At 42.7% G+C, this 121,896-nt stretch overlaps 2 protein-coding genes and 1 non-coding gene across 10 annotated transcripts; 2 read left to right on the plus strand and 1 right to left on the minus strand.

The window, feature by feature from the left end:
• Window positions 1-22,452: 22,452 nt before the first annotated feature.
• On the plus strand, window positions 22,453-54,901 carry SDCBP (syndecan binding protein). Of its 3 annotated transcripts, none has more exons than XM_068983327.1 (9): window positions 22,453-22,512; window positions 38,461-38,526; window positions 44,808-44,886; window positions 46,107-46,216; window positions 48,890-49,051; window positions 50,671-50,846; window positions 52,082-52,253; window positions 52,948-53,039; window positions 53,822-54,901. In XM_068983327.1, exons 2-9 carry the CDS (start codon window positions 38,476-38,478, stop codon window positions 53,874-53,876), a joined length of 897 nt encoding a protein of 298 aa, XP_068839428.1. In that variant the 5' UTR covers window positions 22,453-22,512; window positions 38,461-38,475; the 3' UTR covers window positions 53,877-54,901. The 3 variants fall into 3 exon arrangements, with proteins under 3 accessions (XP_068839428.1, XP_068839429.1, XP_068839431.1); XM_068983328.1 differs by having other exon boundaries at window positions 48,893-49,051; XM_068983330.1 differs by lacking the exon at window positions 22,453-22,512 and having other exon boundaries at window positions 38,476-38,508.
• Window positions 54,902-55,490: 589 nt separating this feature from the next.
• Window positions 55,491-121,113, minus strand: NSMAF (neutral sphingomyelinase activation associated factor). 6 transcript variants are annotated; one of them, XM_068983844.1, is made up of 31 exons: window positions 120,997-121,113; window positions 102,080-102,169; window positions 95,931-96,009; window positions 95,765-95,832; window positions 95,614-95,650; window positions 88,667-88,717; window positions 86,106-86,177; window positions 85,776-85,823; window positions 85,620-85,672; window positions 81,444-81,573; window positions 78,730-78,801; window positions 76,839-76,947; window positions 74,579-74,755; window positions 72,858-72,937; window positions 72,235-72,325; window positions 72,078-72,141; window positions 70,772-70,823; window positions 70,552-70,672; window positions 69,694-69,825; window positions 68,662-68,704; window positions 67,732-67,895; window positions 66,207-66,315; window positions 64,451-64,509; window positions 61,956-62,023; window positions 61,080-61,147; window positions 60,386-60,509; window positions 59,192-59,275; window positions 58,221-58,371; window positions 57,513-57,615; window positions 57,290-57,399; window positions 55,491-56,144 (listed from the first exon to the last, which is right to left on the minus strand). In XM_068983844.1, exons 1-31 carry the CDS (start codon window positions 121,053-121,055, stop codon window positions 56,050-56,052), a joined length of 2,763 nt encoding a protein of 920 aa, XP_068839945.1. In that variant the 5' UTR covers window positions 121,056-121,113; the 3' UTR covers window positions 55,491-56,049. The 6 variants fall into 6 exon arrangements, with proteins under 6 accessions (XP_068839945.1, XP_068839949.1, XP_068839950.1 ...); XM_068983848.1 differs by lacking the exon at window positions 120,997-121,113 and having other exon boundaries at window positions 66,207-66,306; window positions 70,534-70,672; window positions 102,080-102,144; XM_068983849.1 differs by lacking the exon at window positions 120,997-121,113 and having other exon boundaries at window positions 57,290-57,402; window positions 57,507-57,615; window positions 66,207-66,306; window positions 102,080-102,143.
• On the plus strand, window positions 105,343-105,415 carry TRNAW-CCA (transfer RNA tryptophan (anticodon CCA)). The gene has a single exon. It is a non-coding gene; the product is annotated as a tRNA-Trp (tRNA).
• Window positions 121,114-121,896: the final 783 nt, after the last annotated feature.

Here is a 121,896-nt window from a genome sequence, read left to right on the forward strand (position 1 = left end):
CAGATACAGCTGAGCAACTGAGCACACACAAAGTATATTAGAGGAGGTATGTAGGTTATATGCAAATACTATGTCATTTATATGGGACTCGTCATTTTACATGGAATCTACCTCCAATGCAGGAGATCCGGGTTCAATCCCTGGGTGAGGAGTATCCTCTGGAGAAGGGAATGGCAACCCACTCCAGTATTCTTGCCTGGACTCCACTATTCTTGCATGGACAGAAGAGCCTGGTGGGCTACTGTCCATGGGGTTGCAAAGAGTCAGACACGACTGAGCAACTAAACCACCACATGTCATTTTATATGGGACTTGAGTATCCAAGGATTTGGGCATTTATGAGGGATCTTGGAACCTAGAGGGATAAATGAAGAGCTTCATGATTAAGGAATGACTCTCTCATTAATAAAGCCTTCTGCTGTGTAGTCTAATTAGTTTTATATTTATGTTGTTGTCTTCTATATGTTAGCATCTGTCTTGAATATCTTTTCCATTCTTGTAATTTAAAAATTTTTAGTGTGTAGTTTTTAAACACCAAAGAGCTGAAGTTGTTTTTTTTTTTTTTATTTCGGTATGAATACGTTTTTTTTTAATGGAATGAAATTATCCTTTTCATGTTTATTTTGCTTTCTTATATCTGTCCATCCTACTTTTTGTTTTCCAGTTATCATTTTCTTATTTCTTATTTCCTTCATACTTCTGTTGGCTTGAGGTTTCTTTCTCTCTATATTTAATTTTCATTCTCTTGTGGCATAGAAGATACACATGTATATGTGCACATGTATGTATTTGAAATTACATGTATTTGAAATAATGTATATATTATTCAAATTATATATAAGGAGAATATAGACATAGAAGCAAATCTTCTATGTCCTAATAGTTCTGTAGTCCAATTCTTATACCTAGAAATAACCTGCTCTCTCAGATAATCAGTTACATTCCAACAGCTAATATATATTAACTGTTAGGGATTAATGCTTCAGTGTCAGTGTGCTCTTTTGCTTCTTGTATTCACTTATTTGGACTTGGAGTTGCTGTGAAAATGAACTTGCCTTCTCATCTGCCTGTCTTCAGGGCTAACATCTCCTTCAGGGCTTTTTTTTCTGGTGGAGCAAAAATCCGCTTCAGCACCTGTGCACATTGTCTAAGTGCTTCTGAGTGGAGGGAGTTGTTCCCCTAGGATCCGCCTCAGTGAGCTCCCAGCAGCAGAGTTGCAAGCTGAATCCCATGAGGCCGTGGGGAGTGTGGTGTCCAAGGCAGGAAGCTAAACAATCTCTTGTTTCTTGAGGCCACGTGTACTAGGGTGGCGCAGTAGACAGAATAATGACCTCCCAAAGATGTCCATGTTCTAGTCCCCAGAACTCGAAAACATGTTGACTTACATGGCAAAAGGGACTTGGCAGGTGCAATTAACATTGATCATGAGATGCGAAGGCTGTCCCGTAATCCCAGAGTCCTTGTAAGAGGGAGGGGAAAAGTAGATGTGGTCCTGGATGCAGAGTTTAGAGGGATGCACTTTGGAGATGAAGGGTCCCTGGGCCAAGAGGAGGAAATGAACTCACCCCTAGAACCTCTAGGAGGGCCACAACTTTGCCAACACCTTGACTTCAGCCCATAAAACCCACTTGTGACTGCTGATCTCCAGAACAGCAAGATGATATATTTGTCCTGGGTAAAGTCACTAAGGGCTCCCCTGGCTCAGTGATAAAGAATCCACCTGCCAATGCAGGAGACATGGGTTTGATCCTGGGATTGGAAAGATCCCCTGGAAGAGGAAATGGCAACCCACTCCAGTATTCTTGCCTGGAGAATCCCATGGACAGAGGAGCCTGGTGGGCTACAGTCCACGGGGTCTCAGTCAGACACAACTTAGTGCCTGAACAGTAACAATAACAGTCACTAAGTTGTTCTACTTTGCTATAGCAGTAGTGGGGGAACAAAGGCAGGTGGTGTCTTTCCCCAGCAACAGTGACTGTCAGGTGTGGGTTTCCTTTTCTCCAAGCTATCTTCAGTGAAGGGCCGTCCCAGCCAAGCCCGCCAAAATTCTCTAGGTCTGCTTCCCGCTTCCCTGCCCAGACTCAAGAGAAGGGACAGGCACCAGTCACCTCACAGGTAGGGGGTGGGTGGGGGGGAGGTTTGCACTTCTGTGGCACAATGCTGTTGTGTTTTGTTGGCTTCTGGGAAGGCAAAATGGTCCAGGCGTGGAATGGAGACTGGTGAAAAGTGAAATATATATTGTTCAGAAACATGGCGGAAACACAGCAAGGAAAAGAAGGGTCCTCTACCCTGATGGAACTGCGCCTGCGAGCCAGGAGGAAGGCGTGGCTCTATGCCTCACCTCTCTGCTCCAGCTGCTCCCCTCGAGTCTCTTGGCTGTGGCTCTCAGGGGAAGGACATCTCTAGGATTATGATACTACAGTTCTGCACCCCAGCTCTTACATCTAGAAGCAACATGCTCTTTCAGATGTTTGAGTACCTCCCAAGCACAAGTTGTTGGCTGGAGACTGGGTGAATTCAGTCTCAGGACTCGAACCTCACCAGCCCCAGATACACTGTCCCTTCGCGTCTCTCTCTGACTCTGTATCCCAGCTGGTCCCCGTTCTAACTTTATAGTGACTCTCTTTGTGTGTGTTAGTCGCTCAGTCATGCCCGACTCTTTGCAACCCTATAGACTATAGCCCACCAGGCTCCTCTGTCCAAGGAATTCTCTAAGCAAAAATACTGAAGTGGGTTGCCATGCCTGCCTCCAGGGGATCTTCCCAACCCAAGAATCGAATCTGGGTCTTTTGTGTTACAGGCGGATTCTTTACTGTCTGAGCCACCAGGGAAGCCCTAACTATTTGGGTAGCCCCATTTTACATAGCTAGCCCTGAAATTTTATCTGCTTCATCCTTTTTGATTCTGGAAGATCTCCATAACTTCAAATCTTCGAGGACTAGACTATAGAGTCCTCTCTTCCAAGAAATCTGACTTCTTTAATCAGAACTGGTTCTTCCTCCTCCTTGTGTAAGAAAAATCTGCTTCTTCAAGATGAATTTGACATCCCTGGCTGTGACTGTAAAGCAAGTGGCAATGTCTCTGTGTGTAGTCGTTCAGTCTGACTCTTTGTGACCTCACAGATTTTTTACCATCTGAGCCAAAACTTAAACAAATATGGCTTTTGGTGGTGTACCCATATTTGGGCTTGAATCCTTGTCCTGTGACTTACTGTGAATTTATATCACTAAACTTACACATCATTCTTACTATCTCTACTGACAGAAATCAAGTTTTACTTACATTTGACAGTTTCTGGAGTACTAAAACTTCTCAATACATTTAAAATATTTTGAAATAGTACTGTGAAGAACGCTAATTGCCTGTCAGTATGCATTCTTCCTTCTTCTTTAATATTGAAACCCCAGGAATTGTGCATAGCTAAAGGATGCTATTTCTTGGACCCTTCTTCAACTAGATGTAGCCAATGAGATACAATTTAAGTGATCTCTGAAGCTTCTCAGAAGGTCTCCACTGGGTAAATGTGCCTCAATGGCATACTGACCATTTTGAATTAAAATTATTTAAGAAATGGCCAACACAAGAGGAACACTCTGACCCTCCCTTCTGTCTCCCCAAAAGCAAGAAATAGATCTCTCCTGTGAAAGATCCTCTCCCTACATCTGGAGATCGAAGGATACCCTTGTCCCCAGAGACTGGGAAGTTGGGGCCAAGAAGCCTGTGTGAACAAACCTCTTTACTTCTTCAATTCACTACTCGAAGCCTAGACCAGGTTTACAGGCTTCACAAATTGGGCACCCCGAATCAAGTCAACTCTTCACAGATTTGTTTCTTTGTCTAAAAAGTATAAAAGCTGCTTGCTTTGATGACTTCTTAGGTCCTATTTCTAGGAGGCCTCTGTGCAGATGATTAAAATATTTCTTTTTCTCCCATTAATCTGTCTTGCACCAATGTCATTATTGTGCCAAGTTCCAGCCACAAGAACTTGAAAGGGAAAGAAGGGGAAATATCCCCCTCCCCAGCACTTCATTTAAAAAAGGGGAGCTTTTTGGAGCATAGGCTGTTCCTCTTCTTGCTGTCTGGGATGGGGGTGTGATGGCTAAGTGCAGTAGGAATTTTGTGGTATGAGACACTCTTCTGAATTTCTTTTTTAATTTATTTTTTTACAACAAAAACATTTTGTATTGGGGTAAAGCAAATTAACAATGTTGTGGTAGTTTGAGGTGAACAGTGAAGGGACTCAGCCATACATATGTATGTATTCATTCTTGCCCCAACCTCCCTCCCATCCAGGCTGGCATATAACACTGAGCAGAGTTTCATGGGCTATACAGTAGGTCTTTGTTGGTTATCCATTTTAAATATAGGAGTGTGTATACAACCTACCCAGCTATCCCTTCTATCCATAACTATCTATTGATAGTTAGTCCCTAACTATCCCTTCCCCCTGGCAACCATAAGTTCATTTTCTAAAGTCTGTGAGTCTCTTTCTGTTTTGTAAGTTCATTTGTATCATTTCTTTTTAGATTCCACATATAAGGGATGTCAAATGATACTTCTCCTTCTCTGTCTGACTTACTTCGTTCAGTATGACGTTCTCCAGGTCCATCCATGTTGTTGCAAGTGGCATGATTTCCTTCATTTTAATGACTGAGTAATATTCCATGGTGTATATGTACCACATCTTTATCCATTCCCCTGTTGATAGATGTTCAGGTTGCTTCCATGTCTTGGCTGCTGTTTACAGTCTGCAATGAACATTGGGGTGCATGCATCTTTTCAGGCCAAGTTTTTCTCTGGATATATGCCCAGGAATGGGATTGCAGGGTTATATGGTAGCTCTATTTTTAGTTTTTTGTTTTTTTTTAAGGAGCCTCTATACTTTTCTCTATAGTGGCTGTACCAGTTTACATTCCCACCAACAGTGCAGGAGGGTTCCCCTTTCCTCACGCCCTCTCCAGCATTTGTTGTTTGTGGATTCTGGATTTCTTTTATGTGAGAAAAAATTTATGTCTGTCTTATTTAAGCTACTTTATTTTAGATTTCTTTTTACAGCTAAACACAACACTACTAAATCAAGACTATTTTTTCTTGCTTGTTAGAACAAAGAAGAAAAACATGGAGGATTGAGGAAACAGGGATGAAAAAAGCAAAACAACCTTAGGCTTTTAGGGGTGATGTTTTCCATAAAGTCTTTCAAAGAACAAAATGTTGTGCCATCACGTGTGTTTTGTGAATGGGAGTTAGGCCATGCACAGTTGATAAATGGGAGTGATGTCAGTGTAATGATGCTGATATGGGATTTCCAAGAGATTAGGAGCAAACTCTCTCCACAGTTAGAAAGCAAGCCATAGCAGTATACAGACTCCTTATAATATAAAGAAATCCTACTGCAGTACCTTTCTTTAGTGAAAGCGAGGACTGGGTTAGTGGCTTCAAGAACTGCTCTACATTTCCCAATATTAAGCTATCTGGTAAAACCATGAAGACAAACATGGAAGTTGCAAAAGAATTTTCCTTTGTGTTGCGGGAAAAAAAAAAAGATAGAGACTCCTAGATCAGATTTCCGATTTTGAGAAACTCGTCTCTTAGAAACACATGCCTCTATATCTCAAAGTGGAGAATGCAAGCCCCCAAGTTCAAAGGCTGCCTAAGGGGACTTCGTGGTGCTCGAGTGGTTAAGACTCTATGCTGCCAATACAGGAGGCACAGCTTTGGTCCCTGATTGTGTTAGGGGAAGCACACTGACTGAAACCGCCCACCCTGGCCAGGCACCATAGTAACCATTTGCATGAGTTGTTTTATGACACGAGATCCTGATAAGGCATACAGAACTAATATGCCACCACCAACCGGAAGAGTTCGGGAAAGGTCGAAAGGAGACACTGCGTGTCCGTCCACTTCCCAGAATCCCTCTCGCTAGCATCCATCTTGGCTGAGTGATGCGTGCGCCACTAGGAAAGTCTCTGAATTAGAATGATTGGCCAAAGACCACCTGGAAACTAATCCCATCACCAAAAAACCCAAGACTGCGAGCCATGCGGCAGAGCAGTTCTCCTGGGTTCCCTCACCCTACTGCCCTCATCAAACGGCACCCGGGTGCCCTTTCCCAATAAAATCTCTTGCTTTGTCAGCACATGTGTCTGCTTGGACAATTCATTTCCGAGTGTTAGACAAGAGCCCAGCTTCGGGCCCTGGAAGGGGTCCTCCTTCCTCCAACAATTGAGTAAGTAAGATCCTGATGCTGCATGCTGTGGTTAGTTGCTCAGCTGTGTCCGACTCTTTGCGACCCCATGGACTGTAGCCTGCCAGGCTCCTCTGTCCATGGGGATTCTCCAGGCAAGAATACTGGAGTGGGTTGCCATGCCCTCCTCCTGTGTCATACATAGTTCACCCAAAATTCACCTGTAATTGGGTAACTGGTAACATCTGTGTTAGCTAATTGCTTTTATCCAAAGGAGAAATAAGATATCTCATATCTCTGTGACAAGCATGTTGCTACAACTGGGGGCCCGGGGCCTAAGTGAAACTCCCAGAAGACCTGGAGATAGGGATGCTGCATTGGTGTGGCCAAAAATAAAAAACTACTAAGGAGGGGCGGGAATGCTGCATAGGGCAGGCTCTAGTGGAGGTTGACTGAGCATTTTTTTTTAATAGATGTTTATTGTTTTTCTTGTTGCTCCTGTTACAAAGTTGGGTGGTGTGTTCTGCCCTAAACCTATTTATTCCATGTGCCCTGTTATTTTTAGTGTATGGATTTGGAGAATGAAAAGCTTTAAGTGAATGCATATATGACTTTATAAAGAGCTGGTTGTTTAAAGGAAACAGTAAGAATAGCATCAGGGCAAACTAGAAGCAAAAATACACTCCTTTTTCACATCTTAACACCAATGCTTCAGTAAGGGTTGTCTTTCCAAACTGCCTCTTTGCATAATTTTATTTTCTTTTGTCATTGAGAATAAAATCTTGAAAAATGGAAAGCTTTGAATGTTTTTCCTTTTATGCTCTTCTTATCAGGAAGCTTCTCATGTAGCTCTTCCAAAGAGGAGCCTGAGGGGATACAGGAGCTGGGGGTACACGAGACCAAGCAGGTGAGGACTAGAGGATGGGGATGGAGAGCCCCCAGGCTGGCAGAGGAGCAGATTAGTCAGATGGAGCTCAGGAAGGGAGGTTCCAGGGGAAATGGGGTGGAGAGGAAATGATGCCTGTGGAAAAGTGACCTCAGTAGGTCTGTTGCAGCTCTGTTGGGGAAACCAGGAAGAATTAGCCGTAAGACCATGCAAAGCCAGTTCTAACTTGATTCAGAAACAAGAAACAAGACAGTTCTTGCACCTCCCACAAGGCAGAGCAGGTCACCTATCCTGCATCAGCTCGTGTTATTTAAGAATAAGAAAACAGCTGAGTAATATTCCATCGTGTATATGTAACACATCCTCTTTATCCATACCTCTGCTGATGGACATCTAGGTTGTTTGGCTATCATCAATAGCACTGCAATGAACACTGGGGTGCATATGTCTATTCGAATTGTAGTTTTCTCCAGGTTTATGGCCAGGAGTGGTACTGCTTGATCATATGGTAGGCTCTGGTTCTCGTTTTTTTTTTTTTTTTTTTCTTAAGGAACCTCCATACCGCTCTCCATAGTGACTGTATCAATTTACATTCCCACCAACTGAACTGAACTGAACAACAGCAAGAGGGTTCCACTTTCTCCACACTCTCTCCAGCATTTATTGTTTGTAGATTTTTTCGATGATGGCCATTCTGACTAGTGTGAAGTGATGCCTTACTGTAGTTTCGATTTGCAATTCTACAAACTAACACAACATTGTAAAGCAACTATGCTCCAATAAAATAGTATATTAATAATAAAAGAATAAGAAAATGGGATGTCATCCTCTTACTTTTCAAGAGTTCTAGTAACAACCCTGAACTTCAAATAAATTTACCTGCGGCATTATTGTTCAGTCACCCAGTCATGTCCGACTCTTTGAGACCCCATGGACTGCAGCATGTCAGGCCTCTCTGTCCCTCACCATCTCTTGGAGTGTGCCCAAGTTCATGTCCATTGAATTGGTGATGCCATCCACCCATCTCATCCTCTGATGCCCTCTTCTCCTTCTGCTCTCAGTCTTTCCCAGCATCAGGGACCTGTCCAGTGAGTCTGCTGTTTGTGTCAGATGACCAAAATACTGGAGTTTCAACTTCAGCATCAGTCCTTCCAGTGAGTATTCAGGATACTGAATTTCCCTTAGGATTGACTGCTTTGATCTCCTTGCTGTCCAAGGGACTCTCAGAAGTCTTCTCCAGCACCACAGTTTGAAGGCATCAATTCTTTGGCACTCTGCCTTCTTTACGGTCCAACTCTCACAACCGTACGTGACCACTGGGAAGAATTGACTGTGTGGACCTTTGTTGGCAGAGTAGTGTCCTGCTTTGTCATAGTGTTCCTGCCAAGAAGCAAACATCTGATTCCATGGCTGCAGTCACCATCCACAGTGATTTTAGAGGTCAAAAAGAGGAAATCTGTCACTATTGCCACCTTTTCCACCTCTATTTGCCATGATCTTAGTTTTTTTACTACTCAGTTTTAAGCCAGCTCTTTCACTCTCCTTCTTCACCCTCATTAGGAGGCTCTTTAGTTCCTCTTCCCTTTCTGCCATTAGCGTGGTATCATCCACATATCTGAAGTGGTTGTTTCTCCCGCCTATCTTGATTCTAGCTAGTAACTCATCCAGTGCAGCATTTCTGATGATGTGCTCAGTGTGTAGATTAAACAGATGACAGCAGACAGCTGTTCTTTCTCAATCTTGAACCAACCAGTTATTCCATATGGGATTCTAACTGTTGCTTCTTGACCCGCATACAGGTTTCTCTCAGGAGACAGGTAAGATGGTCTGGTATTCCCATCTCTTTAAGAGCTTCCCACAGTTTATTATGATCCACAGAGTCAAAGGGTTTGGCGTAGAGGATGAAACAGGGGTAGATTTTTTTTACCTGCAGTAAGCACATGAAATTCTTCCTGCTTTTTTGTTGGTGACCAAGCACAGAGGGCTGCTAGACCTCCCAAAATCCTGGTCAGAGAGCCTCATCATTGTACCTTCCTATGGGCGTAAAATTCCAATCGTTCATGTTGCTCATCTCAGTATCCTTATCCACACCTTTGGCTTCAGATAACAGCAGGAGCTTCCCTGGTGGCTCAGTGGTAAAGAATCTGCCGGCAATTCAGGAGACTCAGGTTCAGTCCCTGGGTCTGGAAGATCCCCGGAGAAGGGAATGGCAACCCACTCCAGTATTCTTGCCTGGAGAATCCCATGGACAGAGAAACCTGGTGGGCTACAGTCCATGAGGTCCTAAAGAGCTGGACACGACTGTGCAAACACACACAACAGCAGAGCACCTCTTTCTCCCAGTTTCCTATGTCAGGTCTGACACCTCAGAGTCCCCTGCTGATTTGATCTACCTCTCTTACAGATGCTAAGTCTACAATCATGTACCCACCTCCCCCTCACTCCACCGGCCCGAGAGGGTGGCCTGCTTAGAGTCAGTCTCTGGAGAAGAGGCTAGTTCTCAGGGAGGAAAGGAGAACTCTTGAAAACCAGGCAGGGCAATGATAAGAAATTCTGTCTCTCCCTGGCCTTGTGATTTTGCCTTTCATTGCACAAGCCATTTGTTTCCTCCCTCGTGGTTTTGAGTTCATTGCATAACTTTCTGAAAGCAGTTTTCAGTAACAACAAGGAATGCAAGCTTAAGATGAAAGTGTAACAGTTGGAGTGCAAATAAACCAGCTAGGTGACCTCTGTTCATGAGGTTGCTGGGGAGCTGAAAGGAACACTGAGCCTGCAAAGAAGACTGTCTCAACTTCCTCTTCTCCTGACAGCTGAAATATTCTACCAAGACCGATTATTATAGAAATCTTTAGTTCTGAGTTGTTAAAATGTGGACAACAACTTCGCTTCTAGAAATAGGAAACTACGGTACATTCTAGAATTTCATAATACTTTTCTGTTCCTTGGGCATTGTGCCAGGCATCAGAGACCATTTAAAGCATAGCTCCAGCCCTTAGGAAGTAATGATTAACACAGAAGAAACCACAGGGAAGAAAAGCAAAGGCCTCTTCTATAAAATACAGTAAGGTGCCTGTCCAAAGTTCAGATGAATACAATTGCCTATTATTCACACACTCCGGAAGCTAAAGGAGTGATAGAAACTCTGGTAATTTCCATAGGACCAGGCTTCAGAAGTTATCCATTTTCCTGGCTACGTAAACACAGCTAATTGGGTTGATTTGGATCATCTGGAACACTTTTGGCCACGTGTAACTTGGAACCGAGCATTTGGCATCCTTTCTAAGGGTGTGTGTATTCACAGCTTGGTGAGGAATCTCAAACAGAATTCCACAGTTACAATCAAATACATCTTTTAGCAAACTGAAAAAGTGCTGTCCTGTGTGGAAGAGAAACAGCCAGTGATCAGTGGAACCCAGGGCAACCCAAATGTCCACGTGGCACATCTCCTGTGGAATGTGGGTGTATTCAGAGACTTCAGTGATTTCATGTTCTTAACGCAACCTGATGTACCTAAGTACTCCAGATACTATTAAAAATTAAGCTGAATAGAAGTGGCCACAAAATATGGTAGTGTTCATATATTAGTTTTGAATACTGATGTGCAAAGAGCTGCATCCTTTCATCAGGATGATTCTTTCAAATCTCTTTAAGTTTTATGTATTATTGATCACTTTTTAATATTTTCTGTTATAAAAATCCTGTATCAATGGGGGTAAGATACATTTAAATTTCTTGCCTTGTAGTTATTAATAATATCATCATGGTCAGTGTAAGAAGGTAGAAAATAGAACCTTGAAAATAACCCAATGGACAATTGAAACTCCCTATTTTTAAAGTCACATGTGATTTTACCTTTGTTTTAAAGTTTTTTAGCAGCCCCACAAATTATTTTGTGGAGGAAAGAAATCTCTAAACATTGTAAAATGTGTTTTAATTTTTAGGAAAGCAGAACTCAACATACACCTTTGAAAGGGGGGCCGAATGCCATACTGTAAGTTAATTTAACTTACATTTGCAAGTTATATTTAACTCAGTGGCATGTCAACCAACTATGTTTTTATCAAATGTTAAGAGACATGGCTCGTGACTGTGATGGAATTTTTGTTACAGATAATCACTTAACTGTGGGCAAAAGAACCTCTGATGAAAGAACTGTAAAAATAGCTTTGTAAAAATGGTAAACACCTAGAGGAAGGTAATTTAGCATCATTTACGCAGGAATGTTCTATTATCAGATAACCACTTTCACTAAATGCAAATGTGAAGAGTAATATTTACCAAGGAATAATTATTCACATTTCACCAATGTTTAGGCTTAATTAAATGATTTCTTTCAATGTTCTTTTTATATATGAAGCCCCCCATAGGCATTTAAAAAATGATCAAGTTGACAAAGTAATCATTTACTTTTTTTTTTTTGCAAGGACATATTCCCTTTTAAAGTGAGATCGTCTAGAAGGTATATAGACAAATTTGTCCCAGGAAAGTCAGCTGGGGAGTGTGCTGAGTGGCAGTTTCACTCCTCAACAAAGCATTGTTCATAACCTTGTTGATATAATATAAAACCCTGCAGAGGGAAGCGTATCCGGAATGAAGGCTAATGTCACGAGTTTAGGACAGTCTGGTCTGTCATGTGGCTGGGATTTTTAAAAGGAAGAGGAAGTTACATAATTCAGTAGAGCAAGTGGCCTGCAAGGGTTTGACTATTTTTGGTCTTCAGGGTGAGGTTAAATCTTAAGAAATAACAATACTAATTATGATAGTACTATTCATATTTCAGGGACGTTTAAAAAGACAAAATTCTCAATGCTGAAAATTGAATAAAAATGCATAGTAATTATTTGCTTCCTTACTTCTTCCTATGAGCAACATTATCAACCAGAAAGATATCTAAGAGGCATCCTTTTAAGTCAGAGTACTCACTGTAATTTAGGTTTCCACTGTACATGGAATACAAAAGAGATTTTAATGTACAGTAATATCTTTGGGTAGTCAATTGGCCACATAGTGTTCCAGGACAGTTTCAGAGACAACATTAAAAAACAGAGACATTACTTTGCCAACAAAGGTCCGTCTAGTCAAGGCTATGGTTTTTCCAATGGTCATGTATGGATGTGAGAGTTGGACTGTGAAGAAAGCTGAGCACCAAAGAATTGCTGCTTTTGAACTGTGATGTTGGAGAAGACTCTTGAGAGTCCCTTGGACTGCAAGGAGATCCAACCAGTCCATCCTAAAGCTGAAACTCCAATACTTTGGCCACCTCATGTGAAGAGTTGACTCACTGGAAAAGACCCTGATGCTGGGAGGGATTGGGGGCAGGAGGAGAAGGGGATGACAGAGGATGAGATGGCTGGATGGCATCACCAACTCGATGGACACGAGTTTGAGTAAACTCTGGGAGTTAGTGATGGACAGGGAGGCCTGGTGTACTGCTATTCATGAGGTCGCAAAGAGTTGGACACGACTGAGAGACTGAACTGAACTGAACTGAATATCTTTGGGTAGTCATACCCTACCAAAGTAATTTTTAGCATATACTCATATTTGTGAATCTGTTTTTACATCAGACAACTGAAAGTTCTAAAAAAAAGTAACATGTTCTGGAAAATAGCTATCAATACATTCATGTTATAGCTAACGTATGATCATGGTTTAATCTTAAACCAATGATATTTTGATCTTACTATGCTTTTATAAATATCATTCAAAAAGATAAATCATGTAGAGTGATGTGATTACATTTCTTGGTTAATTTCCCTCACTTCTTTTGCAGTGATTTATACTCTAATTTCTTATCATTTTCACCTCCCCACCCCAGAAGCAAGAATTCTTCACTATGTTCAAATTACTACCTTTTGAGGAATTCCCTGTGAGGGCCAGTGGCTAAGATTCCACGCTTTCACTGCTGAAGGCATGGGTTCAGTCCTTGGTCAGGGAACTGAGATCCTGTAAGCCACATGGCTCAGCCAAAAAAAAAAAAAATAGATATGAAAATAAAGCAAGGCAAAACTCCACAGTTAACTATGACTTTTTGTGGAGATATTCATCCTAGAGTGTCTGTCACCCAGTTTTCTCTGGGACCGCATACCCCACATCCCAGCGTCTCCTGTCAACATCATCTGTCAGCTCTTTGGGACTCTCTGCAGTGCTGAAGCCTCTTTGTCATGGGAACCTTCTCATCCCATTTTCCTTTCTTCTTGTATTCCTGTTAAGTGCAGCACAGTGCGCATGTCCTCTGTCATTTACAGGGCTTCCTTGGGGGCTCAGATGGTAAAGAATCAGCCTACAATGCTGGAGACCTGGTTTCAATCCCTGGGTTGGGAAGATCCCTGGAGGAGGGCATGGCAGCCCACTCCAGTATTCTTGCCTGGAGAATCCCCATGGACAGAGGAGCCTGGCAGGCTATAGCCCAAGGGGTCGCAAAGTGTGGGACACAACTGAGTGACTAAGCACACAGCACATTTGTCATTTACTTCCTGACAAAGGCAGCTTGGGAGAGAAGCTTGTGGATTCTTGCTGGTGTCAGAAGGTCTTCATTCTGTCATACAGGAATGATCTAGTTTGGCCCAGTAAGATATCACTTTCCTTTATCATTTTGAAGGCATTGTTCCATTGCTTTCTAGCTTCAGGCATTTCTGTTGAGAAGTCAGTCTCTTCTGATTCTCAATCATGGGTATATGACCTGTTTCTTCTTCCTGGGAATTTATAGGATCTTATCTTTAATGTTTCAAAATATTGCATTGTGGTGTCTTTCTGATGATGAATTGTTCTGGGTTCCTAGGGGTGCTTGTGGTGGTTTTGTTGCTAAGTTGTGTCCAACTCTTCACAACCCCGTGGACTGTAGCCTGCCAGGCTCCTCTGTCTGTGGAATTCTTCTGGAAAGAATACTGGAGTTGCCATGCCCTCCTCCAGGGGACTTTCCCAACCCAGGGATCAGACTCGTGTCTCCTGCCTTGGCAGGTGGATTCTTTACCACTGAGCCATCAGCTGCTGCTGCTGCTAAGTCACTTCAGTCATGTCCGACTCTGTGCGACCCCATAGACGGCAGCCCACCAGGCTCCCCCATCCCTGGGATTCTCCAGGCAAGAACACTGGAGTAGGTTTCCATTTCCTTTTCCAATGCATGAAAGTGAAAAGTGAAAGTGAAGTTGCTCAGTCGTGTCCAACTCTTCACAACCCCATGGACTGTAGCTCACCAGGCTCCTCTGTCCATGGGATTTTCCAGGAAAGAGTACTGGAGTGGGGTGCCATCGCCTTCAGGAAGCCCCAAAACAAAGATGGGGCTTGTTAACTGAGGGCCTACATTACAGAGTAATTAGGTCAACTGTGGGTATTTTTAGATCTTTCCTCCTGAGTTTCTCCTGAGAGGAATCTCTCAATCAACTGCATACTGGAGGACAGGGATGGCTTCAAGTCTGACTGTGGGTGTTCTTGAAGCCAATGGGCAGATGGACAGGGGGCCTGGGGGTTTCACTAGTTGGTATATAGATTTCCATTCCCTCTCCCTTCATTCACTAGAGAGCAGGTCTTCAGTCTCTCCAGACTCAGGTAGTGGACACATCAAGATCTGTGTAATAAGATGTTGACAGGGCTGATTCCTTGTGGAGCCTCCAGGGGAGAATGTGTTCTTTATCTTTTCTGGAGTCTAGAGGCTACCCACATGAGTCCTCTGACCCACAACCACATAGTTTCAATCTTTACTCTCTTCCTTGTATCATCTACTGGCAACTTTGATCCTCTAGCCACTCCCTCACCCCACCAAAGGACCCTTGTGATTATAACAGACCCAAGTGGATAATAGAGAAAGATCTCCCTATCTCAAAATGCTTAACCTAATCTGCAAAGTCCCTTTACTTTATAAGGTAGCATATTTATAGGTGGGGGGTTAGGACATGGGCATCTTTTGGGAGGGGTCATTATTCAGCCTACCACCACTGGGAGCTCATGTCACTTCAACTTTAATAAGGGCAAAAACAGTCCTCCCATCTTCCCACCTTCTGAGTCCGCTCATCTTACTGTGCCACCTCAGCACATATTTGCTCATCCCACCAACAACTAAGTCTTCCTGATTTTCTTTATCCTAACATTTTTTGGGATTTCTCTGATTTTCTCCATCTCTTCTATAGTTGACATCAGGACTACTGCAATAGTGTCCTAGTGTGACTCTGCACATTCCAGACTTATCCACACATCCTGTCCCTCCTCAAGCAGTAAGCAGAGTAGTAGTCATTTAAAAGACCAAAGACCCTGATGCTGGGAAAGATTGAAGGCTGGAGAAGGGGATGACAGAGGACGAGATGGTTGGATGGCATAACCAACTCATTAGACATGAGTTTTAGCAAACTCCAGGAGATAGTGAAGGACAGGGAGGCATGGTGTGATGAAATCCATGGGGTTGCAAAGAGTCTGACATGGACACGACTGAACATCTGAACAACAACAACAAACAACAACAACAAAATCATTTAAATGCAAATCTAATCACCTCTTTTTCCGGAGCTTCTGAACATCCCTGCCTCCTTCTCCAGCTTCATCATAAGCCATCCTTCTCTTCCTGTTGTGTGATGGCCAAAATGGCCTTTCAGCTCCTGAAATGCATCAAGCTTCATTTTAACCAAAGTGCTTTTTTGATTGATCTTCCCTTTGCCTGAAACACTCCCTCCATTTGTCACTTGGCATACTCTTACTCTTCAGCTTAAGACACATCTTCAAAGATGGCTTCTTTGAACTCTTAAGACTAATTTTTGTTCCCTTATAATATATTTCCTTGACCTTTTTCTTTTCAAAATGTATTGATGCATAGATGATTTACAATGATGCATTAATTTCAAACCTACAGCAAAGTGATTCAGTTCAGTTCAGTTCAGTCACTCAGTCGTGTCTGACTCTGTGACCTCATGGACTGGAACACGCCAGGCCTCCCTGTCCATCACCAACTCCCTGAGCTTACTCAAACTCATGTCCATCAAGTCGGTGATGCCATCCAACCATCTCATCCTTATCCTCTTCTCCTCCTTCCTTCAATATTTCCCAACATCAGGGTCTTTTCCAATGAGTCAGTTTTTCACATCAAGTGGCCAAAGTATTGGAGTTTCAGCTTCATCATCAGTCCTTCCAATGAATATTCAGCACTGATTTCCTTTAGGATGGACTAGTTTGATCTCCTTGCAGTCCAAGGGACTCTCAAGAGTCTTCTCCAACACCACAGTTCAAAAGCATCAATTCTTTGGCTGGTTCCAAATCGAGAAAGGGGCACGTCAAGGCTGTACATTGTCACCCTGCTTATTTAACTTATATGCAGAGTACATCATGCAAAATACCAGGCTGGATGAAGCACAAGCTGGAATCAAGGTTGCCAGGAGAAACACCCAATAACCTCAGATATGCAGATGATACCACCCTTATGGCAGAAAGTAAAGAGGAACAAAAGAGCCTCTTGATAAAAGTGAGAGAGAAGAAGAAAAAGTTGGCTTAAAACTTAACATTCAAAAAACTAAGATCATGGCATGCAGTCCCATCACTTCATGGCAAATAGATGAAGAAACAATGGGAACAGTGAGAGACTTTATTTTGGGGGGCTCCAAAATCACTGCCAATGGTGACTGCAGCCATTAAATTAAAAGACACTTGCTTCTTGGAAGAAAAACTATGACCAACCTAGACAGCATACTAAAAAGCAGAGACATTACTTTGCCAATAAAGGTTCATCTAGTCAAAGCTATGGTTTTTCCAGTAGTCGTGGATGGATGTGAGAGTTGGACTGTAAAGAAAACTGAGAAAAGTGATTCAGTTGTACATAAATATATTTTTCATATTCTTTGCCTTTATCATAGGATATTGAATATACTTCCCTATGCCTATACAGTAGGACCTTGTTGTTTATCATTCTGTATAAACCCTTGAGCTTTTTCTTAAACACTCATCACCATTCTATTTGTGTAATTATTATATTTTAAATTAATTTTTTACAACAGTTTTAGGTTTGTGGAAAAATTGAGCAAATAGCACAGATTGTTTTCATGTACTTCCATCTCCCTAATCACAGTTTACCCTCTTCCTAACCTATAAAATTAGTGGTGACTGCAGCCATTAAATTAAAAGATGCTTGCTCCTTGGAAGAAAAGCTATGACCAACCTAGACAGCATATTAAAAAGCAGAGACAGAATTTTGTTGACAAAGTCCTGTCTAGTCAAAGCTTTGGTTTTTCCAGTAGTCATGTATGGATGTGAGAGTTGGACTATAAAGAAAGCTGAGCACTGAAGAATTGATACTTTTGAACTGTGGTGTTGGAGAAGACTCTTGAGAGTCCCTTGGACTGCAAGGAGATCCTACCAGTCTGTCCTAAAGGGAATCAGTCCTGAGTGTTCATTGGAAGGACTGATGTTGAAGCTGAAACTCCAATACTTTGGCCACCTGAAGAGAAAAACTGACTCACTGGAAAAGACCCTGATGCTGGGAAAGACTGGGTGGGAGGAGAAGGGGACGACAGAGGATGAGATAGTTGGATGGCATCACTGTCTCAATGGACATGAGTTTGCATAAGCTCTAGGAATTGGTGATGGACAGGGAAGCCTGGCATGCTGCAGTCCATGGGATCACAAAGAATTGGATGCAACTGAACTGAACTGAACTGAGTATGAGTATTGTACATCTGCCACAAATGATGGGCCAGTACTGATACATCACTGCACATCAGGGTTCTTGGCCATTGTACAGCGAGTTCCATTCCATCAACAATTATTTGACACCAACTGGGTGTCCTGTGGTTTCATCCAACCTGACACTAACTACCCAGAGTTATTGTTAGATCCTACAAGTCAAAGGAAAAGATCTCTAACAAGACTGCATTCACGTCACACAAGAGCCCAAATGGCATACGCAGGAGGTTGGCACTTCTGTCCAGCTGGTTACACATTCAGATTCCCGCAGTGCACCTTCAAGTTTGGTACTTAGCTACTAGTCACTGGAAGCACTGTACTTTGGATTGTGGTTTTATTATAAAGTACACAAATAAATTGCCAGGTAGAGAGATACATAGAGCAAGGTCTGGAAGAGTCCCCAGGGCAGGAGGCTCTAGCTGTAGACTTGGAGGTGCTTCACTCTCCTGGTACTTTGATATGTTCACTAACCAGGAAGCTCCATCAAGCCCTGGTGTTTAGGTTTTTTATTTGGGGTTTCGTTACATAGGTACGATGGATAATGTTACTGGCCCATAGATGAACTCACTCTTCAGCACCCTCCCCTTGCCAAAGGTTGGGGAGTGGTGCTGAAAGCACCAACCCTCTAATCTCAGGCTTGGTCTTTCAGGTGATCAGCTTCCACCATGAAGTTTTCCAGGGCCCCTTTTCACCGGAGCCCTGCTCCAATCAGGAGCCACCTTATTAGCATAACAATGACACATTAGTCACGCATGAAACTCCAAGGGTTCTTAATGTTCCAGTCACGGAACTGGGAATGAAGACTTAACATATACACATACATAATTATACTACCTGCTGTCCAGAATGTCATGGATCTACCATTATAGTAGCATACAGAATAGCTTCATCATCCTAAAAAAAAAAATTTCCCTCTGCTTCACATACCTCATCCTTCTCCTTATTTTCCAAACCGCTGGCAATTGCTGATATTTTTACTGCCTTTATCATTCTAGTTTTTTCCGCAACATCATATAGTTGGAATCACATAGGATGTAACCATTTTAGACTATCTTCTTGCACATACAATGTGTATTTAAGTGCTTCCCAGGTGGCTCAGAGGTAAAGAACCTGCCTGCCAATGCAGGAGACCTGGGTTTGATCCCTGGATCAGAAAGTTCCCCTGGAGAAGGAAATGGCAACATGCATTTAAGATTCCTCCCTGTTCTCCATGGCTTGGTAGTTCATTTTCATTTTATTGCTGAATAATATTTCATTTATGGATGTAGCATGGTTTATGTATTCCTTTACCTATCGAAGGATATCACACGTGCTTCTAATTTTGGATGATTATGAATAAAGCTGCTATGAATATTCCTGTGCAGAGTTTTGTGTGGTTTTAAGCTCATTTGAGCAAATATCCATGAGCATGATAATTGGCTGATATGTTGAGAATATGTTGAGCTTTGTGAGAACTTCCAAATTGCCTTCCAACGTGGTTGTACCATTTTGCATTTCCATCAGCAATTGATGAGAGGTCCTGTTGCTCCACATCCTCCTTGGGTTTTGGTGTTGTCAGTGTTGTGGATTGTAGCCATTCTAAAAAGGTGTGCAGTAGTGTATTTCAAAGTGTTGCTTTAATTTACAATTCCCTAATGTCATGCTGTGGACCCTCTTTTCATACACTCAGTTGCTATCTGTGTGTCATCTATGGTGAAGTGTCTGTTCAGCTCTTCTGCCCAGTTTTAAACTGGGCTCTTATTGTTGAAGTTTAGGTGTTCTTTAAATATTTTAGGTGCAAGTCTTTGATTAGATGTGTAATCAGATTTTTAATTTGCAAATATTTTCTCTGTTTGTGGTTTGTCTTTTCATTCTCTATAAGAGCTTCCTTGGTGATTCAGATGGTAAAGAATCTGCCTGCAATGCAGAAGACCTGGGTTCAATCCCTGGGTCAAGAAGATTCCCTGGAGAAGGAAATGGCAACCCACCCCAGTATTCTTGTCTGGAGAATTCCATGGACAGAGGAGCCTGGCACGCTACAGTCCATGGGATAGCATAGAGTTGGTCTTTTAATTCTCTAAACACTGTCTATCACAAAGAAGAATTTTTAAGTTTTAATGAAGTCTAACTTATTAATTTGTTCTGTCATGGATTGTGCTTTTGGTGTTGCATCTAAAAATGTATGACCAAACCAAATGTCACCTAGATTTTCTCTTATGTTACCTTACAGAAGTTTTATTGTTTTGAGTTATAAATGTAGATCTATGGTCTATTTCAAGCTAATTTTTGTGAATGGTGTAAACTCTCATCTAGATTAATTTTTTGTATGTGGAGGTCCAGTTGCCCCAGTACCATCTGTTGAAAAGACTACCCTTTGTCTGTTGAATACCTTTGCTCCTTTGTTAAAGATCCATTGAATGTACTTGTGTGAGTCTGTTTCTGGGTTCTGTATTCTGTTCCATTGATCTACATTTTTAGTCTTTTGCTGTTACCATACTGCCTTGATTGAGTGAGTGAATGAGTGAAGTCACTCAGTCGTGTCTGACTCTTTTCGACCCCATGGACTGTAGCCTACCAGGCTCCTCTGTCCATGGGATTTTCCAGGCAAGAGTACTGGAGTGGGTTGCCATTTCCTTCTCCAGGGGATCTTCCCGACCCAGGGATCGAACCCAGGTCTCCATTGTAGGCTTTACCCTCTGAGCCACCAGGGAAGTCACTGCCTTGATTACTGTTGTTGTTCAGTTGCTAAGTCAAGTCCAACTTTTTGTGACACTGTGGATGGCAGCATGCCAGGCTTCTCTGTCCTTCATGATCTCCTGGAGTTTGCTCAAATTCATGACCATTGAGTCAGTGATGCCATCTAACCATCTCTTCCTCTGTCGTCCCCTACTTCTCCTGCCCTCAATCTTCCCCAGCATTCAGGAACTTTTCCAGTGAGTCATCTCTTTGCATCAGGTGGAGAAAGTATTGGCGCTTCAGCATCAGTCCTTTCAATGAATATTTGGGGTTGATTTCCTTTAGGATTGACTGGTTTGATCTCCTTGTTGTCCAAGGGACTCTCAAGAGTCTTCTCCAGCACCGCAATATTAAAGCATCAATTTTTCGGTGCTCAGCCTTCTTTATGGTCCACCTCTCACATCCATACCTGACTACATGATTACTATAGCTTTATAAAACATTTTGATGTTGGCACACACAAGCCTGTGACTTTGTTGTTCTTCCATTTTGGGTTGGTTCTTCTGAGACTTTTGCCTTCCCAAAGAAACTTCTAGATCATTTTCTTGACATTCAAAAAATACCTTGTTGGGATTTTGACTGAGATTTTGTCAAATCTATCCAGTTGGGGAAAACTGATGTCTTGACAATAGGGATTCTTCATTAGAATTTTAGCTTTTTCCATATGGATTTTTTACACATTTTGTTAGTTATATCTAAGTATTGTTTCATTCTTTGTGTTGAGTGATATTGTGTCTTTAATTTCAAATTCCAGTTGTTTATTGCTGTCATATAGGAGAACAATTGGCTCTTGTATGTTAACCTTGAATCCTGCAACCCTGCTGTAATTGCTTATTAGTTTTAGGTTATTTTTGTGTGTGGGGGTCAGTTCTTTGAGAGTTTCTAAGTAACTATGTCACCTGTGAACAAAAGCAATTTTCTTTCTTTCTTTCTGTTGCAGTTGTTTTTACATGTCTATTACTCTCTGAAGTCTTAAGTTTTCATCTCATTGTCATCTCTTTTATGCTCAGATTTTTATTTAACCATAGGTTAAATTATCATTGCACTAAATAATTTAGCTAGAAATAAACTGCTTCTAAGTTAATGCTCTTTTTTCAAGTACTGCTACTCCATGGTAAGTATGGGAAACATAGGTAAAATGTGCCTCGGTGTCTTTGCCCCCTAAAGAAGATGGTGTTATCTACCTTTGATGTAAGCACCAAATTAAGACTGCCGCAATGACACGCCACTCCAGTACTCTTGCCTGGGAAATCCCATGGACGGAGGGGCCCGGTAGATTACAGTCCATGGGGTCGCTAAGAGTCGGACACGACTGAGCGACTTCACTTTCACCTTTCACTTTCATGCATTGGAGAAGGAAATGGCAACTCACTCGTGTTCTTGCCTGGAGAATCCCAAGGACAGAGGAGCCTGGTGGGCTGCCGTCTATGGGGTCGCACAGAATCGGACATGACTGACGCGACTTGGCAGCAGCAGCATACCTTATGTTCTTAGGACAGTTCCTAATAGTTTTTCAGTTTTTGATTAGGATACAGGTGTTACTTTTGTGCACTAGGACACATAACCTTCAACAACCAGCGAACTTAGATCAGATAGACGAAGAGTAATAAAAACCAAAGAGAAATGTTGTAGCGCCAAGAAGGCAGGAGTCCGGGAGGGTTAGTGGGAGGAATGTTTAACAGCCTGTGAGTGTGGTGGAAGTCTAAGGCTGGCCAGGAAATCGCCGAACGACAGGTTCTCAGGACTCTGTGTTGGAGGTGATGGGAACCAAGTGAGCATGTGCGGAGGTGAACAACAGTAGGCAGGTGGCACAGGGCCGAAGTGCAGGAGCAGTGGGGAGAGAAGAGCAGGTGGGCTAGAGCGGCAGGAGGTGAGAGCCGCCCCCCGCCCTGTTACCATAGGGACCGGGTCACCTGACCGGGCGCCGCGCGCCTGCGCGGGCGGAAGGCGGGGGCGGCGCGGTGACGCGCGGCGCGGGCGGTCCTCGGGAGCGCGCCGCCCTCCTCCCTTTGGGTTTCAGAAGTCCGAGCCAGTGACCGGCGGCGGAGAGCGGGTCTCAGCGGTCTCGGTGAGCAGCCCTGGGGGGCACCGGGGGACGCTCGCGCGGCCTCCCGGGCGCGGGGACGAGGAGCGGGAAACCTGGGGGACTCGGGGCCGCTGGGCGGAGGGCATTTCGGCGGCGGCCTTTCCTCAGTGGGCTCCGCTCCGCGCCCCTCGCGGCGCCCAGCCGGCCCGGGGGCGTAAGTTTGCGCGACGGCGCCCCTCTGCCCGCCCGCGGCCTTGCGGGATTCGGGGTCCCCGTCCGGAGAGAGGGGCGGGGAGGGAGCCTGAGGCCCGGCCGGGGACGATGCAGGCAGCCCCCCGTCCGCCGCGACTCTTTTTGTTCGTGTTGGGTGGGCCCGCGGCCGGTGCGGGGGCACCCTCCGGCTCTGGTCCCGGTGCCGCGATCCCTGTGTGCGGAGTCGCCCTCGGCGGCGGCGGCGGCGGCCGCGTCCGAACGTCCGGAGTTGGAGGGAGGTGTTCGGCAGGCGCAGCCTTGACTTTCTGGAAGGGGGGTGGGGGGGAGGCTGCTCGCGGCGCTAGTTTGTGGAGAAGTTGGAGGAAAGGGAGAAGAGCTCCCGGCTGGGTGAGCGCGGCAGGAAATGTTCCTAGAGGGCTCGCCTTTCAGAGCCTTCCGAGCTTTCCTTGCAGGATTTCCCTATAATCACGGGAAGGCGGAAACTTACAGCTACGGAAAGTTTCCCCTTTCACCAAAACGGGCTTATTTCATCGTGGAGTCTTGTATGATGCCGATTTTAAAAAGAAATGTCTAGGTTTATCTAGTCTGTGTTGTGTATGTGGTCCGCACACCCATTTACTGTTATTTTTAATATCATGTACATTTACTGTTATTTTTAATATCATGTACATTTACTGTTATTTTTAATATCATGTACATTTACTGTTATTTTAAATATCGTGTGCATTTCTTGGAAGTAGATTTGGTTTACCAAACTCATAACATCCAGTGTTTCGAAGAAAAAAAGTCCTGGCTAAAAAGGAAAATTACAGGGAAGAAGAGCCACAGGCTGGTTAGCTGTATCTCAAATGTATATAAATGGTCAGTTTTAAGTTTGTCTGTTCCTTTAAGTTTTTCTGTTTTAGGTTGAGGGCAAACAGTAAAAATGTGTGTTTTCATTTGCTGTGTTACCAACTTAATTCTACAAACTTTTGTTCTTTAAATGGTATGTAAACATTATAAATCAGATTGTGCTACAGAATTAAAATAAGGGAATGTCTTTTAATAGGTTCAGGAAATAGTCATCCTGTTATAGTACATATTTAACTTTGGCAGCATTAATTTTTCGTTATGTTTGGACATTTTAAGAAAGGATGTGAAAATCGTGACTAAAAGAGGAAGCGTTTACTAATAGTCGGCGGTTGAACCTACTTTTCAATAAACAGTTCCCTAAATTGAGCATGACTCAACTATATTTTTTCCTGTTTTTGCCGGATTTAGGTACTTTTAGATAGCAAATGCCAAAAGTCTCTAAAAAGATTCCCACCCCTGCAACTGTTATATGTAGTAATAGATATATTCACAATTATTAATGTTTCCAAGTGCTGCCAAGATTTTTTTTGTGTATTTATTTAGTCTTTGAGGAAGTAATCAGTTAACGTGACTCAACATTTAAGTAAAGAAAAACAGGGTACGTAGTGTGTACTGTTCCCTTCCTTCAAGGTCCTCTAGCCAGCCAAATTCTCTTACTGTAGGAAACAGCTGTTTTGCATTTCTTAGGTATCTTTATAGGGATATTTTATACCTTACAAATATATATTTTCCCCCTTCTGTTACTTCTCTTTTTTTAATTGCGGTAAGGGACACAACTTGGTGACTAAACAGCAGGCATCACAAGTGCATGTAACATTACCATCTTAACCATTTTAAAGTGTACAGTTCAGAGGTATTAAATATACTGACGTTGTCATGCAACCACCACCACTGTCCATTCCCTCAGCTCTTTTCATCTTGTTCTCATTAAACAGTAATGCCCCATTCTCTCCTCCTCCCAGCCCCTGGCAACCATTTTGGTACTTTGTGTCTCTTATGATTTTGACTAGTCCAGCAACCTCATGTAAGTGGGATCAGGGTGTTTGTCTTTTTTATATTTGGTTTATTTCACTTAGTGTAATGTTTTCAAAGTTCTTTCATGTTATATATTGCAGAATCTCCTTCCATTTTAAGGCAGGGTAAAATTCCGTTGTGTATGTGTGCGCGGGCATACATTTATACACACTGTTATACCACATTTTGCTATTCATTCATCTGTTGATGGACACTTGGGTTGCTTCCAAGGTTGAGCTAATTTGGGGGGATCTCCTATACTGTTTTTATAGCACCTGTGCCCAGGGGATGCAGTAGTAAAGAGTCTGCCTGCCAGTGCAGGAGACCTGGGTTCCATCCCTGGGTCGGAAGATCCCCTGGAGTAAGGAAGGGCAACCCACTCCAGTATTCTGGCCTGGAGAATCCCATGGACAGAGGAGCCTGGTGGGCTACAGTCCATGGGTTGCGAAGAGTCAGACACGACCGAGCAGCTGAACACGCACATGTGAACACACACCATTTTACATTCCCACAAACAGCAAATTAAGAGTTCTAAATTTTCCACATCCTCACCAAAACTTGTTTGGTTTTTTTGGGTAGTTGTCACTCTTGTGGATGTGAGGTGTATCTCATAGTTTTGATTTGCATTTCTGTAATGATTAGTCCATGGGAAATAGATGGAGAAACAATGGAAACAGTGTCAGACTTTATTTTTGGGGCTCCAAAAATCACTGCAGATGGTGATTGCAGCCATGAAATTAAAAGACGCTTACTCCTTGGAAGAAAAGTTATGACCAACCTAGATAGCATATTCAAAAGCAGAGACATTACTTTGCCGACTAAGGTCCGTCTAGTCAAGGCTATGGTTTTTCCAGTAGTCATGGATGGATGTGAGAGTTGGACTGTGAAGAAAGCTGAGCGCCGAAGAATTGATGCTTTTGAACTGTGGTGTTGGAGAAGACTCTTGAGAGTCCCTTGGACTGCAAGGAGATCCAACCAGTCCATTCTGAAGGAGATCAGCTCTGGGATTTCTTTGGAAGGAATGATGCTGAAGCTGAAACTCCAGTACTTTGGCCACCTCATGCGGAGAGTTGACTCATTGGAAAAGACTTTGATGCTGGGAGGGATTGGGGGCAGGAGGAGAAGGGGACGACCGAGGATGAGATGGCTGGATGGCATCACTGACTCAATGGATGTGAGTCTGAGTGAACTCCGGGAGTTGGTGATGGACAGGGAGGCCTGGCGTGCTAGATTCATGGGGTCGCAAAGAGTTGGACACGACTGAGCGACTGAATTGAACTGAGCTGAATGATTAGTGATGTTGAGCATCCTTTCTTGTGATTGTTGCCTTTTCCTCTATATTTGGAGGAATGATCATTCATGTTCTTTGCCAATTTTGTTTTTGTTGTTTTAGGACTTCTCTAAATATTCTGGGTATTAGTCCCTTATCAGATATTATTTATAAATATTTTTACCCATTCGATGAGTTACCTTTTTATGCTATTGATAACATTCTTTGACACAAAAAGTTTTTTAGTTTTCATGAAGTCCAGTATGTCAGTTTTTTCTTTTGTGACCTGTTCCTTTGGTGTCACGTCCAAGAAATCATTTTCAAATTGAATGTCAGGAATGGTTTGTCCCATGTTTTCTAAGAGTTCTATTGTTTTAGGTCTTAGGTGTAGATCTTTGATCCATTTTGAGTTTATATATATATGTATGCACACACATATATATTTATATGGTGTTAGATAAGGGTCCATCATCATTCTTCTGTGTGTGGCTTTCCAGTTTTCCCAGTGCCATTTGTTGTAAAGATTGTTTTTTTCCATTGAATGGTCTTTAGACCCTTGTCAGAGATCATTTGACCATGTATATGAGGGTTTATTTTAGGCTATCTCTTCCATTGGTCTGTGTTTGTCTTTGTGCCAATACTATACCATTTTGAATACCATAGCTTTATAGTAAGTTTTGAAATCAGGACATGCAAGTTCTCCAGTTTTATTTCTACAATTGGTTCTAATTTCTTTCAGCAGTATTTTGTGGTTTCCATTGTACAAGTTTTTTACTTCCTTGATTAAATAAATTCCTGAGTAGTTTATTATTTTTGATCCTCTTGAAAATGGAATTGTCTCTGTTTTTTCCTGATTGTTCACTATTTATGTGTAGAATTGCAATTGATTTTTGTACCCTGACTATCCTGTTTCAATGGTGAATTTATTAGTTCTAATGCTTTTTTATGGAGTTGTTAAGGTTTGCTAAACTCTAAGCATATAAGGTCATATCTGAAAATGTAGATAATTTTACTTCTTTTCAGAGAAGGAAATGGGAACCCACTCCAGTATCCTTGCCTGGAAAGTCTCATGGACACAGGAGCCTGGTGGGCTGCAGTCCATGGAGTCACAAAGAGTCGGGCACGATTGAGCGACTAACACTTAACACTTACTTCTTTTCTAATCTGGATATCTTTTATTTCTTTTTCTTACCTAATTGCTCTGGCTAGAACTTCCAGTACTATGTATGGAAGAGTAGTGTTGAAAGTGGGCATTCTTGCCTTGTTCATGATCCCAGAGGAAAAATAATTAATCTTTCACCTTTGAGTATAACATTTGCTGAGGGTTTTGCATTATATGGCTTTTATTATGTGGCCCTTGCTTTCTTCTATGCCTGTTGTGTCTTTATCATAAAAGGTGCTGAATTTTGCCAAGTGCTTTTTATGTATCAATGAGATGATTGTGTCTTTTTTCCACTTCATTATCTTGATATGATGTATTGCTTTGAACAGTTCTTATATGTTGAACTAACTTTCTCTCCCGATAATGAATCCTATTTGTTAAGAAGTGTCCAATCCGTTTAATATGCTGTTAAGTTCTGTCTGTTAGTATTTTGTTGAGGATTGCATCAGTGTTCATATTGCTTTGTAGTTGTCTGGCTTTGGTATCAGGGTAATACTGTCCTCATAGAATGAAAGTGTTCCTTCTTCAACGGTTAGCAACATTTTGAGGATTTATACCAGTCCTCTTTTATGTATTTAGTAGAGTTCACCAAAGACGTCATCAGATCCAGGGTTTTTCTTTGTTGAGAGACTTGACTGCTGATTCAGTCTCTTCACTAGTTGCTGGGTCTATTCCGATTTTCTGCTTCCCTGTGATTCTTAGTGGGTGTTGTGTTTCTAAGAATTGGCCCATTTCGGCTAGGTTCTTCAGTTTTTTAGTGTCCATTTGTTCATAGTGCACTCTTTATATAATCTGTTTTATTTCTGTAGAAACAGTTCATTTTAACATATATATTTTTTTCCTTAATCCATTTAGCTAAAGGTTTATCAATTTTGTTGATCCTTTTGTAGAACCAAATTTAGGTTTCAGTAATTTTAATTTATTTTTTCTGTTCTCTATTTCATTTATCTCTGTTCTCATCTCTGCTACTTACTTCTGCTAGCTTTGGGTTTAGTTTGTGTTTTCTTTTCTGGTTGTTTATTCCCCCTTATTTTATCACAAATTTGAGCGTGCTTTACATACTGGCCTAAATAGGGCTGTATTTTTTCCAGTTAGTGATAATATTTGGGATCTCTTTCACTATCTTGTCTGTTTAGTACTTCCTCCTTTGTTTCAAGAATTTTGCTATTACAGTTGGTGCTTCAATGAATAAAATTCTACACATGTTGCTTTTTGTATGTAGATATATTTGTAGACTAAAACCTGAAGTGGTATTTGTGGGTTGGAGAGTATCTGCATTTACAGTTTTGGTAGAGACTGCAAACTCACTCTTTATGGAAATTGTACTGCTTTATACTTTTACCAGTAATATATGTGTTTCTCAAAGCCTCATTACCAGAGAGCATTGTCAGACTTTGTATTTTTGTCTGTTCAGTGGGTGGGAAATGGGTAAAAAGGTTACTCTATTTAGAAGATATGTCATATGACCATATTTCTCAATGGCTTATCATAACAATCTCCCTGGATATTTATTGAAAGAATTCCTAAGTTCCTAAGCCCTTTCATAAAATCTGTGTCTGTATTTTTAACTAGTGCTCAAATACTTCTGATTTGGTCATTTGCCAGGTTTCGAAACATAGCTGTGGAAGACTTTGCATCAAACTGTGTTCCTTGACACCATCTGGAGTCATCTGGAATGTATGATTGTATGATTCATTGTATGAATCAACTTGAACATAAGAACCCCAAAATCTTATTCTAAATTTTTGTAGTGTTTAAAGGTATATGTAGATGAAATGGCATTGTCTTTGAGGACAACTAATTGCTCATCAGATGTCTTCCATAAAGTTGAGAGATAACACATTTTATAAATACTCTTCCAGATTTCAGTCATATTTTTAATACAGCTTATTAGTGCGTTTAGTTCTTCCTACAGTTGGTTATCAAAACACATTACTGGTTTTAGATTTCATATCCATTTCTAATAGGTTCTAACATTACTGTCTGGTAACTTTTGTACCTGCGTTGTCAAAAAGCAATATTTTTTGTGGGGATGACAATTTATATTTGCAGAGAATTTTTGTGTGTGGAATTTTGTGGGGATGACCGTCTATTTCTGTATTATCAGAGAATTTTCACTTATACTTTTATAAACACCAATTAAAATAGTCAGTGCAACAAAGTTTTAAAAATTTCTCTGCCTTGCTGTTGTAAGGCGCATGTGGAGAAAAAGTGAGCCGGGCAGTCAGGCAAGAGAAGGAAATTTATTAGAGGGAAAACGAGAGGGTGACTGGCCTTTAAGGAAGTCCAGTGTCCTCCCTTTCTAATGGGGTCTTTCCTACACCCTGCCAATGAAAAATTCTCTGAAGGGATGGTTAATTTTTAGCCTGTAGCTGAGTCCTGTGATCATGTAGCTGGAGGTCTGGCATCCAGTGGTCTTGTAGCCTTGAATAGGTAGGCACCAATTCCTTTCTCCTTCCCTTATTCCTAAGAAAGAATAAAAGTCTTGAAGTAGAACTTCTGAGAAAAAAAATCTTAATTTTAAATTGTATCCATTGGACCCTGATACAGAGGGTTAACGGAGAAGGCAGTGGCACCCCACTCCAGTACTCTTGCCTGGAAAATCCCATGGACGGAGGAGCCTGGTGGGCTGCGGTCCATTGGGTCGCAAAGAGTCAGACATGACTGAGCGACTTCACTTTCACTTTCCACTTTCATCCATTGGAGAAGGAAATGGAAACTCACTCCAGTGTTCTTGCCTGGAGAATCCTAGGGATGGGGGAGCCTGGTGGGCTGCCGTCTGTGGGGTCACACAGAGTCAGACATGACTGAAGTGACTTAGCAGCAGCACAGGAGGGTTAAAGGGCAGATTTCTGGACTCTGTTTCAGTTTCTGGGTCTAGGACTCAATCTCTGTTCTTAACAAGATTTCCAGATTATCCTTATGGACTTAGAAATTGAAGATGATGGGGCTCACATGGGGTCTCATTGATGAGATGGCTCATTATGTCTACCTCGCAAACAAAGAATAAAATCACGGTGATCCAGGAGACTGACCAAATTGCCCAGATGGCGTCTGTTTTCTCACTGGCACCTATCTTCTCAAAGCTGTGAGACCACCAGATTCCAGACCTTCAGCTACGTGACCACAGGACTCAACTACAGGCTAACAACCATCCCTTCAGAGAATTTTTCATTGGTGGGGTATAAGAAGGACCCCGTCAGAAAGGGAGGACTCTGGTTCTCCTTAAGAGCCAGTCACCCTCTCTTTTTCCTCTAATAAATTTCCCTTTTATTGCCTGACTGCTTGGCTTGCTCTTTCTTTTCTCTGCACTCGCCTTAAAGCAGACAAGATGTTTGAGGACCTTAAGCAGGTTTTTTACTATGATAGTACTTTGGGCTACTTTTCTATAGAGCATTTCAATTGTTTCCTGTGCTGTGAGGTGATACCTCTTTGTGGTTTTGATTTGCATTTCCGTGATGGTGTTGAACACCTTTTCATATATCTGTTGGCTGTCCTTGTGAAAATGTCTCTCCAGCTCCTCTGCCCAGTTTTTAATTGGATTCAGTGTACAGGTCTTTCAGCTTCTTATTTAAATTGATACCTTTGTTTGATGCAATTGTAAGTGGAATTGTTTTCTCAATTTCTCTTTCTGATAGTGTATTTTTAGTGTATAGAAATGCAGCAGTTTTGTGTATTGATTTTGTATCTTGCAGCTTTACTGATTTTATTAGTTCTAATAGTTTTTTGGTGAATCTTAGGTTTCCTTCATATTCATAATATAAATAGTAACAGTTTTACTTCTTCCCTTCCTTTTGGAAGGGTGTCTTTTCTAACTTTTGCTTGCCTAGTTGTTCTGGCTAGGACGTCTAGTAGTGTATTGAGTAAAAGTGGCAAGGTGGGATTCTTCTCACTGCATTTTACAGCCCCCCCCCCTCCCGTTTATGCTTTTGATGTCACAGTTTACATCCTTTTATCTGTGTTGCCCTTAACAAATGAGTGTAGTTATAGGTGTTTTGTGTGTGTGTGTCTTCAGTGGTTATTCTAGCTTTATAAGTAATTAGTCCACTATCTTTATAACTTTAGGCTATTCTGAATTTTCTATATTTACTTTTACCATTGGGATTTAAACTTTGTTTTCCTGTTACTAATTAGCATCTTTTTGTTTCAACTTAAATCTCTTTAAAATTTCTCTTGAGGCTGGTCTAGTGGTGATAAACTCCCTTATTTGCTTGTCTGGGAAATTCTTTACCTCACCTCCAAATCTGAAGGACTTTTCTGGGTGGAGTGTTCTTTCAGCTGTTAGTCCCTTCTGTCCTGGAGTTTCTGCTGATGAACTGCTTAGAGTCTTTAGGGGCTTCTCTTGTGCATAACAAGTTGTTCTTTTGTTAGTTTCTAAGAGTCTTTCCTCGTCTTGACGTTTGAGTTATAACATGTCATGGTGTGGGTGTCTTCATCTCTTTTTGGAACTCCCTGAGCTTCTGGATCTGAATGTCTGTTTCCTTCCTCAAGTTAGGAAAACTTTCAGCAATTATTTCTTCAAATTTTTTACCTCTTTTCCTTCTAAAACCCTTACGCTGCGAATGTTGGTGGCATGGTGGTGTCTCGTAAGTCCTCTCAGCTGTTTTCATCCTTTCTTCTTTCTGCTGCTCCGACCTGCACTGCCCTGTCCACAGGTTTGTTTCTTCTCTTCTTCAGGCTCGTTTCTTCTCTTCTTCAGGCTCGTTTCTTCTTTTCTTCAGGCTCGTTTCTTCCTGCATTCTGCTTCCTCTAGTCTGCTGGTGAACCCTCTGTCATATTTTTTCAGTTTTCATATTTTCTAGTTTTTAGATTTCTGCTTGCTTACATTTTCTGTATCTTTTGAAATTCTTTGTTCATATATTGTTCTCCTGATCTTAGCCTCTATTGTAACTTAAAACCGTATCGGGTAAATCGCTTGTGTGTACTAAGTCCCTTCAGTCATGTCTGACTCTTTGTGACTTCTGTCCATGGGATTCTCCAGGCAAGAATACTGAAGTGGGTTGCCATTCCCTCCTCCAGGGAATCTTCCTGACCCAGGGATCAAACCCGGGTTTCTTACGTCTCCTGCATTGGCAGGCAGGTTCTTTACCAGTAGTGCCATCTGGGAAGCCCAATTTTTTTATTGAGGCTTTATCTTGGTCTTTTGTTTGGATTCTGTTATTTTGTTTCTTCATTTTTCTTGACACCCTTTGTTTACATAAAACAGGCACCCCATCTGATCTTGAATGACTAGTCTCATAGAGGAGATGAGCTTTCTCATTTAGCCCTGCACTTATACCTTGTTGTATCTCATACCCTTTTAATTTTCCAGTCAGCCTACTTTATTGCCTTTGGCTCTCAGTAGCTGAGGCTGTGCCAGGGTCTGTCACTGGCCCAAAGGGGAGGATCCCAGTCAGCACCTAAATTCAGGTTGGTGCGAAGCCAGACCCAGGCCCTCAGGCAGTAGCTTTTAAAGTATACAAATGTTCCCTCTGCACTGAGCCTGGCAGGAGAGCCCGTTATCTGTGTCTTTGTTTGCTCCAGTCCTGTTGAGCTGAGGAAGACAAGCCCTGCTGACTTCCAGAGCGAGGCTGTCCAGGGATGTTCCCTGTGGGTGGCAGACAACTGCCTTGGCACTGGGTCCTTTCTCAGAGACACTGGCTACCTCGGATGGGGCAGAGGGAGATGCAGAGATGGGGCCTGCTGGCCCTTCCAGTCTTTGGAGAGAATTATAGCCCCTGGGTGTATATTTAATTAGCAGCCCGCTTGCTCTTCAGGCCACAGCTATGAAGATCAGGTAACAGATCTCTTCTGGAGAGTCTGGGGTGTGTTCAGTCTGCTGTCTTTACACTGTGCCCTGGAGAGAGCCTGTGAAGAACTGTTTTCTCAGGAGGCCAGCTGATGGAGCACCAACTTGAAATGGGTTTCACAGTTAGACCATCACGCGGTTGCACCTGGGTGCAGCCAGGACCAACTGAAAGCCCTGTTGTCCTCCTCATAGACACAGCCCACTCTTGGCTTGTCAGTGATGGGGCACTCAGTTAGGGTCTCCCTGGATACCTGAAGCTGCCTTTGGGGTGAGTGTGTCATGTGGGTTCCGTCCCTTCCGGGTGTCCATCATGACAGCCGCTCTCCAGCCCGGTTGCCTGCTCCTCGTCCGTAGGAGCACTTGCAGTCCTGTGGGACCCGTGAGCGGACGTCTTGCCACCAGAGCCTGGCTCTCGGGATGTCCCTGGTGGCAGCTGCAAAAACCGGGGGACCTGATGTGTTGTGCTGTTTGTTTGTTTTTTTTTTTTAAGATAAATGGTTCTGCAATCCTGAAATTTCATCATCCTAAGATTTCTTAAAAAACAACTTAAGACTAAACAAGTAAACAAGTATTGTTTTAACTTTTAAATGATCACAAAGTTTAAAAAATTTTATTTTTATTTATTTGGCTGTGCTGGGTCTTAGTTGCAGCACTCAGAATGTTTTAGTTGCTGCTTGTGGAATCTAGTGTCCTGACCAGGCATTGAACCCAGGCTGCCTGCATGGGAAGTCAAAGGGGAGACCAGTTATAGTGGGTGATTTGAGGGAAGGAGTGAGTCAGTAACTCAGAAAATGATGAGTACTGCCATTTTAGGCGATGCCAAATAGATGACTTTACCAGCGTGTTTCCTACTTCAAGAATCAAAGCATCGCAGCTAGAAAGATGATCACAGATAAACCGCTATGGTATTTGAGTCCTTGAGGTGTTTGGTCTGTGTACATATTTAAAGGAAGTTACTGCAACATTGCCCTGAGGAGGTAGAGGTCAGAAATCTTGATGCTGAGGCAGAATCGTCAAGTATTTTTTGTCTTTAGATGTTCTGGAAAAACCCTGAGACTGTTCCAAGCATTGAGAAGGTTCTTCATTTCAGTTGCTCAGTCGTGTCTGACTCTTTGCGACCCCATGAATCACAGCATGCCAGGCCTCCCTGTCCATCATCAACTCCCGGAGTTCACTCAGACTCACATCCATTGAGTCAGTGATGCCATCCAGCCATCTCATCCTCTGTCTTCCCCTTCTCCTCCTGCCCCCAATCCCTCCCAGCATCAAATTCTTTTCCAATGAGTCAACTCTTTGCATGAGGTGGCCAAAGTACTGGAGTTTCAGCTTTAGCATCATTCCTTCAAAGGAAATCCCAGGACTGATCTCCTTCAGAATGGACTGGTTGGATCTCCTTGCAGTCCAAGGGACTCTCAAGAGTCTTCTCCAGCACCACAGTTCAAAAGCTTCAATTCTTTGGCGCTCAGCTTTCTTCACAGTCCAACTCTCACATCCATACATGACTACTGGAAAAACCATAGCCTTGACTAGATGGACCTTAGTCGGCAAAGTAATGTCTCTGCTTTGGAATATGCTATCTAGGTTGGTCCTAACTTTTCTTCCAAGGAGTAAGTGTCTTTTAATTTCATGGCTGCAATCACCATCTGCAGTGATTTTGGAGCCCCCCAAAATAAAGTCTGTCACTGTTTCCACTGTTTCCCCATCTATTTGCCATGAAGTGATGGGACTGGATGCCATGATCTTCGTTTTCTGAATGTTGAGCTGTAAGCCAACTTATTCACTCTCATCAAGAGGCTTTTTAGTTCCTCTTCACTTTCTGCCATAAAGGTGGTGTCATCTGCATATCTGAAGTTATTGATATTTCTCCTGGCAATCTTGATTCCAGCTTGTGTTTCTTCCAGTCCAGCGTTTCTCATGATGTACTCTGCATATAAGTTAAATAAGCAGGGTGACAATATACAGCCTTGATGTACTCCTTTTCCTATTTGGAACCAGTCTTAGAATCCAAATTGGGGGCCAGTGCTTTAGAAGACTGTCTTGAGAGTCCCTTGGACAGCAAGAAGATCAAACTAGTCAATCCTAAAGGAAATCAACACTCAGTATTCATTGGAAGGGCTGATGCTGAAGCTCCAGTACTTTGGCCACCTGATGTGAAGAGCCAGCTCATTGGAAAAGACCTTGATGCTGGGAAAGATTGAAGGCAGGAGAAGAGGACGACAGAAGATGAGATGGTTGGATGGCATCACCGATTCAATGGACATGAGTTTGAGCAAGCTCTGGGAGATGGTGAAGGACAGGGAAGCCTGGGGTGCTGTAGTCCATGGGGTCGCAAAGAGTTGGACACGACGAACTATGACAGTGGGATGCACAGGGGTACAGAGGCCTTGAACACGGCATGGAGAGATTCAAAGCGGCTGCAGAAAGCACAGGGTGGGCCAGATCTGGGCTGGGGTCAGTGAGGAGCACCAGTTCTTCCAGGAGTTAGACTAGTGAAGCCATGTTGTCACAGCGAGGAATGTTGTGATGGCTGGAATAGATGCAGAGGGATGTGCCTGCTGATGCCTGGAGCAGTGAGAGCTTAGCTCCCCTCCTCCTGGTTCCCCAGGCAGCTGAAGGGAAGGCCTGGACCCAGACTCCTTTCTTCACTTGGTACAGTGTAGTGTTTATCTGATAGAGTCCTAAGTGAGAGTGAAGTGAGAATTTTGACACTGATGTAATGCAGGTATTTTCAGAATCCTCTTAAATCTCATTAGTGGTCATTCTGAAATTCCAATCATAATTGAAAGGATATACAGTAGCTTTGTGGTTCTTCACAGAGGTCTGAGTGTTTTTCACACTTCGCATTAGGTCAAAGGTTTAAATACACCATACAAGTGATTCAGAGAAATAATGCAAGAATTTATTGTTCTCATGGAAAGCTGTTAATAGTATTGTTCAAAATAGTGGACTTGTTGGGAATTCCCTGCTGGCCTGGTGGTTGGGATCCTGGATATTCATGGCCATGGCCCAGGTGCAGTCCCTGGTTGGGGAACTGAGATCCTATAAGCTGCATAGCAAAAAAAAAAAACACAAACCCAATGAAGGAGTAGACTTATAAGACAGTTATTTTGCTCTCCCTTATTTTGATGATATTGTCTAAAATATTTAATAAACATTTGTTTTTTGTCAGAAGAAGGCATTGTGTTAGACAAATGTGGTCCTTGATCTCAAGTAGCCAGAGTTAAACATAAAAATAGCTATACTGAAAGGCAGAGGGAAACTGCTGAACTGAGAGAAATGTCAGACTTAGGTCATCAAAGGTGACCTCACAGAAGAGGCTCTTGACTAAGACTGTGATGGAAAAGCCCTGGAAGGACATTCCAGGGAGAAGACAAAGCTTTTACAAAGATACCGAGGCACAGAAGCACGTGACCAGGGTGGGAAATGGAGCGTAGTGTGGGACTGGAACATTGTAATGCTTGGAATGAAATTGGATGAGATGAGACCACAAAAATCGTTTCAGGTAAAATGATTGAGGAATCCTTTGTATTTTATCAGAATAGTGAGATTTAAGGTCAGCTTACTTAAACTGACTACTTACAGAGTGTAAGTTGGGGTGATACTTGCTGCTTTTTTTAAAGATGCTGTATCTTTTCTAGGCTTGACTGTGTGTGTTGATGGGAGGGGGGGGTAATGAGTGACCTCCGAGCTGTTCAAACGTCAGTTAATATTTGAAGAAAGGCTTCTATGGGGAAAAAAATTTTAGAAAACTACTCTGAGTTTTAAACCATTCATCCAGTTCATTTTTCATGGAAAAAAAAAAAAAAAATGGGATCTTGTAGGTGACCAGTGGCAGAACCAAGAATAGAACTAACGCCTGGATTGCTAGTTAACATTAGTTTCAGTAAACTTAGAATGATTTTGTTTATGATGTTGATACAATGGTTGAAAGTGTCAATAAAATGTGATTAAGGAGAAAACTTCTAGAGAACTGATCTTTGGAGACAAAAAAGATAACTGTTTTGTTTTCCTGGATTAATAGAGTTAAGACATATTTGATTGTGCTTTTTCAAGAATTTGCATTTTATTCACAAACCGAGGCCCTATTCTCCTCTTCAAAACTGTATCGTGCTACTTCTCATCAGCGTTTTATTAGAGGTTCTATTCCAGGGCGGCTAGGCAAGAAAAAGGAATACATAGGCAAAGGATTTAAATAGATGTTTCTTCAGAGAAGATATACAGATTGGCCATCTAGGTTCATGAAAGATGCTCAGTATCCTTAGTTATTAATTAAGGAATTAGGAATCAAATCTACAATGAAGTGCTGCTGCACATCCACCCAGATGGCTGTAATTGGAAAGAACGACAATAGCAAGTGTGTATGAGCCCTTTTATATAAAGGGACTTGAGCATCCAAAGAGTTCCGTGTATGCAGGGGAGACTCTTAGAACCAGTGCCCTGCAGAAACTGAGGGACAACGGTATTGTATTGGCCAAGTTAGGGAAAAATTGGAACCCTCACACGTGTTGGTGGGAATGTAAAATAGTGCAGTCACTTCAGAAACCAGTTCCTCAAAAAGTTAAATACAGAGTCACCATATAACCTAGCAGTTCTACTCTTAGCTGTGTATGAAGACAGTTGAACATTATGTGTTTATATAAAAACTGGGGTGTAAATGCTTGTTAGCATTATTAGCAGCATTATTCATAAGTTAGAAAGTGAACAGTCACCCAAAACATCATCGACTGAGTGGATCCCAGAAGTGAATGGGGAAGGGCTTGGGGAGTGCTGTTGGTGCCCCCGTACTGGGAGCCTGCTCAGCAGTGCTGGGGACTGTCGCTGCTGCTCCCTGCAGTGGCCTGGCTGGAGGAGGACACTGGAAGCTGGGAGAAAGCACCCTTTCTCCTCACTGTACCTCCAGCTTCCCCATTGACAAAGCTTAGCATCTTCCCAGCTGGAGAAGAGCAGCATTTAAAGGGCCTGTCTCCATCTTCACAGAGCAGCCAATTGTGGGTGGGTTTTCATTGGGAGGCAGTAAGAGTATCAACCCCTATACCAATTTAGAATATGTTCTGTTTTGTTGGGCTTCAAGGACGTATTCATCTCAAAATACTTAAACAAAGTTTTGGAGTATATATGCCTGTAATACTTTGAGACTTCTGTTTTAAATCACTACAAAAAGCAATTCATGGTCACTAAAAGTCACTGAATATGTTTATAAAAATTCCTTTCCCTTTTACTCCTCCTATATTTCATTCACGTCTCCTATGGTGTGTATTATTTTATATATATACTTACATAATGTGTGTGTATATATATATTTTTTGTAATAATGAGGTTTTGTACATAGATAACATGTATCAGCTGTTGCATATTTTTGTTAGAAGGATATAATTCTCGCTCAGTTGCTAAGCCCTTGTTTGTGTAAACTAGATGAGCCACATAATTGTTCTTTGATTTTCTAAACTATAGAAATGAAGGGATTTTTTATTCGGGGAAGTTTAACATTTGTAATGGATGTAGCTCGAGAGAAAGGTAGTTGGCAACCATCAGTCAGCAATTTTTAGTATAGCTAGATGGTCGTATTTATTGTTTTGCAATTTAAATCTTGTGTTAAACGACTTACACACGTTTATGTGTATGCTGCTGGCTCCATGTACTCTTTAATTTCAATGAACTTAATCATAGACATTTGTTGTTGTTTTTCTTTAGAAAAATCCTGCAAAAATGTCTCTGTACCCATCTCTTGAAGACCTGAAAGTAGACAAGGTGATTAAGGTATGTTTTAAACACCTTTTTCCTTCCATGTCCTCTGCCATACATTCTGCTTATAGGTGAAGTGAAGCAAGAAACTTAAATAGCAGATGTATTTGTTCAACTTTACACTGTATAAACTCAGTGTTTCTAACTAGAACGTTAGAAAACTAGAGATTTCTTCATTTCACTGTGAATTAATGGGCGCGAGATATTTTTTCTTTGAAATGGGACTTTAACACACTTTGGAAATAACTTGGTTTCATGACTGGTTTTAATTTAAGTACATTTTAAAGTTGGGAATATATACTCCAAATTCTTAGATGTTCATTGTCTTAAAATTCCTGTGTGCTGTTGGGTTTTCAGGGATGACCAGTCTTTGAAGTAATTGTCTTCTCCAAAGTTAAACATTATTGAAACAGGGGGGCGCACACTGCTTTAGGAGAAGGAGGAGTGTAAGAAGAGCTCAGTGAAAGCTGAGCAGTGTGTCTTCTTTTAAACGTAAGCAGCAGACAGTCTCTGCTACAGCAACAGAGTCCTGCTCCAAGTGGCTGTGTAAGAGAAGTGATTCTAACACTTTGATTAAGTCAGGCATTTTTGTACTCCTTTGAGTATCAGCTTTGAAGATAGTTGCTTCTGCTTAAGAAAGTTTGGGAGTGGGATCAAGTCTTGCTGTTTTGTAAATTTTTGTTATTGGTTTTAACTGGAGATAATTGTAGTGTTTAGTGAACCATCCTGTTTCCAGTTTACTTTCAACTTGGTCTTTTATAAACTGTTTTTATTTCTGAACTTCTTCAGCTGTTATTTGTTTTTCTAACTTGACAAGATAAACTCCGTTACACTTTATTCCAGAAATCTTTTTGATATGATAAATGTGATGAAATTCTTTTCTGTTACAAGTTGCTAAAGTACTTCAAAGCTTCTTACCCTAAAGATGATTTTGTTAGAGGTCTTGGCCTCAGTTTACTCTACATGAGATTGACTTCCTAATTAATTAGCATAAAATGTTTATTACAAACTTGTGAGAAGAACACAAGAATACAAGTGTTTTTTAGACAAAATGTTCAAGGGTAGAAAAAAAAGTCAGCAAAAATAGTGGCAAATGTGTGGCTGTAGTTGTTAGCCTCATGGCAGTGATTGGCTGATTGTGGGGGAGATCATGAGCGTGTATTTCTCATCCTTTCTCTGTGGCTATTCATGGGTGGTTTGTAAAATCTCTGCAATCTGTTCAGTTGCCTAGGCTTTGATGCCTGACAGTTTTAAGTGGTTTATTCAGTCATCTCAAATCTGTTTTTTCTTTGCTATTTTGTCATTATTTTTCTCATGTGGTTTTTATTTCCACAGGTCATCTGAACAAGTATACTTTCTTTTTTAAAAAAGCTTTTATTTGAAATATTTACCTTGAAGTATAACAGCTAAGCCATTACTATGACATCAGAGCACTAAGTGATAGGATCTGCAGATGGGTTTGAGAGAATGACTCATTTCCTTTTTGGCCTTTTTTGTTAGTTTTTATGAAATTGAACCTAAACCACCGTAGACTTTCAACAGAGCTTTTTTCATCTTGAAAGCAGCATAAAAAGAAGGAAAGAGTTGATATTGGCAAATATTGGATCAGAAAATGAAGAAGGCTGCAGTCCACCTCAGGCTGAGCTCTTCAAGGAGCAACTCGTTGTATGGATATTTCCATTTCAAAGCCTTTTATGTTCTGACCACAAAGCTAGCTGCCTGGAGATGTGACAGAGAGTAAGGAGGGGGGAACACGGATTTTAAATTCTCACTGGATTTAAGAAGATTCCCAGCCTAGCCACTAACATCTTGGACTGCTTCTGTTTTATTTTTTGTTCATTTTCTGTGGTAGTGTTACTTGGGTGTTTGTTTTTGAGGCGCCTCTGTAAAGGTAGTCATTTTCTAATCTCACCTTTCACACCGCAGCAGTGACTTGGCAGCTCATATTCTGTAAACTGCTTCACAGGAACCATTAGGCTGTGGCTTTGAGCATCGTGCAGCCCCTGCGCCTCTCTGTCCACCGTGAGTTTCAGACAGGAGCCACACCTGTGCATAGTAGACAGAGCAACAGTCGTCAGCGTCCCGACACAGTGAGCAGAGATTGACTCTGCTGGTTCCATGAGTACGGTGTCTTCTCATGCTTTCTGTAATGGTAGAAACAACATGCCCCCCCCCCTTTTTTTTTTTACTAGTTTGAGATTTCAAGTGAGTGTGGAATATTTTGCTGCATTTAAATGGCTTATAGTCCTTAAGCCTTTGTTGTACCATCTTTCTTTTATTTTTACTACAAACTATATAGTAATTAAATATGTAACTTTGTGTTCAGAGAGCTTACTTGAGTATTCCTTGGATAAGAACAAGAGCAATGAATGAAAGAATAGAAATAATAGACCGGTATTAAAAGGATACATTTTTTAAAGTTAGTAAATCCTGTTTTTCAGAGTGGTTTTAGGTTCACAGCAGAAGTGATGCAGGGCAGTTTCCATCGCAGTGGCCCTTCCCTGTGCGCCCTCCCCCACCTGACCTGCACACCACACACCTCTCGCCCGACAGCAGTAGCATCTTCGCCAGAGCGGTACACCTGGGACAGGCACTGAGCTGCGCGGACACGCTGCTGCCGCCCCGCGTCCGTCCACAGCTGCACTTGTGTTCGCTCTGTGGGCTTGGACGAGTGTGTGGTGATGGGGAGCCACCATTCGGTGTCATGCAGAGCACTCTCACTCTCTCACAGTCCTCACTCTCTGTCCAGGTCTCCCTCCTCCTCTAGAATCTCAGGGGTGGACTCATACCGTAATTTGCCTTTTCAGATTGCCTCGCTCTCTTAGTAACGTGCATTTTAGGCTCCTCCGTGTCTTTCCGTGGTTTTGATAGCTCCTTTCTTTTTAGTGAGGGACAGCATTTTTTTTTTCCTTAGAGTTTATCCAGGAAGCAATCCACTGTCCTTTCAGTTGATAGTTGGTGAGAGAATTTTCAAAATTCAGCATATTTTGAGTTTATGGATATATTTAAAATGATACAGATTTGCGTGCTGCATTTTATTTGAATTTAGATTGTGACATTATGAAACAGTAATAAAGAATGACTCAATAACAGTCATATCAGAACATTTGGAGTCCAAATGAGTGATTTACTTGCAGTGCTTATGTGGACTTCCTTATTTAATTAATCTTCCATCTCTCCAGGCATCTTTGGGACTGCTCTTAGCATCAGTTTCAGAGCTTGATGATAAAGAATATAGGTGTAAACTCCTATCACTTAATCAGTATATTTTTGATTAAGTAAAAAATCTTACATCTGGATCTTACAGCTGAACTGCCAACAGAGACATATGTCTGCTTGAGGAGCTCAGATGTGTCTGTAAGGGAAAAAGGAACACTCCATACTACATGGGCTGTGAAGGCAGCCCTGAGGGGAGCTCCTGGCATACCTGCCCCTGACTAGTATTAAGTATATATGTTTTGAAAGTTTTGGCAAGTTTTAACACATAAATTACATTACTTTACCATGATTGTTATGTCAGTGATTAAGTATGCATTTTGCATACTTTGTAATATTTTTGTACTTAGTATAACGTAACACCCTCTTCCATGTTGGGCATCACCAGATGGTCAACTGAAATCAGATTGATTATATTCTTTGCAGCCAAAGATGGAGAAACTATTACAGTCAGCAGAAACAAGACTGGGACCTGACTGTGGCTCAGATCATGAACTGTTTATTGCCACATTCAGCCTTAAATTGAAGAAAGTAGGGAAAACCATGAGACTATTCAGGTATCACCTAAATCAAATCCCTTATGTTTATACAGTGGAAGTGACAAACAGATTCAAGGGATTAGATCTGATAGAATGCCTGAAGAACTATGGATGGAGGTTCGTGACATTATATAGGAGGCAGTGATCAAGAGCATCCCCAAGGGAAAAAGTGCAGAAAGGCAAGATGGTTGTCTGAGGAGACCTTACAAATAGCTGAGGAAAGAAATGAAGCTAAAGGCACAGAAGAAAAGGAATGATACACCCATTGGAACGCAGAGTTCCAAAGAATAGCACTGAGAGATAAGAAAGCCTTCCTCAGTGATCAATGCAAAGAAATAGAGGAAAACAATAGAATGGGAAAGACTAGCGACCTCTTCAAGAAATTTTGAGTTACCAAGGGAACATTTCATGCAAAGATGGGCACAATAAATGACAGAAATGGTATGGACCTAACAGAAACAGAAAATATTAAGAAAAGGTGGCAAGAATACACAGAAGAACTACATAAAAAAGATCCCCATGACCCAGATAACCAGGATGGTGTGATCACTCACTTAGAGCCAGATATCCTGCAATGCGAAGTCAAGTGAGCCTTAGGAAGCATCGTTATGAACAAAGCTAGTAGAGATGATGGAATTCCAGGTGAGCTGTTTCAAATCCTAAAAGATGATGCTGTGAAAGTGCTGCCCTCAATAAGCCAGCAAATTTGGAAAACTGAGCAGTGGCCACAGGACTGGAAAAGGTCAGTTTTCTTTCCAATCCCAAAGAAAGGCCATGCCAAAGAATGCTCAAACTACCACACAGTTGCACTAATGCTAGCAACGTAATGTTCAAAATTCTTCAAGCCAGGCTTCAACAGTATGTGAGTCGTGAACTTCCAGATGTTCAAGCTGGATTTAGAAAAGACAGAGGAACCAGGGATCAAATTTCCAGCACCTGTTGGATCATCGAATAAGCAACAGAATTCCAGAAAAATGTCTCTTCCTGCTTTATTGACTATGCCAAAGCCTTTGACTGTGTGAATCACAACAAACTGGAAAATTCTTAAAGAGATAAGAATAACAGACCACCTGACCTGCCTCCTGAGAAATCTCTATGCAAGTCAAGAAGCAACAGTTAGAACAGTTAGAACATGGAATAACAGACTGGTTCCAAATTGAGAAAGGAGTACAGCAAAACTGTATATTGTCACCCTGCTTATTGAACTTCTATGCAGAGTACATCATGAGAAATACTGGACTGGATGAAGCACAAGCTGGAATCAAGATTGCTGGGAGAAATACCAATAACCTCAGATATGCTGATGACACCACCCTTATGGCAGAAAGTGAAGAAGAACTAAAGAGCCTCTTGATGAAAGTGAAAGAGGAGAGTGTGAAAGTTGGCTTAAAGTCAACATTCAGAAAACTAAGATCATGGCATCTGGTCCCATCACTTCATGGCAAATAGGTGGGGAAACAATGGAAACCGTGACAGACTTTATTTTGAGGGGCTCCAAAATCACTGCAGATGGTGACTGTAGCCTTGAAATTAAAAGACACTTGCTCCTGGGAAAAAAAAACCTATGACCAACCTATATAGCATATTAAAAAGCAGAGAAATTACTTTGCCAGCAAAAGTCTGTCTAGTTGCAGCTATGGTTTTTCCAGTAGTCAGTTATGGATGTGAGAGTTGTAATATAAAGAAAGCTGAGCACCGAAGAATTGAAGCTTTTGAACTGTGGTGTTGGAGAAGACTCTTGAGAGTCCCTTGGATTGCAAGGAGATCAAACCAGTCCATCCTAAAGGAAATTAGTCCTGAATATTCATTGGAAGGACTGATGTTGAAGCTGAAACACCTATACTTTGGCCACTTGATGCGAAGAACTGACTCATTGGAAAAGACCCTGGTGTTAGGAAAGATTAAAGGTGGGAGGAGAAGGGGACGACAGGATGAGATGGTTGGATGGCATCACCGACTCAATGGACATGAGTTTGAGAAAACTCCTGGAGTTGGTGATGGACAGGGAAGCCTGGTGTGCTGCAGTCCATGGGGTCACAAAGAGTCGGACACAACCGAGCAACTGAATTGACTGACTGAACACCTTATACTTGGTAAAACGTAGATGAACATTTCATTGGGATATGCTGAAATGGCAAAATAAATATTAGCAACTTAAGTATTTAAATTTTTAAGTGTTCTCCTGATATATACTTAGGTAAATATGGTTAAGCTTTTTTCTTTAGGTAAAGAAGGTACTTTTACTTAGACTAAAGTGTAACTATCATTTCTTAATGCATTGTGAAAATATTTGCAGTAGCACTATGAAATATTAGTTATATGGAGAATGGTGTTTAGTTTTTTAAATAGTGTTAAATATTTATATTTTTTATTTTTCTTTCAAAATGTATTGCTAAAGTGTTTGCAATTAGAATTTCCTAATAAAAGTAAAGGGTTTTAGGGTTTTTTTTAATTACTGGATTTAAGTTATATGAGAAGTCTTTTTAAGTGAGTCTCTATAGAGTATTGTTAGAATTCTTTCTTTTTTTTTTTTTTCCTTAGGCTCAGACTGCCTTTTCTGCAAACCCTGCCAACCCAGCGATTTTATCTGAAGCCTCTGCCCCCGTCTCTCAAGATGGAAGTAGGTTTATTCTTTGGGTTCCTTCTCCTTGAACAGAGATACCTGTTAAGCCGCCTTTTACTAAAATAGAGAATCCAGAATATATATATTTTTTAACATATACAGCATGAAATTGGCTGTTAAAGCTCTAGTAGTAAGTTTATTTCAAAACAACCTTTTAATCAAGAAAGTGAACTGTGACTATGAAAGTATGTTTATGACTTTATGAAAATTGTTACTTAAATTTCACCCTTTGCAAGTCCTTGACTCACTGAACTGTCCCCTGCCTTAGGGCTGTGGGGACTGATAGCGTTCTCCTTTAGGGGAACTTTCCAAATCCTGGAGTCTCTACTCTGACTCCATACCCTTCTCCTTTGTTCCTTTTCCTTCTAAATTCATAGGAATTCAGGACAGAACTCTTAAATAATATGACTTCAGATACAAAAGGTGTGGCAGTCTCAGTGGGAGGGGAGTTGGCAGAGAATGGATGCATGTATGTGTATGGCTGAGTCCCTTTGCTGTCCACTGCAACCACTACAACATTGTTAATCAGCTCTACTCCAGTATAAAGTGAAAAAAAAAAAATGTTTTTTTTAAATACAAGAGGAGTGTTAAATAGGTTTTTATGGCCTGTCGTCTTATAACATTGTTTCCTTTGGAAAATCCATAACTCACATAAAGAGCTTTTGGAAATAGTATCTAACTCTACTGTTCAGTTAAATACTGTTAATATTTAAATGTACTGTTTCAAAGATTTCATTGCTGTGTATTCTTAAACTGATATGATAATAAATTTACAAGCTTTTTTTTCCCTCACAGTTCATTTTTTTGGGTACATTTTATAGCTGTGTTTACTGAATGAATTAAAATGTAGCTGATTTGAAGTGTACATTTTGGTCAGTTGTTCTTAAGTGGAGAATCAGTGGTATGTGTAGAAAATTCCTAATAGGTTTAAGAGAAAGAAAAGGCAAGATAACTTAGAAAAATTATTTCTTAGTCTTGAGTATTTAGAAGTCTGAGGTTTCAGTTAAAATGTCTTCATACTTTCACTTTTATTTTTCTGTTTTCCATTTCTAATTGTCATTACAGAGAAAGGGGTTTTCCAGATTACTAATTTAAATTCATCCTAGATTTTATAAAATAAATGTGATTTTTAAAAATACAAGTAAAAGTCCATAATAACAATGTTTTTTTTAAATATTCTACTAATTTTTTTTCTCTACTCATTCATTTGTTATTAGATCTCTATCCTAAGCTATATCCTGAGCTCTCTCAGTACATGGGCCTGAGTTTAAATGAAGAAGAAATTCGTGCAAATATGGCCTTGGTCCCTGGAGCACCAAGTCATGGGGTATGTATAATGTAATTCGTTCTGAATTATATAAAATCATACTTTACACAGAGATATAAGCTAACTCGTCTTTGTGGCAAACTCACTAATTTATAGCCTTAGCATTGATCTCTTCTCAGGATTGCCTTCTAGGTGTTGCTTTTTACACAGTCTGCTTCCTTCTGTGCTGTTACCACTTTTCTGATTTATTAGGAGTTAAAGATTCAGGTGCCTTTAACTGGTACATTCTCCTTTGTCTTCTGCATTTAGTTACAGACCTAGTGACTCTGCTTCTGGTGTGTTTCTTGTATTCATGTTATTCACTGTAGGCTTGCTGTAGCCCTGTCCATGATTTATACCTCTAACCTAGATGTTACACTTGGCTCTTCTTCCAGTAACTCCTCTAGTAACTTGTTATATCAATGAATGCTGAGCTACTGCTAACTTTATCATTCTGAAATTCAGGTCTGTTATCGTTTTTTTGCTCATAATCTTTTTAAGTTTAAAGCTTCTTACAGTTTGACCCCAAATTCTTGGCTTAAATATAGTGTGTCTCAGTCTTTTGTTAAGATTGTTGCTATAAGACTGTAATACCTTACAGTACTTGTCATAGGTAAATATATAACTTCATGAAGACAGCTTTTATGTCTCTGTTGTTGCCATGACTCCCATGCTTAGTACAGTACCTGGCTTTCAATTTATTCACCAAATATTTATTGAAAACTTGCTTACATCAGTCAGGGTCCAGGTGGAACAACAGAAATCACAAAGAATTTTAACAGAGATAACAAGAAATCAGAGAGGTGGAAGAATTGAAAAAAGCAAAAGCGGAACCCAGAAAGCTGCTTCTCCTAGAACTGGGGCATACAGGATGGGGGTTACAGTTCGCAGAGTCGACAGTGTTGGTGGAGGAGCCCCGTGAGCTGGGCCTCAGGGGAGGGGCCCCTGTGATGGGTGCTGGTACCTCTGGGGGCTGCAGGGAGGCTGTTCTGCCAGTGTCTGGAATCTGGAGACTGGAGTCACCTGCTGCCAGCAGCATGAAGGGCTGGCCCCAGGCAGTACTGGCAGGAGCAGGAAGCAGACAGGAAGGGGCAGGCCCTGGCACCTCCCCCTCGAGAGGGGTCCTGACCAGAAAGCCATGGCAGAAGAGGGCTCACCACAGAGGGTGGGCTTGGAAGGCACGGACAGTCTGTGACGCTTGCTGGCCTCTCTTCTCTTCAGTGTGCCCACAGGCTTCTTTCTTCACATTTCTTCACATTTGTTGATGCGCAACAAATATTTTCTGGTAAGGGAACCATAGTAAGTACGTTCAGCTTTACTAGCCAGTATATACAGAGACCTTGAGAGGCTTTCGGGCAGAAATGAGCTTGAGAGGCCTGAGAGACAGGACCTCGGTGAGGGCAGGTAAGACAATGTGGCGGCAGATGCACTGGGGGGTGACACTGGCAGGGCTGTCAGGCCAGGTAGTCTGCGGCCTTGTGGACAGGGTAAGGGGTTGGGGGTCTGAGTTGTGGGATTAACAAAAGGGTTTCAAGTGCTTGCTGTGTGGAGGGCAAATAGAAGGGCAAGAGTAGATGGTGGTCATAGTAGCCTTAGCAGGAGGGAGCAGTGGTCATGTGTTGGTCATATGGATCATGGTAAGAACACCGAGTAAGCACTTAACTGTACTTGCTGGGAAAAAATTCTTTTCCAAAAGTTATACTCCAAAGCTCCTCCCTTTTGTCCTGTGTTTCAGCTAAACTAAATTCATTTGCTCAATTTTTTCTATCCCATTGCCTGATTTTTATGCTTTTATAGCTGTAATCATTGAATTTTTGTAATTCTTCAAAAGTTGTATTTTCTGGTATTGTGCTTGATTTGTGGTATGGCTCTTTGTGTGTGTGTGGTGTCCTGGTGACTGTGATTCTGAACGGAGACATTGGCAGCCTGTGTGTGTGCGGCTGAGGTTTCTCTCCCCCATCATGCCTGCTCTGAGCATCACGGTGTCAGACCAGAGCTTTTCATGACAGGTTCCGGTTAAGGCGCCTTGGTAACAAATATGCTCTTCCCTCATTTTCTTTGGTAGAGGAAAGGGTCCACTTAAAACACTAAACTCATTTTGGTCAAGAAAAAAAAACAAGGAATGTGAGGCCTGGCACCTAACAGAGTCCCTAGTACAGCTATTCTCCGTACAGTTGGTTAATCCACAGATGTTTACTAAAGGGACGAAAAATAACATTTGTCTTGTGTGTGTCAGCACTTGAACAATAGGTGCTTGTAGTCCTCGTAGTGGAGCTGTGAGGTGAGAAGTTTGCCTCTGTAATAAAAACTCTGAAAGGGTAAGTACATTGTTGAAGGCCATATAAAAGAACCCTCAGGAAGATGCTGTGTGAATTTAAAAGTAAAGTACAGCCTTTATAAAGTTAAAGGATAATATATTTGAGTTGAAAACAAGCCAGGGTACACATAAAACAAATGCCAGTGAATTCATCGGGCAACAGAGTCATTGAGTCTGCTGGAGATGGTGTCTGAGGGGGTAAGTTACCTGCAGAATTAGTTTTAAAAAACAAAATAGGGTCATTTTTGCAAAACTCATATCTGAAGGAAATAATTGGCAGATTACATTTTAGGAAACCACAACAGAATATGTTCAGTTTTGGATTTTCTCAGGGCGCGTGTTTGCGAATACTGACGTGTTACATGTGTCTTTGTCAGCAGTTGGTGGCACGGCCTTCCAGCATGGACCACATGGTGGCCCCTGTCACTGGTGGCGACACTGGGATCCGCAGAGCGGAGATCAAGCAAGGGATCCGAGAAGTCATCTTGTGTAAGGACCAAGACGGGAAGATCGGGCTCAGGCTGAAATCCATAGACAATGTAAGCGCTTTCATTACTCTTGTCTGATTAGCTGTTATGTGACCCAGTTACAATTTAAAATGTAAATCCTTTAATGAAGTGTAATGGTGCTCTCTGATCAAGACTACTTTTAATCTGCTTTTCCACGTGAGATGCTACCCTGTTCTGAAGAGGCAGAGCTGGGACTTGAGCATTACCCAAGATGAATTTTTTCTGAGTCCTTTTTCTGGAATAAAGTTCACTAGTCTGCGTGTATTATAACATAGTTCATACAAGGAGAATGCTGGCATTGAAATAGGGTAACGTGTGGAAGTTAAGACTGATAGGTGAGGGTCAGTGGTCTTGTGTATTTTTAAACTAAAAGAGGATCATGTGACTTGTAATGTGGTTTTGGGTTTGTTATTTCCATCCTTGAATTTGACTTTCATGGGGCATTTTCCAGGCAACAGTGACTTTCTAAAGTACATTACTTTACCTCTCACCTTTCCAGATGGAAGAAACGAAACCTGGTTACTCTGTGGGGAAGCACTTAGGATCACTAAGGAGGTGCTGAGTCTTTACCCTGATTTGTGGGTTTCCAAGTTAATTTATTGGGCTTCTTTTCAGTCTTTGGTCTCATAGCTCAGCGCATCCAGCTTTTGCATGTAGAAGATGTGGCGCCTGGCGGAAGATGTTTGAGGCCAGTCCCGGGCCCCACCTGCCTCCCCAGAGGCTGAGGGCATTGTGTCTTTGCACACTTGTGGCTTGTGTGAGACCCTCATTGAGTGTGCTGCTCTGGGATGCTCGCACTTCACTGCCCTCTCTACATCCTAGAGAGAGACCACACTCTCCCCAGCTCCACCCCTGCAGCAGTTATCCTTGCAGTGGTTTGTCCAGTGGCCGAAGCTTGTAGGTGTGGCCACTCTGCTGGGTGCTGCCCTCAAGTACAGGATACGCAGCACCGAATCTGAGGCAGCTCAGGACGGAGAAGGGGTGCAACCTGTGGTTGCTTTCATCTCTTACCTGGCACATGCCTTTTATACTTGGCTTGTTTATAGTGTTCAGCATCTGAAATTTAGTTTACATGAGTAAAAATATCCTGTGGGTTTAGTTCTCAGTTACCTGTACTTGAGTTCTCTGTATTTACCTCGTAGATTTTTAAGAACGGGGGTTGTATTCCGTGTACCCACCTTTTTAGGCTGTTTAATAGTAGTGATTATGTGTAATTTAGCAAGCGGGTAAAGGAATTCTTCACTCAAAAGGTAAGCTTCTGACCTTAACCTATCACTTTTCTTAAATGAAACTTCCAACACTTTACTGTCTTTCCCCCTAAATAATGACCAGGTGCAGTAATACCTGTTTGGTATTCTATCAGACTCATGGAACCTTACATTTCTTACAGTAATCTGACTTTATTTTCCTTAGTTTTTTTATTCCAAGGTAGAGGGGGTGATGGAAGTTGGTCAGGTGAGTCATGATGTGAGCTAGAAATTACCACTCAGATCTTCCTGTTGCCTTGATAGCATTTTCAGTTTCCTTCTTGGGAGTAATGAAACACACTTGTGTAGTTTTCCCTTTTTTAAAAAAAAATTACCAGAGTAGCTGCCTAAACAGTTGGTTCCTGATTTTCCAGCACTTACTTAGTGATTTCCATCCTCCAGGGTATATTTGTTCAGCTTGTCCAGGCCAATTCTCCATCCTCCCTGGTGGGCCTGCGGTTTGGGGACCAGGTACTGCAGATAAACGGCGAGAACTGTGCTGGCTGGAGCTCGGACCGGGCGCACAAGGTGCTCAAACAGGCTTTCGGAGAGAAGATCACCATGACCATTCGGGACAGGTGAGCCAACTAAACGCCACATGTGGACATTCAGGACTAGTTTTCCATTTTCTTAGGGTTTTGAGATTCTGGAAATACAGCATTTTGTTGCAGAAAATAATCAAATGTTATTGATTAGTTTTATATTTATACTGTTGTAGTTCTGTGTTGCTTTCACTTTCTTACATAGTTTGACTTTTTAAAAACAGTATTCTGGTTTTGCATACACCTTATTTCAGAGCTTACAGAAGTTTGTCCTTTGAGAAGTTCCTTTCCTGTCTTAATCAGTTTCTCTGGAAAATGAAAGGTAACAGCAACAAGTGTCTGGACTTTGCCCCTGGTTTCCTGCTCAGAGTGGATACATGGGGGCCTAGCAGTTCCCAAAACCCAGCCTGGCCTTCTGGGTGGCTGAGGCTCGAGTGCTTGGTGGGAGCATCATCTTTAGCTCGTTTATAATGGAACTTGTGGTACCTGTGCTGTGGACACCACCACCTTCTTGGCCACGCAGGGGTTGAGGGGCAGACCTTGCAACACATTTTTAGCTTTGGCATTTTTGTTCAGATCGGTTCAACTGGCTTTTATCTACCTTTGTGTTTTCGCTTTGAATAATACATGGTAGGTATTAAGTAAACATTTTGCAGACAAATGGCACTTTTGCTCTTATGTGAGCAAAGTTTCAAAAAGTAACTTGGATCACCAGGAAGACATGGCTGCTGTGAACTTTATAATGTAAAATTCGTATTTATTTTGCACATGAAACATGTGCAGTAACAGGTTGTCAGTGCTCAGAGTGGATGCCATCTTTCTGAAGCTCCTCCCTTTCTAAGGGACTGGGAGCTTCCGTCTTACTGCTGCAGCAGCAAAAATACCTTTGTAAAGTTTTCAAAATCAAGATGTGAGAAATATTACAAAGGTTCTAAGTATTTCCTAAGAAAAATTAAGCTCCAGGAAATACTAAAAAGTTAATTCATTTTTAACACTGATTTTTGTTCAAATGTAATGTTAATGTAAAGGAAAAAGCACATTGATAAACTGCATGAAGCATTGTGTTAATTCTTTGATTCTTAAAAGAAGGAAATCTTGATTAGTCCAGCCATAATGGAGAGAATTTTTAAACTTTTACACAAGATGTACATACCAAGTCAAATAGTTTTGAAATAATTTATGGTAACAAAGTATCCAGTACAACATAATGGAAATCCATTGACATGTTTACCTTGGAATTACAATTTTAATTGAAACTGTTATGCTCACAGGCCCTTTGAACGGACAATTACCATGCATAAGGACAGTACTGGACACGTTGGCTTTGTTTTTAAAAATGGAAAAATCACATCCATTGTGAAAGACAGTTCTGCAGCTAGAAACGGTCTTCTCACGGAACATAACATCTGTGAGGTCAACGGACAGAACGTCATCGGACTGAAGGTCAGAGCAGAACTTACGTCATGTTGTTTAGTTTTGGAAGTCTCTTTTTCATTTGTCTGTTGGGGTGGTGCTGTTAGTGACCAAAATGGAGACATTCTTTGTCGCGCTGGCTGTGCCCTCATGTTACATCTAGAATTGTGGCCTCTGTACCGGGGGTTAGGGTGAGATCTCTGAAGTCCCTTGAACTAGAATTCTGTGAATACCTGGGCAGTGAAGATGTTGATGAGATCCTGAATGAATGGTTGCTTTTTTGTCCAATTGCTTTTTTCAGTCCAGGGGTTGTAGGAAAAATATGAGTAATAGTTTATGGCCAAATTAGTACTTCATTTTTATGGTTTATGCCCTCTACAAATTCCTAAATAGAACTATTTTGAGGTCTAAAGGTTTTCATTAAGAATTAATGTTAGCAGAGGGGATGTGGTAATATTGTATATGGGGGCAATTATTTAATCTCTAGAAAAAGAATGCTATGTTGGCTAATATATTCAACGTAGTTTACTTAGTTTTGTTGCCACTGATGAAGTTGTGATTCTAATGAATTAAAACTTGCTAAAGAAACTGGAAAAAATTTAAATAGTAGGAGTCAGGATTTTAGAGACATTAGCAAAACCTCAGAACATATATATTTCTTTACCAAGAATAACTTAGTTTTATATTTAATAGAGCCTCTCAGAATTTTCATTGTTTTCCACAGGACTCTCAAATTGCAGACATATTGTCCACAGCTGGAAATATAGTGACTATTACAATCATGCCTGCTTTTATCTTTGAACACATTATTAAACGGTAAGTAGAGAATTCTTTGACTTCATTCTGTGCGCATGTGATTTCATAGAGGCTCTGTACTTTAATTCTCAAGCTTCTCAAACCTTTGGTTCTTTAGTGGATGACATTGGCATTATTCAGAAATTTGAAGTATTTAAATTATTTACATTTTGGAAGTCCTCAGGAGTGAGGGCTGGAAGCTGAGGAGAAAGATAAAAACAGGGGTGGCTGGGGCTGTCTGCACGGTAGCATCTTATATTCTGTCCTGGCTCAGCCAGCACAGTCCTTTCAGTATCTACATGAAAGATAAATGATATTTAAAACATTAAAAGATGTAACTCCTGTAATGGAATGTTTGTTTACCCAGAAGCTGGAATAGAATGCAGCTAGCTCCTTTTGGGGGTTGTTGTGGGGAGAATTGTCAGGACTAATCCATGAAGAGCTCACTTGTCTTAAATCAGTGATAGCCTCCCCACCCCATCCCACCCCCACCAAAAAAAAAAAAAACCCACACATATTTCCCTCTAGTTCATAGCATTAATAGCATTGTCTTTTTTAACCATTCAGCCTTAACATACAAGGATTGAAGGACTTACCTGTATCTTACTGGCCAGGATAGATAGCTTATTTGCAATCAGCTAGATTACCTGAGACCCTTAGAGCTGAACTCATTAAAAAACCTGCTCTATTCCCACTTGATGCTAACAGTACTGAGTTTGAATTAGAGTTTTCTTGAATCATTGTAGCAATTTTGAAAAAAGAAACCCAACCCTCAGTATCTAATAAAAGTAACTGTCTTGTAGGATGGCGCCAAGCATTATGAAAAGCTTGATGGATCACACCATTCCTGAGGTTTAGAAGTCACGGCACAGTGGAAACTTCCCGGAAGTTCTTCCGTTTACGTCTTGGGCAACTGACCTTTCTATTATGCACATGAAGCTTTCTAGGAGCCAGCGAGCATATGCTGCATGAGGACTTCCTGTCTTACAGTAGGGCTGGGGATCTTACTGTTCGATCCAGTGTATCTTGTTCAGACATCAAGATAGTTGTAGCCTTACCCTGGTTTTACAGTTGAAAAGACTTTTACAGACTAGCTTCTTTACTGGAAACCTGATGCTTTCACAAGCCTTGTGAGTAGGATGACTGCGACAGGCTCAGCTCTGTTAGAAGCGTCACCTTGATAGAGAGCAGTGCTTAGTTCTGTGCTGTGTTTGCATTTTTACTGTGTCACCATAGTGCATTTAGAATTATTTTCCTTCAGTTCTGTAACACCAGCTAAGTAACACTGGTTTCATTCCATGTAAGCATTATTAGACAGTGTGTAGCTGCAAGAGACTTATTGATTGTCATTACATTTTATCTACCTTCACTTAATACGCTTAAACTGTCGCCTTAACTAAGTTAAGCATCTAGAATAAAAGCCAAAATGTAATGATTGCTGCCTTCCTAAACCCAGACGCAGTTCTGCATTCACCTGAGATGTACACTAGCCCTGCGCAGTCTTGACAGTACATCCCAAGCTAGCACAGCTGCTGACTTGCATTTGAGATTTTCTAGTCTTTCCTTGTGTAAAATGGGAACTTCTTTCTTCTAAAAGTAACTGATATCACTTTTTGAGAAATGAAGCACTATATATTTAATGTAAAAATTCTTGTACTAAATAGAATGAACCTTGACTCCTCTTTTCATGTGTAGATTAAGTGGGCTAAGACCTGATTGTGGCATTTACACAGTATGTAACCTAGCTGCCCCAGGACGGTCTTAGGACACTGTCCTGGTCATATGTTCCATTTCCTGCCTCTTCCCTGCTCACAGAATGACACATTATCCTGATTTTTTTCCATCTCTTTGGCTTATGCCTATTCTATTTTAATTAAAAATGTATAAATAAAGTTAAGTTCTAGTCTGTCTGTCATTGCATCATTTGAAAATGTCAGGCTTGTAGGAGGGTCCTCTCCCAGAGTGGCCAACACCCAGGAGCCTGGGGCAAGCCTTCTATGCTGAGACGCCCTGCGTGTCCAGAGAAGTACCTTCAGCCTGGAAGCCCAGACACACTGGAGGCCGAGCAGTGGGGCCTCAACGAGCCTATCGATTCTCCTGGCGACACCCAAGCCATGTTTAACATTCAGGATACACCAGTGGTTTTTAAATAACAGAAAAATCTTACCTCGCATGCTTTCTGTGGTTCAGAGGTTGAATACAAAATAATTAGTGCTACTGATTCATGGCTTATCTTGTGTGGAATTCAGAAAAGCCAACCAACTCAGCTTTTTCAGCGATGTTCTTCCTCGTTATCTGTCTGGACTTGGCTCTGAAGATAGTTCCAGAAGTACAGGGTTACATAGTACTAAGGATGGTTTTCTAGAAGGATCGACATTTGAAGTACCTAGTAGTTTGTGCTAAGTCATTTAAATAAAGAAAATGAGAATTTCATTACAGAAAAATATTTTTAATGTCATAGAAAAGATGAGCATTTAACAGCCATAATGAAATAAACCGTTCCTATACACAGTAAACTGTTATAAGAACTGCTAATCCTTGCCCAGGTTCTCAGAATCTGGGGCCAGCAGGTTATAGAAAGTGACCACTCCATGAAAACACACATCCCCAATCCAGCAGGCATGCCGCAAGTGTGTCAATTAGATAGGGTGACTTGGCAACAGCGGAGAATACTCAGGTTTTCTTGCAAAGTCCTTAAACTGTTCAGTGCTTTCGGGAGGTCGCCCCCAGCTGGTTTAGTTATCTTTCAGCTGCTCGCTCTCACCCAGACTTGCTTTCTGATCGTCAGCACCCTGGGACAACCGCCTGCCTCACAGATGTTCCTTCCCCAAATCTCCCACGTCTTCATCCGCCTTAGAGGATGACAACTAACAGCTTTCAATGAAGTCACCATGATTTATAAAGTCTAAAACCACAAATTTCTCATGTGGTGAAATTTGTAATTACTATAATTGCACATTCACCAATTCCTTTAAAAGTTTGGTTTAAAAGTACATTAAATAGAGTTCAAAAACATTCAAGGAAAAGGCACTTAATACTGCAACTTCCAGAACATAATTTGTCTGTCTTCCCCTCCTGTGATGACGTTGCTACACTGTTCGTTCATCCACATACATGTCACGGCACCTGCGAGGAGAGAGACGCGGTTAGGGGTGAGCTGCCCAGCTGGCACCACGTCGTCTTGTCCTATGAAGCAATCTTTGCCTGAACTCAAGTGCTTAGGACAAGGAACTTGGGAAGACTAGGAAACCATGTAGATGTAATGCTACAGCCAAAACAGCTGGGAATCACAGATGTGTAACGGTACAAATACTACACCTACAGCAAGTTAGGAATCAGATGAGAGGGACGAGTGGGGAACTGGTGTGAGAGTGCTGATTTCCGTTTCTATCAGGTGAGCGGAGGAAGGCAGGCATAGACCTCACTTGAATGTACAATGTTGAAATAACCACACACAACAGTGACAATGGGAAGAGGGTGGAGGTGGGCTGTCAACAGTTACTTGTAAACATCTACACAACAATTCACTGTCCTCCAAATGCTCAAAGGGAAAACATGGAAATGTAAGAAAACTTAAGAAGCCAACAGGCAGAAGGACACAGACATACACAAGAACACATCCTTGGGTAATAGACACCAGGTCACCAGCTGGAGAAGTCCTCCAAGGAGGGGACCTGGGAGGTGGAAGCCACTGGGAGCAAGACTGTTTTCTCTGTAATTTGTTACTTTCTTTTTCTTGGTGACAAGGCATGCAGGATCTTGGTTCAATGCCTGGACCAGGCATTGAACCTGTGCCCCATGTGGCAGAACCACCAAGTCCTAACCACTGGACGCCAGGGAAGTTGCCTGTTTTTTAAAAACTTTTGGGTCTTAGTTGCAGCATGTGGGCTCTAATTCCCTGACCAGGAATCGAACCTGGGCCCTCTGCGTTCTCTTAGCCACCGAACCACTAAGAAAGTTGCTTTTTTATATATATAATACAATAAAAACTGTATGCATGTGTTAAAATCTACACCTTTTACTTTTTTGTCCTCTCTATGTAGAAGTTAATGTAAAAACTTTCCATTTTGGAGTCAAATGTCTGCCACCACAGATCTAAATCCTGAAAGAACCAAGAGATTCAGGTGGCCAGGCTGGCCAGGATCTGGAGGGGAATGTTCACAGCACAGAGGCCCCGGGGGCTTGTAACCTGAGAAGAGCGTGGCCACTGGTGGGAAAGGAGGGGCTGGAGCACGTAGGGAGAAGAGGCAGGTCAGCAGCAGACAGCTTACCCGCGTGGCCCTGGATCCTCTTGCTGACCCTTCCCCCGAGGAGGTCCCAGACGAGCAGCTCCCCAGACTGACTGCCAGATACGACGGAGCTTCCATCCCAGAGAATGCACCTGCAAGAAGGATTTGGAAGTCATCCCTCGTCAGGAAGGAAGGACTAGACCAGGCCCAGTGTGGTGACTGTGAGCCTGTCTGTAGAAGTCTTCATCGTGAGTAACCCGAGTACCTCTGGGGCTCGTCCGCAGTCAGAGATGAGATGAGCATTCCTGTCTGTACGTCGATGACGTTCAGACGGCTGTCGGCTCCTGTGCTCAGGACGTGGCGACTGTCTGCAACGTGGGGCGGGACAGGGTGCAGGTTACAGCTTTAGATCATCTGAGATTTCATTTCTGAGTCCAGGAGCCCAATGTTCACATGAGTTACTTGCATTAACCAATGAGGACCATCCTCTCTGTGAAAAGCTTCTGTGTTTAAGGCACTGGCCTGATGACCCTTTGGTGTGAATTCATAAATTAATTTCTCCAGTGATTTGAGCAACTAACAAGAATATGATACAGCTTTTCTAATAGGAACACATGCCATATGCACTGTGTTCTCCCATGAAGCAGCCTTAACCCACAGGCAAAACCCCTTTTATCAGCAAATAGCATTTTTGTCGTTTAGTTGCTCAGTCATGTCTAACTATTTGTGACCCCATGGACTGTAGCCAGCCAGGCTCCTCTGTCCATGGGATTCTCCAGGCAAGAATACTGGAGTGGGTGGCCATTTCCTTCTCCAGTGGAATCTTCCTGACCCAGGGATCAAACCTGCATCTCCTGCATTGGCAGGCTGATTCTTTACCACTGAGCCTCCGGGAAAACTGTTTTTACATTCTTATTTATTTCAAAGTAGTAATTCCAGTTCCCCTGGTATCTGTATTAAAAAAGGATGCTACCTGGGCTGAAAGCACTGTCGCCTACAGTCCCCTCATGACATGGAATCTGGTGTAACAGGGTGGCCGTGGTGAGGTCCCAGATGGTCACTGTGCCTTCCTTGGTGCCTGAGGCCAGCAGTGTGCCGGCAGCGTTCAAACTGATCGTATCCACCTGGAGAAGGAAGCACATGCGGTATTCTGTCAGAACCACGGTCATGAAGCTGTGTTTCTCAGCCCGTTCTTTCAGCACCACCTATTGCGCGATGGTTCATTTACAAGTGAAATCTTCATAGGCCAGTGACTACAATGAAGTGTTAACTGGAAAACGCTGTTTGACAAAGAGCCTAAAATCGACGGACTCAGAATAGTGACTCCATGTGCGACAAGTGGCAGGGCATGCCAGGCTGCCTGAAGCACAGGGGCTCTGTGAGGATGTGGGGGGCTTGGGGGAACTGGGGGATCTCAAGGTTGGCTAAACTACATCCTGTATAAATATTCCTCAACCCTGGTTATTCTGCTGACCGTGAAGATCAGGCAACAGTTCACAGCCTAGAGGGAAGACAATACCACAGGCACAGTGCCAGAGGCAGCCGTGCCCGCGAGGAGACAGACTGAGTGAAGAGGACATGGTGCCAGCTGAGTTCTGCCCCTGCTGTGAGCACCGGGCCGTGTAGACACGTCAGTGTCCTCACACTAGACAGAATGCTCCTTCCACTTAAGGTGTCAGAAAACACATCCAGCTGCCCAAATAGTTTGAGGGTACCCATATATTCAATGTCATGCTCAGAAATTGGTCTTGTGGAAACCTGGCTGGAGGGCAGCCAATTCTCAAACAGCAAAACAGGGAAAAAGAGGCACAGTGGACTAGGAAACCCAAAGGGTCAACTTGAAGAACTGACAGCCCCCATGCTCTCCTGCAATGAGCAAAATAAAAGATGAGCAAGCCAAGAACGTGCTTCCCCCGGTGGTTTCTGCTGCGCCCAGGTACTCACGCTGACATCGTGCTCCAGCTCAGCCAGCAGCTCAAAGTGCTGTTTCCTGGCACACGGCATCTCTGCGGGGACCCCGGACCACACCTGGGATGGGACGCATTGCAGAACACTTCCTTTAAGAGCACTGCTAACACACGCAGCAAACACTCTTCTGACTGACCAACTCCCACTTAACAGCTCCCAGCAGAACGAAGCGTCTTAAGGCTGTTTCTCTGCCCCGTGCCTGCACTCTTAATTCTGCCACCCATGCTTCCTAAGGGTCCGCTGTGCCCGGGTCTGCTCCACCCCTTGCACTTACTGTTGTGACTTAAGTTCTCTGTGAACTAAAACTGAAGTGCAGAAGTGCAGTCATGTCTATTAAGGTTTCAAGTGCTCAGTCGTGTCTGACTCTTTGCAACCCCGTGGACTGCAGCCCGCCAGGCTCCTCTGTCCATGGGATTCTCCAGGCAAGAATGCTGGAGTGGGTTGCCATGCCCTTCTCCAGGGAATCTTCTCGACCCAGGGATGGAACCCACGTCTCTCATGTCTCCTGCATTGGCAGGTGTATTCTTTACCACTAGCACCACCTAGGAAGCTCCATTAAGGTTTTGAGAAAACTCAAAAAGGCAAGTTGCCAAAAAAATTTACTGACATTACATGTAGGCAAGAAAATTTACCAACAAAAGTGCCCCCTCTGGGGGAAGCAGAAATGATGAAAAACTTGAAGGAATTCTAATGGCTTGAGATTCTTGCTTTCTGTTTACATAAAAGCAGACTGGAAACCAAGGATGATGAATGTGTTGTGGTTCATGCAGCAAAGTTGTGCAAGATTTCAGAGAAAAGGCCAAGTGTGGTCCTGCGTCAGTAATGGTGACAAGTGTGTCTGTATTTTTCAACGATTCTCCACTTATTTTGATATTTTCTGATTCACTGGTCAACTGCTAGTTCCACAGTTGCATGAGCTCAGATGGGCCGCTGAGTGTTTCTCTAATGAACCACTCGACCCCTAGTGGAGCACATAGGGCAAGCTCAGGAAAACATCTTCCCACACTGCACACTAAACACACGAAGGTAATAACCTCCCGTATCCTTCCATATCACTCTCACTTTATGAAAGGCAGTGAAAAAGTGACTGAACACATCAACAGCAGGGAGGTGAATGGCTTATACTATTTATATTATCCAAACATTTTAATCTAGAAATTATATATAAACCTTCACAGTAGAGTCCCACGATGCAGAATACAGCCTGTTGTCATGCCAACAGATCTTACTAACAGCATCATCATGTCCCATTAATGTGTCCTGGCGTCTTCCAAATGCTATGGAATAAAAATAGCTAAAAGATAATGAGAATTATTAAGACAGCATTCCAGCTCAACGTTAAGATTCTTAAATACATTTTCAAGAAGCATTAGATTGTTTAATTCTACGCTCACTAAGGCCCACTGGAATTACAAATCATTTGTTCTCATGTTATCAAAACAAATACTTAAAAAGGGAATTTAAAACTAGAAATTTCTAGGTCTGGCTCATCTGTGTTTTCACCTCAATTTAAAAACTTACAGAAAGATAGAATCCAACTGGAGGAATTATTAGATTCAAACAATGTCTCACTCTTTTGTGACCCCTTAGACTATCCCACCAGACTCCTCTGTCCATGGGATTCTCCAGGCAAGAATACTGGAGTGGGTTGCCATTCCCTTCTCCAGGGGATCCTCCTGGACCAGGGACTGAACTCACATCTCCTGCATTGCAGGCGGATTCTTTGCCACTGAGCTGCCAAATAATCACATTCAAATCCAACCATCCTCATCCGTTCCCTTTTGAAAACAGTTAGGGAGTCCGCGCTCCCCTCCAGAGGTAGCTACGCGGCGTGAGGAGTTAGGGAGGGCCCGCAGATACATACATGTTATTATCCCAGGAAGAGCTTATGACAGTGGCGTCTCCTGGTAAAAGTAAACAGGATGATAAAGCCTGAAATACAAGTGACTCACCATTAATAATTTACAAAAATTAAATGACTCCTTAATGTGATAAAACTATCTGACAAGTTCCCCCCAAATTTAATCCCCAATTCTGGTTATGTTGGCCTTCCTCATATTCATGAAGTTTCTCTTCATTTGGCTAATTCCAGATGCCTCATTTCCTCCCAAAGGTAGAAAAGTGAAAGTGTGTTGAGTGTGCAAGGACCTAGCGTGATGGTTCTCAGGGGTTCCAGGCGCCCTCACTGCCCTGGGCTGAGGGACCCCTACTTACATCAGAGTCTGTGGGGTGCAGGTAGGGACTGTCTTCAAGAATCCCAACACCCACTTTGGGTTACAGACTCAGGTGGGGAAGGAAAACTTCCAAAATCTTTAGGGAATTTCAAAATCTTTTGGATGCTTTACATCAACAATAAAAAGTGTGTGTGCCTTTTTTTTTTTCAGAAGAACTGACTTTCTAGTATTAAATATCAACTTAGAAATGCATTAAAAGTTATATAAGTAGCACATATACATTTAGTCTGACAGTTCCAAAAAAGGCATGATCTGTAGAGAATTCTACTGGATAGCAATGTAAGCTTTCTAGGCTACAAATAAAACCACAATAACATGAGAAAGAGGTAACCTGAAAAAATTCCTAATTTACAAGGCATCTACCTAAGGCATTCTGTAGCTACCACACAGAAATAAACCCAATTATCTGGGAAGAAACAAATGTCACGTGTGTGTGTGTGTATAGCAAACTGCTCCATGAATTTCCACCATAACACTGATGCAAAATGGAAATGAACTCAACTCACCATATTTGAGAATGATATGCTTCTCTGTAGCATCCTGGATTCCTTGGAAAACATCTTCAAGGTGGAATCTAATTTAACAACAACAAAACAAATGCATCAGAAAGGTTTCCTGACCCTTAGACAGGACCAGCACACGTCAAGGTAATGGGCAAGGTGACCAAGGGCTGGGTCCCACGAGGACTCTCTAGTCTGTGAAGTTCTATGACCTATGGCGCCATGACAAGGAGGTCAACTCAGAGCCATGACCAAAGGCAGAGTTAAACCTAATAACTGATAAGACTCTAAAGTTACACATGAGGAAAAGAGGAAAATATTAAAGAAAACCAAAAGATCTTGGCAATGTAAGGTTTGTTTTTGTTTTTTTTAAGTAGCCACATTATAGAGTGATGTACTGCTGGCTTCCCAGGTGGCTCAGTGGTAAAGAATCTGCCTGCCAATGCAGGAGACCCCAGTTTGATCCCTGGGTTGGGAAGATCCTCTGGAGGAGGAAATGGCAACCCACTCCAGTATCCTTGTCTGGAGAATTTCATGGACAGAAGGGTCTGGCGGGCTACAGTCCATGGGGGTCACAAGGAGTCAGACACGACCGACCGACTAAACAGCAAGCCTAGTGCTGCATTAGCATTTACGGAGGAGAAACACTAACTTTCTAAATAATAAACTGGGGATTAAAATGCCCAAGCTTTTTAATCTTCTTGCTTAACAGAAGCTTTAGAAGTGCATCAAGGTGACCTCTTAAATAAGATTGCAAATTGCAACGTGCTCCAAACACCCATATTTGAAATATGCAACAATATGTTTTCTAACTTGAAAACATACAACAGAATAAATAAAAGGTGAGATGAGCTTTAAATCATTTCTTCTTTATAGCACAATCTAATATTTCAACCTACTTTTTGCCAACACCAACATGCAGAAGTGTGCTGGGTATCAGACAGAAAACTGTCAGCTAGCCTGGCACGTAAAGATGCTTTCTCAACATCAGAGGATCCCCCTCGTACTGGGGGTTACCACGCCAGAGGCTGCTGCAAGTGGGTCTCCCAGATAATGGGATCGCCCATGGGGTCACCCACATGCACACACACTGTACCTCTGAGGAAGAGCTGCAACTACGGGGTGACCATCAGGGTACATGTAAGTCAGTAATACACGCGGAAATATAAATGCACACAGATCAGCAATATAAGCTATTAACAGTGAAGAAACAAACAGAAAATAACAAAAGCTTTTGATTAGAAAGAATGTTGGCAGGTTCACAAAGAAGCCATAGGCTTCATAAGCCTCAGAGGTTTAAAGCCTTGAGGCCTGTAAAACTCACGGTTTACAAGGTCAGACAAGTACGAGGAACTGAAGGATTTAACAAACCAACCCAGCTAAGAATGCAGGCTTTCCTATGAGATAAGGGTTTTTGTCTGGTGTAATGACGGCGGACATGGGGCACGGGAACCCTGGCCGGGCGTGCCGGCTTCCTCCCATGAGTATCACCGTCTGGCTGCCCCCAGCGTGGGCCGTGCACACTGCAGGCGCACTCCCTCTGGTCCACCGTAGGGTCCTGTTCTGGGCTTTGTGGAAATCCTGTTTTATGAAATCCAAGGTCGTATTTGACAGAAAACGGAATGACATGCCAAGGAATGAAAGCCATGGTCCCAGGATCTCAGACCAGCAGCTCTGACCTACTGGAGCGCAGCATCTGGCCTCAGCTTAATGGATGAAAAACAGAATTTCCTATGATGAAGAATGAAGCACAGGTAGGCGGTCACTTACAACCACGAGCTCTGTCCAAACCAGGCGTCTCAAAGTCCAGGCAGGGCAGCTAAGCTCTTCCCCTCTCATCTCCTATCCCTCCTGAGCACCTGCCACACTTCAAATGGGATGCAGACGAGACATGTGTCAGTTAATGGCATGTCGTGTAGACTGCCAAGAAAAGCAATGCTGTGGCTAGCAGGAAAAGCCCAAGGCTGAGCCCCTTTTTAGGATGGAAACAGTGAAGTTCTAGTGTGTCATTAAGATATAGTTACAAGACTATATCAGCCAGCCAGTGCAGGGCTTCTGCAGGATTTTGACAATGTACAAGCACATTAACAGTGTTTGAATTAGATTTTTGAACTCAACCCTACAATCAACACCTAATCAAAAAATCGAATTCATACACTATACCCCGAGTGACCGAGTGGAAAACAATCGCACGTTTGCCTTCTCATGTGCTGCTGTGCTGCCTCTGGTCAAGCCCTCGCCCCCCAGGGAAGGACAGGCCCACCACACACACTCTTGCTGCCCTGCCCCTGAAAATTCTAGGAACCTTATCAGCAATAGAAAGGCGTTTTCCACTGTTGTTTTTGGGAAATTAACAATGAAATTTTATGTATTATACCACAAACTAACTGCCCTTTTACATGCAGGTGACACAAGCAGGCACAGCCTTGGACTGAGAGACGACGGGACAATGGGATGCTTGATGACTCAAGACAACCCACCTTTCAGGTAGGAAAACACACCTTGTGAGGTTGTGAAGATAGACGACCCATTGCGGGACACGGCTATTCCAGTGACTGCCCTGTCGGAAAACAAAGTGTCGTGAATTACCATCAACCATGTGCTTGGATGCCGGCGTCCTACAAAAGGCCCTGATTTGAATCCAAATTCCTGTGACTTTTCTTCACAGCATGTCTGCTGGACCCATCCCACCTTCCACAAAGCATTAGCAAGTCATGGCTCGGCAATTTCTAATTCTGTTCTGGCAAAGCCTATGGCTGGAAAACACCCCCACTCATAGCTCCCAGGCCACCCTGCGCGAAGGCTGCCCCACGACTGCCCACTAGACAACCAGTGACGCTCGCTGACCACCACGGAAATGCTTCCGTGCAGTCACTTCACTTGCTTGGTCACTTAGCATCTGTCCCATGATGATGCTGTTGTCTGGTCCTGAGAAGGGCTGGGACCCGGGACCCTCTGCTGCAATGCCCGCACCTGGACAAACGTCTCCTCCAACAACAAAATGCAAAGAAACTATAAAGGACTGAAAATAACTGCGTGCCTGGGCAGCTGGAGCAAATTATGGACAAGAAGATAGAAAAAGATTTTTTTTTTAATGTGATGCTAGTTCTGAAGAGCTGGGAGCAAAAGCAGGGGACTGCACATGTGCCCTGCACACAGCACCCAAGGGGTGGACCAACCACCACATGTGCCACCCCTCTGGCCCGACCCCTGGATCCACCCCTACCCTCACCCCAGTCGAGGAACCAGCTCGCCCCTCCTCGTGGAGCGGGCAAGGGAACGGGGCTGTTTGTTCCTGCTCCCTCTGCTGCAGCCGGAGCCCCAGCAAAGCCTCGCCAGAATTTCCTGTCTGGCCTCTGATCAACGTCTACAGATCAAGGGGGTCAAGAAGCCAGGTCAGTATCAGTGCCAGCAGGTCCTCTTCAAGGTTCCCTCTTCATGGCCTCAGGTGTCGAGGCCCCTTTCTACCTGCTGTTTAGAGAGGGTGGTGAGGAACAGCCAGTGTTACAAGGAATAAGGGGGAACACAGGTTTCTTTGCAGGAGGCCATGCTCTGATTGGGGGCTGTGGATTGGACGGGGACAGGCCTGTTCCATTCCACCCATAACCAGGTGTACATGGCATCAAATGTCAGACAGGGCATCGGGGCCCCTGGAGCAAGACGTGGGGCCTCCTCCCAGCCTGAGTTTTCTTCTCTGGAGCAGGACGGGTCAGCGAGGTCAGTGCTTCCCAACCTTCCCACCGAGTCCATCACCACCCCTGCAGACAGGGGCCTCGGATACTCATGACCCCTCTGGGGCCAAAGCAAGCCTGATTTGAGGGAGGGCATTAAAAAAAAATTCTTATGAACTTTGCAACGCTCTCTCTCTCCATGAATGCACACACGTTTTTCATTTTTTAAAAAGGACACATTTTCCCAGATGATAACAGTAAATGTGCCACATGGGGGAGATATATCCCGTTTCTCAAGAACTTCACACCATCAGACTCGAGGGCTGTGAGCCTGTCTGAGGAGCGCCCAGCCACCTGCCATCAGCAGATCCACCTGTGCTCTAGAACAATCGATGGCCGAAACGACACACACCCACCTTCCGTGCCACACTGACCCCGGGTGGCTGGTCCCTGTGGATGGTGTAGGGGGATAAAACCCAACCAAGACAACTTTGAATGACGACGGCCCCCCGTGACTCAGCGTAACCCGGCTTCACCCCAGGCTGAGACCCCACCGTGCGCCCGGCCAGTGCAGAGATGTTCTTACTCCTTGTGGATTCTGTGTTGCTCCTGGGGCTCTAGCCGGGTGATGTTACTCCAAGCCAGGGTTCTGCTCTCTTCTGTCAGGTCTTCAAAAGACTCTTCGCCTGGAGAGACTACATTAAATTGCAACTCAGTTGGTCAACTAAGCTTCTAACCAGCACTGGAGACAAGCGTCAGAGTCTTAAAAATTTCCATTAAAATCAAACAACTAAGAGAGCAAAACACCCACTGAAAAAGAACTACTTTGAAATGCACTTGTTAGATAGCTCCATGTTAGCCAAGGGAAAAAGAATAAGGTGTATAATCTAAATAAAACATCATCTGAAGATTACGAAGTGTCTTTGACTGCTAAAGTCTTTGTGCACTTTTAGCAATGTCTGCAGAGTTTTCACTCAACCCTGAAGCTGGGAACTTCAGGAAACATGGCACTGAATAACCATTTCCTTGTCAGCAATCTTTTCAAAAACCTGCCAGTTCCCTAACAACACTGCATGGTTTTGGTTTTGGTTTTGAGCAGGAGAAAGAAGAGATGAAACCAGCCACTACCACTCTCCTGGGCTGGACTAGCTAAGCCATCCCTTTGCTTCTGTTTTGAGAAGGGCTGGAACAATTTTGCTTTTGAGAAAAATCCCCATGGATGGGTCTGGTGATTAAGCTGAGCATGGGTTCAAGGGCATCACGAGATAATCCCATGGTCTTCATGACTCAGCCCGTGGAGCTTTCTCTCTCGGGTCACAAGACTGCGGGCAGCTGGACCACCGAGCTGAGCAGGTCCCAAGTGTATGGCCTGAGGAGCCTGGACGTGCCAGGCTGTAGAACTGTGCCAGGCTGTGCCAGAATGTGGAACTGGGAGATGACAAGCAGTCCAACCACTCGGCTTCCAAGGTCCACGCAGGGTCGGATTCCTGGGAACCTGGGGGTCTGAGGCCGCTTTATGTGAAATGTACAACGTGGATAACTGGATGAAGGAACTCATTCTTTCTTCCCTTTCTAAATACCAGTCGTGAAAACAGGGTCAAGTTCATTTTACCACCTGGCACAGATGCTCTGTAAATGTCTGTCAAATAACTGAATAAAAAACCAGAATCGAATAAACAGAGCACCCTGCACTGAAGATCTGTACGTGGGAGTGGAAAAATAGGGATGTTGGAAGTCATTCCTGGGACAGGGCTAGGTGACACTGTTAACAACAGCCACAGCCAGGACGGATCAACATGAAAACATGAATGGCTAGGAATCAGAGACCAACTTGGAAAACAACAGAAAAGAAAGAACATAACCGCAACAAATGCTCCCAGGCTGCATTAAATGACCAGAAACTACAAGTGAGTTAATTTCCTTTACACAGTTAAACAAAACAACACAAAGAGGTCTGTTTGTAGGAGCAACTCAGTGAGACAGTAAAACAGAATCATCTCTAAGCTGTTCAGGGTTCATAACTCGTCTCTTCTCTAGAACCTGCAGAAAACGGCTTAATCAAGAAAGAAACAGAAGGTGCTCATGTTGTTTCTTCTCTTTACAAGATTTACCTGGAGAATCTGCCGTGGAGGCATTGTAACTGGAGGGCTGGGACAAGCTTTTAAACTTTGGGGTGATCCTTCGAGGATGGGGTGTCACAAAGAGCTGTCTGGGTGTCTGTCCAAACTCTAAGATCTGGGTGAGCATGGCAACCTTCTCGTCAGGATCCTCGATGCTTTAGGACAGAACACAAACCCTGTGGTGACCACTGGGGTCAAGCTCCCTGAATGCATGCATTTCAAATAATTCAGATCAACAGGAGAGAGATTAACCCTCAAACAGTAACAGCAACTATATGCTAGAACTGTCTAGACTGTATTGTTTATTTGTTGTTTAGTTGCTAAGCCGTGTCTGACTCTCTGTGACCCCATGACTGTAGCCCACCAGGCTCCTCTGTCCATGGAATTCTCCAGGCAAGAATACTGGAGTGGGTAGCCATCCCCTCCCCTCCAGGGGATTTTCCCATTCCAGAGACGGAACCTGCATCTCCTGTGCTGGTAGGTGGGTTCTTTACCACTGAGCCACCAGGGAAGGCCCCCAGACCATATGACATGTCTTTAATTTCTGAGGCTCAGTATTTTATATAATGGTAAAAGCGGGCTATATAATTCACTGTAACATTCCCATGCCTTTATATCCTCAGAGAACTGCATTCATCATTTAGACACAGAGCTCATTTGTGGCTCAAGTAGAAAATTCCTTAAGTGAAGTCGCTCAGTCGTGTCCGACTCTTTGCGACCCCATGGACTGTAGCCTACCAGGCTCCTCTGTCCATGGAATTTTCCAGGCAAGAGTACTAAAGTGGGGTGCCACTTCCTTCTCCAGAGGATCTTCCCAACCCAGGGACTGAACCTGGGTCTCCTGCATTGCAGGCAGACACTTTACTGTCTGAGCCACCAGGGAAGCCCAAGAAAATTCCTTACAGACACGTAAATAAATACCTGTTCAAGTCCACACCTCCTTCATAGGTCAGCGGATGAAACACTGGAAAAAGAGACACAAAAACACTATTGAAAGCTGTGTTGTTTTCTTCCAATTCACAATGCTCAGAATTTTAAAACAACAAATTTTAACTTGTATTCAAAGAAACTGATTTTCACTTTGCGAAATAGCCTCATACTACCCAGCCTGGGCCAACATCAAAGAGGACTGTTAGTTTTCTGAGCTTCAGTCTAACTGGCGGTGAGACACTCTTATCTGGGTGTGTGTCTCGGTCAGCGCCTTCTCCTGGGCTGAGTACAGAGCGCCATGTGTGGAGGACAAGCGAGGGGTCAGACCACCTCCCGCCACGGGTGCCGAGGAGCCTGGAGGAGACGAGAGCTGACCATGAAGAGGAGGGCTGCAGCCGGCTCCTGTCTGCTCAGTAACAGGGACGCTCCAGGGCCCTTGTAGGAGCTGTCCAATCCTATCCTGACTGAGTTGCAGCAGAAATTACTGGCTGGGATGGCGTGGACATGCTGAAGGTAGGAGTCTTCGGCATAGACCCCTCGGGTCACAGAGAAGTGGGTGTTTTTAGACAAAAGCACTTCCTCCTCCTTCACTCAGGATCGAATCCGGGGCCTCTGAGCCAGGAGACCCCATATGCTGAGACCAGATGCTTTGGCCAAGGAAACAAGCTGGGCTGTGCTGAGCCCGTTGTGGGGGGTTTGCTTTTGCTTCCGTCAAATGCCAAATGGAGTTTCCATGGCTGCTGCTGCTAAGTCGATTCAGTCGTGTCCGACTCTGTGCGACCCCACAGATGGCAGCCCACGAGGCTCCCCCACCCCTGGGATTCTCCAGGCAAGAACACTGGAGTGGGTTGCCATTTCCTTCTCCAATGCATGAAAGTGAAAAGTGAAAGTGAAGTCGCTCAATTGTGTCCAACTCTTAGCGACCCCATGGACTGCGGCCCACCAGGCTCCTCCGTCCACGGGACTCTCCAGGCAAGAGTGCTGGAGTGGGGTGCCATTGCCTTTTCCATGGCTACTACACACCATTATGGGCTCCGACGGCATCCCGGCCCTGCTGCTTGTAGCCAAACACCAGGTCGATCCACTCGTGCAGGTGCTCGGACACGTGCTCACTCTCCAGCGCGGCTCTGCTCTTCTGGAGAAAGTCCTCGGGACCTAGGAGGAAGCCACGGTCAAAACACCCGGGGGTGCCACCTGACTTCCTCCCATGCCTTTTTTCCTTTTGGCCACGCTGCAGGGCTTGTGGGATCTAGTTCCCCAAGCAGGAACTGAACCCCGACCCCCTGGCCTTGGGAGTGTGCAGTCTTAACCACTGGACCACAGGGACGCCTCTCCCATTCCTTCTGTCTGTCCACATGTCGACAGACATTGGGGCTTCCCAGGCACACTGGCAGTAATGAACCCGGAGATGCAGGTTCGATCCCTGGGTGAGAAAGATCCCCTGGAGGAGGAAATGGCAATGCACTCCAGTATTCTTGCCTGGAGAATTCCATGGACAGAGGAGCCTGGCGGACTACAGTGCATGGGGTCGCAAACTAAGCAACTAAGCATGCACTCAGGCATGCAGGCAGGGCTTCTGGGACAGGCCAGAGGGACATGTTCCTTAATGAGGCTCACCCACCCCCTCCATCATATAAAATATAAATCTGAGGTGGAGGAAGAGGCAAAAATTATTTTTATCTTTAGCTCTCTCAAGTACATAATAATGTTTTTACATGACAGTCTCACAGAATACTTACAATTTGGAGTAAGATTTTTACCATCTCCTCTAGACAGAGAATTCTACTGTTTTAAAAAATCTAAGCAACTAAATAACAATACTGAAACTGCACGACTAAGTGGAAGGTTTCTGAGATTCAACACTTCCCAGGTGGTACTCACTCCGTGCCCAAGGGGGGAGCTCTACGTCGTTAACCAGCTGCCCTCCTTGTCTCTTCCCCAAATCCAACTTCAGACTGTTGACTAAAAAGCTGACATCATCACCGTAGAATTCCGGGATCAGCTGAAAGTTTTGTGGAAGAAAGAAAAGAACAGTAGCAAACATTTTTAAAGCAGTTAGAAGCCACAAGCCCAGTGAATCATTAGCTTGGTAACTGCTTACCTCTTTAAAATCAGTTGCACCATCCAAACAATTTTTCCAAGTTTCTGCAATACTAAATATGAAAAAAAAATTCAACTGATTTTAAATTGAGGGTATGGAAATAGCAAGAGCAGCACTTCTAGGTGCCAGGGCGCTATTCTACACTTTACCTAAGTCAGATCATTTCTCTTATTAATTCATAATTCCCAACATTCACATGAGTCCCTCCCCCTCCCCTTTTACAGACAAGAAAACTCTGGGTCCACACAGAGTGTGAGCACAGGGTCAGGACATGGACCTGGGATGGGGACATCTGCAAGTCTAAGACAGGAGCCTCCCCCACACATGGCCTCATTGAAGGGCCACTCGGGGCAGGTGCTTAAACATGAAAAACGAGCACAAAAAAAATGAGCTTTTAATAGCTCATTTCAAAAAGGGATCATAAATAGACATGTGCAGAGCTTAGAAAAAGACTGGAAAAGACAGACCAAAAGATGAACGATGAGCTCTATCTCAGTGTGGTCAGATGCCAAGTGAAGTTACTTTCTTCTTTATACTCTGCTTTTCATGGTAAGAAAATATTACTTTTGTAACTAAAAAATATTTAGACACTCAGAGGGAATTGTATTCAATTCATAGCAGGCTTATTTAGAATAATGAAATGTTGGAAACAGCCTAAATGTCCAACAAAGAAACAGTTAAAATAAATTATGTCATACATTAGGAAGAGATACACGCATTTAAAAAAAACAATCACCGTTTTGCAGAACATCTAACAATATGGGGAAAATTTTAAGATCTAATACAAGGCTGCAAAGGGCAGGACAAAACACTGTTTCAGATATGTTCTCATATTTACATACACACACACAACTACAAAGCCTAAGAGGTATAGATACAACATTACTGCATGTATATGTCAGTCGCTCAGTTGTGTTCCACTCTTTGTGATCCCTTGGACTGTAACTTATCAGGTTCCTTTGTCCACTGAATTCCCCAGGCAAGAATACTGGAGTGGGTTGCCATTTCCTTCTCCAGGGATCTTCCCAAGCCACGGATCAAACCCAAGTCTCCCTATCTGTGGACAGATTCTTTACCGCCTGAGCTACCTGGGAAGTCCAACCATAAATGTATATATAGAAAACGAAAATCTTTTACATACTGGATAAAAGTTTATGGGATAAACGGAAGTGTTTTTAAACTTACACTATATGTGTTTTCTTACATGTCCTTCCATTTTTGTTTATATCTAGTTTTCCAGGTAAACACACTGTGCCTGTATAAATGAGAAAGTTTAAAAAGCTGAATGGGAGGCACAGATGTCTACCTGTTGAACATTCTGTCTGCGTTGTCGAACCTTCCATTCTGCAGGCACAGCATGTACTCCGGTGCTGGAGGGGGGGAAACCAGAGTTCATAAGCTCACGGAACCACTGCAGAGCCCACGTGCACATGCGTGTCCCCGGGAGTGACGACGAAGCTCACCGATCCGGACCAGGTAGAAGAGCACGTAGCCCGGGGAGGAGTAGTGGCTGCCGTACATGAACCTGGGCTCCGGCATCTCCCGGTAGCGGGTCTGCAGGAGGGAGAGGGGGCCTGTGAGGGCCGGCTGGGGACAGTAACCGATCCGGGAGCAAAGCCGAGGGAAACCATGGCCTGGTCACATCCTAGCCCCCAGTTTCTCTCTTAAATAGGAAAAGGAGCAGATAAACAGAGGGGGGAAACTGAAGAAACACCACATTCTTGCAACAAGCATCTTGGTTTTCTTGGCTCAGTGGTAACAATGTCTGCTGGGGTGGGATTGAGAAGAAGAAATTTTACCTATCTTTTGTGCCATTCGCCAAAGGGTAATTTCGTCGTGAAAATAAATTGGCAAACCTGTGATGAGCTCAGCTCCCACCCACTGAATTGTAAGCAAATGCTAAGCAGCTAAATTCCTGGGGGAAGGAAGGCAGAAGGCAGAGGGAGGGTAAAGAATATGCTCAGAACCTTTGGTCTCTTCGGATACACCTCCACCAAGTTTTGGGGAAACGAGTGTCAGGAGCTATAAAAACACAGGCCATGGCACCTGGGTTGCTTAGAAACCAGGAATCCCCAGGTCCACGTACCAGCAGCCTCTCCAGACGCTCCTGGTTGAGGGCCCCTACTGGCTTACTGAGATCCCGGAAGGTCTCTGGATTTGACAGATCTGCAACAGAAACAGATTGTCAAAAACTAATTAAAATGAAGGACGCAACTAGAGATGATCATACTAAATGAAGTAAGTCAGGAAGAAAAAGACAGATACAGTCTATTCTATCACTCATACGTGGAATCTAAAATGTGGCACAAATGAGCCCCTCTACAAAATAGAAACAGACTCACGGGCACAGAGAACAGGCTCGTGGTTGCCAAGGGGATGGCGGAGGCGAGAGGGATGAGCGGCTGTTGGGGGTTAGCAGATGCCAACTGTCACGTTTAGAATGGGAAAACAACAAGGTCCTACTGCATAATGCAGGGAGCTATATTCAAAGTCCTGTGATAAACCATAACGGGAAAGAATATAAAAAAATACTGTCTATATGTGTAAACTGAGTCACTTTGCTGTACAGCAGAGATCTGGTACAACACTGTGAACCAATGATAATTCTACAGAGATTGGCATAGCACTGTGAACCAATGATAATTCAAGAAGAAAGAAAGCTGGCAAGCTTATACTTAATAACATTACCCCCGAACTGATTGACATGCACACATTTATTTCCAAATAATAAACAGCTTTCTAAAAGTTAGGACAGCTCCATTAGAATTACAGTATTTCTGGTGTGTGTTTATACAGCTGTAAAGGTTAGAACTTTTGAGTGTTTAGTTAGCTACAGCCACTCAAGAATAAAATCTAATTTGAAAATGTTCAGAATATTTTTTTAAAAAGACCTACTGATTAAGAAAAATTATATTCCAAGTAAAATGACAGAAAAAAGTAAACAAATTTCAAAACCCATTATTCTATCAAAATTTACTTTTTAGGTTTGAGTTACTGTGAATATTATCAATGATAATAGCATAATTGAAGAACTGGGGACCTTAAAATTATCAGATAAATAATATTCCTAGAAAATCTGTCACCTCTTTTAAGTAAAAGGGAGCAATCAGTGAACTGTCAAAAGTAATTTAATCTTCATAATATCTAATTTTAAGCCATTATAAAATTACAATGCAATCACAATAATTTTGGTAAAATAATTTGAGAGAAAGAAATATACTCTCTCGGTAATGTGATCATTGATGATTCTTATTTCCTTGAGTATTTCAGTAGTTTCTAAGTGCTCTACATGAGTCTGAGTAAATTCTGGGAGCTGGTGATGGACACGGAGGCCTGGCGTGCTGCAGTCCATGGGTTCGCAAAGAGTCGGACAGGACTGAGCGCCTGAACTGAACTAAGTGCTCTATAATTAATAGTTATTACTTTTGATAATCACATTTTTGAATATGAATTGACAGTTAATATGATAACCTGAGGTGTGATTTTCCAAGTGAACTCTTCAGTATTTGAAAACAATACTTGTTGGTAATTACAGTAACACTGGCTAAAGATCACATGCATGTTTTCTGGGTATGGCTTTTAAGACGTATGCGAGTAGTTTCTTTAGGATTAAAAAAAATTCAGAGACAGTAGAGAGAACATACAGAACACATGTAATTCACGTGACACATGTTATCCAGCATCATGGCGCAGAAACTGGCCACCTAGAGTCACGAGGTGGAGCGGGTTTTATCCTGCTCACGAATCACAACGTGGTCCTAGAACGGAGCGAGCTCTTTGCTCTGAAAGCCCGGCCCACACACGCACCCAGCTCGGAGCTGCTGTAGTCGCCAATGACCCAGGGGAACACGGGGTACTGTGAGAGGTCGCTGCAGCTGCGGTCGGCCAGCGAGTTGAGGTGCAGCAGGTACTGGTAGTTGGACAGGAGGCCGCGCTGCCACTGCAGCGTGTAGCCCTCGGCCGTGCGCTCAGGCACGTGGTGCTCTGCAGGGACAGGGGGACAGGCCCGGGTCACACCACGCTCAGCGCACGCGGGCCACGGCCACTCAGCACGTGACGGTCCTACAGGGGCTTGCAGTGTAGACCCTTCAACCCACTGTTGAAAAGCACATTTCAAAAAAAGAAAAGTAGGCTAATCTGTTTTCACAAAAGAGTTGTCTGGTCAAGGATGAGCATCCCTAAGATCCAGGAGGGAAAATGATCAAATATGTGATATGAAACATCATGTCTATGAGATATATGACAGAAAACATACTGTATCTATTAAATACATAAAACATCATATCTGTGAGATATGACATAGACATATCACATCTATAAAATATAGGATATTAAATATCACATCTGTTAAATAGATATGACATAAACATGAAAATATAAAGCAAATACATCAACATTACATGGCAATATATAATGTTTACTATATTTATCTGTAGTCCACAATATGTATTTACTAACAAAGAATCGTTCCCAATGTGCTTGAATTTCAATGCCTTTAAGAAGCCATTACCATTTGAAAAAGCTCATTTCCTCCATTTCCTACGAAATCAAAACAAAACCATCTTTTCTTTCTCTTTTAGATCTGGAAGACAGGCACACGGCTGATTTGTCAATGACTATGTATTATTTATGCAAGTGAGGAATACAGAAAAGAACAGAAACTGCTGAAGGAGAAATCAGGTGTCTGTCAGGAGGATGTGATTTCTCAACTAGAAGGCCCAGAGAGACCACCCGGAAATAACCTCAGAAAAGAAGGAAAACACAGATTGTGTGACACCAGTGAAAACCTTCCTGTGAAATGAGTCCACTTTTCTATTATGTTTAGAAAATTCTGCTTTCAACTTTTTATTGGCAGCATAAAACAACTTTCCTCATTTGCCGATTCAATATTTATTCTTAAGTACTTTGCCAAGTTTCTTCTCTAACTGGCTACCTGGAAAGGGCTTAAAAAAAAAAAAAAAAAGACCAGAACACTTCTCCCCTGATTTTCCATTCTTAGAACATCACAGAGGAAGTCTGAACAATCTCAGGAATAAACTTGGAAAGGACACTTCACAGAAGCGACCTTCTAGACCATGGTGGGATTAAGATTTTAGGACTCACTATGAGAGTTGAGTTTTTTGTTGCAATCTTGTTACAGTTAGAAAAATTAAATTGGGAGGCAGGAGATAACAGTAAACCTGTAGCGGAGCTATAGTTATGGACTGAGTTAAACTGAATAGCTTAATGTGAGAATAAACAAATGTGAACTTTAGTAAAGTTCACTTATAAACTTTAAAATATAAAGTTCTTCACGTGAAAACAAACTATTCCTCCTTGAGAGAAAATTTCTTTTCTAAGGGAATTAACTCGCTACTTCATAAATGGGTTCACTGCACCCTGGAACAGCAAACAAAACTGAGATGGTATTAACACAATTCTAACATGTACTTAAACCCATCCCATTCTAGTCATCTGACAACTCTGAAAACAAGAAAAACTTAACTCAATCACACAACTTAATATGTTTGTGCTCAGAAAGGAAAATACAGGTGTCCTTTCTGAAAAAAGTGGGAAAATTCGCATTTCCCGTGGAAGACTGAGGAAGTAGTAGTTAGAGGCAAACTGCGCTCCATGGTACCATAAGAGCATAGAAGGTTCACGCGTCCCTTTTGCACCGTCTCCCAGTTTTGTGATTAGGACCACAATTAATGATCACAAACACATGACTGCATACCCCACTGTCTCATATGAGGGAGCCCAGTCCTGGCATTCATAAACTAACATAAGACAGGATTGAACATAAAAAATGACCATGTGTATTCTTTATAACCCATTCAACTGGGGTGTCGTTAAGATACAGAAAAACATATAGATACATTCACCAAGAGTTTTTAAAATACAGAATTTGAGTGAACTACTACCAAATTTCATTTACATTTCCCTTTGTTTCTAAAATGCCACTCTGCTAATGATGGTTACCGATGAGAACAGATAAAGGGGACCCGGAGAGGCGACAGTGGACACGGCAACTGTTCCACTGCTGAGCCACCTCCACGTGAGCATACAGGACGGGTGAGCGCCAAACCTAGATATGTAGCGATGTAAAAATAGAGGTCGTCTCGGTCCTGACGTTCATAGAACTTCAGGTAGATGTCAGAACACAGGTCATCTTCTGTGCAAAACACTTCCAAGCCCTACAGATCCAGGGAGGATAGAACAAATGGCACCTCAATGTGAGTGACTCAAGTATAAAAGCCTTTCAATTCAACACTTGCATTTTTTTATTTGTAGGTCTTGTATGCATATTCCCCAGCTATTCATTTAATTTATAAACATGAGAACAAGACATGTATTTCAGCTAAACTTTATAAAATCCCTTTTAGTGCGGAGTATTTTTATTGGTAATCACATTTGTGAATTTGTGCCAAATCAAAATTGGCAATTTGTGTCTTCACATATGTTTTTCAAACACAAATGTTTAGCTTTCCTTTATAAATTCAATCATAATTCTGATTTTTATATTTAGAACTCTCATGCATACTTTTTATACTTTTAAGTACATTTTTATGTGCCTCTAAATATATGTAGCATTTTTGTATATTAAAAAATACATACTTTTCTGATTAGGTTTTTGTGATTTGTGTATGTTGATTTATACATGGTTGGTCTATATTTTAATGACAATGTAATATTTCACTGAATGAATGTAATTCACTTTGTGTGCTGTCATATCTGATTCTGTGTGTTCTCATGGACTGTAGCCCACCAGGCTCCTCTGTTAATGGAATTTTCCAGGCAAGAATACTGGAATGGGTTGCCATTTCCTTCTCCAGGAGATCTTTCCAACCCAGGGATCGAACCTGTCTCTCCTGCATATCCTGCATTGGCAGACAGATACTTTACCACAAGCGCCATATGGGAAACTGATAAATTACTTAACTGATCCTCTTATTGATGAAAAACTAATTCAACCATAACTATGTCAATTTAACAAATTGATAATTGAACTCATTCAAATAGGAGCTTGCAATTATTCTTAAGAAAACTATTGAGCTGTATAGATGACGTGTTGGTGAGGCCAAGAAGGGACAGGAACAGAAAGGATGAAAGCAGAGCATTTTCCTCAGTTCAAACACAGACTTTCACGCTACTAGTTAACTCCTGGAGCCTTAATTTCTTTGTAAAATGAGGTATCTTGTAACCTCAGAGAGGCTGTGCTGGTGAATGGACATTATACATAAACTGCCCAGCACACACAAAGTACTTAATTAATGCCAATTTCTAACAAAACAAGCTGCTTCAATATCCACAATGCTTTTGTAACGCCACCAACTCACTGGTTAGTCTTCAAAGGAGAACAAATACATTGATATTGACATCAAATGACAAGCCCTTGGAGTCACACCCTTTGCGGGGACTGGTTTCTAGATTAGAAGTGTGTGACTCACAGGAGGGTGGACTTGGGCTTATCCCTGAGATAAGAGGCACGGCAGGCAGGACAGCCCTGGTGGCTGAAGTGGTTACCTTATCCGTTTCTCCCTCTCCCCAGGCCTGGGGGCAGAAGTAATCTAAGTCCACAGTAACTATGCTACAGTTCCACTGAGGGCTGGCCTCTGTAAGCTTCTAAGCTCTGCCTGGAGACCTTGCTGGGCTGTAACAGGGTGGCGGCAAGGGGCCCTGGGCTGGTTCTGCAGGCGCAAACCCAGAGCCCTGAGCACCTGGGAGGGAAAAACAGAGGGTGTTCGAGCCCTCTCGCTCTGGGAGCCAAGAACATGTTCCCAGCAGCCCTCCCACCTACCAAAACAGCTGCTCCTTTAAAAACTGCCAGCTCACCCAGAAGAAGGAGCCATGGGACTCAGAGCCCACCTGCTTACAACACAACATGCCGGCACCTTCCACAGTGGCCCCGGGCGCTTTAAGTTAATGGACCACTGACCAACCCGAAGACGAGACGCCCATCCTCCAGGGGAACTCACCAGAGGCATGAGGCCGTGTCTCCTCTTGTAAATGCGGCGGATGTCCTGGAGCATTATCTGGACCACGGGCTTCTTTAAAAGTGGAGAGAGACAGGATGAGCTGGTTGGATGGCAACACCGACTCAAAGGACATGAGTCTGAGCAAACTCTGGGAGATGGTGAAGGACAGGGAAGCCTGGCGTGCTGCAGTCCATGGGGTCGCAAAGAGTCGGACACGACTGAACAAAAGAGAGATCTCAAACTGCAACATTCTGACGCAGCTAGAAGCTGCCCTTCGGTATCAGAAAGGGAAAGATGAGCCCACCTTAACTTCCCAACAGGTCACAAGTGAACAGCTAGAAAGGGGGCTCTTAGGACAGGGCACACCCCACTCTACGTGCCAGCCCGCCCTTTCCACTAGCTCTGTGACCGTGGACATGGCCCCCTACTCACTCCGCTTTGGTACTCAACTTCTCAGAATGACAGTGCACCCATCTTTAAGATTTTTTTTTTTGATGTGGGCCATTTTTAAAGTCTTATTGAATTTGTTACGATACTGCAGAAGCAGTTTTACATTTCAGTTTTTTGGCCGCAAGGCATATGGGATCTTACAGCTCCCTGACCAGAGAGTGAACCCGTACTCCCTGCACTGGAAGCTGAAGTCTCAACCACTGGACCACCAGGGGATCCCTAGGCATCTTTCTTTCAGGTTTTTGGAAACTTGTTGAGTGATAAAGAGCATTAAAGGATTGGTGTATACAACCCCACAGGAATTTTGCTTTTTATAGACCTATAGTTTGCTCAGAAACTAATATGCATCTTTTTTAGAGTCCTGTCTTTTATCACCTTAAACTACAGTGTTGTTGTTCAGGCGTTAAGCCATGTCCGACTCTTTGCGACCCTATGGACTGCAGCCTGCCAAGCATCTATGTCCATGGGATTTCCCAGGCAAGAACACCGGAGGGGGTTGCCATTTCTTCCTCCAGGGGCTCTGACTGACCCAGGGATCGAACCCGCGTCTCCTGCACTAGCAGGGCGGGTTGTTTACAACTGAGACACCAGGGAAGCCCAAACCTCAGTGTAATGAAGCTCATAAACTATAGTATAAACTAGCGCCTCTAAACTTTATGAGGAGAGAAATTTTCTTGCTTCTCTGGAGCCTTGAAATGCTAGTGAGAGAGGAACAGAGTTACAAAAAGCTACAGGTCCACCCTCCTCTCCACATGAGAGGGAGGAGGAGCCCACAGAGGCAGGGTATGCAGCAGCAGAAGCTGCAAGACCACCAGCCAAGGCCCCCAGCCCAGACACCTGGGACCCTGAAGCTATGGCACATACTCAGATATTTTTGCAGAAGTACTGACTCAAGCCACAGCAACTGTGGTGGCCCACACAATTTATCACACCACAGGGAAGGCCAGCAGTGATATGTACTGGGTCCACTGAAGGGCCCAGTGGGTGTGCTGCACCACCTGGTGGACGGACTCATTATAGCATCAGGTAGAAAAGGGCTTCCCTGGGGTCTCAGATGGTAAAGGATGTGCCTGCAATGTGGGAGACCTGGGTTCAATCCCTGGGTTGAGAAGATCCCCTGGAGGAGGGCATGGCAACCCACTCCAGTATTCTTGCCTGGAGAATCCTCATGGTCGGCTACGGTCCATGGGGTTAGAAAGAGTCGGACACAACTAAGCACAGCACAGAAAAGGATATATTTGTGTTTCAGTGACACTGTGTGTGGTGGGGGCGGGGGGGGGGGGGCATGCTCAGTTGCATCTAACTCTTTGCGACCCCATGGACTGTAGCCCATCAGGCTCCTCTGTCCACGGGAATTCTCCAGGCAAGAATACTAGAGTGGGTTGCCATTTCCTTCTCCAGGGATCTTCCCGACTCAGGGATGGAACCCGTGTCGATCACATCTCCTGCATTAGCAGGTGGATTCTTTACTTCTAGCAACACCAGGGAAGCACATACAATGACTGACCAACTGGGAGAACTTCTTCCACGGCAGAAAACATTTCTGTTCTTAAAGCTGCCGGCCAAAAGGACCAACTGTACGAGCAGAGTACTGGGATTTCTGCTTTTTCAATGAACCGCTCTGAAAAGGGGCCAGATCTAGATAAAGCCTCTAACCTTAACAAGTCTTAGTGTAGAAATCTGAGTCTCTACTGTCTGGCCAAATGAGTCTAAAGGCATCGTGGAAAAGAAGCCTGCTTCCAGCACCACCCCTGCAACTGCCCAGTGACAGCATCTCAACATGCACCTCTGCCCCGGGCTGGAGAGGACCACTTTCTACCACTTCTCTGGGCAAGACCTACTGATTGTGTTTATAATTAAGGAATAACGAGAAATACGACTCAGGTGTACAGATAAGCAGGTACACAGGAAACATCCATTTTCCTTAACCTTAGTAGATTTCACTGCTCGCTTGCAGAAGTGCTTCCAGGTAGAAAGGTATAAATCTCTAAGGACCCTTTACTAAAATTGGGAGAGGCGGGGTTTCTTCTCGCATCGCTGAGAGCAAGCGATCCCAAAGTCACAGAAAACAAGTTAGGGGAGCTCAAATGTCAAGGTCACACGGGGAGCCTGTTAAACACCAGATGCTGGGTGAGCAGGGGGCGGCCATTCTGACTCTCACCAAAATGTGCGAACACAGTAAAGTCAAGCTCAGGGAATGAAAAGTTCACTGAAGACGAAAACTGCAATGCAAAGGAGCTCTCCCTGGCCCGCAGTCCGCTTACCGGGTACCCGTTGAGAGGCTGGAAATAGAGGGTGGTGTCAGTGACGCAGGCGTGGCCAGGGTTCGTCACCAGAGGTGTCACCATTTCTGCTTTGCATTCCATGTGCAGCTTTTCAGAAACACTTTGGAATCTGAAAATACGTTTTCCAGCAAAAGCAAGAAAAATCAGAAATCAATGTACTTTCTCGGCTTAACTTTATCTGAGGGAGCTCCAGGGTGACTCTGCAGAACAGGTATCTAAACACAACACTTAACATAAGAAAAGCGGTGACGTAAGCTAGTCACCTAAATAAAACTGCCTTTTTTTTAATGGGTACAATGAGTACTTCATTTTGAAAAAGCAGATGAGGTTATGTATCACAGAAGAGAAGACAGACAAGTAAAAAACTTGTCAAACAGGCACAAGAAGAAACAGACAACCTAAGTAGTCATACGTCGTGTGAATAAATTGAATCAGAACATTTCCGAGTAAATAAATTGAATAAGAACACTTCAGGCCTGTATGGCTTTACCAATAAATTATATTAAAAATTTAAGGAAGAAATATAATCCTGCACATGTTCTTGGCAAACAGACTAAAGGGGCATTTCTAAACTCATGTTATATGGCGAGTATAACCCTGATAGCAAAACCTCACAAATACACTAAGATTTACAGAGCAATATCCATGAACAGAGATGTAAAATCCTTTATAGCCGCAACTACTGAAGCTCGTGTATCCTACTAGAGCCAGCACAGGCTTCCCAACCAGGGAAGCCACCGCAATGAGAAGCCGTGCACTGAGATGGAGAGTGACTCCGCTCGCCACAACCAGAGAAAGCCTGAGCACAGCAACAGAGACCTGGCACAGCCAAACATGAAAAGGAACTTTAAAAAGTCCTTTATGAAGAAAAAGGACTTCTTCTTCTAGCAAAGAAAATCCAGTAATATGTAAACAAAAAAAGCAATACATCATAAGCAAGTTGGATTTACCCCACAAATACAAGGTTGTTTTAACAATGAAAAACCAATCAACATAATTCATACTATCAACAGAATGAAAGAAAAAAGATGATCTCAATAAATGCACAAGAAGCACTTCACAAAATTCTACATTCATTTTCGAGAATACTCTCAGCAAACCACGAATAATAAGAAACTTCCTCAATCCTGATTAAAGGACAGCTGTGAAAATCCTACAGCTGGCACGCTGACATCATTCTTTCGTGGTGAAACATTAAACCTCTTTCCTGTAATACCAAGAACAAGGCAAGAATGTCTGCTCTCACCGCATCTATTAATCAAACTGTGCAATGAGGCAAGAAGCAGAAATAAAAGCCTTAAGAATTTTTGTGAAACTGTCATTATTCACAGATTAAATAATAATGGACAGATAAAACACTATAGAATCTATTAAAAAACCCCAAAACACAGATGGCTTTACCAGCAAATTCTGTAACATTTTAAAAGGTAGTATAAGACACACATCTCACAAAAAGGTAGCAATAAAACAGAATATTACAAACTAATTTCATTTATACACATAAGCTTCTAGCCAAAACCGACTAATGAGTGAATTTTGAATTTGGAAAAGCCACAGGATACAAGGTCATTGTTTAAAAAAAAAGAAAAAAAAAAAAAAAAAACAACCACCCTATTTTCTATATACCATAAGAAATAATTGGAAAATAAAATTTTGATAGCATCAAAAAAAATCTAGGATTATGCTCAAAAGACAGCAGCATAATATAAACATTATATATAAACATATAACTTGTATATATATAAAACATGTTATATATAAACATATAACAATGCAGGGAACTGGATGAGGAGATAGAACTCTTTGTCCTGTCTTTACATCTTTCAATCTAAAATTAATACCTAGTATTTTAATGAGGACATTTCGGGGTATAAATGGGGAAACCTGACTATGGAGCTATGAGCTGCCTGGCATGCAGACTATTGCTGTGTGAGTATCATAACAGTATGGAGGGTGGCAGAGATCTTCCTGTAACAGAGAAATGTTGAAGCAGTCGTGGGTGAAGTGTGAGGGAGTCTTGCAGTGTCATTTCAAATTGCTCAGGAAAAATACTCATATTTTAAATATATCATACAAGCGTACATATGCACATCAGCTATGCATGTATACCTATGTATATAACATATAGACATACATGTGTGACTTATGTACACACACAGCAAGCAACAGCATGAGCATGCAAGGACCAACGCAAATGGAGCAAAATGTTGACAAATTAATACCTCGTGACTCACATGGAATCTGTGTTCACTATTACCTTTTCAACTTGTGAGGATTCGAAATTTTTCAGAGTGAACAGTAGGGAAAAAAATATACTTCAGTAAAAAAAAGTATTTCCTTGGAAGTATGATGAAAATCATACTTATTTAGCAAAAGTTTATTTTCTTTCGTTTAGAGGAATTATATAATCTTGCAACATTTCACTTTATGTTGTAAATATTTCTCCCCCAAATTCTTTAGCCTAACATTCTGGAGACTGGATAAGTTAAAACTTTCACGGTGAACCATTTTTTAAATTAATGTCATGCTGAAGCCCAGGATTAAAGTCTAAATTGCTAATTAGAAAATTTATCCATTCTAAGTAGGTCAAAAGAAGCTAATTCTCATTATATAATTCTTATTCTTTTCCTTCCTAAAATGAATGCTATACTTGCCTCTCTGCAACACATTTAACTGGTACATCCTACAAATACAAAAATGAAAAGTAATGCTATGTAGGTGAAACAGAGAAAGAACAAACATAACCATAGAAAAGACATTCTTGGCAAGATGACTTTACCAGCAAACTCTCTAACATTTTCAAACACAGTGTAAGGCTCACAAACCTCATAAAGGTAGCACTAAAACAGAATATTACCAACTACTCTCACGTATACACATAAGCTTTCAGCCAAAGCCGACACGTAATAATCTATTCAACCAATATGTTCTGCTTTGTCCTAAGCTGCAAGGATACCGCAAAACACAAAAATCTAAAGTAAAAATGACATCTCATGACTAGAGACTGCAAAAAAATCCATACCTAAGATTTTATACACATTAGACAATCTGTACATATATATTAAGTAAATGGAATTGCACAAAGTTTAGCAGGGTTGCTAAAAACAAAATGAATACACAAAAATATACTTCATTCTACTTGTCAACAATAAAGAGAAAATGACATATTTTAGGATACCATTTAAAGCACCACTAAAATATGAAGTACTTGGAATAAAGCTAACACAAGAGAAGAAAGACTTTTACAAAGAAAACTGTAAAAAAGACACTACTGCTGCTGCTAAGTCACTTTAGTCGTGTCCGACTCTGGGCGACCCCATAGACAGCAGCCCACCAGGCTCCGCCATCCCTGGGATTCTCCAGGCAAAAAAGACACTAAGGAAGACTTAAACAGAGTTTCACTGCAATCAGAGTCAAAATCCCAGTAGGCTTTTCTTCTATGGAACTTGACAAGCTGATTCTAACTTTACACAGAATGTATAAGACCAAAACACTGAAGACATAAATTAGAAAGGAAATGCCGGGGCAGATACTAAGACACAGTGATTAACACAGTGGTACTGCAGACAGAGACACAGACAAACAGCCCAAATCTACTTAACAGAAGGAAATCTACTTAAAATATGGGGAGAAAGAAATCAGAGAATAGGTTAATATGAAAGTATAGTTACTTGCAGAAAATATATGGGATACTTAGAAAAGTGAATACTTTACCCTCTGGAGGAGTATCAAACAGACAAGTGATATAAACAAGTAAGTTCTTTAGAAAGAAAGTATTTTAAAAGCGCATTCAGAAGAGTAGAGAAAAGGGGACTGCAGAAGGAAAGGCGCGAGAGTGCAGGGGCGATGAGCTAAATGCTGTCACAGCAACCTGAGCAATGGGGGCTGGTGGCCTGAACGGAAGGGGTAACGTGTGAAAGGATAGAAGCTCACAGACTGGGAGGCTCTGGGGGGGCACCATTCCCCAGGCCTTCAAGAGGCCAGGAGCCCCCAGACTTTGCGCTGGCATTGAGGCTGGGGCCATTGCCCCAGGTCAGCAGCTTTGGGGCGAGGCAGACGCCAGCACCCATCATCAGCGGCAGACACATTGAATGAGGCCTGAGATGACAACGCCGCTGCTTTTACCACCAGGAATCAAAATCATGGAAAACTTACCTGTTTTTGTCAAATGACGTCCTAGCCAAACGGGACTGCAAGATAGCTGTTATCTGTTAAGACAAAATCATTTTTAAAATATGGCTGTAAGTATCTGTAAGTGACACATCAATGCAGGCTCATTCACAATAAAGACACAGGTCTTTAGAAACTCACCATGGCAGTTTGGTCCCCCAGTTTGTCCAGACAGGATGCTCTATGAAGCTACAAGTACAGAAATATACATGGATTTATTTCTCTCTCTGATGATAAGAAGATAGTTCCTTAGAAGCAATGAAACACAACCACCATTCTGTTACTCAGTAACAGTTAAGAGCCATTCTAAAACACCTATGACTTCTTCCTAATGTAGAGTTTAAGTTCAACACATTCAAGTAAATCTCATTCAGATTTATAGAAGGGGTTATGGTTTCGGTGAGATGTACGAATATGAAATTCTTTTTAATAAAGTTTGCCAGTGAATATCTGAGAAGAGCGCTGACTTACCTGAAGCAGTGTCTCCACAACATCTTCTACTTTCCCTGAAACATCCAGCTCGAAGACATACTCCATCGTGCCCTGAAAGAGGAAGAGGAACTGAATCAGAGGAGAACAAGCACGTCAGGGCCTGTCATTTTTAAGAACATCTGCAACCCCTGCTGACGGCTGCAGGGGACTCCCTCAGCCCACCTGGGAGATTTACTTCTGTGTTTGCTATTTCCTTCCTTCCACTGCCTTTGGGCTTAGTTTGCTCTTCTTTTTCTAGTTCCTTGAGCTATCTAATTAGGTTTTTCAATTTGAGAGCTTCCTCTGTTCTTAAGGTAAGCGTTTAACACTCTAAACTTCCTTCTTAGGATTGCTTTTGCGGCATCCTAGGAGTTTAGGTATGTTTTCGTTTTGATCATCTTGAAGTATTTTTAAATCTCCCTTTTTATTTCTTCTTGACCCACTGTGTGCACAAGAAGGTTGTTTAATTTCCGCATACGTATGAATCTTCCTGCTGCTATGGATTTCTGGTTTCACTCCACGGTGGTTGTTAAAGATACTTGGAATGACATCAGTCTTATTAGATTTACTGACTTGTTTTGTGACCTCACATGTGATCTGGAGGATGTCCCCTGTGCACGTGAGGAGAGCGTGTCCCACTGTCATCGGGCAGGATGTTCTGCATGTGTCTATGAGGCCCATCTGGCTAGAGTACTGGTCGAGTCCTGTTTCCCGAGTGATCTTCTGCCTGGATGACCTGCCCATTATTGAAGGTGGGCATGGGAGTCTCCTCTGTTCGGCGCAGCTGTCAGTCTCTCCCTTCATCCTGTCAGTGCTGGCTTCACACACTCACGTGCTCTGAGGCTGGGAGCACATGTGTTGTGACTTACTTTTTATGTGTCACAAACTGTGCTCTTCTCTTCCCCACGAGGGTGAGTGTGCTGGGCTGCATCTGCCTGTCTCTGGCTCAAAGTCCCCTGGAGCAGCTGCACAAGCCCAGCTCTTTCCTGTTTTGGAAGGAGGGTCCCCAGACATCTAGAGCATTATGGGTCCATCAGAGCTCCAGGACAGGTGAGAAGATGGGAACTGGGCATTCCCTGCAATCACGTGCACTGTGCCAGGGGAGGGACTATGGTGAGACGATGCCCCAATGTTCCTACACCTTCAGCGTGGCTCACTTCACTCTCACCTGGGCACAGGGCACTCTGAACTGGTTTCTGGATTTCTCAAAAAGGGAATTCATCCATGTACTGTTTCTGAACCAGTCTCCCCATCAGAGGAATAAGGGTCTTCCCAGTCTATCATCTCTCATCACCATCGTCAATGTCGTCATTCTCCCCCTTAAACCTGAGAATCTTCTGGTGTCCTCATTCACACTGGAACAAAAGAGCTTTTCTTTGCTTCAGACAACCTGACCCACTTCCTTTGACGTCACTTTTCAGCATATTTGTGCCTTGAGGAGGCGTCAGGAGAACCTCTGCAGTGAGGGTGCAACGACCAGTGGTTCTCAGCTTGGAGGGAGGTGGTCCTGCCACCCCTGCAGGGCATTTGTCGACATGTGGAGGTGCCACACAGCAGGAGGGGACAGTGTCGCGGGGAGCACTCAGTGGGTGCAGCAGCCTGTAACATGAGGGACAGCCCCTCACGGTGAAGAAGCCTCCATCCCAGATGCCAATGGCACTGCCTGTGAGCAACAAGAGCTCAGGGCTCACTGCTCCTGACTGACCGGCGTGCACAGCTGTTTCCTGCACATAAAACCTGGAGGTGGCTACTGGTGGCCAGCTGTCCCAGCTGCTGCCGAGGACTTGCATGCCAGGCCGGCCTGTGACCAGAACTGCCATTCAGCCTGCAGCAGTCTGCTCAGAGGTGGGGCTTTTCCTAATTCAGCAGAGTCATGACAGGAGCAGTAGGCCCATCTCCAGGTCCTGTAAGGTCTCCTCTGCTAGGAGTTATCCCTTTACTACATGCGAAACTGCAGCACGGGTCTGTGCTCAGGCTCCTCTGTCCAGGGTATTCTCAAGGCAAGAATACTGGAGTGGGTTGCCATTTCCTCCTTCAGGGGATCGAACCCACATCTCCTGCCTTGGCAGGCGGGTTCTTTACCACTGAGCCACTTGGGAAGTCACAACATTAAGTAAAGCAGAGTGGTTGGATGTGATGTCTAGTTATGAGTCCTGTGTTCATGGTCCTTCAGAGCTTCTACCCAATCAGGAGAACTTATACACTTGTTACTGAGCTCTTAAATAAGGGTATCTTATAACCTATAAATATTTCTGTAACATTTAAAAGAAGTCCTCAGCGATACCCAGTAAATATGATGCATCTTCTGATTTCAACTTTTAACCTAATAATTTAAGCCTTTTCCCCCACTAATAGACCCACTTATTTTTAAGCTAAAAAGTTAACTGAAATCTTTTGAACTGAAGTCTGTGGCTCCCTTGGATAATTTTGTTATAACTGCTAAGTAACAAGCCTTGAAATACCTGTTATCATTATACTGCACCAAAGAAGTTAACACAGACACAGAACCTTATTGCTCAAAATCACTATGGAAATTGTTGGGGATGAAGGGAAAACCTTACCCTTTCTATTTTATACGGTGCAACAATGTTGTGCTCTTTAATGAGATACACCTGAAAAAGACAAATCAATACTTGTAAAATAATTAAACGTTTTCAGTGATGAGCTGATGGATGTTATGAATCAAATTTAAATCATTGTTATTTAACCTCTATTTCCCAAAGCACTTGCATTAATATTAGTATGGCTTTAAAGTTCTGATGTTAAAATAACAAACATTAAATTAAAAAGAGATTCATTAAGGAAACAAGGTAACAACCACTGCAAGATGGATACAATGTCTAACATGGCTTGTCAATGTCATCACTTGAGCCCAGTAACCACATAGGTGAAGGGTGCTAACCTAAGTGCTCATTGTCTAAGAAACGATTAAGACAGTCACTGTGGTATGAAATCCATTCATCAACATAGAGAAACCTCTCTTTTCTAGAGGTGCAGTTTTCACATGCACCAGGCCACTTGTCCTCACATGGGACACTAGCAACCACATATCACACACACACACGCAACCACATATCACACACGCCCCAGAGCATCAACCTCCTCGCACAAGCGCCCCAATCCCAGCCTCCCTCCAGTCAGGACAGAAAGTCTGCTTCCCCCACATCCGTCAGCTGTTCGAAAACGTAGCTCCTAGGATCACACGATGCACCTTCTCCCGTTTAAAACAAACTACAGATTAAAAAACACTCCTTTGGTCTCACATCCTTTTACCCCCCTTTTCTGTTCGTCTTAGTGGTACAACTCTTTGCCAGAGCTGACGTACTTTCCAGGGCCCAAAGTAGGTTTTCCTCCGATCCGTGTTACTGCAGCCATTCCTGACGAGGTCAGCGAGGACACACGAGGTCGGGGAGGATGCACAAGGTTACTGTTCTCGGGACTTGCACTCTGTTTCTCAGATGCGACATAGCTGGGCTCTTCCTGGAGCAGGTTTCTAGCCGGCTGCGCAGCACCTGCTCCAGGTTCTCCCGACCTCACCAGCTGGGGTCCACCTTCCCAGGGCCCCTGCTTTCCTCCCAACCTCCCGAGAACGCACCCAGCCCCGGGGCCTGACAAGCGTCTGCAAACGGTGGCTCCTCAGTCTGTCATTCCAGGCCCAGCCTCCTCCCGAAGCCCAGACAGAGGCCCCCAGACGGCGGCGGCGCCTCCTCCAGGTCACAATCTACAGAGCCTGCTCCCACATCGAGCCTCACCACGAGCCCAGCAGCAACTCTGTCAGGGTTTCTTCAGAGCACACCCGGACGCCGACCCCTCTCACCCTCCCGCCGCCACCAGCCTGGGCCACACGGCTGAGTCAGCAGCCCCAGATGCTCGCCTGGTGTCCCCCGCTGTCCTGGGCCCTGGGGAGACCCACAGGCAGAGACGAATCAGACCGGGGCCCTTCCCAGCGAGGCGTCCGCCGCTGCTGCGCTACCGCAGCTCGTGCGTGCCTTCTCACGTTTTGGCCTCTGTCCTGGTTCATCTTCCTCATGGCGTCTGTCTCTGCCTGACGTCAGAGAAGACGTCTGCTCACTGTCTGCCGCCCTACTGAGAGGTAACGTTCTTGCAGAGAGGGGCTTCACATATTTTCTTCTTCCCTCTATCTCCCTCCTCTCTCTTGGGCTTCCCTGGTGGCTCAGAGGGTAAAGCGTCTGCCTGCAATGCGGGAAAACTGGGTTCAATCCCTGAGTCGGGAAGATCCCCTGGGGAAGGAAATGGCAACCCACTCCAACACTCTTGCCTGGAAAATTCCATGGACCGAGGAGCCTGGCGGGCTGAAGTCCATGGGACTGCACATAGTCACACGTGACTGAGCAACTTCACTTCTGTCTCTAAAACCGTGACTGTGATACTTACAGGATGCATGAAGAAAGTGAAAAGTGTTAGTCGCTCAGTCCTGTCTGACTCTTTATGACCCCAAGGACTGTAACCTGCCAGGCTCCTCTGTCCATGGAATTCTCCAGGCAAAAATACTGCAGTGGGCTGGATGCCCTTCTCTGGGGGATCTTCCCGACCCTGGGACTGAACCCAGGTCTTCTGCATTGCAGGCAGATTCTTTACCGTCTGAGTCACTGAGGAAACCCAGGATGCATGACTACTATTGTTGACACACACACACCTTCCTCTTTATTTTACCAGCAAAAGAGTATATAGAAGCAAAGCTCTCAAAAGCCCAAAGAACCACAACATTTTTCTGAAGCACTGTGGCCTAGTAAGTAATGAAAACAAACAAACAAACAACAACACACACACACACACACATTTTGTTTTCTTGGTTGTGCAGTTAACCCAGGAAACTTAATACTTGAAAGAGTAGCTTATGTCTAGTTGCCCCTTGATATAATATAGCTGATGATGAGCTTGATATGAGACATCTTACATAAACTATTGAAAGGCAACAGAAAGATTTTGCTTCTAGGTTTATTAAAATTATATTAAAATGGATACTTTTATAACAGAAACCACACTTCCAATTTAAAACGTACCCACTCCTTTCAAGATATGGACTTTCCAGAATAAAGCCACAGTGTAGAATGATACTGTAGTAATTATGAGAATACAGCTGTGGGCCAGAATTATCAATAATGGTGTTCCTTCCCCAAAGTAAGAGATGGCAGTAACCACTTTCATTTATGTCCGTTAAAACTAACAGACATTCTAAAATTAATAGAACCATGGAAGGCAGACCTAGAATATCAGGTACCCTGATATCTCCCAGCTTTCATAAAATAATTTTCAACATACGCTAAAAAGGGCCATGAACAAGAGGGCTGCATGATCTGAACAACACCAGGAGGCTCTCTGTTCCAGACTATTCACCCCGTGAGACTCACAAGGCTTTAAGTCAAGTCCTGAAGTGAAGAAACCTCTATAGCTGTTTCCCATGGCTTTTCCAACATTTCACAGAAAGATACTTTTCTTTGAACACTTCAGGGATCTGGGGCTCTGCAGAGGGGAGGCAACCCTGATCTCCTCTCTCCCTTTCATTTTCAAGGTGAAGAAGGTAAGATTCACAGCAAAAAGACAGGGCTAATGGGCGTCCCAGATGGCTCAGTGGTAAAGAATCCACCTGACAATGCAGAGGATCCCTGGGTTGGGAAGATCCTCAGAGAAGGAAATGGCAACCCACTCCAGTATTCTTGCCAAGAGAATCCCACGGGCAGAGGAGCCTGGAGGCCTACCGTCTATGGGGTCACAAACAGTCGGACACGACTTAGCGACTAAACAACAAAAATGAGCTCTACTCTTATAATTTTTTAAAGATCTGCAGGTGAATTAAGTACAGCTGACCCCTGAACAACATGGGCATGAACCACCTGAGTCCACTTACATGTGGACTGTTTTCAATAAAAACACTGGAAAATTTTGTGGCGATTTCGGACAATTGGAAAGAAGATGAACTGCATAGCCTAGAAATATCAGAAAAATTAAGATGTAAGTATGTCATGAGTACATAAAATGTATGTAGATACTAGTCTCTCATATCATTGACAACCACAAAACAAACATGATAAATTTTTTATCACAACTTAACACGCAAACTTCCGGAGCAGACGCGGCACCAACTGAAGTGGAGAGAAAATGTGAATAACTATATAGAGAAGCAGCGTGAGGCCACAGTGTTCCCTTCCTGCGGCTCACACTGTACCACGGCCATAGCTTCCTAGCCACCCTCTGTGCTGAGGTCAAGTGTTGAGAGTAACCTCAAAAGGCCACAGGACACCATTCATCTCCCTGTGAACAGCCATCTCTACAGTAGACTGCACTGCAGTAAAAACTGGTTTCTCCTGGTTCTTGTGCATCTTTCATCGTGCTCAGTGTCAGATCGTAAACCTTGAATAACACCACGGGACCCACCGAAGTGCTGCTAGTGATGCTGGTAGTGCTCCAGAGAAGCCGAGGAAAGTCACGACACTACAAGCAACAGCTGAACTGCTTGACGTGCGCCACTGATTGAGCTGAGGTCCACAGCTGTGGCTGCCACCGTGTCAAGATAAATGGATCCTGCATTAAGGACCATTGTAGAAAGGAAAAGGACATTCATGAAGCGGTCACGCAGCTACCCCGCAGGCAGGAGAACCTGGCACTTTCTGTGAACTACTTCTTTATCTCATGTTTAACATGCAGCTTTTATGTGGGTGCAGGATTGCTGTAAGAAAGCCACACCTATAGATGAGTATGAAGTCATCACATGACAACTTAAAGCCAAAGGAAGGTGAAGGAGCTAAAGCTGGAGAACTAAACGCTAGCAAAGGATGGTTTGATAATTTTAGAAAGAGGTTTGGCTTTAGAAATGTCAAGATAACAGGAAAAGCAGCTTCTGCCAACCAAGAGGCAGCAGATGAGCTCCCAGACAGCATGAAAAATATCTCTGAGGAGAAAAGAGTATCTGCCTGGACAGGTTTTAGTATACTGCAGATGAAAGTGCCCTCTTCTGCAGGTGGCTGGGGTGGGTGAGCAGGGAATCCACAAAGGACATTCATTAGGAAGAGAAGTGAGGACCAGGAGTTAATACAGCAGGCTGAGATAGGCTAAGTCTGCTGTTTCACACAAGTGCAGTGGAGTTGATGACCAGGACTGCCCTGATCTACAAAGTTGCTGACCTCTAGCCTTGAAGAGCAGAGAAGGCAATGGTGACTCACTCCAGTACTCTTGCCTGGAAATTCCCATGGATGGAGGAGCCTGGTGAGCTGCAGTCCATGGGGTCGCTAAGAGTCAGACACAACTGAGCGATTTCACTTTCACTCTTCACTTTCATACACTGGAGAAGGACATGGCAACCCACTCCAGTGTTCTTGCCTGGAGAATCCCAGGGACGGAGGAGCCTGGTGGGCTGCCATCTATGGGGTCACACAGAGTTGGACACGACTGAAGCAACTTAGCAGCAGCAGCAGCCTTGAAGAGAAGAGATGACCACAGCTGCCATCTTTAGGTTGCACAGCAAGAGGGCCTGGGCAGCAAGAACCCTTTTCCTGGATTGGTTCTATCGATGCCTTGTCCCATCGATGCAGTCAGGAAGTATTTTGCCAGTAAGGGACTACCCTTTAACATTTTTTTAAATTGGACAATACCCCTGGCCACCTAGAATGATGAGTTAAACACCAAAGCTGTCAAAGCGGTCTACTTGCCCCAAAACAGTGTCTCTAATTGAGACTCCAGATCAAGGGGTCATAAGAACCTTTAAGGTTTAGTGCACATGGTGCTCTATGGAAAGGGCTGTCAGTGCTGACAGTCGGAATATCTTCAGAGTCTGTAAGGACCGCACCACTGAAGATGCCCAGGTTGTTCAAGAAAAAGCCATGAAAGCCACCAAGCTGAAAACCGTACATTCCTGCTAGAGAAAACTGTTCGGATGATGTGCACGACCACACGGCATTTATGACAGAGCCAATCAGATTATGGATATGGCCAAAAAAGAAGGGGGCTGAAACGTTTCGAGACCTGGAACTCAGAGAGATCCAAGCACTAATGGACACTGCACCCGAGGACAAAAGACGACCTGATGCAGACGAACACTCCCAAACCAGAGCCAGACTGGAGGAAGGAGACGCAGTAAGCGCTGGGGAATAAACTGACATTGGACAACCTAGCAGAAGCGCCTGGTTTTTTTATTTTTTCCTGCTTTTTGACTTCTTTTTACAACATGGACTCTTCTTTGACACAGGCGCTGAAACTAAAGCAAACTGTGGAAGAAGGATGGGTACGTGGAGAAACACTTTTAGAGAAATAAAAAAGCAGAAAAAGACAGAAATTATGATGTATTTCTGTAAATTTAAACTGAATGTGTCTGCCTTTCCTGCACCCCCACCCACCCACCTCCTCCTCCTCTGCCCCCCTGAGACAGCAAGACTCTCTTCCTCCTCAGCACGAAGACAGACGACGAGGACGAAGACCTCTGTGACGATCCATTTCTACTTAATAACTAGCAGTCACCCTGCTGTGCAGTTACTAAACTTGTAAACAGATGAGAAACGTATAGTATTGATAAACCCAGTACATACTGCAAACGTGTCTTCTCTTCCTTATGATTTTCTTATAACCTTTTTTCTCTAACTCACTGTATTGTATGACTACATAATATAATACATACAACATACAAAATGTGTTAATCAACCATGTATGATCCCCTACAGGATGAAATGGCAACCCACTCCAGTATTCTTGTCTGAAAAATCCCATGGACAGAGGAGCCTGGCAGGCTCTAGTTCATGGGGTCACAAAGAGTGGGACACAACTAAGCACGTGTCATCAGTAAGGCAGCAGTAGGCTATTCATAGTAGTTAAGCTTTGGGGGAGTCAAAAGTTATACGGAATTTTTAACTGTGTTGGAGGTTGTCAGTGCCCTGAACTTTTGCTTTACTCAAGGGTCAGTCATGTATGTTAGGAGAAAAAACATGTTATAATTTATCTCTGTACTGCCAGTGGCGACACAGTGCTGGATGCAAAAATCTATACTGAGTAAACATGAAATGAATAAAAAGTCACGACTCCAAGGCTTTATAATTCGACAAGGCTACACAACCCGAGTCGTGCCTGGGTTGCCATCACGAGTCACCCTGAGCTCACTGAAGCGGTGGGCACTGGCCTCCCGCCTCCTAAATCCTGACGAGGCTACACGAGATCCTGCAGTCCTTCACCTCCACCTCACACGCCGTCAGGACTCCTAAGGGTGAACCCACAGCCAGCAGGTAACACACACACACACCCCCACTCACCTACCTACCTGAGGAATGTTAAGGATCTCAGCAGGGATCACACCTTCTCAAACATATTTCCCAGTGACTAAATTTTAAAAGAATTTAAACATCTTTTCCAGCGGTCTTCATTTGAGACTTGTACAAATAATTTCATTATGCTAAAAGAGTGTGTATATGGAAGCCCATACATACATACACACACATATATATAATGTATTTATTCATTTAAATGTTCATTCAGGTTAGAGAAAATATTTACTAAGTCTCCTTACCTGGCTGAAAATGAGTGAAATCGCCCCAGATACTGTCCTAAAAATGCAGATAAAAGTCATTAAATATATATATATATATATATATATACATACACATATACACACAGTTTTTTGGTAGAAGTAAAGTCAAACAGTCGTGACAGTGACATACTTTGCAAAGTGTCTATTGGCTTCATTTTCTCCATGTTTTCCTATTTTTATACAATCCCTCAAAGGAATCTGTATAAAATTGAGAGAGAGAGAGGTTATAAAAATAAGACAAGGTAAAATGTACACAAATATAGGGCTATTTCTCTTCACATTGAAAGTGTGTTTACCTTAATGATGGGTTGGGATATTGCATCCGGTTCAAAAATAACTGATTTTGAACATATTTTTAAGGAGCCTCTGATTTTCCTAGAGATAAAGTACAAAGGGATATTATTAACGAACATAACAGGAGTCACAGAAGAATCATAACCCATTTTAACAGCATGTAGCTGACTAAAGCATCAACTAATAAAAGATCAAAGACAAAGGTATGAAAGGTTGGACAACATAGCAAAATAATTATCCTCACCTCCTAAAGGAAACCAACCCTGAATATTCACTGGCAGGACTGATGCTGAAGCTCCAATACTTTGGCCACCTGATATGAAGAACCTACTCACTGGAAAAGACTCTGATGCTGGGAAAGATTGAAGGCAAAAGGAGAAGAGGGCAGCAGAGGATGGTTAGATGGCATCACCGACTCAATGGATAGGAATGTGAGCAGACTCTGGGGAACAGCGGAGGACAGAAGAGTGCACTGTGCTACATACAGTCCATGAGGTTGCCAAGAGTCAGACACGACTTAGCAACTAAGCAACAACCATCACCTCCTCCCTAGAGGTTAAAGAAACTCCACATGTTGTAATACAGTCTCACTGGCTGAGGACTGTCCTGGGTATTTTATTCATTATCACTTCACTTGGTCCTCACAACTACATGAATGTGAAGCAGTTTTCTGATCCTTAAGAAACACTGATTCCATCCTGTCTGTGGTTAATTCTTTTGACTTTGAATTTCCTACATCTTAAACACCTATTCAGAAGACCATACTGTAACCCTAATCCTTTTTAAACCTGACATTGATTAGGTAAGGGATTTTTTTCCTTATTTATAACCATGGGAAAATAACAGTTTGAATTTAGCATATAAAATGCTTTTAGCAGTGATTCTGGGGTACATAGGAATTCAGGGTAAAATTGCTTCTATGAGAATAAGCAATTTTAAAGACGATCTGCCTACTACTATAATACCAAATAGATCAGCTGTCGACCATTTTTCTCCTTTCCTGGAACATGGATAAGACTCTAGTAAGTCTAGGGGGACGCCTGCCTGAGCATGCTAGAGGCCAGTGTGCCTCACTAGCCTGAAGCCAATAAAAAGCTACACTTTATTGTCTTTTACTGACTGAATGACTTTTATCAATGATCAGACCAAGACAATATATGTAATTGCAAATATGCAAAATATGTAATAAATTACATATTTATTATGTAATCAGAACACAGGTTAAGAAATGCTGGGGAAAAGAAACCTTAAAAAAAAAAAAAAATCACCTTAGTTTCCAAGACTCTATTTTGTCTACAAGGAAAGCTCCATGGATTTTTTTTTAATTACTTGTATGACATTTGGGCCTTTTCTCTAGCCATTCCTTGGTGTCCTAGTGAACCCTTCTCACTCTGCCCATCCCAGGGGTCGCTTAATTGAAGCAATTATTTTACCTGGACTCTAGAAAGACCCACCTGCTCTCCCTGTCCCTGTGTCCCCTCCCTGAGTCAATTATTCTGCCAAGAAATCTCACATCCTTCCTGGCTTACAAAAACGCCAATGGCTTCCTAGCCCACAGGATAAAGCCCCATCGCAATCTGAGAAAGGTCTGCCTCTGAGTACACATGTATATGTACCAAATGGATGAGAAGCGTCACGGTAAAGGCCATGATATAGTCTACAATTCTTTTTCCTCAAAGGATCTTTTAAATGTTGATTTTTATCTCATTTTTTCCATGCTGTTAATTGCATCTACTTCTCTAACACCCTAAATTACCTAATAATAACTGAAGTACTTTTAAGCCAAAAGCTAAAGAAATACAAATAGAACAGAAAACTCCCAAGTACCAATCCACTAGTTCCTGCAGCTGTTAACATGCAGTCGTTCCTGTTTTGTGTCTAACACCCCAGAATCCTCCTGGATTTTAGATAAATTCCCAGACCTCCTATACTTCATCTGCTGTGTTGTGCTCAGTCACGTCCACCTCTTTGTGACCCCATGGACTGTAGCCCACCAGGCTCCTCTGTCCATGGGATTCTCCAGGCAAGAACACTGGAGTGGGTTGCCATTTCCTTCTCCAATACTTCATCTAAACATACTTTAACATGAATCTCTCAAGTCCTTCAATAAATGACCATCATTACACATCTACAAAAAATAATAATTCCTTAATGTCATCCAGGATAAAGTCAGGGTTCAAATCTATTTTACAACTGTTTTTTATAGTTGCTTTGTTCAAAGCCCACATTTCCTTTAGCCGATATGTCTCCTAATATCTCTTAATCTAAGGCAGTGTTCATTCCCCCAGTTTTTGGACTTTGCTAAACACGTCTCTGTGGTTTTCATCTATCCCACTTCCTTTATGTCAGAGGCAGTGCACATGTACTGCCCTCACATCAGGAGGCCCCAGTGGGTTCAGATAATACCCACCTTGACACGTGCATTAAGATATCTCTTAGCAGCTTTTCACCTGCTAGTTTAGCAGCCACTGAAGAGTACGTCTAGGTCAGGGGTTAGCAAATTTTTCAGTTAAGAGCCGGACAGCAAATATTTTTGACTTTGCGGGCCATTTGGTATCTGTCTCTATTCAGCTCTGTTTCCCTGTTGTTGCAGAAAACCAACCAGATATAAGATGTAAACAAGTGGTTGTGACTGCATTCCAATAAAACTTTATTTAAAAAACACAAGTGGCAGTCAGATATGACCATAGTCTGTCGATCCCTGATTCACAAGGGATTGAAATTTTTAACAGTCCTTCAGTGTTTGTTATCTGCTGCTGCTAAGTCGCTTCAGTCATGTCTGACTCTGTGTGACCCCATAGACAGCAGCCCACCAGGCTCGCCCGTCCTTGGGATTCTCCAGGCAAGAACACTGGAGTGGGTTGCCATTTTCTTCTCTAATGCATGAAAGTGAAAGTGAAGCCCCTCAGTCGTGTCCGACTCTTAGCAACCCCATGGGCCCACCAGGCCCTCCGTCCACGGGATTTTCCAGGCGAGAGTACTGGAGTGGGGTGCCATTGCCTTCTCCGGTTTGTTATCTAGAATTTATCAAAGAACAGTTTTAATTATCTATGATTTGATCACCCTGAAATACAATTTGTACAAGGAAAGCAGGAAAAATGCTTGATCTTTTTTATCAAGTTTTAGAAAAATGAGTCAGTGTACAATCCTTTGAAGGTAAATGGTACACACACACATATATATACACATATGAAATTATTTATATTATATATATATCATTAGGAACTCATGGAGTTGAGTCCTTATGATACATTCCAATCTCCTATAGTCATTCTTTTTTGATGCTCAATCTGCTCCATTTTTTTTTTTTTGCCCAACTTTTCAGGGTGGCCTTGTGCCCTTTTAATTCAGTATGCAATCGTTTTTGATATTTTTCCTTACCTGCCAGGATAACAAGATGTTACAGGCTTGCCTCCCTCACATTTCCTGCCCCTCACTTAGACTCAGGCGCTTCTCCAAAGAGCCCTCACTCCTTTTACTGGAGAGAGGCATTCACAGAGTAGCTCATTGCTACTGAGCTGTTTCTAGGTCTTTTCAGAAGGCAGAGCTAGAAACCACTTTCTTTTAAAAGAAAAGCATATGACTCCATATAAGCATTACCAATTCAAATCAAAGATCCCAAGGTTTTTACTTAACTCCTTTAATATTAGATCTGTATCTCCTTTATACTGAAAATCTCGATCTTGGCATTTTGCTTTCTCTAACTATATAAAATTGTGTGCATAAAACAGTTCCAAAATAATACAAAAATACTTAATATTACTACTAAAACAATTTACAACATTTTTTGCAGTTATTCCTTAACTGAAAATATATTTCACCAGAGACACAAATTATTGCGTTGTGAAGTTGATTAAAACAATTCTTTTCCGTGATTAATCCTCCAGCTTTATATATAGTTAGGTTCACTAGTTTCATTTTCTTTTTAATTTTTAGAATTTTCTGCTTCTCCTGAGATTTAATAAAGAAATAAATTCTATATTGCAAATAAATATTCCTATGGTTCCAAAAACAGAGCTATAAAAAAAGGTACATTCAGAGGCATCTAGTTGTCATCTCAGTATTATCCCCTGATCCCTCCTTTTTCTCTGTAGATAACCATTTCCATTAGCTTTTTGCTTATGCTTTAAAATATATATATATATTTCACTTTTAAAAATATAATCAATATAACTGCCCCATTCTTATATGAAAGATGGCATCCAACACAAAATATTCTTCCCTTGCATTTTTCACTTAATATGTATTGGAGTACAGTAACACACAGAACGTCTTCATTCCTTTGTTACAGTTTCATAATACTCCAGTATGTGGTCATTCCGTAAGTTATTCAGTCACGCACTAAACTGCTTCCAGCATCTTGCTATTACAAGTAGTACTACAATAAATAATCTTGGGCATATGTCCATTTATATACTTTCTAGTGCATCTCTGCATCTCTGAGGGAGTTTCCTACAAGTAGCATTGCTAGATCAATAGGATAATTTACATGCAATCTTGCTAAATATTGCCAAATTCACTTCCATGGAACCGTACCATTTCAACCTAATAATAACTTGAAAATTACAAAAACAGGTTTCAGTTTGCTTGCTTATATTTGTGCTTCAATAATGTATTCAATTTTAAGAAGGACATTATTAGGACAGAGAGCAGAGAAGCATTGGGAGAGTAAAAGATATGAAATTAGGAGAAAAAATATGTTAAAAATTCTAGAGGTAAAAAGCCAAGGTTCTATTTTCAATTAGAAAAATAATTATATAATATGATTGAATGCCAAGGAAACAGATATGCCCAAACCTATCAAACAAAAAGCTGAGTTTTACTTTGGTTTATATTTAAACAAATACTACACAGTTTTGATTTAAACAAAAACTACACGAAGAATTAATGCTTTTGAACTGTAGTATTGGAGAAGACTCTTGAGAGTCCCTTGGACTTCAAGGAGATCCAACCAGTCCAACCTAAAGGAAATCAGTCCTGGATATTCACTGGAAGGACTGATGCTGAAGCTGAAACTCCAATACTTTTGGCCACCTGATGCGAAGAACTGACTCATTTGAAAAGACCCTGATGCTGGGAAAGATTGAAGGCAGGAGTAGAAGGGGACGACAGAGGATGAGATGGTTGGATGGCATCACTGACTCACTGAGTAAACTCTAGGAGTTGGTGTTGGACAGGGAAGCCTGGCGTGCTGCAGTCCATGGGGTCACAAAGAGTTGGACACGACTGAGCAACTGGACTGAACTGAACATGGTTTTGATCCTTTCAGGATTAAAGGATATTTCATTTTTAAAATGGTAAAAAGTAAAGTGTTTATCTAATACTAAAGCATGTTCTAACTTGTAGCCCATAGTTATTAAGTGACAAACCAAGAGAATTAACAGATACATTTTAGTTAATTCAAAGTTGGCATTTTAAACCAAACAAAAACAAAAACAAAAAAATACTTCATTATATACTTTTGCAAATAGCTTTCAAATGGTGTGGCCAAAGAAACAATCTACTTTTACAGTAATAAACAATAATAATTAAAATACAGAGTATTTTGCTTCTAGAGGTTTTGCTTCTAGCTCAAATCAAATTATTCATTTGAAAGTACTGATTTTTACACCACATGCACTGATGTTTTATGATCATTACTCTAAAACACCATAACCCAAATAATTGAGCACACAAGGACAAAAGGGATGCAAAAAAAAAGTGATGGAATGAATTAGGGCCCCATCGGGTGGATTTAAGAACCAGACACAACCGTTGAGGAATTAGTACACATTTAGCTTTAGAAAGGGCCTCCCTGATAGCTCAATTGGTAAAGAATTTGCCTGCAATGCAGGAGACCCCAGTTCGATTCCTGGGTTTGGAAGATCCCCTGGAGAAGGATAAATCTACCCACTCCACTATTCTGGCCTGGAGAATTCCATGGACTCTATAGTTCACGGAGTTGCAGAGAGTCGGACACAACTGAGCAACTTTCACTTTCAGCTTTAGAAAATATCTTAAGTTATGACAATCCATACGTTGGATTTATAAATCCCTTTCTTCTCATTAGTTTCCCAATATAAAAGAAGGGAAAAACTGTATGATCATACATTTAATTTTAAAACAGACAACAGAAAAGTCTGTAAGTCTGCAGAGATCTAAAACTCCTTACCTTTCCTTCTGGCTGCCCTTGTGCTGAATGTGATGAGCCGTGTGCTGTTCAAAGTAGTACTCCTCCAAGTTAAGCAGGAGCAAGGAAAATCTACATTTGGGAGAAAAAAAAGTTATTTTTTTTTTTAACATATTAAGAAAGCAGAATATTTTACATGTGTTCCCAAAGTGCTTTTCCATCTATTACATCAAAAAATACTTATTAAGAGTGTATTATATGCCAGGCATGCCTCTCCATCCAGAAAGACCTGTCTAGCTATGCCAAAAATAAAACCGTTTTGTTGCTCAGTCATTAAGTCACCTCTGACTGTGATCCCATGGACTGCAGCCCACGAGGCTCCTCTCTCCATGGAATTTCCCAAGCAAGAATACTGGAGTGGGTTGCTATTTCCTTCTCCAAATCTGTTTACCAAGTGGATCTATTATTTCTTTACAGAAACTCCAAATTTCAATAAACAAAACTTATTCTTGCCTGAACAAAGCTTGGAGCCTTCCCACCTACAGGGTTCTTGTCCTCTGTTCCCTGTGACCGCACCCTAGGCTTCTGTACCACACACACCACTCCAGGGTCTTGGCTCGTGGGTGGGCAAGTGCCTCCTGCTACACTCACAAGAGCACAGCCTCTGAGAGGCAGATCTTTAGATATTCCTCTGTACTCACTGGAAAAGACCCTGATGCTGGTAAAGACTGAGGGGCAGGAGAAGGGGACGACAGAGGATGGGATGGTTGGATGGCATCACCGACTCAATGGACATGAGTTTGAGCAGACTCTGGGAGATGGTGAAGGTCAGGGAAGCCTGGCACGCTGCAGCCCACGGGGTTGCAAAGCGTAGGACATGACTGACTCACTCAACAACCAACCCAATGCTTGCACATAATGACTATGACATAGATAAACTAAGCAAGTTGAAACTGAATGGGATTGAAAAATAGTTCCTTCTAAAGTTTCAAGTGCTTTTTTAAAAACAAAGCGTTAAAGAAAAGTATTATTTAGTTGTATGGCCACAGAAGGAAACACATGGCAAAGAAGTAGAAGCAACTGTTTTGTTTTGTGGTAAGGACCTGGAAACACAGAGAGCACCCAGAGCTACAGGGAGGGAGAGGTTTTCATGAAAAAACGTGGCACTTGAGCTGGGTCTTGAAGTTCCTGTGTAAGAGGGAAAGACATCTAGATTAAATACGGCAGAATAGACCTCTAGATTAAATATGGCAGAACAGATCTGTAGATTAAATACGGCAGAATAGACCTCTAGATTAAATACGGCAGAATAGACCTCTAGATTAAATACAGCAGAATAAATATGTATGGTTCATTTCTGCTCCCTCTGAAAACACCACCACAATGTAAACAAAAGTATGTTTTAAATAGTAAAAAGCCATAGACTAAAGAAAACTGGAGAGGCATACCAGCAAGTGAGAAATAACAGTAAGTTTGTGAGCAAGACCGTGAAAGTGAACAGACAGTAGATGGAGGAATTAGCAGTGACCGGAAACCAGAAGAGCTGATGCCTCCAGAGAAGGCACCAGTCAGGAGAAAACCAGAAGTTCCACGACTGCAGGAACAAGGCAGCAAGAAGGCAGGGATGAAGTCAAGGTGATGCTGAAAGTCCAAATGAGGCTAGTCACCCAGATTCCTCCCCTGGTAGTTCTCCCGACACAGTTTTTCAATAACAAAATTAAACAGGAGGCTCCAAACTAGACATCAAGCACAGTGCAGAGCATGAGAAGGTGGTTACACAAAAATCAGGAAGACATATCACACTCCAAGTAGCAGTCTGGTGGATTTTCTTTGGAGAAAACTAGTGCTAGAGAAAAGACCCATGGCTGCCAGCTTTTGAAAGAACATCATCCCACACTCAAGCCCAGCAGAAGAGGCCTGCCCACGAGAATTACATGCTTCACCCTTAAATATAAGACACCCCAGGATTACCAGCTTCCAGTGTGAAAGAAATAGACCAAGCAAGCAGAAGAACACAACTTGAAGGACTAGAAACGTGTACAGAAAAAAAAGGTCCAAAGACTATAATTAATATCCTTACAAAGAAGAAATTATATCCATAAACCAAGATATGGCTCACTTAAAAGTTTTGAACCAACAGAAAAATAACTCATAAACTAAGAATAATCACAGCAGGAACCAGCTCTACCATCACAACAGGCAACTTTTATTGGCCTGTTCCACACTGTAAAATTCATGAACAAGAATTAATCATAGGCTACACTGCCAGAGCTCAGTGTAAAATGCTCACCATTAGTACCTACTGTGAATTTCAATACAATCACCAAAGTTAGGATTGTTAGGAACATCCTTTGATGCATCAGATAATTTCCAGGAAGGTATAAATCAGAGAGATAGTTACTAAGTACCTTGCCCTTTATCTTTAGCTTGTATTAATATCTTAATAAGCTGAAATACTTTGCTTGGGCTGGAGCTAGGCAACCCTTCCTCCTCCTCCTTCATCTCCCCACTTCTCTTAGAGTGAGGGTAAAATAAAGTATTTGTCAATAAGACAATGGCACAATTTTGTTGCTATGTAGCACAAGTAGCCTTCATAAACAGCCAGCTCTTCCATAGAAATAAGATATAATCGTATCTTTAATATTGTTAAAATGTCATACTAGCCAAAGCATATTGTTAAAATGTATATACCATCCAAAGCAATCTATATATTCAGTGTTATCCCTAGCAAACTCTCAATGGCAATTACTGCAGAAATAGAAAAGAAAAATCCTAAAATTCATACAGAATCAGAAAGCTAAAATAATTGAGAATAAAAAACAAAGCTGGAAGTCTCACAGTGCCTGTATCAAAAGATATCACAAAGCTACAGTATTTAAACAATGTGGTGCTGACATGCAGACCAAAGGAACAGAATGGAGAGCTCAGAAATACTCTAGTATTGATCGGATCTTTGACAAGGGACCCAAAGTCACACAATAGGGAAAGAACTGTCTCTTCAACAAATGGAAATCTGGGTATTGACATACAAAAGAACGATCCTGAACCCTTCATAATATATATAAAAATTAACTCAAAATGAATTAAAGGCCTAATTTTAAGACCTGAAACTATAAAGCTCCAGGAGAAAAAATAAGGGGAAACCTTCATGACACTGGATTTGGCAATGATTTCGTGGCTATGACACAGCAAGCATAACAAAAGCAAAAATAGATTAGTGTAACCACATCCGACTTCTATGACGCGGAAGTATGACTACTACTCTGCAGCAAAGAAAACAATCAACAAAGTGAGATGGAGGGATTTCCCTGGTGGTCCAGTGGCTAAGACTCCATGCTCCCAATGCAGGGGGCCTGGGTTCAATCCCCAGTCAGGGAACTAGATTTCACGTGCTGCAACTAAGACCCAGTGCACCCAAATATTAACAAAGTGAGAAGGCAACCTACAAAACTGGAGAGAATATTTGCAAACCATGTATCTCATAACGAGTTAATATTGAGAACATATAAAGAACTGCTACCGCTGCTGCTGTTGCTGCTAAGTCACCTCAGTCATGTCCAACTCTGTGTGACCCCATAGACGGCAGCCCACCAGGCTCCCCCACCCCTGGGATTCTCCAGGCAAGAACACTGGAGTGGGTTGCTATTTCCTTCTCCAGTACATGAAAGAACTGCTATAACTCAACAAAAATTAAACTAAAAAATGGGCAAAGGTCCACTTGTCCAAAGATATGCAAATAGCCAGAGAGTGTATAAAAAAGATATTGAATATCACTAATCATCAGGACGCTGCAAATCAATCTCATACATTATTACAAAACAACAAACATTGGTGAGGATGTGGAGAAATTCCGGTGGAATTGTGAAATGATGTAGCTGCTCTGGAAAACAGTACAGAGGTTCCTCAAAAAATTTAAAGCTACAACTATCATATCCAGGTTCCCTCTGGTGGGCAGATGGCTCCTATCCTCCTTCACAGACCCACAGATTCACGCATCTCTCACCACCTGCTTCTCCATTGTTGTTTAGTCACTCAGTCGTGTCCGACTCTTTGTGACCCCACAGACTGTAGCCCACCAGGCTCCTGTGTCCGTGGGATTTCCCAGCCAAGAATACTGGAGTGGGTTGCCACTTCCTTCTCCACCTGCTTCTTTAGCTACTCTTTAGTCCTTCCAAGTCATCTAATTGCTCTAGCAACCAGGATATGTTTATTGACTCCTATTCATTAAAAGGCTTGGCTTCTAATGCTCCATGCCTAGAGCCAGAATCAAAAGCACGATGAGGTTATCACCTCACATGGCTCAGAATGGCCATCATCAAAAAGTCTATAGACAACAAATGCAGGAGAGAGAGTGTGGAGAAAAGGGAACCCTCCTGCACTGTTGGTGGGAATGTAAACTGGTACTACTACTACAGAGAACAGTATGGAAGTTCCTTACAAAACTAAAAATAGAACTACCATCAGTTCAGTTCAGTCACTCAGTTGTGTCTGACTCTTTGCGACCCCATGAATCGCAGCATGCCAGGCCTCCCTGTCCATCACCAACTCCCAGAGTTCACTCAGACTCATGGCCATCGAGTCAGTGATGCCATCCAGCCAGCTCATCCTGGGTCATCCCCTTCTCCTCCTGCCCCCAATCCCTCCCAGCATCAGAGTCTTTTCCAATGAGTCAACTCTTCACATGAGGTGGCCAAAGTACTGGAGTTTCAGCTTCAGCATCGTTCCCTCTAAAGAAAGCCCAGGGCTAATCTCCTTCAGAATGGACTGGTTGGATCTCCTTGCAGTCCAAGGGACTCTCAAGAGTCTTCTCCAACACCACAGTTCAAAAGCATCAATTCTTCGGCACTCAGCCTTCTTCACAGTCCAACTCTCACATCCATACATGACTACTGGAAAAACCATAGCCTTGACTAGATGGACCTTTGTTGGCAAAGTAATGTCTCTGCTTTTGAATATGCTATCTAGGTTGGTCATAAATTTTCTTCCAAGGAGTAAGCGTCTTTTAATTTCATGGCTGCAGTCACCATCTGCAGTGATTTTGTAGGCCAGAAAAAAAAAAAGTCTGACACTGTTTCCACTGTTTCCCCATCTATTTCCCATGAAGTGATGGGACCAGATGCCTTGATCTTCATTTTTTGAATGTTGAGCTTTAAGCCAACTTTTTCACTCTCCTCTTTCACTTTCATCAAGAGGCTTTTTAGTTCCTCTTCACTTTCTGCCATAAGGGTGGTGTCATCTGCATATCTGAGGTTATTGATATTTCTCCCAGCAATCTTGATTCCAGCTTGTGCTTCTTCCAGCCCAGCGTTTCTCATGATGTACTCTGCATAGAAGTTAAATAAGCTGGGTGACAATATGCAGCCTTGACATACTCCTTTTCCTATTTGGAACCAGTCTGTTGTTCCATGTTCAGTTCTAACTGTTGCTTCCTGACCTGCATACAGGTTTCTCAAGAGGCAAGTTAGGTTGTCTGGTATTCCCATCTCTTTCAGAATTTTCCACAGTTGATTGTGATCCACACAGTCAAAGGCTTTGGCCTAGTCAATAAAGCAGAAATAGATGTTTTTCTGGAACTCTCTTGCTTTTTCCACGATCCAGCGGATGTTGGAAATTTGATCTCTTGTACCTCTGCCTTTTCCAAAACCAGCTTGAACATCTGGAAGTTCACGGTTCACATATTGCTGAAGCCTGGCTTGGAGAATGTTGGGCATTACTTTACTAGTGTGTGAGATGAGTGCAATTGTGCGGTAGTTTGAGCATTCTTTGGCATTGCTTTCCTTTGGGATTGGAATGAAAACTGACCTTTTCCAGTCCTGTGGCCACTGCTGAGTTTTCCAAATTTGCTGGCATATTGAGTGCAGCACTTTCACAGCATCATCTTTCAGGATTTGAAATAGCTCAACTGGAATTCCATCACCTCTACTAGCTTTGTTCATAGCAATGCTTTCTAAGGCCCATTTGACTTAACATTCCAGGATGTCTGGCTCTAGGTGAGTGATCACACCATCATGATTATTTTGGTCGTGAAGATCTTTTTTTTATAGTTCTTCTGTGTATTCTTGCCACCTCTTCTTAATATCTTCTGCTTCTGTTAGGTCCATACCATTTCTGTCCTTTGTCGAGGCCATCTTTTCATGAAATCTTCCCTTGGTATCTCTAACTTTCTTGAAGAGATCTCTAGTCTTTCCCATTCTATTCTTTTCCTCTATTTCTTTGCATTGATCGCTGAGGAAGGCTTTCTTATCTCTTCTTGCTATTCTTTGGAACTCTGCATTCAGATGCTTGTATCTTTCCTTTTCTCCTTTGCTTTTCGCTTCTCTTCTTTTCACAGCTATTTGTAAGGCCTCCTCAGACAGCCATTTTGCTTTTTTGCGTTTCTTTTCCATGGGGATGGTCTTGATCACTGCCTCCTGTACAATGTCATGAACCTCAGTCCATAGTTCTTCAGGCACTCGATCTATAAGACCCAGCAATACCACGCCTGGAAATATATCTGGAGAAAACTAATAGAAAAGATACACACACACCAATGTTCATCGCAGCACTATATACAACAGCCAAGACATAGAAGCAACCTGAACATCCATCAACAAGAAGCATGGATAAAGCAGATCTGGTACATACATACAGTGGAACATAAACCAGCCATAAAGAGGAATGAAAAGCCATTTGCAGCAACGTGGACGGACCTAGAGACTGTCCTACAAAGTCAGAAAGAGAAAGGCGAATATCATATGAATCATATGTGGAATTTAGTTTCTTATACTGATAGAAATAAGCTTATTTACAAAGTAGGAACAGACACTCAGATTTTGAAACCAAGCTTATGGTAACCAAAGGGGAAAGGCTGGCTGGGAGCTTGGGATTAACATACACACAACTATATAGAAAATAGATAACCAACAAGGACCTGACATATAGCACAGGAACTCTACTCAGTAATCTATATGGGAAAAGAATCTGAAAAAGAAGGAAGATATCTTTACGCATAATTGAATCACTTAGCTGTACACTTGAAACTAATACAACACTGTAAGTCAACTATATTCCAATAACATTTAAAAAATAAAAAAAGAACTACCCTCTGACCCAACAGTCACACTTATGAATATATATCCAAAAGCACTGAAAATGTATCAGAGATATTTGCATATCCATGCTCACTGCAGCATTATTCACAACAGCTAAGAGACAGAAGCAATCTAAGCATCTGTTGATGGATGGGTAAAGATAATGAGGCATACACATACAGTGAAATATTTTTCAGCCTTAAAAAAAAAAAAGAAGGAAGTCTTGTCACATGCTACAACATGCAGGAGCCTTGAAGGCACTGCTCCAGGTGAAATAGATCAGTTCCCAAAAGACAAATACCACAATGTTCCACTTATCTAAGAATCTAACATAGTCAGACTCTTACTAAGAGAAAACAAAATGGTGGTTGCCAAGAGAGCTGGGGGAAGGATAGAGCTTCAGTTTTGCAAGATTTGAAGTTCTAGAGATGAGTTTGGGTGAACTCCGGGAGTTGGTGATGGACAGGGAGGCCTGGCCTGCTGCGATTCATGGGGTTGCAAAGAGTTGGACGTGACTGAGCTGAACTGAAAGTTCTAGAGATTTGCCACACAACATGTGAACATACTTAATACTACTATACTGTGACTTAAAACCGTAAATACTTAAGTGAAAAATAGTGAATCTTAAGTGCTTTTTTTTAAATAAAAGGGTTAAAAACTTTTTTTTTATTTTGTTGAAGTATGTGGGTTTTTTGGCCAATGAAAATATCACATCAGGTACTATAGAACTAAAGGCATTATTTTGGTAAATGATTTATATCCTCCATGATGTACCAATATGCCTATTTTGTAAGAAATGTACAACACATAATGAAGGGATATAACTAAATCGCATTATTCAAAGTTAAAGAATTAAGAAACCTTTCAGAGTTTTTTCCTTTTTACTGAAATGTTGAATTATACCTGCTTGAGAATTTCTGTATGTAAAAATTATCATAAATTTACACTGTGTTTTGAACAATGATTTTCAAACTGCGTTCCATGGAGTAAAAGTTTCCACGCTTTAAAAAGAACCTAAAAACCCTTTTATAATTTTATGATCTCAGCCATTAGTGTTATATCAGTATAACAGACTATAAATTCTTTCTTTAGGAGACCCTGGGTCCTGCTTCTGGGTATTCCTTAGTTCAACCCATGTTTACAGAGCTGTAGTGGCATTTTCTGTAGATAAACTGACTCATTCGGCAATTGAGCTTTCGTGAAAAAGATTCTGGCCCATTCTCATAAAGCATCTTGCTCAACACTTAACCAACAATGTGAAACAAGGTCACTGCGGGCAGCCCTCAGAGCTAAGGCTGCATTCACAGCTGCTCAATGATTGTTCAACACTCCACTGGCAAACAGTATTCAGAACGGAGCCCGAAGGTTTTGCCAGTCAGTTGATTTTCTAGGTTGGAGATGCTGAGGAGATTGAGAGAAGGGAAAATGTGCCAGTTCACGTTAGGAGTGTGTTCACGGCCGGCTGTCCTCTATCTGCATCTTTACTCTGAATACTTCAACACGATCTGGATTTAGCCAGACTGTAGGGCCCCCCCTACCTACCTGGAGAGCTGGTTTAACTAACTTGAGCATTTCTTAAAATGGCCTCTGAAACAAGATATGAAATTAAGGGGAACTCCCTGGTGATCCAGTGGTTAGGGCTCTGGAATTCCACTGCAGGGAATGAAAGGAATGAAATGAAGAAAATGCTTAACGGACAAGGGCGAGAACACAATTCTGTGACCCACTGTTAGAAATGTGCCCCCAATAATGTACATTTGACAGCAACCTCTGAAAAAATGAATCTTACTCCACCTAACTGTGAACGTCAATTTCTCCTTTCTCCATTCTGCTACAAAAGGATAGCTTACTCTCTGCCAAAATTCAGCAGAACTGAATCTACTCCATTTTCCCAACCCACCAGTCAGAACTCTGTCAAAAGAGATTAGATTAGCATTGGATGACTTCACAGTGAGTTTATGCTGCAGATGGGTGACAACTTCCTCTTCAGTTTATAAATAATCTGTCTAATCTAGAATGAGCACTAAAGCTGTGTTTCTCAAGGTCTTTCAGTTTCTTCACCAAGAGTCACAGCCCTGGGAGCAGGCTTCCTTCCAGGAGGGTTCTCTACACCATCCAGAAGATAAAGGTAGAGACAGTTTGAAGGAACCAACAATAGGAAATCCAGACGAATGCTTGATTACTGTTATCTCCAGCAGGGCTTCTCATGCTTTAATTACCCGGGGATCTTGTTAACATGCAGATTCTGATGCAGAAGGTCTGATAGGAGCCTGAGATTCTGCATTTGCTAACAGGCTCCCAGACGGAGCTGATAGGATAGCCACAGAGCACACTTAGTGTAACAAGGTACCAAGTCTCCATGAACCAGGCTTGGAGCATTCCTGAATTGTTCTAAATGTCAAAGATACCATAAAAACAAGCACTGACCCAGGATGTAAAACAGGAGCAGCATGCTGCGGTGGAAAGGGGGCTGGACTGGATCAGAGGACATCTGTTTCAGGTTCAGCACAGCCATGTCTTGGCTACTGGACTCTTGGTCAAACCACTTTGCTTTCTCAGGCTTCCAACGATAAGGTGAGGGGCAGGGAGCTATAGCTTAGATGACCTCAAAAGTCCTTTCTTAACCAGTGTCTGAGCCACCAGGGAAGTACCAGTGGGTTTATAGATTAATAAAATAAACTTGAGTTTAAAGAATCAGCAGGAATTCCATTTTGGGCATCATGGTAGATTAAATTTCCAAAGAAACAATCTCAATACACAGCCTCTAAAACTGCTGGATTACTGAAAACTTCACATGTTTGGCTGAGGTGATGGAAAAGTAAGGGAAGGTCTTGGAAGAGAGAAACCAAGAAGTCAGCAAGTCACTGGAGGACGCTTTCCCCAACTGTCTGAGCAGCAGAGCCTGAATTCAGGAGGCGACTGAGACAGGGAGACGGAAGGAGCAGAAAAAGCTAGGATCCCTAAAGTAACAGCCTCTAAGGGTGAACATCTGTTGGATCACAGAAAAAGCAAGAGAATACCAGAAAAACATCTGCTTTATTGATTATGTGAAAGCATTTGACTGTGTAGATCACAACCAACTGTGGAAAATTCTTCAAGAAATAGGAATACCAGACCACCTTACCTGCCTCCTGAGGAATCTGTATGTAGGTCAAAAAGCAACAGTTAGAACCAGACATGGAACAACAGATTGGTTCCAAATTGGGAAAGGAGTACTTCAAGGCTGTATATTGTCACCCTGCTTATTTAACTTAAATGCAGAGTACATCATGCAAAATGCCGGGCTCAATGGAGCACAAGCTGGAATCAAGACTGGCAGAAGAAATATCAATGACCTCAGATACGCAGATGATGCCACCCTTATGGCAGAAATGAAAAGGAACTAAAGAGCCTCTTGATGAAAATCAAAGAGGAGAGTGAAAATGCTGGCTTAAAACTCAACATTCAAAAAACTAAGATCATGGCATCCAGTCCCATCACTCAATTGTTTCCCTATTTGTTTGCCATGAAAACAATGAGAGACTTTATTTTGGGGGGACTCCAAAATCACTGAAGATGGTGATTGCAGCCATGAAATTAAAAGACGCTTGCCCCTTAGAAGAAAACCTATGACCAACCTAGACAGCATATTAAAAAGCAGAGACATTACTTGGCCAACAAAGGTCCATCTAGTCAAGGCTATGGTTTTTCCAGTAGTCATGTATGGATGTGAGAGTTGGATTATAAAGAAAGTTGAGCCCCAAAGAATTGATGCTTTTGAACTGTGGTTTTGGAGAAGGCTCTTAAGAGTCCCTTAGGCTGCAAGCAGATCAAACCAGGCAACCCTAAAGGAAATCAGTCCTGAATATTCATTGGAAGGATTGATGCTGAAGCTGAAACTCCAATACTTTGTCCACCTGATGTGAAGAACTGACTCATTTGAAAAGACCCTGATGCTGGGAAAGATTGAAGGCGGTAGGAGAAGGGGATGAGAGAGGATGAGATGGTTGGATGGCATCACTGACTTGATGGACATGAGTTTGAGCAGGCTCTGGGAGCTAGTGGGAAGCCTGGACAGGGAAGCCTGGCGTGCTGCAGTTCATGGGGTCGCAAAGAGTTGGACACCACTGAGTGACTGAACTGAACTGAGGATGAAAATAAAAAACCACCCACCCTACCTTCCCAGAGGGATATGGCAGGACCTTGGCCCTGGGCAGGGAACAACGTAAGTCTCCTTTACAGCCTGAGACTACAAGCCTGCCTTAACACACATTAGGGTTAGAATTAACACTACCTACTTAGCCCAATAACACTCAGAGCAAACCAGTGTTGTCTCTCCCCCAATCCCAGGCACATACACATGCAAACACTTGCTGGGAAAAGCACTCATTAAACCAAAATCTCCAAGAATAAATTCAAAGAGGCCACCATCGAAAACCATTAAACAAATGAAGAAGTAAAACGACTAAATGAAGGCCAGTACAAGCAGCAGACCCCTCGTCAAACCTGTCAAGTCTACAGTTAATTCATTTTCTGCATCTGACCATTACAAGGATAGTTTCTCAGTCGTGTCTGACTCTACAACCCATGGACTGTAGCCCACCAGGCTCCTCTGTTCATGGAATTTCCCAGGCAAGAATACTGGAGTAGGTTGTCATTTCCTTCTCCAGGGGAACTTTCCAAGCCAGAGATTGAACCTGGGTCTCCTGCATTATAGGCAGATTCTTTACCATCTGATGCGCTTCCCTGGTAGCTCAGACAGTAAAGCGTCTGCCTACAATGCAGGAGATCTGGGTTCGAGCCCTCCAGGACTCTTGCCTGGAAAATCCCATAGACCAAGCCACCTGGTAGGCTACAGTCCATGGGGTCGCAGAGTCAGACACCACGGAGCGACTTCATTTAACATCTGAGCCACCAGGGAAGCCCAATCATTACAAGAATAAGTTAAAAGAAATAGGACATCAAAAACACAAAAGATCAGACTTTTATAAAAAATGACCAAGGCAGCTGTGAGTGAACCAAATGAAATTAGGAATTTACAAACATAGTTAGTGAAATTAGGGAATTCCTTGGGTGTCCAGTGGTTAGGACTCGGCACTTTTACCGCCGAGGGCCTGAGTTCAACCACTAGTTGGGGAACTGAGATCCCATAAGGCACGCAGGGAAGCCAAAAACAGAAAAAAAAAAAAAAAAAAAAGTGAAATTAAAACCTTAGTGCAAATTAGGCAACTAGTGAAAAAGTTGTAAGATGGATTTAAATAACCTACATGCAACACAGAAAAATCAAGATACATATTCAACAGCTGTTATGAGAGATTAGGGGCTTAAGGAGTGACGAGAAGCAATATTCCCCGAGCTGAAGATTTAGCTACAAATTTTCCAAAACTATCCCAGCTTGAGGAGCCCCAACTAGCAGAGATGAACTGAAGGAAGTGTCTATGCATGCAAACAGCAAAACAGTACAAAGAAAAGACCTTACAAGCAGCCAGAGAAAGGGCAGATTCCTAACAAATAATGAGACTTGAACAACAGGGGTGTGTCGCAGGCTCATCTCCCCAGATAGAAGGTGGCGCCCTGCAAAGCTCCAGGGAAACCTGTTCTGGTCTTGTGTTACTGGCAACAGTCTGGGTCAAAAAGGCTTGGACCCCAGTGTCTTAATCATGCCAGAAAAGTGCTGGCGAGCCCCTAACCATGTTTACAGATACACGCACCCTACCCTCATCCACTGTGTCATGCAGACTCAAGTTCCAGGCTGACACAGCCCCTGAGCAAGCCAGGGGAGGGGCCAGGCCAACCCACGGCATCAAAAGTTGCATGGGACCTGGAGAGCAAGGCTCCATCACAGCATAAGAACCCCTCTGTATCCTGGCCCTCGGTCACCCCACGGGGCCCAGGCTCTTCCTGATGTGTGAAGCCTGACCCTGCTGGGGGCTAAGAGCCACACCCAGAGGGCAGGGCACACAGGTTACTGATCTATCTGTACTTTGCTGGGTCTTCCCTGCCCCATCCAATGTTACTCCAACAAGTCACATGCCTATTACAGGATCTTCAAAATGCTGAATTTAACAACCAGCAAAATTGATTTTCAAAACAAGGGCCATATAGGGACATGTTCAGGCAGACAAATACAAACGTAGTTTACTATCATCAGACCCCCATCAGGGGAACTTCTCAAGGACATTCTTCAGGAGAGAGAAAATTCTGTAGGGAAGATACATGCAAGAAGGAATGCCAAGACAATGAAAAATATGCATGTAAACTATACACGTATTAATGAGACAATGATACTGTCTGATTAAAATATAGACTGCAAATACTGGACAATAACAGACTATAATTTAAAATGGGACAAAAGGAGCTAAGTGTCCCAAGGTCCTTATATTGTTAGGAAGGAGGGTAAAGAGAATGATTGGCCTCAGACCTTAGTTCAGTTCAGTCGCTCAGTGATCTTAATTTTCTGAATGTTGAATTTGAAGCCAACTTTTTCACTCTCCTCTTTTACTTTCATCAAGAGGCTCTTTAGTTCCTCTTCACTTTCTGCCATAAGGGTGGTGGCATCTGCATATCTGAGGTTATTGATATTTCTCCTGGCAATCTTGATTCCAGCTTGTGCTTCTTCCAGCCCAGTGTTTCTCATGATGTACTCTGCATAGAAGTTAAATAAGCAGGGTGACAATATACAGCCTTGATGTACTCCTTTTCTTATTTGGAACCAGTCTGTTGTTCCATGTCCAGTTCTAACTGTTGCTTCCTGACCTGCATATAGGTTTCTCAAGAGGCAGGTCAGGTAGTCTGCTATTCCCATCTCTTTCAGAATTTTCCACAATTTATTGTGATCCACACAGTCAAAGGCTTTGGCAGACCTTAAGTTAAACATAAATGTTAAAATTTCAAGGAAAAGCACTAAAAAAACCAGAAACAGAATATATAGCTTCCACATTATTCAGGAAAAATGAAAGGGAACAAGGGGATCTTGCTAGTTAATCCAAGAAAAGGAAAAAATAAGATAAAATAGAAAAGTAAAAATGATTCCAAATATATCTGCAATATTAACAAAAGTGGGCCAATCTGTGAAGAAATATCAGAAAGAATAAAAAGTTTAACTACAAACTGTAAGAAATAAGCTTAAAATCTAAGGATAAGAAAAGTTGGAAGTAAAAGAATGAAAACATATATAATGCAAACAACCCAAAGAAAATATAGCTATATTAATATCAGACAAAATAGAAAAAAATTATTACCAGAAGTTCACTGTATGTTGATGAAAAATTTAATTTGCTAAGAAGACATCAATTCTAAGGTTAAATAGACTTAATAACATACCCTGAAAATAGTTACAGTGAAGTTGATAGAAATACAAAGTGAAGTTAGCATCATGAACCCTCTCTCAATCAGAAAAAAAAATTCATTAAGGAAATAAAAGATCTAAACAATTGATAAGCTTAATGTTAATCCATATACAGGATATTGTAACAATATTAATATAAATCTATCTTCAACATCCTATTGAACATTAAACTGACTACATATTGTTATAATACAAAATTTCAAACTATTATACAGACCTTATTCACTGAGCACAGATAAACAAATTAAAAGAAGATAATTTCAAAATCCATCAGTTGGAAATGTTAAATATCTGATGAGTAAAAAATGATACCACAACAGTATTTAGGAAAAAAACAAGCAACAAATTCATTAAATGATCATTTCCATTTTACATTATTTTAAAAAACATATAGCAAACACACTAAAAATCCATTTGTGTGTGGATTCTGGTGTCTTTTTACCAGACAAAAGTGGTGGTAGCCACTTTGGAGGAAGTTAATTTCAGACAGTAATAAGGAAATAAGGTGACAGGTATTTCCAGTAAAGCCAGTGTAAATTTTAAGTTAATCGAAAAATTTGCAACATTTATTTTTACTCTGTGTTTTGGTTATGTAAGAAAAATAAATCCTATTTCTTTACATCATAGTTATGTCAATTTCTCTCAGCCCATCAGTGTTCCTGGCGGCTGAGTGCTGATTCTGAGTTTATTTTCGACACCTGGCAAACTCCACAGAGGTATGAAAGGAACAGGATGAACAGTCTTTAAAACGAATGATTAAACCAGACTATAACAAATCAGTTTTCCCTCTCAGCAATTATTCTTAGTATAACAAATACAGACACAATTGGCCAACATATTAAGTGAAAGATTTTATATCAGGCAAGAAATTTAACATTAGCATAACCAAGAGAATTATGCACAGATAGAATGTTTGAAGCAAAGCTGAAGTCTGAGATATGCCTGTAGAATGATGAATGTAATTTGTGAGCCCAATATAGTATTCATGATTGTCATGTTTTAGCCTGGAAGGACAGCTTTCAAGCCACAGCTAAGTAATTTGTTCTGAAACTGTAGACAGAAAACTGACTCTCTCCCAGTAGGGAAAAGCCTCAATTGTCTCCATTTCTCTATCACCTTAAAAGAAAACAGCTGTGGTCCCACCACACCACTCCTAGACCTGAAGATAAAAAATATGTAACAATTAGCTTACTCCATCCTAAAGGAGATCAGTCCTGGGTGTTCATTGGTAGGACTGATGTTGAAGCTGAAACTCCAATACTTTGGCCACCTGATGCAAAGAGCTGACTCATTTGAAAAGACCCTGATACTGGAAAAGATTGAGGGCAGGAGAAGGGGACGACAGAGGATGAGATGGTTGGATGGCATCACCGACTCAATGGACATGGGTTTGGGTGAACTCCTGGAGTTGGTGATGGACAGGGAGGCCTGGCATGCTGCGGTTCATGGGGTCACAAAGAGTCGGACACAACTGAGCGACTGAACCGAACTGAAATCCTGAAACAGAAATATCTAAATAGAGGTAGTTTGTAGAATTCTCTCATATGTTAACCCACTGTACACATCTACCGTTCCCAACAATTCCAAGACGTGAACTGTCTTTAGATTTTTACATTTATCTTCATTAACACGTGCAAAAGGCATTTCAGAACACCAGTGAGATCAATATGATTTCTTCCATCTAAGTCTTAACCAGAAGAACAGAGTATTTAATTTGAATAGCCAATTAGCTCTTTGTTTTCTAATAGTGAAAACTACCCAAAGTTTTACTTTAAAGCATCATCAATATTGATATCACTCTGCAGCTGTTTAAACCAGAAACTTGGAGTAGGACTGCTGCTTAGCAAGTAAAAATACAGGACAACTAGTTAAGTTGGAACTTCAGATAAGTTACAAAAATTTTTTAGTACAAATATGTACCACATATCACATGCGACATACTAGAAGATTTTTCACTGTTCACCTGAAATTCAAATTTAACTGGGCGTCCTGTATTTTATCAGACAACTCTAAGCTAGAATTCTCCCTCTGTTACCTCCCACATGCAGTCCATTCCAACAAGGCCTATCAATTCTGCCTCCTAAAAACATCTAAAATTCGTCTTTTCTCCATTTCTTCTGCCATCACATTGGTCTAAGCCACCAATCTAAGAATTTCTCAACTGCCTCTCTGCTTCTACTTTTGTAGAAATACCACTTTCTCTAAATGTATCAGCATTAACTTTATAGTAAGAGAAATAAAAGCTAACTTCAAGTTTCCCCTTTCTAGGTCATTATTGAGTAGCTGAATAGCAGCAACCTAAACTCTCTTATGGAGAAGGCAATGGCACCCCACTCCAGTACTCTTGCCTGGAAAATCCCATGGACAGAGGAGCCTGGTGGGCTGCAGTCCATAGGGTCGCTAAGAGTCGGACACGACTGAGCAACTTCACTTTCACTTTTCACTTTCATGCATTGGAGAAGGCAATGGCAACCCACTCCAGTGTTCTTGCCTGGAGAATCCCAGGGATGGTGGGAGCCTGGTGGGCTGCCGTCTATGGGGTCACACTGAGTCGGACAAGACTGAAGCGACTTAGCAGCAGCAGCAGCAAACTCTCTTAAGCAGCATCAGAGGGACCCATGAAATCGCAACTCTGAAGAGTAAGGACTTTTCAGGAGTGACTTCTGAAACATCTCCAAGGAAACTAACAGTTCTCTTGGGTGTGTCCAAGTCAATGACCTCTATCAATCATCTTGCTAAATGGTGTTTATTGCTACAGAGAGATAAGCTAAGAAAATCTGTGCAGCCATAAGTAAATCAGTAGTTCAATAAAGTTGGTTTAAAACACTCTTGTCTTTCAGAAAGAATTCCAAGATTGTGAGATATTCCTGTCCTTCAATCTGCTATTCTAAGAAACCATCCTGGTTAGTGTGCCCATCAATCCAAGGTTGCAAAGCCACAGAGCAGAGCACTAGAGAATTTAGGTAGTTGGTAAGTTTAAGAGGCAAGTGAAAAAAATGTGGCATTGACTTTTTCAGATTACCGATGCTCAAAAACAGCTGCCACCTCCTGACTAATGAATAATAAGTATTTTGGTTGTGAAAGCTACAGACAGCACAGCTAACCTGTCATGCTGTGTGATCAATGGATAGCAACAGAGCAGATTATACAGAGAAATGCCAGTGCAGACTTTAAAGATTTGTGTGACACTGCAGAGCTGTACCAGCTAACCAAATTAAACACAAATTACTGCCATGGAAGTAACTGGCAGAAAACAGGTTTCCCTGTATATCAAAGAGGCCCCTGGAATTGTTACAAATGACTCTTAGATCATAGAACACGATGGCAATTCAAGTGTTTCAAAGTTCTTACAATGTAAATTTGAACATTCATCTATTTAATACAGAATACCCAGTCTTAATGTAGTTGGCACTGAACAAAGAAACTATTCAAGCTGTCTCCACATGAAACAAGCATTCAAAGGGGAAGTCAGAACAGCCTCTTATGAGAGTGAGTTCCTTTATTGAGGATCCAGTTATTAGTCAATAAACAAGCCTTTCTGTGGATAAAACCTAATGATGCCACCAAAATCGTTCTTGGAAGCCCCATCCAAGATACAGCTTTTGGTATGTCTTCTTCTCTACAGTGGAAAATAGAATTTCAGCCTCTGGACACCCTGGCAGAGGCCAATATTAGCGACTGGAAAGAGGTATGAATGGGTGCACCGGGTCCAGTTAATCTCTATAAAAAGAAGCATGGATGCTGCAAGAACAGGCAGCCCTTACCGCCTGCACTTGTATTTCGTGTGTAATTTGTTTTGTGGGTCTCCCCTGATCACACAACGTGACAAGCTGGCAGCACTCCGAGATAACTGGCTCCACAACCAAAATACGTGTAAAATGATTCAGTCGGCACCTGGGACTACAGATCTGAGGACCAGCAAGCTGTTTCAGTAACACAAAATACACTGGAAACTGACTGACAGCAGAAGTGAGCTTATAAAGGGCTTCCCTTGGAGAAACTGAGGATCAGAAACTCTGAATCCTAACTGCTCTGAGACCATTTCAGCCTCCGCCCGCGGGACCCCGAATCCCCCCGGGATGCGCTTTCACATGCACTCATAAGAAGGTCCACTGCTCGGCGGAGGAAGTCTGGGGGGTGGGGGGCTGGGCCCCGGCTTTTCTCTGAATAAGGCCGCTCTTTGAGGCTCTCTCCCGGCCCAGGAGGGCAGACAGCGGCCCAGGCGTATGCTTTGGGGCTGAACTTGGGATGGGAGCACCTGCGTCTGCCCCGCAGGCGGGTGGTCGCCACCCGCGCGGTGTCGCCCGAGCGAACAGCCGGGGACCGAGTGCGGGGACCCCATGCCCGGGACCGGGGGGAGGGGGCCCGCCGAGCCCGCTTACAGCCCGCTTACACCCACTCCCCCACCCCTGACGGCTTCCGGGTGAGCCGGGCCGCGGCTGCGGGACCCGCGTGGCCGCCCGGGCTTGGGGCTCCGGCGCGGGATGGGCCCAGCCCGGCGCCACTCCTGCCCCGCAGTCCCAGCGGCGGCCCGGCCTCTGCGCTCCCCGGCGGGCGCTCACCTCTCCCTGGAGTAGAGCTGCAGCTGCTGCTCGCGCTGCCTCTTCCGGGTGAACGCCATGGAGGGCGGGCGGGGCGCGCGGCTCCAGCTCGGGTTCCGCGGCGCCGCCGCCGGCCGAGAGGTCCGGAACCCGGGAGGCGGGCCGAGCACAGCGGGCCTGCGGGCCCCACGAGGAGAGCGCGCCTGCGGCCTGGCGTCCCGAGCCCGCGCTCAGCGCCGCATCCCCGCCGCGTGGGGCCTCGGCCGTGACTCAGGTCGGAGGAGGGGCGGGCGCTCGCCCGAGGCGCCCGGGACCCAGGGCCCGGCCTGGGGTCCGGCCCTCCGCCTCAAACCGCCGCCCCGCGGCTCCATTTCACTGCTTTTCCGCATGAAAACGGAAGCCCACCCTGAACTAAGTCGGCATGTGGGCCACGGAGGTTCTAAATAACATTTGAGTCTTTAATTGAAATAACTAGTCACATGACTCTCTTTTTGCTAACAGCTGTGTTTGAGATGTAACTTACACGCGAAACAATTCTGCCATTTAGTACCAATCCGTTGTTTTTAGTATATTCACAGATATGTCCAACTATTGGTGCAGCTGAGATCCAGCAGGACCCTGGAGTGAGGGGGCGGGGTGGCTCCTGGGTACAAAACAAAAGCCTTTCTGGGTCCCTGTTTATGTTTGAAGAAAAATGCTTTAGCCTCCTAGGCCTCCCCTGAGTTCCCAAGGGCAGCTTCAGGCAGTTACTAACCAGGGCAGAGGGAAGGGGAGACGAAGGGAAAGCAGTCCAACAGTGCAGAGCAGAGTCCTAGCTCCTCCTCAGGATGAAGGCAGTGCAACTGAGCTCTGCTACCCGGATAAGGCCCCCGGGGCAGGGGGAGGATGCTAACTTCTGGCTGCCCACACGCTTCATCCTCT

This window comes from Capricornis sumatraensis, chromosome 11 (genome assembly GCF_032405125.1).
Source record: "Capricornis sumatraensis isolate serow.1 chromosome 11, serow.2, whole genome shotgun sequence".
Classification (NCBI taxonomy): domain Eukaryota; kingdom Metazoa; phylum Chordata; class Mammalia; order Artiodactyla; family Bovidae; genus Capricornis; species Capricornis sumatraensis.

What these genes read in the sequence shown, in the direction of transcription:
- SDCBP (XM_068983327.1), top strand. Translation starts at nt 38,476, where the DNA reads ATGTCTCTGTACCCATCTCTTGAAGACCTGAAAGTAGACAAGGTGATT. An exon ending in AAGTAGACAAGGTGATTAAG is followed by an intron (nt 38,527 to 44,807) that starts GTATGTTTTAAA and finishes TTTTTTCCTTAG; the next exon opens with GCTCAGACTGCCTTTTCTGC. An exon ending in CTGGAGCACCAAGTCATGGG is followed by an intron (nt 46,217 to 48,889) that starts GTATGTATAATG and finishes TGTCTTTGTCAG; the next exon opens with CAGTTGGTGGCACGGCCTTC.
- NSMAF (XM_068983844.1), bottom strand. Translation starts at nt 121,055, where the DNA reads ATGGCGTTCACCCGGAAGAGGCAGCGCGAGCAGCAGCTGCAGCTCTAC. An exon ending in TATCCCAACCCATCATTAAG is followed by an intron (nt 95,833 to 95,930) that starts GTAAACACACTT and finishes AATTTTATACAG; the next exon opens with ATTCCTTTGAGGGATTGTAT. An exon ending in CGACAGTGCTTTCAGCCCAG is followed by an intron (nt 57,616 to 58,220) that starts GTAGCATCCTTT and finishes CCCACGTTGCAG; the next exon opens with ACAGTCGCCACGTCCTGAGC.